Here is a 129,188-nt window from a genome sequence, read left to right as displayed (position 1 = left end):
TAAAACAGTAACCTGGAACTGTGAAACAGTAACTTGCAACTGTGAAACAGTAACCTGGAACTGTGAAACAGTAACTTGCAACTGTGAAACAGTAACCTGGAACTGTGAAACAGTAACCTGGAACTGTGAAACAGAAACTTGGAACTGTGAAACAGTAACCTGGAACTGTGAAACAGTAACCTGGAACTGTGAAACAGTAACCTGGAACTGTGAAACAGTAACTTGCAACTGTGAAACAGTAACCTGGAACTGTGAAACAGTAACCTGGAACTGTGAAACAGTAACCTGGAACTGTGAAACAGTAACTTGGAAAGGTGTGGCAGTAGCATCCCATTAGGCATACACTGCTTGAATTAACATTGTTTCCATATTCTTTTTATGAAATTACATTGAACCAATGTGGAATAGACATTGAATTGACGTCTGTGCCCAGTGGGTATTTGGTATTTTATTAGGATCCCCATTAGCTGTTGCAAAAGCAGCAGCTACTCTTCCTGGGGTCCACACAACACATGAAACATAATACAGAATTACATAATACAGTAGATCAATAGACAAGAACAGCTCATCAGTCAGTTGTGTCAGTGCAGTACATGTTGAGCGACCTTCTCTAGAAGCATGCTGAAAGTCTGTGGTTAATTTATTTACAGAGAAATAGCATTGTATTAGGTCAAACACAAAGACTTTGGAAATGTGTTGCAGTAACTTGGAATTGTGTTGCAGTAACTTGGAAATGTGTTGTAGTAACTTGGAATTGTGTTGCAGTAACTTGGAAATGTGTTGTAGTAACTTGGAATTGTGTGGCAGTAACTTGGAAATGTGCAATAAACTGTCCAGTAATGACACCCAGTTGACACACATAGGTTTCACAATGCCAACTTCTGCTCTAGCAAGCCTCAAGTGGCTGCAGTGTAGAAGACACAACACAGTAGAGGACCATTCATCAACAAACCACCCATTGGTTATTTATTTTATTTGACCTTTATTTAACTAGGCAAGTCAGTAAAGAACAAATTCTTATTTTCAATGATGGCCTAGGAACAATGGGTTAACTGCCTGTTCAGGGGCAGAACAACAGATTTGTACCTTGTCAGCTCGCAACCTTCCGGTTACTAGTCCAACGCTCTAACCACTAGGCTACCCTAGATGGACAATACTGAAGAAACCCCTATCCTGTCTTGCCAATTTTGATCTAGGACCAGGCTAAAGAAACACAGAGGTGGAGGATAAAATATATGTTATGATTATGGACAATTCAGCAGTCATAGCTCCTATCTAGGTCCAGGACCAGACCAGGAAAAACTATGGGCTGTAGTCAAATCCTGTGATCAGGAAAAACTCTTGGCCTCATCAGTATCCCATCGACAGGTGTGGTAGACCTGATGTCTCTGTGTCATCATCCCCCATCATGTGATGCCATGGTGGCCAATGCTAGATAAACGAACACAGTGAACCACCAGAATGGCACATGCCTGCTCTTCACTTCTACCTCTAAGACTGGATCAAGCTGGTTTCAGCTAAAAGGTCATTATATCCCAGACATGCCGTACTAAAATAGCTCTCAGTGGAATAAAATAGGTGCAGTGAAATGTATTGTTTTACAGGGTCAGCCATTGTAGTACAGCACCCCTGGAGCCAATCAGGGTTAAGTATAATTAAGCAATAAGGCCCGAGGGGGTGTGGTATTGAGCCAATATACCACGGCTAAGGGCTGTTCTTACGCACAACGCAACGCGGAGTGCCTGGATACAGCCCTTAGCCGTGGTATATTGGTAATATACCATAAACACCTGAGGTGCCTTATTTATATTAGAAACTGGTTACCAACGTAATTAGAGCAGTAAAAATAACACAGCTGTCAGCCAATCAGTATTCAGAGCTCAAACCACCCAGTTTATAACAAGACATAGAGAATAAAAAAGACAGAAACAAGCAACAACTTGTGTATACAAAAACAACATGACAACACAATGAACTGGTTAAAAGGTTCAATGTTAACTAATTAAAACCTTTATCTTCAGAGAGTAGAGTCCCCTGGACTATCAAGAGGGAGGCAATTGACTTCAACATTGCATAGCAAACATACAGTACTGCAGGAGGATGTGCTTGCTAGAGCACAACATTGACTTCATTTCAGAGTACACGCTTTCAGAGTACACACTGTCTTACAGCCGAGAGACACAAACTGCTATGGTAGCATTGATAGCGATATAGTCTTGAGGATTTCCCTTGCAGTATCCTCTACCGCTGATCTCACAGACTGAGATTGGTCTCAGATTGAAGCGGTCACAGATAGATCCAGAACACCACAACTACCACGAGGAGGCCACCGCCGCGAGGACCTGCACTGCCATGGAGACGCAGGGCACTTGGGCGACGACATAGGCCAGGGAGCGTGTGGGTGCCCGCAGGACACACAGGTAGGCCACTGTATGGAGCATGCGGAACAGGAAGAAGACCAGGAAGTGAGCGCGGGCCACGGCAAGCGACGGGCCAATCAGGGAGTACACAGCCCCCAGGAACAGGAAAGGGAAGATATTCTCCATGTCGTTACGGTGAGCTCTGAAACACACAAGAGAGAATATTACATTTCATGTTTTAGATGTATATATTTTTTTACATTAATTGATTGGATAAAGTCATATTTATTATCATGGATGTATGGATTTTACATGAATAACTAAGCTGTTCGCACTGACTCAACAAGTTGACAAGAATAACTTGAATACACACAACAGCTCCCCATGCTCACACATCTGTTTTGAATCAGAAGGTCATTCCTGGAGCTTACAGTATGGTCGTCTGACTCAGCCGTCTGGCACTGACCCAAGCAGTGCAAAAACCCACTTCCGCTGTGATTACTCCACACACATGCAACATAAGGGAGGAGTTTAGCCTACTGAGTAACAGAAGGAAAAGCCTCCATGACCAAAGGGAGTTCAAACACACAGGTTTGTTTATTCAGGTTTCTTTCTTTAAGTGAATCACTTCCTCTCTTCTGACTATCACTTAGGAGAAAATTCCTCTCATGGATTCCAGTCTCTGTCTCTAAATAGACCTATAGAACGTCGCAATATATGCATGGCCTTTACCAGCAGCTGTCTGAGTCAGTCATAAAACCCAAACCATGGATTATCAATCATCCTTAAAAACAGTTGTACTCAATAGTATGAATTTTCTTTAGAAACCATTTAGACATTCCAATGAAATCAGATGTGCTGAGAAAAAGGAAGAGGATGGCTGTATGTAATCTCTGAGAAGTGCAGCATGTTATTCATCTTGCTTTGTTGAACTCAAGTACCACTCCAACCAATCAACATCAAGATATGGTAAACTCCCATGGTGTAATCTAAATAGAATAGACCCTTGAGTGTTTGATTATTTTGGCAGAGTTGTTAGGAGTTTAAAGATTGCTAGGAATACAGACTGTGACCAGAGAGGAAAAGGAGAAGTAAGAGGGTTTACTCCACCCAAAATCTGTCCACGTTAAACAGATCAATATTTACACTAAACTATATGGAATTGTTTTAAGAAGGTCATACCAAGGATCATTTAGCTATATGATTTTGAATTTTAAGACCCCATCATTTATGAAGAAAAAAAAGTGGGCCTTACTGCTATTAGCCCAAACAAACACATTGAATAACAGATTCACTACATGGAACAACAGACACTCCCCAAAAAATATCAAAAGGAAGTTTGTTCTGAAGTGTCTGTCCTATATCTGAGAGATATAATAAAGATAACTCCATATTCTTGCCATTAAACAGTCTCCATATATAATGCCATTAATTTGGGGGACCTTCAGACGAGTCTTGTGAGGACTGTGGACATCCTTGAGCAAAACAACCAACATGTACAGTGTACATGTTTGTGAGAGTCTCGCCTTTGCTCAGAGTCACATTAGTGTGTGTGTAGCCCAAACGGTTGGGACGCTACCGACAGAAGTTGGCAGATGGGCTGTACCGACTTCAGACGAGTCTCCTGAGACTTGTGGAGGTAATAGAGCACAACGGAGAACATCATTGAGAGTCTCATGAGAGTCTCATTCCATAGAGGGGTCATAATAGTTTGTAAGCAAAACCGTTCGGACACTACAGATGATTTTGTGAGAAGACCGATTTTCTGAATGTCTCATGGTCTGACAAGCAGCGCTCTACCTCTGTCACTTTTCACCACAGATGTGGAAGTTATATCTCTAGCTTAAACTGACGAATTGTTATGGTGATTTTTTGATTATGCTAATTAAATTTCAGCGGGGCCATGGAGATCGACAGGGGGATTTAATGCTGTTCGTGGAGAATCTTAATTGGACCTAATTGATACCAGTCACAGAGCATTCCATTGTATTGCGCATCAGTGCATGAATGCCTGCTCAGCTCATCACATTTTACATCATCAATGAGTCGAGTCAGAAAGGGCCTCATGTGAGGGGAGAAAAGAGGAGAAAGTTCACTAGAAAAAATAGTTTTTTTCTGCTGTCGTGGATCATTTCCTGTCTAGTTAAAACAACAGACACTGAACCATATCCCCGGCCCCAGGATGGATAACAAACGTCTGTGAAATCAAAATGAAAGTGCCACAAATGATCTCTAAAGAGTTCAACCAGCTCCAGGTAGAATTCTCCATTTACATGTTTGGTTGTCACATGGAATGTGGGGTTGGTTGTCACTATCAACATTGCCCCTGCCAGTATACAATAAATCCCACGCTCTTTGTGATGGTGCTATAAAGAGCTCCCTTCATTGCCTCTCTCTCACACACAAACAGCACACACACACATATTTACTCAAAATGTCATGTTATTCTCAAGGCATTCAAATGCTGAATTTTGTTAGGAATATAGTTTGATTAAAGAAAAGCTATTGCTAAGACTGTTTTCTATATTGCTTAATTTCCTGTTACAAGAGGAATACCTTACTTGCAAGCATTGTGACAACCAACCCCATACTGTGTGTGACATCCAACCCAGAGTGTGTTTGATGGCTTATAACTCCATGTTGGAATAAGACATGAGGATAAAGACTCCCCAAAAGTATTGAAAGTTACCGGTGCTGAGAAATACACCAAAAAAGTGTGACAACCAACCCGGTCTCCACTACTGTTGAACATTCTATTGCTACCACCAATGTCAATAGGCTAGGGATAGGCTACAATACAATCTGAGAACAGTAATCGCTCTTCTCACCTTCGGCACCGTTCTACGTCCGGATCCTCTCTGTAGTACTGGACGCCGCCGTGTCTCTGCGCATCCTCTGGGTTAGCGAAAGCCTTCACAGGAGAGAGAGATAATTCACAAATAGCCTGACCAACGTTTATACAGCGCCGTACTTTACTTTTGTAACTAAGATGTATTCAAACCATAGATCAAATACCGAACTAGCCTAATAAACTGTTAACTGCGAAGTATCTTACCTTTTTACGAAGCCTGACTTGTCCAGTGATGATTGCTATGATGTACATCTTGATGACCAGGAGAACACTATAGAAAACAAAACAGGAAAAAGCCTCGTTCTCCAACATGATTGTTTGGTATGGTCTTCCAATTCCCAGGTGAAGCTGTGTTATCGACGTCTGCGGTTGGAGAGTTGTTCGTGCTCATGGAGCCTAACTGGAAAGTATGGAGCACCAGGACTCAACACTTTCACTGACGCACATTTTGGAGGGGCTGGTCTGGTGCTTCTCTCTCTCTCTCTCTCTCTCTCTCTCTCTCTCTCTCTCTCTTTCCCTCTAGCCACGGTTATACACCTTGTGGGTTTTGTGATCTGATCAATGTGGTCCAATCATTATCTGATTAAGGTTTGTAACATCTACACATTCTATTCAAATATGTATATTACCTGCCCACCGCCTCCACATTGCAATATGTTTGACTGATATTATAAAACAATGATATGAATTCATTTATTTTAAGACAATTACTGATGCCATAAGTCAATGCTACTACCTGTCAGTGATTATTTAGGCCTGCATTATACATTTTTTAAATGGTTTGACCAACCAGATCTGTTTACACATGATTGATATCCATATATTAATGGGTCCCTAACTACCTCCGGAGGTGGTCAAGTGGATCATGCGTCTTTTAATTGTCGACACCTGTCTAAAAATGTGGGCATCAAGATCAGGACAAAGGACGCATGTCAGTACCAGCTATACATATTTTTACTGAAGTACTTTACATCACTGCTCCTAACCATGCGTTACATCAGGATGTAGGATGTTTGAACAGGGCTTTTCGCATGGAATTTTCAGAATGCTTGCGTTCGGGATGTTTGAAATGCTGCAGGTTGTGTGGAGCGTGTGCAAAAGGAGGTGTGCGCGCCCCGAGCTTCAAAGAGAGTTTGAGGAATGAGAGCTGCGCTCCTCTCTCCTATAGAACAACTTCCCCTTAATGTTCTCTAGTTACGCCGTGATTGACTCAGTCTTCTGTCACTAATGGGGACACTACATCACCGCCAAATCTAAGGGTAGCGCTTGAAAATTCAAGCAAAGTAATACTAAGTGTATGTTGTGTAGCAAGCTGTTAGTATCCCATGTGCCTCACCCTAATAATTTGGTCCCTTTCCTCCTCATAACTTAGCCTACTGTTTTGATTTGGTGGTGCGCATGTAGCCTTTAGCCTGTTTTAGAAAAATGTAATCATCAAATATTTTAAGAGCTTTCTGCTTATATGCCCCTTTTATTTATCCTATGGTTCTGACTTGGTGTACAGGGAGAATACTGTAAGAACGGCCTATGTTCTGAATTCTGTCGCTGTACATTTCAAAAGTGCTAAACAAATAGTTATATTGACTACGTCTGTCCTAGCTCGCTCATTAATGTCTTAATCTAAATGATCTGCTCATTATCCCCTTATGCCATAGTTTGTACATCTCAATTGTCAGTAGAAACCACATTTGTTTAAGCAAGTCAGCCGTATCAGCTATGTTTTTTTAAAAGGCAGTAATGAAGCTGAATGAACTGATTCGCTGCCAGACAAGGCTCGGATGATAGCCAGGTGTAGCAGTGGTAGGGTGTTGGGACTCTGCTGTTGGGATTCTGCTGTTGGGACAGCTTTATGTAGGCCCTAACAGTTTGTGGGCAGCCTTTGTCACCGTTATAATGCAATTAATGTATTGTTAAGTGTTGTGTTGTGGCTTTGCTGGCATACATCTAAAAATATATATTTTTAGTTTGCCCCAAGATTTACATGCTAAAATTGCCACTGTTTCCTTCTAATGAGGGACGGATTTAGAATTGAATAGTACTGGATAGCTAGGCCTACTGTCGCCAGGATGTGCACCTGGGATAAGGACTAAGGGATGTTTCGTCAGCCCTTTTAAAAAGGCAGCAGTGAAACGTGGGGGCTGCCTGATCTATATTGAATTCAATAAATGTGAAAGACTAATCAAGAACAAACTAGTCTTTGATAGGCTAAATGAGCTAAATGAGCCCAGTCAAATCAGGATGACGAGGACCAGAGAAGGTGATTCTAGGCGCACAGAGAGTTTAAAAGGGCAATCTGCAATTGTTACATCCAGTTTTGGACTTATTGATATACCTATTGATTGTTTGAAGAATATAACGTATAAATGCCTCATGAGCTTAGTTCAACTGTCTTACCCCATCAGAGCCCAAAATATAAGCTTGTTTTACTCCCATGTTTGTAAACAATGAAAATGTTAACAAAGACTATATAGCTTCAAAACATAGTTAAATCATTTTGATATCATGGATGGTTAGTCTTTGCATCCATAGCTCTGTCTATGTGTTTGAAAGTGGTTACATTTTTCCAGGCCCATCCCTCAACTGTTTACCAAAACACAGGTGGGTAGACCACTTTGTTATTGTTTCAATTAAGGACTCTAGCTATGTTTTGAGGCTATATACAGTGTTTGTTTACACTGACATTGTTTATCAACACTGGAGTAAAACAATCTGGGGTACGACAGTTGAAGTAAGCTCATGATGGGGTGCTGGTATGGTACAGCAGTACTGGGCTGGTGTGGCTGTGCCTTCCCAGTCCACCACTGGGCTTATCTCTGCTGGACATAACTTTTGTTTGTAGCGAATGAGGGCAGAGGAACAGCAGGAGCGGGACTTGAACCAGCAACTTCATGGTGCTATGGAGCGCTGTGCCAGAAAATCTGTCCAGCATGAGCTAAAGTGGCCCCGGAAAACCCTGGGTTGACAATGAGAGAGAGGTCTCTATATCCTTCTCGGAGACCCTGACAGAAGTATACAAAATACACATCATAACACTAACACAGCAGTGTGTACAATCATCACAATGCAGACATCCAAATAATGTCAGTGTTAATAGACGGGTGTTTACCAGAAATGTCAAACTTGTCAACACTAAAGCTCTCTAATTGACTTTGGCAGAATAACTTGTTGCATTTCATGGTGTCTGTTTCTTCTGCCATAAAGGGCCCTAAAGTCCTTCACTCTTAAAACAGAAAGACTCAAAACACCATCATTGCGTAGTGAAACCATGAGAAGTAGTGTACCTAAGCTGAGATCTGGTGTTTGGAGGGTGTTTGAATGTAAACCCAATGGACGTGTTCTGATTCACTGAATGGATTTCAAAACAGAATGGAAGTACTCTGAAACACCCAAAGTGGTTCTTCATTCTGAATTATTGTGTTTTTAAGAGAGGTTTATGAAAACACTTTTTGGTGTTTCAGTGCATGTAAAAGGCATCATCAAAATACAAAAACAATGTATAATGGCCTGTCTCTCTCATCCAATAAAATGCTTTATAGCATAAATATTGATTGATGCTGATTTTCAGTAGATATTTTTATTACAATTTTAAAGAAAACGATGGATGTTTTTTTTTTCCTAGGGTAGACTTTGGCACTTATTATAGGCTACAGTTGCCAGGCCCATTCTGACATCATAAATAATGTACAACTGTTCAATATAAACGTTTAGGACTATGTAAAATAGCAGATGTAACAAGAGTTAACATGTGTAAAGTGGGCCTTCATCACTGGTTTTCATGTGAGGACAGAAGGTGGATGTGAACAAGGGTCTCCTGCTTGTCAAAAGACTGCCTTGGTGCACTCTGCATTGGTGCACTCTGCCTTAGTGCACTCTGCCAGTCTTCAGGGCTAAATGGTTATGCTGAGCACATGGGGCCCGATTCAGAGTTGAGATAAGTGGACTTAACATAGACTCATGTTAAGTCCGTGTTAGATCAACTTCCCACTTGGTACACACTGTTTTAATCAATGCTGTTTCCACGTCATTTCAATGAAATGACATTAAACCAGTGTTTAAAAGACATCTGCGCCCAGTGGGTTATTTTAAGTCTGAATCGGCCCTATAGATAATAATTTTAAAAATTCTGTGCTTTGCTTATTAAAAACAAGAGGAGACAGAGAAGGAGTGAAAGTTGGAAAGGTGGAAGTGGGAAAAGAACCATGAACTGCTGGGGCAGTAAGATGGGAGTCGTTTCTTTGTAATTTTACCCACTCAACCACACAGCCGGGAACCATGTGAGGAACTTGGGCCCCAATATCAGAAGCAAAATGTGTACTTTGAACAATGTGCTACCGTACTGTTCAGAATTCACCTGGTCTGCAGCCTGGAGGTGGAGAGAAAGCATTCGTGGCAGGTACGCCCTCTAGAAAACTCTATGGTCAAGTATAAAAACAGGCAAGTTTGCAAGCACCTCCCCTGTATTCGGGTCCTTCACAAATTCAGACAGGAGAGAGCACACCAAACGCACAGACAAAACTATCCAAATTAATCAAAGAAAGTGTGGATCCGTGCTATCCGGGATCCTTAATTTGAAAATAGTTAAGGTAAGGGTTTAGGGTAGGGACGTCTCAAGGATCTCAGATAGCACTGACCATGAAAGTATGTGTCAAAGAAAACGTGAGTACAAAATGTTATGCTGGAGGGTAAGCGCGTTGTGCCAGTAACTGGTTGCTGGATCGAATCCCCGAACTGACAAGGTACAAATATGTCGTTCTGCCCCTGAGCAAGGCAATTAACCCACTGTTCACCGGGCGTCGACGACGTGGATGTTGATTATTAAGGCAGCCCCCGCACCTCTCTGATTCAGATGCATCGTTGTACAAATGACTAGGTATCCCCCTTTCTGTTGTATAAATGACTAGGTATCCCCCTTTCTGTTGTATAACTGACTAGGTATCCCCCTTTCCCTTTCTGTTGTATAAATGACTAGGTATCCCCCTTTCTGTTGTATAAATGACTAGGTATCCCCCTTTCTGTTGTATAAATGACTAGGTATCCCACTTTCTGTTGTATAACTGACTAGGTATCCCCCTTTCCATTTCTGTTGTATAAATGACTAGGTATCCCCCTTTCTGTTGTATCCCCCTTTCTGTTGTATAAATGACTAGGTATCCCCCTTTCTGTTGTATAAATGACTAGGTATCCCCCTTTCTGTTGTATAAATGACTAGGTATCCCCTTTCTGTTGTATAACTGACTAGGTATCCCCCTTTCTGTTGTATAAATGACTAGGTATCCCCCTTTCTGTTGTATAAATGACTAGGTATCCCCCTTTCTGTTGTATAAATGACTAGGTATCCCCCTTTCTGTTGTATAAATGACTAGGTATCCCCCTTTCTGTTGTATAACTGACTAGGTATCCCCCTTTCCCTTTCTGTTGTATAAATGACTAGGTATCCCCCTTTCTGTTGTATAAATGACTAGGTATCCCCCTTTCTGTTGTATAAATGACTAGGTATCCCCCTTTCTGTTGTATAACTGACTAGGTATCCCCCTTTCTGTTGTATAACTGACTAGGTATCCCCCCCTTTCTGTTGTATAAATGACTAGGTATCCCCCTTTCTGTTGTATAAATGACTAGGTATCCCCCTTTCTGTTGTATAAATGACTCTGTTGTATGACTAGGTATCCCCCCCTTTCTGTTGTATAAATGACTAGGTATCCCCTTTCCCTTTCTGTTGTATAAATGACTAGGTATCCCCCTTTCTGTTGTATAAATGACTAGGTATCCCCCTTTCTGTTGTATAAATGACTAGGTATCCCCCTTTCTGTTGTATAAATGACTAGGTATCCCCCTTTCTGTTGTATAACTGACTAGGTATCCCCCTTTCCCTTTCTGTTGTATAAATGACTAGGTATCCCCCTTTCTGTTGTATAAATGACTAGGTATCCCCCTTTCTGTTGTATAAATGACTAGGTATCCCCCTTTCTGTTGTATAACTGACTGGGTATCCCCTTTCTGTTGTTTAACTGACTAGGTATCCCCCTTTCCCTTTCTGTTGTATAAATGACTAGGTATCCCCCTTTCTGTTGTATAAATGACTCCCCCTTTCTGTTGTATAAATGACCCTTTCTGTTGTATAACTGACTAGGTATCCCCCTTTCCCTTTCTGTTGTATAAATGACTAGGTATCCCCTTTCTGTTGTATAAATGACTAGGTATCCCCTTTCTGTTGTATAAATGACTAGGTATCCCCTTTCTGTTGTATAAATGACTAGGTATCCCCCCCTTTCTGTTGTATAAATGACTAGGTATCCCCTTTCCCTTTCTGTTGTATAAATGACTAGGTATCCCCCTTTCTGTTGTATAAATGACTAGGTATCCCCCTTTCTGTTGTATAAATGACTAGGTATCCCCCCCCTTTCTGTTGTATAACTGACTAGGTATCCCCCTTTCTGTTGTATAAATGACTAGGTATCCCCCTTTCCCTTTCTGTTGTATAAATGACTAGGTATCCCCCTTTCTGTTGTATAAATGACTAGGTATCCCCCTTTCTGTTGTATAAATGACTAGGTATCCCCCTTTCTGTTGTATAAATGACTAGGTATCCCCTTTCTGTTGTATAACTGACTAGGTATCCCCCTTTCCCTTTCTGTTGTATAAATGACTAGGTATCCCCCTTTCTGTTGTATAAATGACTAGGTATCCCCCTTTCTGTTGTATAAATGACTAGGTATCCCCCTTTCTGTTGTATAACTGACCCTTTCTGTTGTATATAAATGACTAGGTATCCCCCTTTCTGTTGTATAACTGACTAGGTATCCCCCCCTTTCTGTTGTATAACTGACTAGGTATCCCCCTTTCTGTTGTATAAATGACTAGGTATCCCCCTTTCTGTTGTATAAACTGACTAGGTATCCCCCTTTCTGTTGTATATAACTGTTGATAAATGACTAGGTATCCCCTTTCTGTTGTATAACTGACTAGGTATCCCCCCCCTAGGTTCCCTTTCTGTTGTATAAATGACTAGGTATCCCCCTTTCTGTTGTATAAATGACTAGGTATCCCCTTTCTGTTGTATAACTGACTAGGTATCCCCCTTTCCCCCCTTTCTGTTGTATAAATGACTAGGTATCCCCCTTTCTGTTGTATAAATGACTAGGTATCCCCCTTTCTGTTGTATAAATGACTAGGTATCCCCTTTCTGTTGTATAAATGACTAGGTATCCCCCTTTTTCTGTTGTATAACTGACTAGGTATCCCCCCCCTAGGTATCCCTTTCTGTTGTATAAATGACTAGGTATCCCCCCTTTCTGTTGTATAAATGACTAGGTATCCCCCTTTCTGTTGTATAAATGACTAGGTATCCCCTTTCTGTTGTATAACTGACTAGGTATCCCCCCTGTTGTATCTGTTGTATAAACTGACTAGGTATCCCCCTTTCCCTAGGTATCCCCCCTTTCTGTTGTATAAATGACTAGGTATCCCCCTTTCTGTTGTATAAATGACTAGGTATCCCCCTTTCTGTTGTATAAATGACCTTTCTGTTGTATATAACTGACTAGGTATCCCCCCCCTTTCTGTTGTATAAATGACTAGGTATCCCCCTTTCTGTTGTATAAATGACTAGGTATCCCCTTTCTGTTGTATAAATGACTAGGTATCCCCCTTTCTGTTGTATAACTGACTAGGTATCCCCCTTTCTGTTGTATAACTGACTAGGTATCCCCCTTTCTGTTGTATAAATGACTAGGTATCCCCTTTCTGTTGTATAAATGACTAGGTATCCCCTTTCTGTTGTATAACTGACTAGGTATCCCCTTTCTGTTGTATAACTGACTAGGTATCCCCTTTCCTAGGTTCCCTTTCTGTTGTATAAATGACTAGGTATCCCCCTTTCTGTTGTATAACTGACTAGGTATCCCCCTTTCTGTTGTATAAATGACTAGGTATCCCCCTTTCTGTTGTATAAATGACTAGGTATCCCCCTTTCTGTTGTATAACTGACTAGGTATCCCCCTTTCTGTTGTATAAATGACTAGGTATCCCCCTTTCTGTTGTATAAATGACTAGGTATCCCCCTTTCCCTTTCTGTTGTATAAATGACTAGGTATCCCCCTTTCTGTTGTATAACTGACTAGGTATCCCCCTTTCTGTTGTATAAATGACTAGGTATCCCCCTTTCTGTTGTATAAATGACTAGGTATCCCCCTTTCTGTTGTATAAATGACTAGGTATCCCCTTTCCCTTTCTGTTGTATAAATGACTAGGTATCCCCTTTCTGTTGTATAAATGACTAGGTATCCCCTTTCTGTTGTATTGACTAGGTATCCCCTTTCTGTTGTATAACTGACTAGGTATCCCCCTTTCTGTTGTATAAATGACTAGGTATCCCCCTTTCTGTTGTATAAATGACTAGGTATCCCCCTTTCTGTTGTATAAATGACTAGGTATCCCCTTTCCCTTTCTGTTGTATAAATGACTAGGTATCCCCCTTTCTGTTGTATAACTGACTAGGTATCCCCTTTCTGTTGTATAAACTGACTAGGTATCCCCCTTTCTGTTGTATAAATGACTAGGTATCCCCCTTTCTGTTGTATAAATGACTAGGTATCCCCCTTTCTGTTGTATAAATGACTAGGTATCCCCTTTCTGTTGTATAACTGACTAGGTATCCCCCTTTCTGTTGTATAACTGACTAGGTATCCCCCTTTCTGTTGTATAAATGACTAGGTATCCCCCTTTCTGTTGTATAACTGACTAGGTATCCCCCTTTCCCTTTCTGTTGTATAAATGACTAGGTATCCCCTTTCTGTTGTATAACTGACTAGGTATCCCCCTTTCCTGACTAGGTATCCCCCTTTCTGTTGTATAAATGACTAGGTATCCCCCCCCTTTCTGTTGTATAAATGACTAGGTTCCCCCTTATCCCCCTTTGTTGTATAAATGACTAGGTATCCCCCTTTCTGTTGTATAAATGACCCTTTCTGTTGTATCCCCCTTTCTGTTGTATAAATGACTAGGTATCCCCCTTTCTGTTGTATAACTGACTAGGTATCCCCCTTTCTGTTGTATAACTGACTAGGTATCCCCCTTTCTGTTGTATAAATGACTAGGTATCCCCCTTTCTGTTGTATAAATGACTAGGTATCCCCCTTTCCCTTTCTGTTGTATAAATGACTAGGTATCCCCCTTTCTGTTGTATAACTGACTAGGTATCCCCTTTCTGTTGTATAACTGACTAGGTATCCCCCTTTCTGTTGTATAACTGACTAGGTATCCCCCTTTCCCTTTCTGTTGTATAACTGACTAGGTATCCCCCTTTCTGTTGTATAAATGACTAGGTATCCCCCTTTCTGTTGTATAACTGACTAGGTATCCCCCTTTCTGTTGTATAAATGACTAGGTATCCCCCTTTCTGTTGTATAAATGACTAGGTATCCCCCTTTCCCTTTCTGTTGTATAACTGACTAGGTATCCCCCTTTCTGTTGTATAACTGACTAGGTATCCCCCCCTTTCTGTTGTATAAATGACTAGGTATCCCCTTTCTGTTGGTGACTAGGTATCCCCCCCTTTCTGTTGTATAACTGACTAGGTATCTGTTGTATTGACTAGGTATCCCCCTTTCTGTTGTATAAATGACTAGGTATCCCCCTTTCTGTTGTATAAAACTGACTTTAGGTATAACTGACCCCCTTTCTGTTGTATAAATGACTAGGTATCCCCCTTTCTGTTGTATAACTGACTAGGTATCCCCCTTTCTGTTGTATAACTGACTAGGTATCCCCCTTTCTGTTGTATAACTGACTAGGTATCCCCCTTTCTGTTGTATAACTGACTAGGTATCCCCCTTTCTGTTGTATAACTGACTAGGTATCCCCCTTTCCCTTTCTGTTGTATAAATGACTAGGTATCCCCCTTTGTGTTGTATAACTGACTAGGTATCCCCCTTTCTGTTGTATAAATGACTAGGAATCCCCCTTTGTGTTGTATAACTGACTAGGTATCCCCCTTTCACTTTCTGTTGTATAAATGACTAGGTATCCCCTTTGTGTTGTATAACTGACTGGGTATCCCCCTTTCTGTTGTATAACTGACTAGGTATCCCCCTTTCTGTTGTATAACTGACTAGGTATCCCCCTTTCACTTTCTGTTGTATAAATGACTAGGTATCCCCCTTTCTGTTGTATAACTGACTAGGTATCCCCCTTTCTGTTGTATAAATGACTAGGTATCCCCCTTTCCCTTTCTGTTGTATAAATGACTAGGTATCCCCCTTTCTGTTGTATAAATGACTAGGTATCCCCCTTTCTGTTGTATAAATGACTATCCCCCTTTCTGTTGTATCCCCCTTTCTGTTGTATAAATGACTAGGTATCCCCCTTTCTGTTGTATAACTGACTAGGTATCCCCCTTTCTGTTGTATAAATGACTAGGTATCCCCTTTCTGTTGTAAACTGACTAGGTATCCCCTTTCCCTTTCTGTTGTATAAATGACTAGGTATCCCCCTTTCTGTTGTATAACTGACTAGGTATCCCCCTTTCTGTTGTATAAATGACTAGGTATCCCCCTTTCTGTTGTATAACTGACTAGGTATCCCCCTTTCTGTTGTATAACTGACTAGGTATCCCCCTTTCTGTTGTATAACTGACTAGGTATCCCCCTTTCTGTTGTATAACTGACTAGGTATCCCCCTTTCTGTTGTATAAATGACTAGGTATCCCCCTTTCTGTTGTATAAATGACTAGGTATCCCCTTTCTGTTGTATAACTGACTAGGTATCCCCCTTTCTGTTGTATAAATGACTAGGTATCCCCCTTTCTGTTGTATAACTGACTAGGTATCCCCCTTTCTGTTGTATAACTGACTGACTAGGTATCCCCCCCTTTCTGTTGTATAACTGACTAGGTATCCCCCTTCCCTTTCTGTTGTATAACTGACTAGGTATCCCCTTTCCCTTTCTGTTGTATAACTGACTAGGTATCCCCCCCCTTTCTGTTGTATAATGACTAGGTATCCCCCTTTCCCTTTCTGTTGTATAACTGACTAGGTATCCCCCTTTCTGTTGTATAAATGACTAGGTATCCCCCTTTGTGTTGTATAAATGACTAGGTATCCCCCTTTCTGTTGTATAACTGACTAGGTATCCCCCTTTCTGTTGTATAACTGACTAGGTATCCCCCTTTCCCTTTCTGTTGTATAAATGACTAGGTATCCCCCTTTGTGTTGTATAACTGACTAGGTATCCCCCCTTTCTGTTGTATAACTGACTAGGTATCCCCCTTTCTGTTGTATAACTGACTAGGTATCCCCCTTTCCGTTGTATAAATGACTAGGTATCCCCCTTTGTGTTGTATAACTGACTAGGTATCCCCCTTTCTGTTGTATAAATGACTAGGTATCCCCCTTTGTGTTGTATAACTGACTAGGTATCCCCCTTTCTGTTGTATAACTGACTAGGTATCCCCTTTCTTTGTATTGTATATCCTAGGTATCCCCCTTTCTGTTGTATAAATGACTAGGTATCCCCCTTTCTGTTGTATAACTGACTAGGTATCCCCCTTTCCCTTTCTGTTGTATAACTGACTAGGTATCCCCCTTTCCCTTTCTGTTGTATAACTGACTAGGTATCCCCCTTTCCCTTTCTGTTGTATAACTGACTAGGTATCCCCCTTTCCCTTTCTGTTGTATAAATGACTAGGTATCCCCCTTTGTGTTGTATAAATGACTAGGTATCCCCCTTTCTGTTGTATAAATGACTAGGTATCCCCCTTTCTGTTGTATAACTGACTAGGTATCCCCCTTTGTGTTGTATAACTGACTAGGTATCCCCCTTTGTGTTGTATAAATGACTAGGTATCCCCCTTTCTGTTGTATAAATGACTAGGTATCCCCCTTTCCCTTTCTGTTGTATAAATGACTAGGTATCCCCCTTTGTGTTGTATAACTGACTAGGTATCCCCCTTTCCCTTTGTGACACTGAAGAAGGAAACAGAAAAGGAATTAATTCAATAAGAACAATCCTAATAGAATAAATCAAACAGCCATTTTGATTAATTGATTCGTTTTTTGAAATAAAATACAATTTTATGCGTGCAAAGTGCAGACTTTACTTTGAAATGCGTACTTACATTCAACAATGCAGAGTTAAAAAGTAAACGTAAAAGGTTTTAAAATAAAGGAAATGGTAACAAATATAAAATAACAATAACGAGGCTACAGTGCCGTGAGAACACTTGACTTGGGTTGTGTTAAAGCCTGAATTTAAAATGGATACAATTTAGATATGTCACTGGCCTACACATTATAACCCATAATGTCAAAATGGAATAATGTTTTTTATTTAGCAAATGAATAAAATTAAACCTGAAATGTCTTTAGTCAAAGTATTCAACCCCGTTTATGGCAAGCCTAAATAAGTTCAGGAGTAAAAATGTGCTTAAGTCACATAAGTTAAGGATTCACTTTGTGTCCAATAATAGAGTTTAACATGATTACTGAATGAATACCTCATCTCTGTACCCCATACATGCAATTATCTGTAAGGTCCCTCAGTCCAGCAGTTAATTTCAAACACAGGTGATGCTGAATTTCTTTGCAGAGCTACAGACTGGTTGCCACCCTACAGATGGCTATATCAGTCCGCTAATACAGGACTTGTAAAGGCCAAGTGCACTACTTTTGTGATATATATATTTTTTAAGATTTCTATTATTGGATTTTTCAGGGGGTGATGAAGCACCCTCAGTACCCCTACTTCCCACAGCTATGACTGTATATACAAGGAGTACCAGTACAGAGTCTATGTGCAGGGGTACGAGGCGGTAGTCATTTAGACAGGTTACCGTGGCGTTCTTGGGCACAGGGACTATGGTGGTCTGCTTGGAACATGTAGGCATTACAGACTGGGTCAGGGAGAGGTTGAAAATGTTGTGAAGGCACTTTCCAGCTGGTCAGTGCATGCTCTGAGTATGCGTCCTGGTAATCCGTCGTTAATATTGACCTGTTTAAAGGTCTTACATCGGCTACGGAGAGTGTGATCACACAATTGTCCGGAACAGCTGAAGCTCTCACGCATGGTTCAGTGTTGCTTGCCTCTAAGCGAGCATAGAAGGCATTTAGCTCGTCTGGAAGGCTTGCGTCACTGGGCAGCTCTTGTTTGGGTTTCCATTAATATTATAGCATTTGATGATAACCAAATTATGCACTCATGTATTATTGCTTGCTATATGTCTGTCTCCCTGCAAAAAAACATGCATACATACTACGTTACCCACCGGCTGGCCAATCCTAACCAAATCACGACAAGAATCAGACTAACGCCAACTGAACTGTCAATCATATCATCTAACTCAACTGTACTGTGATTCAATCCATCTGAGCAACCTTTAATGGCATCATCTGAATATTAAGACAGTTGAAATGTATTAGCATAATGGATGACTGGTAGATCATATTGAGCCCTGGGCTGAAGTTTGTAGAAGTGCTACTGCTAACATTAGCAGTCATTGCCTGTATTGATTTTTGAAGAATATTCATGATAAATAACAAATCTTTGAACTCAGTATACACATGTGAAAGACCTGTTTTGTCATTTGATAATTTGAAATTAAGCTTCTAAATCCTGTCTTTTAAAAGTAATGTTGTACTCATTATCTTGGACAAAATTATTCATTTGTGTTTTCACAACTATATTTTCTTGTCCTTTGTTTGAGAATACTGTACATTTGACCTTTTGGAATGACCAATGAGGAGTTTATAAACATACAAGAACATGGAATATACAATAAGGGTGGGCTTTCATTTACAGTATTTGGCAACTCCAAATGTAGGGAACTAATTCTGCACAAGACAGGACTCAAAACACCGTCATAGTGTTAAGTAGCTGTAGAGAGGAAACGACACCAAAAGAGAAGGGATTCAAGTTTTGTTACAAAGCACTTCATTTTAACAGTATTATATGAACTGTTCTAAGATCAGTATTCACAATTTTAGTCACTTTCCACAACCTGACTGAGGGGGGGGTGCATGCATTTTTTTGTAAGTGTTTTTGATCATTTTGATCCCTGCAGGAATTGAACCCATAACCTTGACTTTGCTATCACCAAGCTCTTACCAACTGACCACACCATGCAGACATTAGTGGGCAAGGCACAACTACTGGATTATGTTCATTCTTTTATGGTAACAAAATATTCCTATCCATGAAAGGAGAGTTGGTTCTCTTTTTTTCTCTGGCTCTGAATCTCTAGCCTTGTTATTAGTAGTTTAACCAGGCTACAGGACAGAGTTATGTGCGTAGCTGCTCAGCGTCTGTACACATCTTTGCCAAAATAGGGTCTGGTGTTGTATAATATAAAACAGCTTTTCCCCTCACCCCCATTTTAACAGAGCAACGTCAAGGCATTCCTAAGCAGTGTGTTCAGACTGACACACTGGAAGAGCCTTAATAGAAAATCTTAGACAGGACTGTATAAACAAGCTGTAATAAGACACTGACAGCATTTCAATGTTAGATTTATTGTAGACTGATTAGGGCCCAGAGTGTTTCACTTGAACTGACCTGGAAAAACTCCAGGTGCTAGTTATAGGCAGGGTTGGGAAGGTAACTTTCTAAATGTAATCCACTAGTTACCTGTCAATGTTCTGCTGGTAACATAACTGATTAGTTAGTTATTTGTAATCAGATTAGATGTAATTTATTACATGTTTCTCTACAACCCTGGTTATAGGCTATATTTTCCTGGTCAGGTACGTAGTCAAAAAACTCTTGGCTGTATTGACACGGTGAGTGTGAGTCTTGACAATAAGGCCACATCATTGTGGGATGTTTTGAGAGTTCTGAGAAAGGCTTTCTTATTCCCCCTATAGAAAAATAAGCAAACAAAATAATACAGATGAGAAATAATAAATACTGATCAATAATGGACATTTTAATCACTCACATACACACAGAGAGGATTAGCCAACGTATTTATGTTGGGTTTACGTGTTGTCCATTTTCTTCGCAGATTACACATTCGTCTTTTGCTTTTAACCCCCCACATCCATGCCTGAGGGGTTGGAAGCCAGGGTCAGCCACAGTGCAGTAACCATGGAGCAGATTTGGGGGTGAAGTGCTTTGCTCAAGGCCACATTTGAACTAGCAACCGTCTGGTTTCTGGCCCGCCTCTCTAACCTCTAGGCTACCTGCCGCCCAAGTGTCAGTCATCCGTCTCTTGCCAGTCCATGGTGAAGGAGCTGCCGGTGGTGCTGTTGTGACTGTTGTTGTCATCACAGCAGTCCTCTGCATCAGAGAAGGAGGACATGTAGTGGAGGCTGGTGACTCTGTGGTAGCCCCCCTGGAGCACCTTGGGGAGGGCAGTCTGTTCCATGGCCCTGCGGCTGGTTCTCCTCACCGACACGCTCCACATGTCAATCAACTGGGAACACATGGCACAGCCCATGGTTGCTTTATGGAGAGGGACAAACACAGTGGACCTGACACACAGTGGAGGTTAGATGCTGATATACACACACACGTTATGTCACTCATTCACACAGACAGACACAGGTAACCATTAGATACCTGATGTCACTCACACTTGACAGACATACAGACGGACAGACATGACAGAGTCACTGACACGCACACTTCTTGCACAGTGGCATAATCTGACTCAGGCCTCCAGTGAGAGAGCGCGAGCGTGGACTCAGGCCTCCAGTGAGAGAGAGCGAGCGTGGACTCAGGCCTCCAGTGAGAGAGAGCGAGCGTGGACTCAGGCCTCCAGTGAGAGAGAGCGAGCGTGGACTCAGGCCTCCAGTGAGAGAGAGGCGTGAGAGAGCGTGGACTCAGGCCTCCAGTGAGAGAGAGCGAGCGTGGACTCAGGCCTCCAGTGAGAGAGAGCGAGCGTGGACTCAGGCCTCCAGTGAGAGAGAGCGAGCGTGGACTCAGGCCTCCAGTGAGAGAGAGCGAGCGTGGACTCAGGCCTCCAGTGAGAGAGAGCGAGCGTGGACTCAGGCCTCCAGTGAGAGAGCGAGCGTGGACTCAGGCCTCCAGTGAGAGAGCGAGCGTGGACTCAGGCCTCCAGTGAGAGCGCGAGCGTGTTCCCTCAGAATGTGTTTATGCCAGCACTCTTATCTGAACTCTTTGACGAGAGAGAAAGACGTGTAGCTACAATAAGAGAACAAACAGAGGGCATAAAAGACGAGAAAGTTGGTTGTATGTCGACTGCAGCGGACAGCTGCCTCACATCCAACTCTGCCCCTGGGGCAGCTCTGAGGTCACCGCCAGTTGAGTCAAAGGGTTATGGATGAGCTCCCAGAACTTTCTCTTCTCTCTCTTTTAGTACAGATCAGATGAGGACAGGCAGCCACACAATGTCAATATTTACATCAGCTCCATCCGTTCCAAGATGGACTGTGATGAGAAGCCTAGCTCAGCCCCTAGACAGAGGACAATATATAGGGTAGCTTATGCTTCAGTGATTCTTAATTCTGCACTAGAGATATCAGATATAGTCTGATCTAGAAAGTCCTTCTCTAGTGCCAGTAAGGAGGGGAAGTGTTGGACAATGCTGCTCCCCGTTGTTTATTATCTATGCATAGTCACTTCACCCATGCCTACATGTACAAATTAGCTCAACTAACCTGTACCCCCGCACACTGACTCGGTGCCGGTACCCGCTGTATAGAGCTTTGTTATTTTGGGTATTTTCTTAACTCTTTTTGAACTGCAGTGTTGATTAAGGGATTGTAAGTAAGCATTTCACAGTTAGGTCTACACTTGTTGTATTCAGTGCATGTGACAAATAAAGTTTGATTTGATTGGATATTTGTCCCTCTCTCCTTCAAGTCAGTACATGGGTTATCGGCAGTATGGTTTACTATGGCTCTGAAAAGTGTTCTTTTTCAAATGTGGTGCTGGTCGGTCTTTGGTCATGGAAGAGTTGCTGTCGATGTGGGATCCTCAGGTCAGTCGAAGCTGGGGATGTATTTGAGCCTGAGAAAAAAGAACGAAAGAGAAGAACGAGGGGTTAATGAGTCATCTGTTTCTCTCCCAATCTTTCCAGTTACTCACTGACGCCACAAGGCTATCTAATGCAGACTGTGCTGCGGTAGACACACAGAGTAGATGCAAACCAACAGTCTTTGTTTTTATATTCTCTGTTATCTGTCTAATAAATCTTCCCTATTTCCTCATTCATACAGTCACAGACAGACAGACATACCCACCCCTGAGGTCAAACTGTTCATACAGTCACAGACAGACATACCCACCCCTGAGGTCAAACTGATCCATGCCAGTAATAGTAATCAGAGAAGCCTACCCTTATTTCCACCATAGATATAGTTGTCATGGTAGATATATCCATTATGAACATTACCCTGCAACATACATTACCCTAAAGCCATGAGTTGCAGGACATCCTACTTTGTGTGACATACATTACCTAAAGCCATGAGTTGCAGGACATCCTACTTTGTGTGACATACATTACCCTAAAGCCATGAGTTGCAGGACATCCTACTTTGTGTGACATACATTACCCTAAAGCCATGAGTTGCAGGACATCCTACTTTGTGTGACATACATTACCCTAAAGCCATGAGTTGCAGGACATCCTACTTTGTGTGACATACATTTTATCTTACATAAGAATATGAAAATAGACCATTTTTGTATTTCCATGTCATCTATTAGAACTAATAATTAAACCAGTCAATTTATCCAGATAAGAGCATTGTAATGTACTGGCAGTAGACATGAACCTGTCTAGATGACGACATCATGAGCAGCCTTTGTGCATCGTGCAAAGACATCCAAATTAGCCAATGATGTCAGGCGCTGGGGTGAGGACGGGACAGCCCCACCCCGTTCCATCACAGCTATGTGTACAGTAGCCAGCACAACATCCCTGCCATAAGCTCCATGTTCTTATTCAGTTATAGCAAAGGCTTAAAGTCATGCACGTAATATAGCTATTTACCCATCATCAATCAGTTATTTAATGAGGCTTGGTTTCTCCGGAAAGATGAAGTCAATATCTGGAAAGCTGAGACTCTGCCGTTTACTGAGTGTCAGAAAATGAAGTAACAACCATTATAAACACACTATGAAATCTGCCCGTCTACAGTCAGATACACAGCACACCCAGATTGTGGTGGCAAAACACTGTCTGTACAGGAACATATCAGTCTAACTCTCAAATCAGACAGCTGCTGCTGAACAGTCACACATGCAGTAGTCAGATCCTGCAGTCAGAGGCACACATGACAATGTTTTGAAACAGTGGAGCGATCCAGCAGCAGCAGTCTTGTTTGGGTGGGTCAAAGAGAGGGGGGGTTGATAACACAGCACCTTTAAAGACAGAGGGATTGAGAGAGAGGAGGGGGAGAGAGTGACGGAGAGGTAAACATTACTTGTCTCACTCACCTTGTATGTTGTTTAACTGCTCCTGTCTGCAAAGGATGATCAGTGTGCTCCATCTCCTCTCCCCCTTCTGTTCCTTCCTCTCTCCCCTTAGTCCTCACTCTGTCTGGGTTAGCTTGATACAGTCAGAGCAGAGCCAGGCGTAGGGAACAAAGACTATGACATCACAGTCTCACACAGTGAGACAACACTGTTCTCTCTCCTTCACTCACTCACTCTCTCACACACTGTTCTCTCTCCTTCACTCACACACACACACTGTTCTCTCTCCTTCACTCACTCACACACTGTTCTCTCTACTTCACTCACTCACACACACACACTGTTCTCTCTCCTTCACTCACTCACTCACTCTCACACACACTGTTCTCTCTCCTTCACTCACTCACTCACTGACACACACACACACACACACACAGTGGACATGGGCACGCACACAATACATGTGGGTCACCAAAGCAAGAAGAGGGTGTGTCCAATTATATTAATTTACCCAGCATGCAGTAGGGGGGTCAGTGGCCCCTAAAACATCCCTAAAAGCTTAATCAATGGGAAGCGTCTGGTCTTCTAGATTACCTATTGATCTGGTCACCATTCCAACATTAAAAATCATAACTCTTCCCTCATAAGTGTTTGGAAAGATGGCCCAGTCTGTGAGCAGAATCGTTATAACCAGATACTAAACCACTAATCAGTGTATCCTATGGGGTGTGGCAGTGGGATAGGTAAGTGGTTATCAATACATCAAAGTGAGACATATTGATCATATTGTGTCATGGTTCAGAATGAGAATATTTGTTAAATGGATGTCAGCAAGCAATAATTGTGTTTTCTGGACACGCCCCTGCCAGTGTAAACCAAACTCCTGGTTCTAATTCAACACTGTGCCTTTGTGTGAAAACCAGTGTTCAAATATGATTACACACCAAGCACAAGAGAGCAGGCTTTTAATCATATAATCATTTATAATTACATCTGTTTTCCAGACAATCCCAGACAATCATCTGAGTGTGGATCAACCACGGAAGTAAAATAGCAACAAAAGATCACCATCACTATGACACACTCTCTCTCGTCATTGAAAAACAGCAGTTGATTAACTCCTATTATTGTTTTGGGAAAAAGATGAGGCGAGTCATTATCTATGCAATCAATCCCACCACAGCAACATCTATGTTCAACCATTTACCAGTGAAAATGAAACGCTTACACGCAAGTGTGTGTACACAACCCAACGTAGATACACAAACCAGGAATTCAGAGGTGAATTGAGAAAATAATCACAGACCGCTGGAATGTACCACAGGGACCCTCACTGTATAGTCAGCTGTCATAACTAAGTTACAACGCTTCAGCAACCCATTGGCAGCCTATAATAATAATAAACTAAGGTGTCTGAGCACAGATAGACCGTCAAAGGTTTTCATTGCACTTCTCTGCAAAAACACTTGGTTTCACTTCTTTACAGAATTGGCAAAAACAAAGGAATACAAAAAATATATATATATAAAAAAAGGGGGAAACATTTACTTCTCTTTAGACACCGACATACCAATTACCAGCACAGAATCACTCAAACTTTCACATTTAGGTACCAACACTGTCATTCAGCATCTATTATACATAGCATTGCTACAGTAGACAGCCACGCTTAAACGTATGTTAGTTAACATTTAAATGGCTAGTTGGCATTCTGAAGGAATCAGAACTCAGGTGAAGCTCATAATGACATGCCCGCTTAGATTACATCATCTCCCTCTTGTACATTATTAGAAAACAAGGTGCTATCTAGAACCCAAAAGGGTTCTTCAGCTGTCCCCATAGGATAACCCTTTGAAGAACCCTTTTGGGTTCCATGTAGAACCTTTTTGGGTTCCATCTGGTTTTTACATGGAACCGAAAAGAGTTCTACCTGGAACCAAAAAGGGTTCTCCTATGGGGACAGACTCAGAACCCTTTTGGAACTGTTTTTACTAAGAGGGTACACAACAACATCCTCCTGCCAACCGATACCAAAGAAAAGGAAAACAAGTTTGAACATCTGTGTTAGCGTGCAGTACTAACATGCACACTGCAGGTTAATGAACCTTTATGGTAAGAGGGATAAGGGTGAATATGATATTTCCCCAAGCAGAGAGACGAGTGCAGACTGGTACAGGCTAGTGACCTGGGGGAGTGTTGAATTCTGGGATATGGAGCTGGGGAGAAGTACGAGACGTGATACAGTTTTTGACAGATATAGCCCTTGGCACTTTTCCACACTGGTCACCTCTACCTCTATCCCTGCAGGGGGATTGGGGGTTGGACCCCCCTCTCTTTCCTCCCTGCTAGCCTGATATCCTGACCTGGGGCTACTCTCCTGAAGGTCCCCTCCTCCCCTGTAGATCTGCTGCGGTTTCCTATTAGCCTGGTCCCAGAATGGTTTGTGCCATCTTGCCAACTAGACCATAGAGTTAATAAGACGGCACAAAACAGATCTGGGACAAGGCTCATCTCCTACACCTCAAAACCTTGTGAAATCACTCACTAAGGAACAGAGAGAGAGAATCCCCTCATCTGCTTGTTCCTACTGTATGTAAACACAATATTAGGGGGTCTTGATGGGATGAGCTTTAATCTGTATGACTTAAACAAATCAATTGTAACGTCAATTGACTATGCGATGAGACGGCACGAGTCACGCCAATCGGAAAACACTGTAGTCCTCCTCGGAAAGAAGCAGAACATTCAACTCTGAACATCCTTTTATTTCTTTACATTTTTTACTTTTTACATCAGTCCTTCTGTTGTCTCGTGAAAAGAAAAATTAGTGGCCGACGTGTCGTCACTGAATGTCCTGTGTGGAGCAGAATGTATATGTTGACCCGAGTCGTCAAGCAGCGATTAACACTGACGATGTCACACTCCTTGGCATCATGGTCCCAAACACCACTACCTCCCTCCACTTCTCGTCTGAACACCTTTAACGATGACACACCTACTACACTGGTACAGCAGCTCTTTAGATTTAGACTTAACCAACCATAGCTGCTAACAGCATCAGAAACATGGCGTCACGCAATGTTACATTTTTCACTTAGAAATCTTATTAAGATTTATTCAATAAATAAGACCTTTTCACTACGGTAGGATGATAATTGACAACTATGTCCTTCTGCACAGGTAATAGAATGAGGCGCGTTGCTACGTTTTACAAAGTGCTCCTGACAAGGCTTCTCTTCACCCAGGTGCATCTCTTCACCCAGGTTCTTCTCTTCACCCAGGTTCTTCTCTTCACCCAGGTGCTTCTCTTCACCCAGGTGCTTCTCTTCACCCAGGTGCTTCTCTTCACCCAGGTGTAGGAGTTTGACAGACAGATGACCTATAAGGGAGGGAAGGAAGAAAAAAGTAGGCTTAAGGCTTCCGCATGCTTCTGTTTGGCTGGCGCCTAGCTGAGCTCGGCTAGGCTAACCGAACGAGTGTGCTCGCATAGCCACTTTAAAAGACCTTTGCTTGTAAATTGGAACGAAAAGCGTCAACAGTACTGTTTGTCTATCTTGAGACGCCGTAGGCAGTATACACTTCCTCAAAATAGTCCGAATTAATATAACTCTTTTCCTGAGGATATCTTAGTCTCGCAATTTTACATCTAACTAAGATGTTTGGTACAGTATTTCTCAATGCGAAAATGAGCATGAAAACAAGTAATCTGTCATTGAATGACAACAAAGACTTTTCTGAAGAATCCCTACTGTTGAAAAATCAGATGAAGGCACATAGACTTCGGCTACCGACTTCGGCTTGCTTTAAGAAAAACATTTGTGTGCCCGAACAACTGAAAAAAACAACTTTACCCATGTCCAAAACTAACAAAAACGACAGATTAAATTGTCCTGAACACAACCGTGAATTCACATTGATTCAGTGTTCCTTCCATTTTTTATGTGCATTAGCAACTCACAACAAAAAATAAACAGCCAAGTGATCCCAGTTCTTCTCCCAACATTCTCTTTTCCCTTCGGTATGTGTCTCTCAATTTCGATCCGACCGCTCCCTCTACACACACTCTTGCCGACTCTGCATGACTGCTATGTTGACTACGACGTTAGCTGATATGGTGGCAAATATGTAGGCTGTGTGTAGCGGTTATGATATGGTATGATCATATTTGGCTTGGAAAGTTGTTGTGTTTGGCACTGAGGTCCACAAGCAAAGGGAAAAGGTGAGAGGAGGTGATAGAGCATATATGCTGTAATAGAAATAAGGCCATGCTCACTGAAATAGGCACTGACCGCCACTGGGTTACAACCCCCCACCTAAACATAGGCAGGTTCCAGACTGAAATATGAAACAAAAACAGGTAGGGGTGAAGTCAAACGCAGGGGAAAAGAAAGCTGCCTTTGGTGTGATATCTACTGGTTAAAAAGGGACACATTTAGCATTCTAATGCTATTAACTGTTTGTCTCAACTCCCAGTGATATTGATGAGAAAGACGCACTTGCAGTTCTTCATTTAGCAAATTACCTCACAACTGAACTAGGCCATTGACAATGGCTGCATACCAACTGAACTAGGCCATTGACAATGGCTGCATACCAACTGAACTAGGCCATTGACAATGGCTGCATACCAACTGAACTAGGCCATTGACAATGGCTGCATACCAACTGAACTAGGCCATTGACAATGGCTGCATACCAACTGAACTAGGCCATTGACACTGGCTGCATACCAACTGAACTAGGCCATTGACAATGGCTGCATACCAACTGAACTAGGCCATTGACAATGGCTGCATACCAACTGAACTAGGCCATTGACAATGGCTGCATACCAACTGAACTAGGCCATTGACAATGGCTGCATACCAACTGAACTAGGCCATTGACAATGGCTGCATACCAACTGAACTAGGCCATTGACAATGGCTGCATACCAACTGAACTAGGCCATTGACAATGGCTGCATACCAACTGAACTAGGCCATTGACAATGGCTGCATACCAACTGAACTAGGCCATTGACAATGGCTGCATACCAACTGAACTAGGCCATTGACAATGGCTGCATATCAACTGAACTAGGCCATTGACAATGGCTGCATATCAACTGAACTAGGCCATTGACAATGGCTGCATATCAACTGCAATCATTTCTGTAATCAGCACTTTCCCCCCCTAACGGTTAAAGACGAGGACTTGCGGAGCACTTTATATCCGTGGCAAATGATTTGAAAGATGCATATCCCCTCCTATTAACGTTACAGCATTGTTGTGTTCTGTAGGCCTATCTGTAAAAAACAAAGTCCATTTTGATGATGATTAGGACCTGTTAGTGGTAGTTTTGTGATAACTGCATTGTGCTTTTCATTTCGTGGGGGGGAGGCCCAGAATATTTTCTGTTTTTTCTTAGCGTTACCGATTGAATTTCGTTTAAATGTTCAGACCTCTAATAGAATTGCGTAGCTTTTGATGTTTTATTGTGCAAGACAATAGAAATTATGTTCTATCTATCACTCTCTCTCTCTCTACCTAGTTACAGTATCTGGGATCTCAAACACAGTTGACCTGATTTACAAACTGTTTATACATTACATGAAGTACACACACACACACACACACACACAGAATGTACAGGTAACTTACAAAAAGGAAACACTGACATAAAGCTTAATAAATGTGGTGTTTTGTTGGTGGTGGTGGAGACCACTGTCTCAGGTGCCACTCCAGAATCTCCCGTAAGTGTTCAATTGGGTTGCGATCTGGTGCTCATCAAACCATTTAGTGACCACTTGTGCACTGTGGATGGGGGCATCGTCATCCTATGAGGGTATAGCCATGCTAGTCAAAATAATGGCCTGCCCAGCATTTTTATACAAGACCCTAAGCGTTATGGGATGTTATTTGCTTAATTAACTCAGGAATCACTTGTGTGGAAGCACCTGTATCCCTCATTTACTCAAGTGTTTCCTTAATTTCGTCAGTTACCTGTATGACGTCATGAAAATGACCTGAGCTACGTGAGAGAACAGAGTGGACTGTAGTGGTACCAGACAGTTACAGGAGAATGACCTGAGCTACGTGAGAGAACAGAGTGGACTGTAGTGGTACCAGACAGTTACAGGAGAATGACCTGAGCTATGTGAGAGAACAGAGTGGACTGTAGCGGTACCAGACAGTTACAGGAGAATGACCTGAGCTATGTGAGAGAACAGAGTGGACTGTAGTGGTACCAGACAGTTACAGGAGAATGACCTGAGCTACGTGAGAGAACAGAGTGGACTGTAGTGGTACCAGACAGTTACAGGAGAATGACCTGAGCTACGTGAGAGAACAGAGTGGACTGTAGCGGTACCAGACAGTTACAGGAGAATGACCTGAGCTATGTGAGAGAACAGAGTGGACTGTAGTGGTACCAGACAGTTACAGGAGAATGACCTGAGCTACGTGAGAGAACAGAGTGGACTGTAGTGGTACCAGACAGTTACAGGAGAATGACAGTTACAGGAGACAGTTACAGGAGACCTGAGCTACGTGAGAGAACAGAGTGGACTGTAGTGGTACCAGACAGTTACAGGAGAATGACCTGAGCTATGTGAGAGAACAGAGTGGACTGTAGCGGGACCAGACAGTTACAGGAGAATGACCTGAGCTACGTGAGAGAACAGAGTAGACTGTAGAGGGACCAGACAGTTACAGGAGAATGACCTGAGCTACGTGAGATAACAGAGTGGACTGTAGTGGTACCAGACAGTTCCAGGAGCCAACAGGTCTAGTACTGAAGTGTTTAGTAGAGACAGGAATGTTTATGCTACATCGTCCTTAGACCTGAGGTGGGTGGTTGTGTGTGTGTGTGTGTGTGTGTGTGCGTGTGTGAGAGAGTGTGTTTGGGTTCTTGTGTATGGATGTGGGAAACTGTCAGTGGGCAGAGATGATGCTTGGGTGCGTGTGTATGTTTGCTTGCGAGTGTGTTTATAAATCAACACACTTGGGTGTGTGTGTAAACACAACGTGTTTAAGTGTGTGTCTCACCATTGTGTGTGTTTCTCAGAGTGCCCTGGTCTCTGCCTCGATCTTCCTCTCCCTGTGCAGGCTGTCTGTGTCGAGGGCCGGGGCCGACACTGTCTGTCTCACTGCAGTCTCAGGCCCTCCACCGTAGATACTGAGAAGATACTGCCACGTCTCCTCTGAGATCTGACCATAGTCAGCCCCTAGGAACACACACACACGCACATTAACACGTACAAATGAACACACACACGTGCACGCATTAACACATACAAATGAACACACACACGTGCGCACATTAACACATACAAGTGAACACACACAGGCCCAGACCAATACACACAGGATCACGCACCCAGACAGACCGACCAATCGACACATGTAACAGCATATACTGCTTACTTTGCTTTAGTTGTATGTGTCCCCCTTTCATCACACCAATCTTACTGTTGTCAATAGGACCAGGGGGTTCTGAGAAGACAATGACAAGCACCCCCAAGAGCTTTAGTGTCGTTACTAAAGAACATTTCACACTGTATTTATTCCCTGTACATATTCGGGGCCAGTTCATAAATCGTCTCAGAGTTGGAGTGCTGATCTAGGATCAGTTTAGTCTATTAGATCATAATTGATAAGATTATAGGTACAGGTGGGGTCCTGATAATAGATCAGCACTCCTACTCTAAAACACTGTGTGTATATGGGCCCTGGTCTGCACAGAGGATACAATGTGATAATTATAGTGTATTAAGTAATCCTGATCTTTAGCTTCCATTGGTACTGTAATGCCTCTGATTATAAATCAACCATTCTCGTAGAATCGTACCGTTGTCTTTGCCCTTGACGAAGTTCTCCCACTCCCTGAACCACTGCATGCTGATACACAGGATGACTGTAGGAGCCTCCTCCGCCTGGAACTCTTTATTCAACTGGAGACAGACCGGGAGAACAGGTGAGGCCTTTGATACAGGACACACCACACACTTACAGGCAAGCGCGCGCACACACACAGTGACCCATCCCTCTTACCCTGATAAAGGTGTCTATTTCCACCTTTCTGCGTTTGACCAGAGCCTCTATCTCCACCTGGCAGATAGCACACACGTACAGGTGGTTCACTGCTGGGCCTCCTCCAAAACTAGGAGACAGACAGACAGTTAGTTGGATGGACAGAGAAATAGATTGGCATTCAGACAGAAGCTGTGTTTGAATACTAACATACTGTATACTACATACGATTAGTTCATTTTAGTATACCGTAAACAAACAGTATCCTTTCAGTTGAGCGTACTAGCTCTTTGCCTGTCTATCAGAAGTTGATGCTGTTGCTATGCAACCTATTGATGGACAGTCAGACAGAGAAACAGGTGGACAGTCAGATGGACAGTCAGATGGCCAGTCAGTTAGACAGATGGACAACCAGTCAGTCAGACAGACAGAGACAGACAGACAGACAGACAGACAGACAGACAGACAGACAGACAGACAGACAGACAGACAGTTAGTCAGACAGACAGTCACAGTCAGTTAGACAGACCGTCTGATGGACAGACAGTTAGACAGACCGTCTGATGGACAGACAAGTGGGTAGGAAGACAGACAGTCGGACACAGTCTCATCTTACCTGTTGTACAGGTACTCCCATACATTCTGCGGCAGGATCACCACCAGGTCGTCTATATAGTGGTACTTGTTGGGTGGGATCCCTGGACAAAACGTGAAAGAAGATTATTTCAATGAGGTTGTGCTGGGGGTTGAGAGTGGTTGTGCTGGGGGTTGAGAGTGGTTGTGCTTGGTATTTGATGGTGGGGTTGGCGAGGGCATAGAAATAGAATCCCTAGATCCTCAGACCAGATCAGTGGAGGCTGCTGCTAAGGGGAGAACGGCTCATAATAATAGCTGGGGAATGGAGTAAATGGAATGGAATCAAAAATGTTTTTTATGTGTTTGATACCATTCTATTCACTCCATTCCAGCCGTTATTATGAGCCATCCTTCCCTCAGCAGCAGCCTCCACTGGAATAGATGGGTGGAGTTTGTACTTTTGGGACTACTCTATTGGTTCCAGTGTGCCAGGAAGCTCAATCAAGCACATCTCAAAGTATTTGAAAGAAAACAAGTACTACTTGAAGTGAGCCCAGGTCTAGATTGAGTCTGGTTGATGTTCAGGATGGGTTCTGGTGGTAGTCCAGTACAGTTCTGACCTCCGTGCTGGCAGAGAAAGGTGTGGTTGATGTTTAGGATGTGTTTTTGTGGTAGGTCCAGTACAGTACTGACCTCAGTGCTGGCAGAGAAAGGTGTGGTTGATGTTTAGGATGTGTTTTTGTGGTAGGTTCAGTACAGTACTGACCTCCGTGCTGGCAGAGAAAGGTGTGGTTGATGTTTAGGATGTGTTTTTGTGGTAGGTCCAGTACAGTACTGACCTCCGTGCTGGCAGAGAAAGGTGTGGTTGATGTTTAGGATGTGTTTTTGTGGTAGGTTCAGTACAGTTCTGACTTCCGTGCTGGCAGAGAAAGGTGTGGTTGATGTTTAGGATGTGTTTTTGTGGTAGGTTCAGTACAGTACTGACCTCCGTGCTGGCAGAGAAAGGTGTGGTTGATGTTTAGGATGTGTTTTTGTGGTAGGTCCAGTACAGTTCTGACCTCCGTGCTGGCAGAGAAAGGTGTAGTTGATGTTTAGGATGTGTTTTTGTGGTAAGTCCAGTACAGTACTGACCTCCGTGCTGGCAGTGAAAGGTGTGGTTGATGTTTAGGATGTGTTTTTGTGGTAGGTTAAGTACAGTTCTGACCTCCGTGCTGGCAGAGAAAGGTGTAGTTGATGTTTAGGATGTGTTTTTGTGGTAGGTTAAGTACAGTACTGACCTCCGTGCTGGCAGCGAAAGGTGTGGTTGATGTTTAGGATGTGTTTTTGTGGTAGGTCCAGTACAGTACTGACCTCCGTGCTGGCAGAGAAAGGTGTGGTTGATGTTTAGGATGTGTTTTTGTGGTAGGTCCAGTACAGTACTGACCTCCGTGCTGGCAGAGAAAGGTGTAGTTGATGTTTAGGATGTGTTTTTGTGGTAGGTCCAGTACAGTACTGACCTCAGTGCTGGCAGAGAAAGGTGTGGTTGATGTTTAGGATGTGTTTTTGTGGTAGGTCCAGTACAGTACTGACCTCCGTGCTGGCAGAGAAAGGTGTGGTTGATATTTAGGATGTGTTTTTGTGGTAGGTCCAGTACAGTTCTGACTTCCGTGCTGGCAGAGAAAGGTGTGGTTGATGTTTAGGATGTGTTTTTGTGGTAGGTTCAGTACAGTACTGACCTCCGTGCTGGCAGAGAAAGGTGTGGTTGATGTTTAGGATGTGTTTTTGTGGTAGGTTCAGTACAGTACTGACCTCCGTGCTGGCAGAGAAAGGTGTGGTTGATGTTTAGGATGTGTTTTTGTGGTAGGTCCAGTACAGTTCTGACCTCCGTGCTGGCAGAGAAAGGTGTAGTTGATGTTTAGGATGTGTTTTTGTGGTAGGTCCAGTACAGTACTGACCTCCGTGCTGGCAGAGAAAGGTGTGGTTGATGTTTAGGATGTGTTTTTGTGGTAGGTTCAGTACAGTACTGACCTCCGTGCTGGCAGAGAAAGGTGTGGTTGATGTTTAGGATGTGTTTTTGTGGTAGGTCCAGTACAGTTCTGACCTCCGTGCTGGCAGAGAAAGGTGTAGTTGATGTTTAGGATGTGTTTTTGTGGTAGGTCCAGTACAGTACTGACCTCCGTGCTGGCAGAGAAAGGTGTGGTTGATGTTTAGGATGTGTTTTTGTGGTAGGTTAAGTACAGTTCTGACCTCCGTGCTGGCAGAGAAAGGTGTGGTTGCTGATGGGCCCTGGCTCAGTGAAGGTGTTGAACTTGTTGAGCCACTCTCTGGAGATGTAGAACTGCAGCAGGCTGGGCTCCTTCATGTTGGCTAGAGCCACAACCTTCTGCCTCTCCCTCACTGACTCCTCACTGCTCTTCCTGTGGACACACACACACACACACACACACACACACACACAGGTGAGCACACACACACACACATGACCAGACACACACACACATACCATAACTAGTTCAGCAAAACAGAAATACATTGTTATTGTCATTGTAATGTGGTATGAAGGTTAGTCTCGCCTGTAGAAGAGCACATAGGCCTCAGCATTCTGCACCACCGTCTCATGGACCTCTGTTACATACTGGTCATCAAACTCATACCACTGACCGTTGATCACGTTCTGACAGTACGCTATGTAGTGACCACCTGGGGGGGAGAGAGACCGAGACAAATGCAGAGAGACAGAGAGGCAGATGCAGAGAGACAGATGCAGAGGCAGATGCAGAGGCAGAGAGACAGAGAGGCAGATGCAGAGGCAGAGAGACAGAGAGGAAGGAATTGCAGAAAGGTAGATAAAGGTATGCTGTGAAATCAACCATATTCATCAGTGTGCGGCTATCTATTTCTGTACCATGACCTCCCTTTCTGTACCCTGCAGCTGAAAGTTACTGGTTGTGATAACTCACATTTTTACATGAGTTGACACACATTTTGAGTTGAATCAAAACCGTGAAGCCTAACAACCATGTTCCCTAAACGTCAGGTAGTACAGTCAGTCAACTGTTACTTGTTACTCACTGCCTGCGGTGCCATGGTGACAGATGACGGACAGCAGGTCGTAAGTGGTGATCTGGGAGAGGCTATCCTTGGCCAGGAAAGGTCGGAGGTCGAGTCCCTCCAATGGGAAGGCCACGTGACTGTTGATCTTGAAGGAGTACATCACCTCATGACGAAAACGCTTCAGGTGAATGCACAGAATCTGTACACACACAAAATGTTTCATGTAGATTTCCTGAAACAAATGCCTTATCTTCACGATGAAAATCAACAACATTACACAACTTCGGTATCTTTAGTCGCTTTGATAAAGCTTGTTTTATCTTTTTTGCAGAATGTCAAAGTATGAGATAATAGATGGGGACAAAGATAAGAGCATTACCTCAGGTAGCTGAAGTACTTTGCAATATTTAACACCATTTCTCAATCTGCAAGATAAGTGAAAGAGTATTAAAATGTGTGCTGAAATGTGATCTGTATTATCAACTAGGCAGATTAATCTTCTAATGCTAAATGGAACTACACATTCTCCAAAATACTTACTTTCTACACTTTTCACAGCTGTACATGTTGTCCCCTGCAAAACAATTAAGAAATTACTGAAATTATTTCACGCCAGGATATGGTTTCATTTAAAAAATTAAAAAATTTAAGCAGGAAAATCCTATTGAGACCAATGTCTCTTTGGCAGGGAGCCCTGCGTCACAAAAAGTGCGCTGTGATAAGCAGTATCTAATGGTTTTAATGCAGTGGCAGCTGCATTCATATAGATAATGTCGCCTTAATCCAGGGCCGACAGGAACATTGATTTAATGATCTGTTTTCTCCTATTAAGGCACCATTTATTTCTAATGAAGAAACCCAGGTTTATTCTCAGCTTCTTAGTTAACTAATCTATATGCGTTTTAAAAGACAACTTATCACCCATCCAAATGCCTTGGTATTTCTAAGAGGGATAACGCTCAATTTGAAGACATGTAAATCTGTGGAGTCAATGTTGTGGGCTCTAGAAAATAACATACACTTCTTCCTAATTCAGTACCAGTTTAAAGTTAACAAGAGCTTTGTGTGTGACATTAAAAGCAGCCAGTAGATCAGGGATGTTGATGCATTTTATTGGACAACTGTATATTTTTGAGTTTACCTTTGAGCTCATCAGCAGCAAAGAAGGCAGCGAGACAGTCCTCCAGCGTTACCATGGGGCCCCAAAACCAGCTGGGGATACAGGACACCACAAACCTGCAGAGGGGGGAGTGGGGGGGTATACAGGAATAAATAGCAAGTATTATGTAGCTGTTACATGTGGTTTACTACTTGTTACAAGGTCGTTACATACTGGGTAAGGTTATTTCCTTGGAATGAATCATGGCAATGGTAAGTCTTACATTGCACAACTGGCTGTTGCAGATAGAAATGTAATGAATAGAGCTTGACACCATTCCTTGTTCTAGATGACAGTCAATCACATCTGTTCTACACATTACATTTCTATCTGAAGGTTCTGTAATGTTGCACCCTCTTGAACGGGCCCCAATGCTAGCCCCATCCATTGATCCCTACCCCATCCCCAGCTCTCTACCCTCATCCCCAGCCCTCTACCCTCATCCCCAGCCCTCTACCACCAGCCCTCTACCCCCAGCCCTCTACCATCACCCCCAGCCCTCTACCATCACCCCCAGCCCTCTACCACCAGCCCTCTACCACCAGCCCTCTACCCCCAGCCCCTCTACCCCCAGCCCTCTACCATCACCCCCAGCCCTCTACCATCATCCCCAGCCCTCTACCATCATCCCCAGCCCTCTACCACCATCCCCAGCCCTCTACCACCATCCCCAGCCCTCTACCCCCAGCCCTCTACCATCAACCCCAGCCCTCTACCACCAGCCCTCTACCCCGAGCCCTCTACTCCCAGCCCTCTACCCCCAGCCCTCTACTCCCATCCCCAGCCCTCCCTCCCCAGCCCTCTACCCCCAGCCCTCTACCCCCCAGCCCTCTACTCCCAGCCCTCTACTCCCAGCCCTCCACCCCCAGCCCTCTACCCCCAGCCCTCTACCCCCAGCCCTCTACCCCCAGCCCCTGCCCTCTACCCCCATCCCCAGCCCTCTACCCCCATCCCCAGCCCTCTACCCCCATCCCCAGCCCTCTACCCCCAGCCCTCTACCCCCAGCCCCAGCCCTCTACCCCCAGCCCCAGCCCTCTACCCCCATCCCCAGCCCTCTACCCCCAGCCCTCTACCCCCATCCCCAGCCCTCTACACCCAGCTCCTACAGCTGCCTTCCCCTGACCTGCGTATGGAGTCCATGATGTAGGTGATCCAGCCCTGGGAGCCGTAGACGTCCAGAGAGACCCCGGTCTTGGCTGGGATGTTCTGGTGGATGGAGGAGTGTAGCTTGGCAAGGTCCTCCTTACCTGGGATGGGCAGAGACAGGTCCTGGAAGGTCTCCACAGTGGTCGAAACCTAAAGGGGGGAAGGGAGAGGAGAAGAGAGAGAGGGGGCGATGAGAGGAAATGGACCAAAACTTCTGTTAAAAAGGTCTACAAATTAAAAGAGGTCAACATTCAATATTCATGTGACAGTACTGAGGTTTCAACAGAGGTAGTAAAGCAGAGTTCCTATGGGAGTGTCGCCCCCTGGTGGTGGTCCACACACACACAGCACAGCTCACCCTGTCACAGGTCAGACACTGGACCAGGCTGAGGATGGAGCCATCAAATATGTCTGAGATGACACTGCGGTAGAGAGACTGTTTCTTCTTCTTGGCACCCAGGATCAGCTGGGCTAAGAGGTAGATTATGGGAAATGGAGTGAAATAGTTTGTGTGTGTGTGAGAGGGTAAGGTGTGTCTCTGTGTTTGGGTGGGAGAGTGTGTGCACACGTGACAGTGTGTGTGTGTATGGACAAGGACACCCCCCATACCTTTCTTGAAGGAGTATGTGGGCCCTGCAGAGCGGAGGGTGCTAGAGCGAGGGGGGCTGGAGGAGAGTTTTGGTTGCAGCTCCTGGACCGTACGGACAGGGCTGCAGGGGCGAGACTGGGGGCGCTGCTGCATCGATGCCTCGTTGTCTGGCTCTGGGTAGGAGAGGAAAGAGGAAGAGGGGGCTTTTAAGAGATTACTCACAAATCACTACAACAGGTCACTACACACACACACTACATTTTCTACTTCCACCATTACCAAAAATCTCAAATCTAATCAAAATCAAGCTTTATTTATATAGTACATTTCAGACATGGATGCAACAAAATGCGATTCACAGAAAAAAAAACATGAAAATAAAAACAGAAATATTTACTACACAACAAACAAGAAGATAAACTAAAGAATAACAAGAAATGAACGACTAAAAAGCACTGTAAGGAAAAGCAAAGCTAAAAAGGTGTGTTTTAAGATCTCTTTTAAATATGTCCACAGTTTCAACCCCACTCAGGTTCTCTGGCAGGCTATTCCAGACACAGGGGGCATAGTAACTAAAGGCTGCCTCTCCATGCCTCTTGGTCCTAGGCTTTGGGATAGTTACCCTACTGGGTACATAACTTAAAAGTATATCTGGCATGTTTTGGGGTGCACAATTGTGGACTGATTTAAAAACCAATAAAATCATCTTAAAATTAATTCTAAAACTCAGGCAGCCCGTGCAGAGAATTTCAAACCGGTGCATAACGTATGCTCTCCGTCTGGTCCTGGTCAGTACCTGTGTATTCTGTATGTTTTGCAGTTGACCAATGGCTTTCTTGGGTAGACCAGACAGGAGAGCATTACAACAGTCAAGCCTGCTTGTAATAAAAGCATGTATAAGTCTCTCTGTATCAGACAGAGAGAAACGGACGCACCGTGGCAATGTTTCACAGGTGGAAAAAAAGCGATTTTTGAAGACATTCCTACGGTGTGACTCGAAATTGGGTTCAGAATCTAAAATGACACTTGTTTAATATTTATTGCCTGTGAATTAAAATATGCGTCCAGATTCTCTTTCTGTGCTTTGGGTCCAACAATAACAAAGCCCATACCTGGAGTGTTGCTGCTCTGCATCTGCCCCTGTGTTTGACTCCGACTGGGGCTCTGTGGTCTAGGGGGTCCCCTCCTCCTCCTCCGCCCCCCTCTCTAGAGCCCCCTTCTCGGCCGCCGCCGTATCCACATCTGCGTCCTCGTCCATCTCCTGGGAGCCTCCGTGGAGGGGCGAGCCCAAAACCCTCTTCTCCTTCAGCCTCTCTTTCTCCGAGATGGGTCCTCCTGTCCCTGATCGCCCCCCAGTGCCTGTCCCCCCTCCTCCCACCCTCGGTGACACCCCGCACTCGTCCTGGATGAGCAGCCCCGCCTCCCCCAGCCCTCCTCCTTCTCCCCGGTCGCTGCTGGCACCTGAGTCGCAGGAGAGGAACTCGTCCTCGGCGGGAGAGCGGTCACTCCCGTCCCTCCGCTCGTCCCCCTCACCCCCCCTGCCGAACTCTGCCAATGGCTCCTTGAGCTCCTCGTGGAGCTGGTCCATCAGACAGCGCAGAAACTCCTGGGTATCCTATGTAGTAGTATACAGGGCGAGAGGGAGAGTGTGTGGAACTGTCTTATATACTCAGATCTCACACACACACACACTACACAAACAAAGAGGTAGAAGAGGGGAGGATGCTGCTCTATCAAGTAGAAAGAGAGAGGGATATTGGTGTGGGAGGAATACGAAGCAGGGAAAGTGTGTGTGTGTGTGTGTGTTCCCTGCAGCGCTTAGGCACAGAAAGTCATTGAGAGTGTGTGTGATGGTGAAAGAAGGTGAAGCATTAAGAGAAACAGAGAGAAAGCATGCTGATCACACAGGCTCAACACAATTCTATTTTCACAGCAGTTTTGTCATTGTATTTTTCCACAGCAATCAAAACCAAAAGTCACATACACACAATCCCATTCCAATCAACCAAACACCCATTAAGCCAAGCAGTAACATCAAAATGTCCACTAGTTACTGTGTGTTAGTTACAGCATGTCAGCATCCCAAATGGCACCCTATTCCCTATATAGTGCACTACTTTTGACCAGATCCATAGCGCTATGGTCAAAAGTAGTGCACTACACAGAGAATAGGGTGCCACTTGGGAAGATCTCAATTGCATACTCCTCACGTCCTCTCTCCTCGTCTCCTGACTTTCTCCTTCAATGGGTTTTGAGAAGGAGACGAGGAGAAAGGACGCGAGGAGTATGCAATGGAGATCTTCCCAATTTCACGGTCTTGGCACCCTACTTCCAAGTATCACTGACAGGGTTAGCCAATCAGCAACACAACAATCAACCTATGAAACTTCACTGTCCCTGGGGGTCCATTTGGTTTGTGGCAACAGTGATTATTTTGGGGGTATGGGACACAGGTAGAGGTGGGCTAAGTCGGGGGTTAAAGAGAGGAGCCAGAGGGGGGGGTAGGGCTAGGGGTCAGGTCATAATTTTGTTTCCTACCTGCTGGGAGCTTGCCCCTACCTGCTGGGCGTAGCCACGGAACATAGGGTTGACCAGCTTGATTCCCTGGGACAAACTGGTGGGGACCACGTAACTAGGCCTGGAGGAAAGAGAGAGTGGTGGAGGAAAGAGAGAGAGAGTTACAGAAAGAGAAGGAACGTGAGAGCGAGGGAATGAAGAAGAGGAAGCAGAATGTGTAGCAGACCATGACTAAGCAGGTAGACTCATTAAACATACGTTAAGTCACACGTTTTCTGGGATAGCCCCCCTTGTGAAAGTGTCTTGGGGTAAGATGTATTTTCTTCTATTACATAGGTCAGACAGTATAATTTAAAAACACAATTTTGCTGCATTCTTGTGAATATCTAGCCCAAAAAATGTGCATGTTGAATGGTACATACAGACTGTAATATTCAACATATTAGCATGTCCATTGGTACACTACCGTTTCTTGTGCCAGAGCTCAGAGATTAGTTTCTGGTAGCTCTTGCACAGCGCAGGTTTCTTGTCTGTCCGCACCAGTCCACTGCAGTCCAGGAAGAACTGAGTGAGAGGAGGACTGTAGAGGGATTAGGGGGGGGGTAGGTGGGGTTAGAGTGGTTAGAGGGGGTTAGGGGAGGGACGGAGAAGAAAGAAAGAACTGGTCAGTTGGAGATCCAATCTATGAAAACTAACACACTGGCTTCTGCTGAGAAGAGCAATCCCTACAGGATTCCACTGAGATTTTTCTGCAGGCTAAAATGATTGATTTTGCCTCTGCAATTATGACATTTTGCTTGCAATAAATGTGCAGTGATTGGTTGAAATTGCGAGCCCTCTTTTTGTACTGCAGTGACGGTCTTACGTGATACCATTGTGATGAATTTACTGTTTTATGTGGGTGATTGGTCAAATATGCAGGCCCTCGGATAATACACTGAGTATAGCAAACATTGGTAACACTTTCCTAATTTTGAGTTGCGCACCCCCTTCCTCCCCCCAGAAAAGCCTTGATTTGTCGGGCATGGACTCTATAAGGTGTTGAAAGTGTTCCACAGGGATGCTGGCCCTTGTTGATTCCAATGCTTCCCAGTTGTGTCAAGTTGGCTGGATGACCTTCAGGTGGTGGACCATTCTTTATACACACGGGAAACTGCCCCAGCAGCGTTACAGTTCTTGACACAAACCGGTGAGTGACAATTGAGACATGGATTATGTATGCGTGCCATGCAGAGGGTGAATGGGAAAGACAAAAATATTTAAGTGCCAGACGCACTGGTTTGAGTGTGTTCCCTGTGGAACGCTTTGGACACCTTGTAGAGTCCATGTACCGACGAATTGAGGCCGTTCTGAGGCCAGAAGGGGGTGTAACTTAATATTAGGAAGGTGTTTCTAATGTTTTGTACACTCAAGAGTAAGTTAGAAAAAGACCCCACTGAACGACTCAGTACGTTAAAGACCCCACTGAACGATTCAGTACGTTAAAGACCCCACTGAACGATTCAGTACGTTAAAGACCCCACTGAACGATTCAGTACGTTAAATACCCCACTGAACGATTCAGTACGTTAAAGACCCCACTGAACGATTCAGTACGTTAAAGACCCCACTGAACGATTCAGTACGTTAGAGAAAGACTCCACTGAACGATTCAGAATGTTAGAGAAAGACCCCACTGAACGATTCAGAACTTGTCATCATCATCATCAAAGCACGTTTTCACCCACTCTATAATATGCAGGGAATTGTTGATTTTGCAAAAAATTCTGCTATTACAGAATCGTGAAAGAACTGGAAGACGAATATACATATGCTCACACACTTTCAGGTTTACGAAACAGGAAGTGACCTCACCAGTTGGACAGGGCTTGAAGAGCTGCGTTCATGTAGCAGGAGTTACCGATATTCTTCATCCCTGTCAGACCTTTGAGAAAGATGTAGGGGGTAAAAAAGAACGTCATACGGGTATATTTATAATATTATATGGTAGGACTATGATACAAGCCACTCCCCTGTTTACACCTAATATTTGGAGAACAGGCCTACATACAGTATGTGGGATCTTCATTTGACCAGTTTCTCACAGGAGTAAAATATTCCTGGAAGATTCGATTACTCTAAGTGATCATTTATTATGGGAAACTAGCTTTGCTAGGCTACAGTAGGCTATAGTTTAGGTGTGTGATCTAATTAGTAAGAACTGCAGGCTTTCAGTGAATTTATGTAAACCACAAGGCTCATTTTAATTTCTTGCAGCACATGAAAAATTATCTGCAACAACAGAGTGATCAAATTAAGATACTACATCTGTTAGTGAAAATGCATGACATGGACCCTGTCAGTTAATATTGACCGTCAGTCTATTACCATTGTCTGGTACGTACTCTTAGGCCCCAAAGCAATTATATTTCTCTTAACCCAGAGCTCGTCTCATTAGGCTCTCAGATAATTTGGGAGGTCCCTGACAAAATCAGCTTGGCACAATTCACTAAGGAATAGACCTGCTAAGCGTGTCATCTAGAGAAAAGGATGAACAAAACGATTGTACAGAGCTCTATATCTGATCGTATGTTACATTTAAAATGCAGACCATATCTGATGGCTACGGTTGTCACCCATAAAGAGAGAACTTCTGGTTGAATGCATTCAGCTGCGCAACTGACTAGGTATCCCCTGTACAGGCTAAGGGTATCAGTTGAACTGTGTATATGTTGGACAATATACAGTGCATTCGGAAAATATTCAGACTCCTTCACTTTTTCCACATTTTTTTACAGCCTAGTTCTAAAATTAAATTATTTTATTTTTCCTCAATCAATAATGACAAAGCAAAAACAGTTTTAGAAATGTTTACACATTTATTACAAATAAGAAACTTAAATATGACATTTACATAAGTATTCAGACCCTTTGCTCAGTACTTTCTTGAAGCACCTTTGGCAGCGATTCCAGCCTTGAGTCTTCTTGTGTATTACACTACAAGCTTGACACACCTGTATTTGGGGAGTTTCTCCCATTCTTCTCTGCAGATCCTCTCAAGCTGTCAGGTTGGATGGGGAGCATCTCTACAAAGCTATTTTCAGTTCTCTCCAGTGATGTTTGATTGGGTTCAAGTCCGGGCCACTCAAAGACATTCAGAGACTTGTCCCGAAGCCACTCCTGCGTTGTCTTGGCTGTGTGCTTAGGGTTTTTCTCCTGTTGGAAGTTAAACCTTCGCCCCAGTCTCAGGTCCTGAGCATTCTGGAACAGGTTTTCATCAAGGATCTCTCTGCACGTTGCTTCGTTCATCTTTCCCTCGATTCCAACTAGTCTCGCAGTCCCTGACGCTGAAAAACATCCCCACAGCATGATGATGCTGCTACCACCATACTTCACCATAGGGATGGTATTGGCCAGGTGATGAGCGGTGCCTGGTTTCCTCCAGATGCTTGGCATTCAGGCCAAATACTTCAATCTTGGTTTCATCAGACCAGAGAATCTTGTTTCTCATGGTCAGAGTCCTTGAGGCAAATTCCAGACAGGCTGTCATGTTCCTTTTACTGAGGAGTGGCTTCGGTCTGGCCACTCTACCATAAAGGCCTTATTGGTGGAGTGCTACAGAGATGGTTGTCCTTCTGGAAGGTTCTCCCATCTCAACAGAGGAACTCTGTCAGAGTGACCATTGGGTTCTTGGTCACCTCCCTGACCAAGGCCCTTCTCCCCTGATTGCTCAGTTTGTCTGGGCGGCCAGCTCTAGGAAGAGTCTTGGTGGTTCCAAACTTCTTCCATTTAAGAATGATGGTGGCCACTGTGTTCTTGGGGACCTTCCATGCTGCAGAGGTTTTTTGGTACCCTTCCTCAGATCTGTGCCTTGACACAATCCTGTCTCAGGGCTCTACGGACAATTCCTACCTCATGGCCTGCACTGTCAACTGTGGGACCTTAAATAGACAGGTTTGTGCCTTTCCAAATCATGTCCAATCAATTGAATTCACCACAGGTAGTTGTAAAAACAAACCTGACATCTCAAGCATGATCAATGGAAACAGGATGCATCTGAGCTGGAAAAAGTGAAGTGGTCTGAATACTTTCCAAATGCACTGTATTCTTTACTGTTATTGAATGGTTGCCATGATGACCAGAGGGGGGGGGGGGGGGGGGGGTCAGAGGTTACCTCTGGGTTTGAGGTCATCCTCCTCCGACTCTGACCCCTCTTCTTCTGCCACCGCGATGGGCACCGCCTTCAACGGGCGGTGGTGACTCACTGGTTGATGAAATCCATCCTGGGAAAATTATTCGTTGTCATTAAAAAAAACGAATAAGAACATAAGTCTGTGTGCCTGTGGGAAGCCAATTAAAATATAAAAACACAGAATCGGCTGCATTTCAGCTCACAAGTGTGAATGTGAGCTGATCAAAATTAAACATAGTTGAGTAAAACTTTATAATAAATAAATGATTTATACACAGTACATAATGCAGGCCTTCTGAATAGTTTATGAACCCTTTCTAAATTAAAATATATTTTAGCCATAGTTGATATAGGGCCAATCACAAATGGCTCCCTATATAGTGCTCTAATTTAGACCAGTGCCCAAAAGGCATGTAAACATAGTATAGTTGAATATAGCTGAGCTGACCTTTGTGCGATGGCGTACCTGGTTGTCCATAGCTTTACAGTGGTGGGGAGTGTGAGTGGCAGACATAGCAGATACTACTGCAGGCCTCTGCTCTAGAAACACCTCCCTCTCACACACATAGCACCAGATCCTGAATGTTGTCAGGTTTACTGTCAGGCTGTGTTTCTTAGTCTAGGGGGGAGAGACACAGAGACACACGCCCACACACTTAATAAGATTTTGAAAAACATTTTTGTTGCATGAAATGCTAGGGTGGCAAGTAGCCTAGTGGTTAGGGAGGTGAGACAGCAACCGAAGGGCTGCAAGTTCAAATCCCGGGTCCGATGGGAAAAATCTGTCAGGAAGTGAGCTGGCAACCGCAGGGTTGCTGGTATTAAATCCTAAATGCTGTTGCACATGTGTCTCTCTGAGGAGGTGGAAGTCAAATTTCGGTTGAGCCAATAAAGTGATCTTGAAATAGCATCTCTCACAACCCAAAGAAGAAAAGCTCTGAGCAGAATTCACCTGAGCGTGTAGGGTGCTGTGATCTGAAAAGGATTCTCCACAGCCAACATATGGACACTCGCTCTGAACAAAATAAAAAAAACTATTACATTAGTCTACGGGTAAAAATATATATTATGGTCCACAGAATATCTGAAACAGTGAAGAAAAGCAGCCTCTGCTGTTTACCTGAAGACAGGCCCAGAGGTTGGGTCCTCCTGCTACACATAACTGGCAGGTTCCCTTCAAAACACAAAACAATTATACAGCACCATCTCCTGTGTGATTTTGTCAGACCACCAGAATGTATTGTACATTTTGTTTGACATTTTGTGAGACTTGGGGCCTTTTAGACCAGAAAAATATGTGAAGGCAAATCTAGAAGACATGACTCAAGAGCAAAAGACATGACTTTGGTCACATTGCACCCATTCCATACATATTCTAGATGCTTGACAATGCGAGAGCTTGGGGATATAAGGCTATATCTGCAAGATGATTCTGAGATAATTGTCTTTAAAGTTCCAACCCCTCATTGGTTTTAATGGTGTCAGCATTTTTCATATTGTATTCTTTTGAACTTTAACAATATGAATTTAGGTATTTACAGTATAATTTTGAACAAAATGCAAATAGAACCTTATAGTCCCAAGCTCGACGGGGCAAATCTCTTTAGAAACCATCATTTCTCTTACCTTGGATTTCTGCAGAAGGTCCTCCTTGGTGACCTCCCCTATGGATTCCAGGTGGGGACAAATGTCCCCCATGTCACTCATGTTTATTCAACTTCTTCTAAAGATCTAGCTAATACACAAAAATATGAATCTGATATTTTGTTTGTGTAGATAAAACAATACATTGAAGCAAGCTCTGACATCAGTAAGTGGCTACAATAAGTAGACACACTTCAATCAAGGGGTGTGTCTGACTCTGCCAGAGTAGACTATTACAAAACGTATGTCGAATTAGTCGTAGTGTAGCAGGGAATGTCGCCGACAATGATGCTCTTTAGTTTAGCTAGGAAGCTAACGTTACTCTACTCACTCAAAGCTTTGAAATTACTGCATTTACTAGTAACTAGCTGCCTGACAACCCATCGACATTCTAGAAATGGATAATCAATTAACTAAACATCTAACTATCGCACATCAGCCAACACAGGTACACTTTTTTAATTTTATAAAACCAATTCCTGCACTATGGTTTGGCTAGAGACACCGAAATCTGACAGCTCTGCTGCAAACTGAAGGCCCTGTTTTTCCACGCCTAACTAGCATCAAAAATCGATGATGACATCGACAACAAATACATGAATCTCAACATGAACTATTTACCAACACCAGGCGATGTCACAACAATATTCAGATAAGTTCATTTAAGGGGAAACGTGCGTTAAAAATAGGTAAACACCTAGCTAGCGATGGTATCCTGGCTAGCTACTGTGGCTGTTGTACGGAATAGATACCCCATCCCACTTGCTCCCCCGCCCAACTCACACACTGGTTTAACGTCAGTGTTGTTATGCACCACGTCAGCAAGAACTAGCCGCTTGTTGCTTTATTTCATAGGGATGTTGTTTCGATTCCTTATGATACAATTTACTGGAATACATGTGTCAATAATATCTGTTGGAAAAAGGTATGGTTATTACCACACAAATACCTGCTTGTTAACAAGGTGAAATAGGTCTCTTTCAGAATGATCCATAAGTATTACCCTGCGAATCATTACCTGAAGAAACTCAAAGACATTAACGGTCCTTTTTGTGTTGAGCGTCCAGAAACAGCTTTGCATTGATTTTGGCACTGTCTACACGTAAAGAGATTATGGCAAGACATTTGTAGTTAATAATATTCTTGAAGACTTGTTTACATTTTAGTCTTATCCAGAGCAATTTATAGTAACGAGTGCAAACATTTTCGTACTGGTCCCCCCCCGTATGAATCAAACCCACAACCCTGGCTTTGCAAGCGCCATGCGCTACCAACTGAGCTAAGGATACATCGTAGAATGATCAAATGTGATGCCAATTTCCGTAACTATAAAAACGGATAAATACATTTTTTATACCTCAAATGTAATGGCTAAATGTAATATTCATAAATGTAAATTCACTAATAGAAAAACACTCTTCCTTGTTTTCTATTAAGAGTTGGAGCAATACTTTAAGAACAAATTATTATTTAGAATGACGGCCTATGCCGGCCAAACTTGGACGACGCTGTGCCTACTGTGCGCCGTCCAACCACGGCCGGTTATGATAGAGCCTGGATCCGAACCAGGGTGTCTGTAGTGAAGTTTCAAGCACTGAGATGCAGTGCCTTAGACCGCTGCACCACTCAGGAGACAAAGGTTTTAAAATTGTACAAACATATACTGACGTGGAATTATACATTCAAAATGCCTATTAAGCAAAGTGCATAACCAAGCACACAGGGTTAACCCTTCTGCTGTGTTCCGGTCGAATTGGACCGATTTACAAGTTTTCTCTCTGAAAAATGTAGTTAATTTAATCTGATTGTCATCTGAACACACAAAATACATTTGGATGATTTTCATTACATTTTGGGTGTATTATTTAACTTTTGTACGCCTGTGGTGTTCTCGGTCAAAAATGACATGTCATTAGAAATGAATGGGTGAAACTACAATTAGTGTATAAAATTGAGTTCGGGCACATGCCCATTCATCAGATGGACACACTTCCTCTCCAAGACCCCCACATGCATGTATGTTTGAGCACACACACACCTCACTCCCCTTCTTGGCTTCCATGGCAACCCCCACGGAACCTTTCCCCCACGGGAACCACACCTGTTGGCATTCTCACAAACAATCGCAACATTGTTTCATTAATATATATATAACTTTTCTCGCAGCTCTTGTACAGTATATAAAGCTTTTTTGAGGCCTTTGCTCACAATTTATTCTGTGGTAGCATAATGACCAAACGATATACTGTATGTGAGGCCCTTGATCATATCTTTGATAATGACACTGGTGAGGAGGAAAGAGTCCGTGTTAAACTTGGACTCAAAGTAGTCTGTGATAAATAGCACAATATGTTTCATCTGAGTATTTGTTATAGTCAAAATAATCCATACATTCTGCTTGTTTCTACTCAAAAACAAGTTGTATGAGCTCAGGTCAATGAGGCCTACAGGCCACAAATACCAAATAGAAGTTCAAAACGTGTAATGTTCACAAGAACTTAAGTTGATAAAAAGATCTAAGGCAACATTAGGTGATAATATATGTATTATAAAATATTTATTTTCAGCACTAATGTGGCGGTCATTTTGGACACATTATTACACAAAATTAATTAACATGAAACGAACACAACAGGAGGGTTAAGAAATAAAAACATAAAAATATATATGTTCATATATGTATTTTTATTTTATTTTTTACTATCGTCACAATACACGTCAAGTATTACGTCACATCCGGTTTGGGGGGAAGTGGTCCGTCAGCGAAATCTGTCCCCTGTGTTATTATTGTTGGCAAAAGAGCATCTGCGTACACTGTAAAGTCGTGTACACAACGTTTGCTACCATCCTTTCGAAAACTTTACAATAATGCCGTCGGGAAAAAACTTTAGAAGGAGAAGAGAAAGCTCTTCGGATGAAGAGGAAGACGAGATAACAGCTGAAGTTAGGTAACGTTTGAGACGTTTTCAATATAGCTTACCTTAGTTAGCCACGACGTGTATGATGGCTAGGTTCTAGTTGGCTAATGACTTCGATTGCCAGATAGCAGTTCTTCCTGTTCTTGATATTGACACTAGTCAAATAGTTTTTTCTCTACTCAGATCGAAACTGGACGAAGCTAAAGAACTTCAGAGTTTACGGAAAAGACAGACTGGAGTTAGGTAGGTAAAGTTTACAGTTAAACAGCATGTTTCTGTTGTGTACATTATCTAATTGCACTTAGCTAGAAGTGTATATCACAGCTAGCTATGCAATAATATTTGATTATCAACATTTATTTTTTTAAAGACTGAATTGGGTTTTCAGCCAAATTACAGGCTCATAACTTGGTTTGCTGCTATAAAGCCAAGGGATGCGGCTGGATAAATTGAATCATTATCTCAGTCCATGACATAATAGCTTTAATCATAGTTTGTTTACAAAGACTCAAATGAGCAAGCTTATTGTGTTAAGATGGAGTAAAGACAGTTACTTGCGCCTACTGAGGCATGTACAATTTAGCATATATTCTAAAAAAAAAATAAACAGGCATATTATAAAATTACTTTAATAGTTGAGAAATTGTACCTTAACGAAACTGAAAAGTTCTGATTAACTTTGTTATGTTGTACTATTCAGCGTGGCCGCATTGTTGGAGGGGGAGAAACTTCGCTTGGACGAAGGGGGTGATGTATGTTTTTTTCCCATGTTTACATAGTGTTATTGTTCAGTAGTTGATACATTGAATGTGTTTCTGCTTCAAACATCTTATACTAACTACATTCTTCTCAACTTTCATTGCTCAACAGAATGACCCTTTTAAATTGAAGACGGGGGGGGTTGTTGACATGAAAAAAGTTAAAGACCGGGCCAGAGACATGTAAGCTTTTATTGCTACCAGTTTGAGGCTTTTAATGTGTGTAAGACCAAGTTTTTGTCAGTATTTATGGTGTACGTCTCTTCTCCACCTTCAGGACCGATGACGACACAGGGGACCTTAATCTAGGCACTTCTTTCTCTGCCGAGACCAACAGACGAGATGAAGATGCCGACATGTATGTTATCAACAAACCTCTGCAAACCAAACATTTTATTCGATTTTATTAAGATCCTCATTAGCTGACGCCATACGGAAAATACATTAAACAAAAACTCAGGGAAAAAAAGAAATGTCCTCTCTCTCAACTGCGTTTATTTTCAGCAAACTTGTGTAAATATTTGTATGAACATAAGATTCAACAACTGAGACAAACTGAACAAGTACCACAGACATGTGACTAACATAAATGGAATAATGTGTCTCTGAACAAAGGGGGGGTCAAAATCAAAAGTAACAGTCAGTATCTGGTGTATTTGCATTAAGTACTGCAGTATATTTCCTCCTCATGGACTACACCAGATTTGCCAGTTCTTTGCTGTGAGATGTTACCCCACTCTTCCACCAAGGCACCTGCAAGTTCCCGGACATTTCTGTGGGAAATGGCCCTAGCCCTCACCCTCTGACCCAACAGGTCCCAGACGTGCTCAATGGGATTGAGATCCAGGCTCTTCATTAGCCATGGCAGAACACTGACATTCCTGTCTTGCAGGAAATCACGCACAGAACAAGCAATATGCCTGGTGGCATTGTCATGCTGGGGGGGGTCAGGTCAGGATGAGCTTGCAGGAAGGGTACCACATGAGGGAGGAGGATGTCTTCCCTGTAACGCACAGCGTTGAGATTGCCTGCAATGACAACAAGCTCAGTCCGATGATGCTGTGATGCACCGCCCCAGGCCATGACGGACCCTCCAAATCGATCCCGCTCCAGAGTACAGGGCTCGGTGTAACTCTCATTCCTTCCACGATAAATTTTAATCCGACCATCACCCCTGGTGAGACAAAACCGCGACTCGTCAGTGAAGAGCAGTTTTTGCCAGTCCTGTCTGGTCCAGCGACTGGTTTGTGCCCATAGGCGACGTTGTTGCCGGTGATGTCTGATGAGGACCTGCCCTACAACAGGCCAGTTTTTGCTGTGAGCCCTCAGTCCAGCCTCTCTCAGCCTACTGCGGTCAGTCTGAGCACTGATGGAGGGATTGTGCATTCCTGGTGTAACTCGTGGCCCTGGCAATAAATTGCTGCCCATCTGCAGTCCTCATGTCTCCTTGCAGCATGCCTAAGGCACGTTCACGCAGATGAGCAGGGACCCGTGGCATCTTTCTTTGTGTTTTTCAGAGTCTGTGACCTTAATTGTCTACCGTCTGTAAGCTGTTAGTGTCTTAATGACCGTTCCACAGGTGCATGTTCTTTAATTGTTTGTGGTTCATTGAACACGCATGGGAAACAGTGTTTAAACCCTTTACAATGAAGATCTGTGGATTTTTACTAATTATCTTTGGAAGACAGGGTTCTGAAAAAGGGACATTTCTTTTTTTTGCTGTGTTCTCACCTTATCTGATGAGGTCTCACTGTCTCAGTTCACAATTGAAGTTCTATATTTTGCTGTATATTTTTAAATGTTCTCCCCCCGACTAGGATGAAGTACATTGAGACAGAGCTGAAGAAGAAGAAGGGCTTGGTGGAAGCGGAGGAGCAGAAGGTAAAAGTGAAGAACGCTGAGGACCTCCTGTACGAGCTGCCGGAGAACATCCGAGTCAACTCGGCCAAGAAGACTGAAGAGATGTTGTCCAATCAGATGCTGAGTGGGATCCCCGAAGTTGACCTTGGCATTGAGTGAGTGGCCAGGGTCTCAATGTTTCTGCAGCTGAATACACCAAGAGTGTTTCCCCTAGGAGTTCTGTTTTTTTGCTCTTGTTAAACCTGTATTAATGTCTGTAGCAACTATAGCAATGTCTCGTAATCTTACCACAACAAATCCATTGACTGAAAACCTTGCACAACAGCTGTGTTTGTTTAGCACACCTTGAAGCTTAGATAAAGAGCATTATTTCAGATTTTTGTTTTTCAGTGCTAAGATAAAGAACATCATCTTCACAGAGGAGGCCAAGGCCAAGCTGCTACAGGATCAGAGGAACAAGAAGAAGGACAACGGTACCTCCTTCGTCCCCACCAACATCGCTGTCAACTACGTCCAGCACAACCGCTGTGAGTTATGTTCATGTCATCTGATACCTGCTTCACACTACAGGGCAGACCCGAACAGTGATGGATGCGTAACCAGGCCAGCCCAGTACAGCTAGGCTTGACTCCGTAGCATGACATCAAATCACATCCACCTGTTTTACACATGCTGATCTGTCAGCCTTTAACTGTGTGAATATCTTTTGTTCCAGTCTACCGTGAAGACGTGAACGCCCCACAGAGACACCACAACAGACACAAACCAAAGGAGCCAGAGGCCAGGCCTCTTCGTGTGGGTGACACAGAGAAACCAGGACCAGAGGGTAAGAGAAGAATCCACACAACTGCATCAACCACTACAGACCAGAGGACATATACAAACATATTGCTAGAGAGAAGCCACAGCTAATACTGATAGCATAACACAGTATCTGAGATGAAAACATTTGTATATTTTTAGCTGAGATATTAGAGAATACACCTATTAGAGACGTTAACTGTCAATCTGCTCTCATGTCTCTTCCAGCTGTGGAACCAGCCAACCATCGTAAGAGGCCTAACAACGAGAAGGCCACGGACGACTACCACTATGAGAAGTTCAAGAAGATGAACCGTAGATACTGAGGATAGATTTGCCCTTTGACTGGAATTTGGATAATCTCCATTGAACATGATTTTTAGTCTAGGGCTAGGCTTAGTTTTTCCTTTAGAAAAAAAATCTATGCCCATTTGTATAAATAGCCCCTTCTGCTTTTTGTTTCCAGCTTTTGTTGTTTTGTCTGGGACTCGATTGATGTAGTGTATTCTATCAATAGCATGTGAAATGTCATACATCTGAATTATTTGATGTCATTCCATCCTTGGTTTCTACAATAAATGTACCATGTTCTTTGACATTTGTCAGAACAAAACCAGTAGTAATAGCTGACTATTTTTGGATTGTTCCAGATTTTTTTTTTTTTTTTAAAGATTAGAGACAGGCTTGAGTTTATAATGGTGTTTTATTCACTTGTTGAATTCTTCATGAAATTAAAAGCTTACTAACTGAAATTGCAATATTACAAAAACAATGCTACAAAAGATATCCAAGAACATAACATCCATACACTTGCATGACATGCAGTCTTATGGTCATACATTTAGACAAGTTAACCAAAATAAAGAAATTGGCATCAGTAATGCACCATGTTTCTGCCACTGGGGTAACTGAAATGTCTTTCGAACTAAATCTCAACAAGTGTAATGGGGATATTAGACCGACAGGGCAAAAACAAATCTTGGTTAGATATTCGGGAGACACAGTTTTAAAGTTGTTTGGGCCAGCTAAGTCTTCACACTAGTTGCATTAAGCATTATCTCTAATCTTGTCCAAATTTAACTTGAAAAAAACAACACTATCCATTTGGTCAGATACTTGCTACAGAGCTTACAGCATTTAGAAACTATCGGAGAAGCAACCTTAGATGGATTACCATTATTGATTAAATAAAGTATGAGTGATATTTGTGCAGTTGGAGTGTAACGTTAGCTTATCAACAGTGTTCATCATACTGATCCCTTGTAATCTTAAAGTATACAGAGGAATACCGTTGAAACATTAAAGGTCTTCAGTTTTGCTTGCCCCCCATTTCCACCAGACACACTGTCAGTGGAAGACTTGTCATACTGTACATGGATAGACTATGATACATTAACACTAATCTACGTACCACTGAGAATCTGAGTGACAGTGTTGGAGGGAGAGGTCCATTCTACATCTATATGTGGTCTGCTTTAGGGCTTGTCTGGCGCGGCGGTGGTCCCGTGTCCGTTGAGGTGCTGTTTGGGGGTGGTCTCCTGGGAGGCAGGTCCGTCTGTGTCCTCCTCGACCCCCTGGGCTGACCCCCCATCCGGGGACGCCCAACTGTCCCAACGCCAGTAGGCCTCACACAGGGGCAGGTCGGTACTGTCCCACTGACCGTAGCTTTACCAGAACAAAAACCATAGAGGGGCATAGAATCAGCAAAGCACAGAGAAGAGAGGTGTGTGTCTGACACATCTGGTAGAGTACAGACACACACCTGCATTAAAGAGACAGACACAGGAATGATGCACAGGAAACAGCAGTATGAAGTACAAGCTTAAGCTCTAAAAGGATTCCAGGGGAATGTCAGCGAGGTCTAGTGTCTGGTGCTGTGACCATTTCCCTAAATAAATGTCTGTATTCTTTCATTCCTCTTCGTCTTCGCTATTAACAGCTGCAATGCAGGCTCAAAGATGGTAAACTGGATACATTCATTGCTTGTTTTGTTTCCATTTCCAAATGCAACACAATCAATGAAACATGACCTGGAGCAAAGGGTCAATGAGTAGGTAAAAATCTGTCGATGTGCCCTTGAGAAAGGCATGTAACACTAATTGCGTCTGCTAAATGCCTCAAATGTAAACGTAGAGTTGGGTCATCTGTAACTGACTGTTAGATACACTAGCTGTTGGTATTAGGGTTGTTGCGATTCAAGTAATGTGATACTCTGAAGTATCGTGGGAAGGAATCAAAACAAAACATGAGGCGTACTGAATTTCCTGAGGAAAACAGTCCTAATGTCAGAAACCAGCAGCCTGATGTTGTCACCCAGAATCCCATGTTTCTTTTCCAAGCTAAAGCACACTATATGTCACATACAGTGGGTTTTTAAAGGATCAAGGAGTTTAGTCTGCTTTGTGTTTTCCTTTTTGCCAAGGAAAATCAAGTATCGTAGTATCACAATACTGGTGTCGTGACAACCCTAGTTTGTATCACCTAGCTGTGTAATCTTACCCCCAGAAGTGCATTAGATCCTGATGCAGGGCAAAGAACAGGAAATGCACAGGCAAAGAAAAAGAGGGGATACAACACCTTGCATGCTGAAAAGCAGCATCTAGAGACAGCTAGATTTCTCACAGTTAAAAAAATTAGACAGAAAATGACATTGTTTTGTCTCTAGTTTATTTTTCAGTGTTTATAAAGATAAAATACTTGGTCTATGCCAATGATATATATATATATACACACACACACACACACACACACACACACACACACACACACACACACACACACACTATATGACCAATAGAGGGCGCTGTGTTGAAGCCACCGTGCCGCCATCTTGACATGCCCCCCCACCAGTGTAAAAAATGGAATATAAATAAATGCATTTATTAATGTCTACATTTGTTTTTGCCACATTTATTCTATTACAGATACCTTAATGCATACTTTTACATTATATTGTGAGCTATTTTTTTCCTTACAAAGTATAATTTTGGGAGATTACTAATGTTACTGTCGCAACTACAACAACAAAAACACTTAAATACATGCGATTTTGTCCTTGAAAATGTAATTTTAACACTGTAGAATTCCATTCATTCCTATGGAGGACTGCTCCTACTGGGCAGTGCAAATATGGCCGACCGGTGGCTTCAAAGCCTCTCAATAGTCAATAGATTGCATCAGCAATCCAGGGTTTATATACATCATTGGTCTATGCAGGTGACGGACACAGACTAAATACATATTGCCATAGTTGATGTGTGTGCAACAGTGCATGCTTTGTGAACACAGTTTGCACGGTTACTGGCTTGGTCAATTGTCAGATACAACACTGGATTCCGTTCAAGGCAAAGTTTCTGGAACCCTCAGAGATTAGATTTGTCTAGCACTTTCCAGTATAAAACCATTCAATAGAAAATAAATAACACAAATGCCTGTGTGTTGGTTAATGGACCTATATGTTCACAATTTATAATTAGGGTTATAAATGCATAATACTTTTGCTTGTAGAAATGATCTTACAGTGATTTTGTAATTAAAGCATAGTTTTTCCTTCTTCATTAGATTCCAAGTATTTTGCAATGAAAGCATTTTTAAAACATGTTTTTTCTTACATTTCCCTTCCTGAGCCGTTTGCTCTGAGTTAACACAAATCTTTCAATTACATGATTGAATAGTTTACTAAAGGATCTTATCCACATTTCAGCACACAACTACACCCACTCACCAGTCCACAAATACTGACTGTAAAGCTTAAGAATGTGTTACCTAGATACCTATAAACGGTATACAGTTGAAGTTGGAAGTTTGCATACACCTTAGCCAAATACATTTCAAGTCAGTTTTTCACAATTCCTGACATTTAATCCTAGTAAAAATTCCCTATTTTAGGTCAGTTAGGATTTGAGGTCGACCGATTATGGTTTTCCAACGCCTAAACCGATTATTGGAGGACCCAAAAAAAGCAGATAACGATTAATCGGCTGATTTTTATTTTCTATTTATTCGTAATAATGACAATTACAACAATACTGAATGGACACTTATTTTAACTAAATATAATACATCAATAAAATCAATTTAGCCTCAAATAAATAATGAAACATGTTCAATTTGGTTTAAATCATGCAAAAACAAAGTGTTGGAGAAGAGAGTAAAAGTGCAATATGTGCCATGTAAGAAAGCTAACGTTTACGTTCCTTGCTCAGAACATGAGAACATATGAAAGCTGGTGGTTCCTTTTAACATGATTCTTCAATATTCCCAGGTAAGAAGTTTTAGGTTGTAGTTATTATAGGAATTATAGGACCATTTCTCTCTATACCATTTGTATTTCATATACCTTTGACTATTGGATGTTCTTATAGGCACTTTAGTATTGCCAGCGTAACAGTATAGCTTCCGTCCCTCTCCTCGCCCAAGGAACACATCGACAACAGTCACCCACCAAGCATCGTTACCCATCGCTCCACAAAAGCCACAGCCCTTGCAGAGCAAGGGGAACAACTACTTCAAGGTCTCAGAGAGAGTATCGTCACCGATTTAAATGCTATTACCGAGCACCCAGCTAACTAGCTAGCCATTTCACATCAGTTACAACAGCCTAATCTCGGGAGTTAAACAGCGCAATGCTTGAAACACAGCGAAGAGCTGCTGGCAAGCGCACAAAAGTGCTTACGAGCCTGCTGCTGCCTACCACCGCTCAGTCAGACTGCTCTATCAAATATCAAATCATAGACTTAATTATAACATAATATCACACAGAAATACGAGCCGTAGGTCATTAATATGGTCAAACCCGGAAACTATAATTTCGAAAACAAAACGTTTCAGTGAAATACGAAACCGTTCCGTATTTTATCTAATGGGTGGCATCCATAGGTCTAAATATTCCTGTAACATTGCACAACATTCCATGTTATGTCATAATTACGCAAAATTCTGGCAAATTAGTTCGCAACGAGCCAGGCGGCCCAAACTGTTGCATATACCCTGACTCTGCGTGCAATGAACGCAAGAGAAATGGCACAATTTCCCTAGTTTAATATTGCCTGCTAACCTGGATTTCTTTTAATGAAATATGCAGGTTTAAAAAAAATATACCTCTGTGTATTGATTTTAAGAAAGGCATTGATGTTTATGGTTAGGTACATTTAATTTTATTTTAACCCCCTTGTCTCCCCAATTTCGTGGTATACAATTGTTAGTAGTTACTATCTTGTCTCATCGCTACAACTCCAGTACGGGCTCTAGAGAGAAGAAGGTTGAACGTCATGCGTCCTCTGATACACAACCCAACCGCACTGCTTCTTAACACAGCGCGCATCCAACCCGGAAGCCAGCCACACAAATGTGTCGGAAGAAACACCGTGCACCTGGCGACCTGGTTAGCGCGCACTGCGCCCGGCCCGCCACAGGAGTCGCTAGTGCGCGATGAGACAAGGATATCCCTACCGGCCAAACCCTCCCTAACCCGGAGGACGCTAGGTCAATTGTGCGTTGCCCCATGGACCTCCCAGTCGTAAATGCGCTTTTGTTAAATCATCCCCCATTTGGCGAAGTTGGCTGTCTTTGTTAGGAAGAAATGGTCTTCACACAGTTCGCAACGAGCCAGGCGGCCCAAACTGCTGCATATACCCTGACTCTGTTGCACAGAACAGAAGATAAGTGACACAATTTCCCTAGTTAAAAGAAATTAATGTTAGCAGGCAATATTCACTAAATATGCAGGTTTAAAAATATATACTTGTGTATTGATTTTAAGAAAGGCGTTGATGTTTATGGTTAGGTACACATTGATGCAACGACAGTGCTTTTTTTTCACGAATGCACTTGTTAAATCACCCGTTTGGCGAAGTAGGCTATGATTTAATGATAAATTAACAGGCACCGCATCGATTATACTCAACGCAGGACAAGCTAGATAAACTAGTAATATCATCAACCTGTGTAGTGATTGTTAAGATTGATTGTTTTTATAAGATACATTTAATGATATCTAGCACCTTACCTTGGCTCCTTGCTGCACTCGCATAACAGGTAGTCAGCCTGTCACGCAGTCTCCTCGTGGAGTGCAATGTAATCGGCCATGATCAGTGTCCAAAAATGCAGATGACCGATTGTTATGAAAACTTGAAATTCGGCCATTCCGATTAATCGGTCGACCTCTAGTTAGGATCACCACTTTATTTTAAGAATGTGAATTTCAAAATAATAGAGAGAATAATTTCTTTCAGCTTTTATTTCTTTCATCACATTCCCAGTGGGTCAGAAGTTTACATACACTTACACTCAATTAGTATTTGGTAGCATTGCCTTTAAAATTGCTTAACTTAGGTGAACGTTTTGGATAGCCTTCCACAAGCTTCCCACAATAAGTTGGGTGAATTTTGGCCCATTCCTCCTGACAGAGCTAGTGTAACTGAGTAGGTTTGTAGTCATCCTTGCTTTTTCAGTTCTACCCACAAATTTTCTATAGGATTGAGGTCAGGGCTTTGTGATTGCCACTCCAATACCTAGACTTTGTTGTCCTTAAGCCATTTTTCCACAACTTTGGAAGTATGCGTGGGGTCAATGTCCATTTGAAAGACCCATTTGCAACCAAGCATTAACTTTGTGACTGATGTCTTGAGATGTTGCTTCAAAATATCCACACAATTTTCCTGCCTCATGATGCCATCTATTTTGTGAAGTGCACCAGTGTCTCCTGCAGCAAAGCACCCCCACAACATGATGCTGCCACCCCCATGCTTCACGGTTGGGATGGTGTTCTTCGGCTTGCAAGCCTCCCCCTTTTTCCTCCAGACATAACGATGGTCATTATGGCCAAACAGTTCTATTTTTGTTTCATTAGACAAGAGGACATTTCTCCAAAAAGTACAATCTTTGTCCCCATGTGCAGTTGCAAACCATAGTGTGGCTTTTTTATGGCGGTTTTGGAGCAGTGGTTTCTTCCTTGCTGAGTGGCCTTTCAGGTTATGTCGATATAGGACTCTTTTTACTGTGGATATAGATACTTTTGTACCGGTTTCCTCTAGCATCTTCACAAGGTCCTTTTGCTGTTGTTATGGGATTGTTTTGCACATTTCGCAACAAAGTACGTTCATCTCTAGGAGACAGAACGCGTCTCCTTCCTGAGCGGTATGACGGCTGCATGGTCCCATGGTGTTTATACTTGCGTGCTATTGTTTGTACAGATGAACGTGGTACCTTCAGGCGTTTGGAAATTGCTCCCAAGGATGAACCAGACTTGTGGAGGTCTACCATTTTCTTTCTGAGGTCTTGGCTGATTTCTTTTGATATTCCCATGATGTCAAGCAAAGAGGCACTGAATTTGAAGGTAGGCCTTGAAATACATCCACAGGTACACCTCCAATTGACTCAAATGATGTCAATTTTCTGGAATTTTCCAAGCTGTTTAATGGCACAGTCAACTTAGTGTAGGTAAACCTCTGACCCACTGGAATTGTGATACAGTGAATTATAAGTGAAATAATCTGTCTGTAAACAATTGTTGGAAAAATTACTTGTGTCATGCACAAAGTAGATGTCCGAACCAACTTGCCAAACCTATAGTTTGTCAACAAGAAAGCGGTTGTGGAGTGGTTGAAAAATGAGTTTTAATTACTTCAACCTAAGTGTATGTAAACTTCCGACTTCAACTGTATGTTCTCTCAATCATCAGCCTATTACAAACAACTGAGGAAGAATATAGCAACTAGATACACTACATGACCAACAGTAAGTGGACACCTGCTCGTTGAACATCTCATTCCAAAATCATGGGCCTTAATATGGAGTTGGTCCGCCCTTTGCTGCTATAACAGCTTCCACTCTTCTGGGAGGTTTTCCACTAGATGTTGGAACATTGCTGCGGGGACTTGCTTCCATTCAGCCACAAGAGCATTACTGAAGTCGGGCACTGATGTTGGGTGATTAGGCCTGACTTGCAGTCAGCGTTCCAATTAATCACAAAGGGGTTCGATTGGGTTGAGGTCAGGGCTTTGTGCAGGCCAGTCAAGTTCTTCCACACCGATCTCAAGAAACCATTTCTGTATGGACTTCGCTTTGTGCACTGGTGCTTTGAGATGCTGAAACAGGAAAGGTCCTTCCCCAAACTGTTACCACAAAGTTGGAAGCACAGAATTGTCTAGAATGTCATTATATGCTGTAGCATTGAGATTTCCCCCCACTGGAACTAAGGGGCCTAGCCCAAACCATGAAAAACAGCCCCAGACAAGTATTCCTCCTCAACCAAACTTTACAGTTGGCACTATGCATTCGGGCATGTAGCGTTCTCCTGTCATCCACCAAACCCAGATTCATTAATCGGACTGACGAATGGTGAAGCATGATTCATCCCTCCAGAGAACGCATTTCCAATGCTCCAGACTCCAATGGCGGCAAACTTTACAGCACTCCTGCCGGCGCTTGGCATCGCGCATGGTGATCTTAGGCTTGTGTGCGGCTGCTCGGCCATGGAAAGCTGACATTGCTTCCAGAGGCAGTTTGGAACTCGGTAGTGAGTGTTGCAAATGAAGACAGACGCTCTACGCACTTCATCATTCTGCGGTCCCGTTCTGTGAGCATGTGTGGCTACCACTTCGCGGCTGAGCCGTTGTTGATCCTAGACGTTTCCACTTCACAATAACAGCACTTACAGTTGACAGGGAGCAGCTCTAATAGGGCAGAAATGTAATGAACTAACAAAAAGTTGGAATCCTATGGCGGTGCCATTTTGAAAGTCACTGAGCTCGAGTAAGGCCATTCTACTGCCAATGTTTTTCTATGGAGATTGCATGGCGGTGTGCTCGATTTTATAAACCTGTCAGCAACAAGTGAGGCTGAAATAGCAGAAACCACAAATTTGAAGGGGTGTCCACATACTTTTGTATATATAGTGTACACTAGGACCACACTTATGATTGGGTATAACATTTACCATGTTGAGACCTACAATCTATCATACATGAGGATATAAAAAAAAACTTCCAGAGGCATTACAAACAAGGCACATAATTTAATTTTCAACCAAATGAGATTAGATTCATCATGGTGAATGTGCTGCAAAATAACTTTGCCCATAGATCAACCATCTATTTTGCTGTTAAAACCAGCATTTGGATATTCTATTGAAGTTGACGCAATACACAGAGACACTAAAGGACTAATGGCGATGACTGAGGTGGTGGGGTAAGATAAACCCTTCATAAGGCACGACAGTGAGGGGGACTAGGGGCTATAAGTCAAGATAGAGTGGATCAACCGAACCTTGACTGTGCAGTATGAGCCTACTTGTACCTGGAGGAGTAATATTCTTCCTCTAGCTCGTACAGGTCGATGGCGATCTCGTCACGGAGCGAGGTGAGCTTCTTGTCGCACTCCTCCTGCAGCGAGCGCAGCTGCTGGTTCTGCAGGCTGATGGCCTCGTTGACCGAAGGGAAGTCGTTGAGGATCAGGAACTGCTTCAGGTCCGACACTAGCTTCATCAGGGACTCGCCCGCACGCACCTTCAGACACAACAACAAACCACTGGGATTATCACTGGTGCTTTTGCCTTGTAACATGCACTCAATACAGGGTCATATTCATTATGCAACAAATGTGGAAGAAACAGACTGAAACAGGGTGGGACTACCTGAAATTGTTGAATAAGAAACACTCATTTGAATTTTCTGTTCCAAAATGTTTTCAAATCGTTTCCATTGCAGGCCCATGAACATGACCCAGGATTGAATTCTAACTCAACCATTAAGTTCCCTAAGCAAGGGGTTTAAAGTTGAAGGAAAGCTCTCCTAGTCTCTAGGGAGTCTTGCTGGCATGTACTTACAATGTTGGCTGCTCTGACGTGCATCTCATAGTGGTCCTGCTCAGCCTGTGTAGCCCGAGAGACCTGTGTCTCGTCCTCTACCTGGAGCAAAACAACACAACACATTTTGGTTGAACAGAAGAGATAGAATGACTTTATGGGTTAAACCGTCATTCTTTCAGTAAAAAAAACATTAGGAAAAAACTCCTTTGTCTGTTTCTATCTTTCGCTCACATAGAAAAACACACAGTCGCACACACTCAAATGTGATCGCATGATCTCACACACACACACACACACACACACACACACACACACACACACACACACACACACACACACACACACAATACCATAACGTTGCAGCTACCTTTGCGGTTTTTATGATTTCCGTGAGGTTATCTAGAATGGACCTGATATCATCCTTCAGTCTTTTGTTGTAGTTCTGAAGAAGACTCTCCTTGCTTTGAGGGAGCGCTCTTTGATTGGCCATCGTATTCAGGAATGTAAACAAACCCCTAAAAGCAAATAAAGGAGATACATAAAGATTCAAAATACCCCCACGTTATACTGTAGTTAGCCAGCAAAATAAAACGGCATGGCATTGCTAGCGCGCATCACCAAATGCAATGTCTTGACTTCTTCGTCTTCTTTGGGATTGGTTTGGCGGATCACATTCCAATTTTTAGGTGCATACACTGCCACCTATTGTACCGGAGTGTGAGGATAGTCACAACCTACCTACGTTAAATTACGGCAATACAAAATTGGGGGAGATTAAAATGACCCTGACAACTATTAGCCCCCACAAAAAAACACTACCTAATTCCACTATTTAACCCTATCTTACCCTTCTCCAGGCCAATGGTCTGGGAAGACAGAGCACTATCACTCAATATTCCCTGCAACTCTTCTGCAGTAAAATATCACAATCAAATCAAATTGTATTGGTCACATACATATATTTAGCAGAGTGGTAGTTCCCCTTGCTCTGCATGGGTAACGCTGCTTCGAGGGTGGCTGTTGTCGATGTGTTCCTGGTTCGAGCTCAAGTAGGAGCAAGGAGAGGGACGGAAGCTATACTGTTACACTGGCAATACTAAAGTGCCTATAAGAACATCCAATAGTCAAAGGTTAATGAAATACAAATGGTATAGAGAGAAATAGTCCTATAATTCCTATAATAACTACAACCTAAAACTTCTTACCTGGGAATATTGAAGACTCATGTTAAAAGGAACCACCAGCTTTCATATGTTCTCATGTTCTGAGCAAGGAATTTAAACGTTAGCTTTCTTACATAGCACATATTGCACTTTTACTTTCTTCTCCAACACTTTGTTTTTGCATTATTTAAACCAAATTGAACATGTTTCATTATTTATTTGAGGCTAAATTGATTTTTATTGATGTATTATATCAAGTCAAAATAAGTGTTCATTCAGTATTGTTGTAATTGTCATTATTACAAATAAATAAATAAAAATTGGCCAATTAATCGATATCAGCTTTTTTTGGTCCTCCAATAATCGGTAACGTAAACTCACCTCATTCCGTACAAATGTGCGCAACCGCAACATTCAAACGAGGCTACAAAGAAATCTAATTGGACTGTAACGACTGTGTTGCCGTCAAAATCGGGGGTATGAACTAGGTTTCTATTCAAGCGTTGATCGACATGGTAATGGCTCTATAGTATTGGAGAAAAGTTGAAAAAAACTGACCCTCCGTGACATCTTGACGTGTCATGTCGTAACGTACAGCACACATAAAGAAACTATTTCTGTCTTACAATCTCTCTCCACCAGGTGTAGCACTTCTATCATACTTTAAAAACAAGAAAAGGACAGTGGCGGGGTAAGGGGGATACATAGTCATTTTTTTGTGTCATCATTGCATGCGATCATCATTCTCAAAGCAGCTGTTTACTTCTAAGATCACTTTAGCGCCGCCCTAAAAACCTGATTCAAATTCGACACAAACCTTCAAATAGGTATGCAATGACACATTATATGAACTCTTTATAGTGTTTTATTTACATTTTAGAGGCGATAAGGTGATACGTTGGACAAATCGAGTGGAGAAAAAAGCAATTTTCCCACACAACATCTCTCCTTCTCACTAGCACGCATTAGTTTCGCTTCCCCACCCGCCATTTCTAAAAAGACCCGAACGGGCTCATTGCCTGCTTGAATTATGCAGAATCGTGCAGGGTTTAGGTCATGTAATTGATTCTGTTGGAAAAGGGATAAATTGTGCTTTACAATGGTATTGACATTACAGTTGATCTGGAAGTATGCTGCTAGGCGACCTAAACTGGAACATGCTTAACACCCCAGCCATCCTACAATCTAAGCTTGATGCCCTCAATCTCACACAAATGATCAATGAACCTACCAGTTACCGCCCCAAAGCGTTAAACACGGGCACCCTCATAGATATCATCCTAACCAACTGGCCCTCTAAATACACCTCTGCTGTCTTCAACCAAGAACTCAGCGATCACTGCCTCATTGCCTGCATCCATAATGGGTCAGCGGTCAAACGACCTCCACTCATCACTGTCAAACGCTCCCTGAAACACTTCAGCGAGCAGGCCTTTCTAATCGACCTGGCCGGGGTATCCTGGAAGGATATTGATCTCATTCCGTCAGTAGAGGATGCCTGGTTACTTTTTTAATGCCTTCCTAACCATCTTAAATAAGCATGTCCCATTCAAGAAATTTAGAACCAGGAACAGATACAGCCCTTGGTTCTCTCCAGACCTGACTGCCCTTAACCAACACAAAAACATCCTATGGCGTTATGCATTAGCATATGCAGCTGTTCAGGGAAGCTAGAAACCATTATACTCAGGCAGTTAGAAAAGTCAAGGCTAGCTTTTTCAAGCAGAAATTTGCTTCCTGCAACACTAACTCAAAAAAGTTCTGGGACACTGTAAAGTCCATGGAGAATAAGAACACCTCCCAGCTGCCCACTGCACTGAAGATAGGCAACACTCACCACTGATAAATCCACTATAATTGAGAATTTCAATAAGCATTTTTCTACGGCTGGCCATGCTTTCCACCTGGCTACTCCTAACCCAGTCAACAGCACTGCACCCCCAGCAACTCGCCCAAGCCTTCCCTATTTCTCCTCCTCCCAAATCCAGTCAGCTGATGTCACTACTCTGGACGGCTCTGACTTAGAATACGTGGACAACTACAAATACCTAGGTGTCAGGTTAGACTGTGAACTCTCCTTCCAGACCCACATCAAACATCTCCAATCCAAAGTTAAATCTAGAATTGGCTTCCTAGTTCGTAACAAAGCATCCTTCACTCATGCTGCCAAACATACCCTTGTAAAACTGACCATCCTACCAAACCTCAACTTTGGCCATGTCATTTACAAAATAGCCTCCAATACCCTACTCAACAAATTGGATGCAGTCTATTACAGTGCAATCCGTTTTGTCACCAAAGCCCCATATACTACCCACCATTGCGACCTGTACGCTCTCGTTGGCTGGCCCTCGCTTCATACTCGTCGACAAACCCACTGGCTTCATGTCATCTATAAGACTCTGCTAGGTAAAGTCCCCCCTTATCTCAGCTCACTGGTCACCATAGCATCACCCACCTGTAGCACGCGCTGCAGCAGGTATATCTCTCTGGTCACCCCCAAAACCTATTCTTTCTTTGGCCGCCTCTCCTTCCAGTTCTCTGCTGCCAATGACTGGAACAAACTACAAAAATCTCTGAAACTGGAAACACTAGCCTTAAGCGCCAACTGTCAGAGCAGCTCACAGATTACTGCACCTGTACATAGCCCACCTATAATTTAGCCCAAACAACTACCTCTTTCCCTACTGTATTTATTTTGCTCCTTTGCCCCCATTATTTTTTATTTATACTTTGCACATCCTTCCACTGCAAATCTACCATTCCAGTGTTTTACTTGCTATATTGTATTTACTTTGCCACCATGGCCTTTTTTTGCCTTTACCTCCCTCATCTCACCTTATTTGCTCACATCGCATATAGACTTGTTTATACTGTATTATTGACTGTATGTTTGTTTTACTCCATGTGTAACTGTGTCGTTGTATGTGTCGAACTGATTTGCTTTATCTTGGCCAGGTCGCAATTGTAAATGAGAACTTGTTCTCAGCTTGCCTACCTGGTTAAATAAAGGTTAAATAAAATAAATAAATAAAAATTACTTTTTGGGGCGCTAGAATAAGGGCAATTGTACGGACCAAGGCGATGTACGAGTTTGCGTTATCGGCGTTAAAAAATCATAATCGATCGACCTCTAACTCGGATAACTCATTGTTGTGTTCCTGGCCTGAGAGGATAGAAGGCTAATGTTAACTAGCTAACGTTTCACATGAAAGTAAGTCAGACAAGCGAGCTAGCATTTTAGCCAGGTAGCCTAAGATAACCAAAAATAAATGCCTGTACTGTATGACAGCGTGATAGACAGTTTCGCCAACATGAAATAGCGGCGGATGACATAAGCTTCCTCTACAAGTAGAGTGAGTCAACATGTTTTTCTACTTTCACGAATGCGTTTGTAACGTGCAATATGCTTTTTGGACTTCACCGGAGAGGTTGCGCTCCAGTTTTGTGATAAAGGTGTGGTTGAATTTATTCTGCCACCGTGTCTTCTTATTGTCTCGGCCTTTAGACCTGTATATCACGGGTGCAAGGCATATTAACTAACACTATTTTTTAGAGCAAACAACGCAAATATCACAACGCTTAGGTTGTAATCAGGTTTTTTTCTGGCTTCGCCAGTGATTTTACCCACGCTCCCACCGCTACTGCTACTTGCAGAAATGAAGAGAAATATATTAACTCAACCACAAATCGTCAATACTGAGGTCATCTATTTGTGCATGGTATATACAGTTCTCTATCAATTATAAAACATCACCTACCTCCTAATACATCGTTGAAAAGTATTATTTATGAAAATAGAAAGGTGCACATCCCATTCAAAATCACCACTGCCGTCGATTGTTTATGACGTCACATAAATGTCTCGCGGTACTTAAATTACCCACAATCCATGGATCTTCCTTTCTGTCTGATCCAACATGGTGAGTGTACGGGTATTTTATTTCGGGGGGAAATCTAGATGTTTTCATCCCTCGTCATCTTCTTTCTAAAGCTGTGATATCTGATAAACGTTATAGTAATATGGTATACATAACACAAGCACCAATTTTATATTTGAATGGTGCGGTAATATTTAGCTGTTTTATCGGATAACTCATGAATTGGCAGTGATATTTGCCGGTGACGTTATCCACACGGGACCTCCTAGTACAGCATTTTAATTAATGTATTCGGAATCCGACTGCGGCTGAAATGTAGTGTATGCACGTATAAACCGCTTCACGCTTGTGACGGGTAGTGTACAAGACTAGTAAAATACTAGATGGACAACCAAGTAGTAGGCCTAACCTCGCTTCAGCCCGTTTTGCTAACTACGGTGCCTGCCCTCTTGCAGTCAATTCGCATAGTCAAGGGGATACTGGCCTTGTGTAACGTTACATCAAATTGTCAAATGCCTGTTTGGATAGTTAACGAGTGATGTAAGTTAATAGTTTGGTTGGATTACTTAGCTGGCTTGGTATCCATAACTAACCTTACCTCGCAGTAAAGTTTGTGTTAGTTAACCAACTTACATTTCACGAGGTGTAACTTCCTTTTGAACTTTTCGTTATAACCACGGAACAGTCTTTATTTTCTGGCTTTTGCTGTGATGCTTTGAATTTCTTCAACTGAATATTATATGTGGATTAAAAACAAACGTTTTAACCCTGAGCTAAAGCCACACTATTGTTTAAATGTCTGAATAAACTGTCATGTATGCTGACCAGCCTACTTTTTTAAACAGCCTAAAGGCAAGAAGTCTAAGGGGAAGAAGGTGGCACCAGCCCCTTCGGTGGCCAAAAAGCACGAGGCCAAGAAAGTGGTCAACCCCCTGTTCGAGAAGAGGCCAAAGAACTATGGCATTGGTGCGTAAAGTGAACCTTTTGGGATTTGTATTTGATTTCTAGTAACTGTTCTGTCTTACCTGTGCAGATGATGTAAAGAATATTTGCTATCTTAACAACAATGCAGACAACCCACCAAGATCGCTGATGCACTTGTTCCATGACTATAGTGGCTTTGACTTTTCTGATTATGCAGTACTGATTGGATGCACTAATCTCCCATGTTTGTTCATAGGTCAGGACATCCAGCCAAAGCGTGATTTGACACGCTTTGTTAAATGGCCCCGTTACATCCGCCTGCAGAGGCAGCGCTCCATCCTGTACAAGCGTCTGAAGGTCCCCCCAGCGATCAACCAGTTCACCCAGGCGCTAGACCGCCAGACTGGTAGTTCTCAGTGCATACTTTTATCAATTTGGATGTTGATTTGTGTATTGTTTGTGGGTCATTTTTTTCTGCGTCTTGAATGAATTATTTTGTGGGATATTTTGCAGATGATGTGAATAATATTTGCTATCTGAACAGCAATGTTGACATCCCACCAAGATCACTGATGCACCTTAGAAGACCCTAAAATTATCCTTGTGAATCTCTAACTTGAGACATTTTGAGTCGCAGGTCATGTTTTCTGTTATGTCCCAGAGACAGTTAATGTACTGGTTTTCTATTTCCCTTACAGCCACACAGCTGTTCAAGCTGGCCCACAAGTACAGGCCGGAGACCAAGCAGGAGAAGAAGCAGAGGCTGCTGGCCCGCGCTGAACAGAAGGCTGCTGGAAAGGGAGACACCCCAACAAAGAGGCCACCTGTTCTCCGTGCAGGTGAGGCAGATATTGAGGTCTTTTTAAAGAAAATGAATTATACATACTTTGGCGTTGATGCAATGATGTTTGAATTTCTTCACCTGAAACAATCATGTAGTTTTATTGAGCTTTTTAACCCTGAGCATAAGCCGTGAATTGTTTGACTATTTCAACAACTCTGTTGAATGTGGGTTTGATATCAATGTTGAATTCTCCCATAGGTGTGAACACTGTCACCACTCTGGTGGAAAGCAAGAAGGCCCAGCTGGTGGTCATTGCCCACGATGTGGACCCTATTGAGGTAAGACAACTGAAATTGTAGGCTTGTTTCTTGCTGTATGGGTTCGCTTTAGCAGGCTGTTATTACTCGTGGGCATATGTGGTCATTTGCAATGATGCTTGAATTTCTTCACCTGAATCCTCTATGTGGATCAAAACATACGAGCTTTTTAATTCTGAGCTAAGACCGCTGCCCTGTATTGTAGTTGAGAAGGCACAGCCAGAAATGTGTTGTCCATGGATATTGATACTAGTCATTTTTCTTGTCTCCTCTGTAGCTGGTAGTCTTTCTGCCTGCTCTGTGTCGCAAGATGGGCGTCCCTTACTGCATTGTCAAGGGCAAGGCCAGGCTGGGAAGACTGGTGCACAGAAAGACCTGTACCTCAGTCGCCTTCACGCAGACAAACCCGTGAGTAACAAGTGGCAAAGCCAAACATTGATGCACTGAGGCCTACCTCTAGTAAGTTGCGCTTGTGCTCTTTTTAAATCTATGAAATCCTTTTGGCGATGATGTATGAATTTCTTCAACTGAACAACCGTGTGGCTTTATGAGCTTTTTAACCCTGAGCCAAAGGTTTACGAGCAGTTCACCTGGATGTCGATTGTACTTTGGCGATGCACTGACATGTTCCTACTTTTTCAGTGAAGACAAAGGTTCCCTTGCCAAGCTGGTGGAAGCAATCAAGACCAACTACAATGACCGATATGAGGAGGTGAGTGGCCAGTCTGATCAGCTACCGTTTTGTCAATATTGACTAGTAGTCAAGCCACAATGTTTCTGGGTCCTGAAGATGGATGGATTTACTTGTGGGTTCATTTTTGGCTTTTGCAGATGGGAATGAATATTTGCTGTCTTAACAGCAATTCTGACACCCACCAAGAATACTGATGCAATTAGCTTAACCTTTCTATCGCAGGGGTTCCACTAACGGAACACCTCAACAACATTCCGCTGAAAAGGAAGTGTGCGAAATTTAAAAATATTTTTGGGAAATATGTAACTTTCGCACATTAACAAGTCCGACACAGTAAATGAAAGATAAACATCTTGTTAATCTACCCATCGTGTCCGATTAAAAAAAAAAAATGCTTTACAGCTAAAGCACAACATATGATTATGTTAGATCACCACCAAGGTGAAGAAACACACAGCCATTTTTCCAGCCAAAGATAGGAGTCAACAAAAAGCAGAAATATAGATAAAAATTAATCACTAACCTTTGATCTTCATCAGATGATACTCCTAGAACTTCATGTTACACAATACATGTATGTTTTGTTCGATACTGTGCATATTTATATCCAAAAATCTGTTAATATTGGCGCCTTACGTGCAGTAATGTTTTGATTCCAAAACATCCGGTGATTTTGCAGAAATACTAATAATACACATTGATAAAAGATACAACTGTTATTCACAGAATTAAAGAGACTTATCCTTAATGCAACCACGGTGTCAGATTTATAAAAAAATAAATAAAAAAAATTAAAAACGAAAAAAGATTATCTGAGAACGGTGCTCAGAACCCAAAACGACCAGGGGAAAAGCTGCCATTTTGGAATCAAAAAAGTTAGAAACAACACCATAAATATTCACTTACCTTGATCTTCATCAGAAGGCACTAGCGTGTTCAGCCCAGTAATCCATCTTCATGAGGCGCAAGCATTTCATCCAGACAAAAACTTGAAAACTTCCGTTACAGTCCTTTTAGAAACATGTCAAACGATATATGGAATCAATCGTTAAGTTGTTCTTAACATAAAACATCAATAATGTTCCAACCTGGGGGTTCTTTTGTCTTCAGATAAAGCACTGGAACGTGAGGTAACTCTGTCGAGAGCTCGCGTCATGAGACAGAGGCACTATGCCAGACCACTGACTCAAACAGGTCTCATGAGCCTCTCCTTTATGGTAGAATCCTCAAGTTTCAAAAGACTGTTGACATCTAGTGGAAGTGCAACCTCATCCATATCTCAATGTGTACTTGGTGAGCCAAGCTTTGAAAAACTACAAACCTCAGATGTCCCACTTCCTGGTTGATTTCTTCTCTCAGGTTTTTGCCTGCCATATGAGTTCTGTTATACTCAGTCATCATTCAAACAGTTTTACAAACTTCAGTGTTTTCTATCCAATAATAATATGCAAATATTAGCATCTGGGACAGAGCAGGAGGAAGTTCACTCTGGGCACGCTATTCATCCAAGAGTGAAAATGTTGCCCCCTATCCCAAAAAAACATGTATTTAACTTGAGGGGGATCTAGCTTAAAGCACATGAGTCACCACTTTGTCTCCCTGAACTGACTTAATTTAACCTGGTTCCCACTAAATTAACTCATGACAATGTGCTTCCTCTTCTAGATCCGTCGTCACTGGGGAGGTGGTATCATGGGTCCGAAGTCCACAGCCCGTATTGCCAAGCTGGAGAAGGCTAAGGCCAAGGAACTGGCCACCAAGCTCGGATAAACTGATATCAAAATAAATGTCTCAAGAAATATGCTCTTTGTTTTTTGTCCAATGAGAACCCCTATGTTATGCATGTGAACCTTAAATGGATATTGTGCTGATCACATGAGTTCCAAATGTCAACGGTAGTGGCACATTTTGTATGTGTATTGAATCTATAAAATAAATGATCATACACCATTGGTGCCAATCATGTTTAACATATTGGTAGATTTCTGATGCCGGGAGAATTACCTGGACAAAGTGGGACTACTGGTGCCCCTCTGTGTATTACACTTGCTGACCTAAGGCCACTGTTGGCGGTGCAACAGGTGGCATTGCCCAGCAGAAACATTGTGTAGTGTGCTTTACTTGAAATAGCACAGCTCAGGCCTGAACATATTTAAACCACCCAATCATAACATGACAACTGGATGCAGTTTGCTATTTTATTAGGATACTTCATATGCACTACAATCCTACTTACAAACGTGCAATTTCATTGATTTGATCATCAAATTCTTAGGGCCAATTATGGATTTCACATGACTAGGAATGCAGATATACATAGACAACAAAAAAATGGGCCTCGCTCATGGTATTTTGTGCATTCAAATGACCATCTATAAAAATGTAATTGTTCGTTGTCCACAGCTTATGAATGCCCATGCCATTGTGGGGCACTTCACCATGTTTGTCTGTAAACCGCTCGCCTACAAGTGGGCTGCAGTTGCGGCAGGTTGTAACAAATTTTTGCACATTTGAGAGAAATACTTGTGTCAAATTTCTGGGGTCTTTATTTCAGCTCATGAAACCAACAACTTTACATGTTCCATTTGTAAGTGTACATTTGTCAAATAAAACCTAGACATTAAGTACCTACAGCAGCTTCTATACTGCCATGATCTCGCTGTGGTATATTCATGACAAACATATTAATGTCCACTACTCAAGCCATTGTGGGGTGTTTTACACAATCCTTTTGATGAACTTGGCATACCACATGTAAGAGGTTGCTGCACAGAGGCCATACCTACAGAGAGGAAGAGAAGCACTCATTGGATATGCATACAGCTCAAGTGATCCTAGTTCTACTTTTAGTTATGCAAGCCATAGAGGCTCACAGTGAAGAAAAAAAATGACAATTGATGTGAAAAATGACAACTTACCACGTCATAATGTACTGCATATGTTCATTCCTTAGGGTGACTCGGGTCTGTCCTCCTATAGGTCCACCCGGAATTGTGCTGGCTGAGAATATTAACCAACAAACCTTCGCTTTTCATTCATTCTCAATGAAACACGCACTACCAACTCACTTCGGATAAAAAAATGGATTTACTGTTATTCCAAACCTCAGCTGAAGGGAATGTTAATCACCATTCAGTCTTTCACATACCTTATTTTCTCATATACCATGCAATTAAATCAAAGTGTATTGTCTAAATAGGGTAATACTGAGAGCTGTACCCAGGTCAGCATCGATGAAGATCTGCTCAGCCCCTGTGACTCTAGCCATTGTCTCCAGGTCGCGGTAGTGCCAGCGGTTGCGCTCCACGTCGTTTTGTGGCACAAAGGGTTTGCGGATCTCTGTCAGCCTCACCACACCTACCAGGTCAACCTCGTCATCCACCTACAGAGCAGCGCCATGACAAAATCATCACCCATGACAACTTTGAGTCTTGAATTAGTCAATGAATATGGGGGGCTTACCTGTCCCTTCATCCTGGTTTCTGGCTTGATCTTCTTCCTAGGAACATATCCTCTGTTTACAAGGATCGTGATCCTGTGAAATGTATACAAGAATGTCAACAGTGTAAGGAGACAATAATGTCTTAACATTTTGGAGCTCTCACATACTGGTAGCAGCAATTGCGATGTGTGTGTGTGTGTGTGTCTCTTACCCTAGGTCACTGCAGTAGAACGGGGTAACGACATTGGCTCCAGTATCTCCACTGGATGACAGCTGGCCTGCCTCCCTTGCCTCTTTCTCTGGGTCGACAGGTGAGCGTGGTAAGATGTACATCTCCTGGGAGTGGTCATAGTGCCCACGCACCTTTACTCTCCTGTACTCCAGATTGTTCAACTCCAGAGGACTAGGAAGCAAAGACATATAAACAAGAACATTACAAACACTTCCAGTCTGAACTAAAAAAATCAAGACAACATAATTATGTGTAATTATCTGTCTGATAACTTGTGTGTGCATGTGATCCTCACTCAATAGGAAGAGGAATGGGTTCAACGGAGGTAAGACTTCTCAGTTCTGCAATCAACTTAATTTTCCATTCCCGACGTTTCACCTAAGTAGAAGAGTTGCTTAGGTCAGTATAATTTGTCATATCCATTCTAGAGGTACTGCCATTTGAACTACTGTGTAATGGAGCCATACCTGCCATGTCCCAAGACCAAATGTGGTGACAGGGATCAGAAGCAGAAGCCATTTGAGGAAGGAGTCCTCTCCCTTCGCTGCACTGGCAGCTGTGGAGCTTGACAGTCGACCAAAGTTGATACACTTGCCTGGAGTGTTTGGAAAGGTGTCGGAGTGTTTGGAAAGGTGTCAGAGCTATAACCATTACGAATCAACGTTATGAAATGGTAAGCTTCGGTCATTGAATCACATGGCTAGTGTGCTAGCTATGAATATGTCTGAAACATTACCTTCTGATTGTTTGAAGAGAGGCAGTCGTGGCAATAGAGTCCTCTTGAAATAAATTGCATGTGACTGAAATGAGAAATGCATTCACTTACATCAGCAGTCAAACTGTAGGTCACTGGAATTTATGCAACAGCAAGCTAGCTAACGCCAGTTAACGTTAGTTCTTAAGATATTCATACTTGAAATACAGTAGCCATGTACTGTAGCTTTATCAACTTACGTTATTTTTGATCATCTTCAAGGTCTTAGCAGAACACGCGAACATAACTGTTAAACTGCCCATAGTTACTGAAAATATGGTAAACACACAGACAGTCAATTTGACGAGGCAACTGGCAAAATAACTTACATATCCTGTGTGCAGGAGGGATTGTGTTTGATGTAACTACATCCGGTCCAACCTGACTTCAATGTGACGCCCATTTCAGTCTGTACACGTGCATTTGTAGCTAGCTAGTACTTTTAATGCTGCCTGTCTTTGGTTGTCATTTAAACAGCAAATGTTGCAATTTTATTTTGATCATCATAAGTAAAGTTATTTATTCACCATTGGCTAAGGTATCAGAAAGATGACCTGCAACATCTCGCTCGTACTTTCTGTTTGAAGAGGGACTTTACATTAGCTAGTGGCTATTTATTGTTAGCATATTCGTGATTGTCGATTTTTTTTTTGTTCGAGAAATGGCAAGTCTTGCTTCAAAGGACTCATACCTTCAGAAATTGGCGAGTAAAGTATGTGCTCAACAGCAAGAACCAAGGAATAGGCCATTTGGTAAATGTTTTCAGGTTCTATCTATTAGCTAGCTGCATGTTTTAATTTGTATGACAATTGTTTTTGAATACATTTTAATGGTTGCTGATGTTAATCAATCAACCTCTAGCATCACTGACTTAAAAATAAACACCCCTCCAATGTATAGGCATTTTCATCTGTACTTATACAACCTAACATGTTGTCTCTCTTCATGACTGAAGTCCCTTTTCAAGGTGGACGTGTGGCTGGCCCTCCAAAGAAGAGGAACAAAACCAATCACAAACAGATAAGTGTAAACAGCAACGTAGCGAAACACCAGAAGTTACCTTTGAAGCCTAACAAGAAGCTTGCCATCAACCCAGCACAGAGAGCACCTGGTGTAGTAGAACAGAAGATCTCAAAAGCTACAGTTCCAAATGGGGTGGTGGTTGAGACTAAACAGAAGCCCAAAGGTAAAGTTATATATTGATGTCCAGTCCACAAATGATGCTCAACTTCCTAACATCTTCTGGTGATACTTGCCTTTCCTCTTTGTTTTTTTGTCTAGGTCCAATATAAATGGTGTAATAGCCATGTCAGAGACATTATTGTACTCTTCATTGACTTTTGTTCTCACCCTGAAGGTGGAAAGCCGGGTACTGAATTCTCCACGGTAGATATTCTACGGCAGAGACTTCATGAGAAGATTGAGGAGTCTCGTGGGCAGGTATGTGTTAGGTTATCTAAGGGGTTGTTCAGTGTCTACATGCGGTAAAATGTCTCATTACCGATCCACAGTTGACTGTCATGACTTGACAATGCACATTTCTGTTGACATAGCCTACAACTAACCTTACATCCCCTTTTCTTCCTGTAGGGAACCCCTAAGGACCCATCCTCTGAGGAGGTGCAGAAGAAGCGAGAGAAGAGAAAGCAGGAGAGGGAGCGCAAGAAGAGGAAGCGTAAAGAGTTCCTCATTAAGAAGCTCGCTGAGAAAGCTGGCTTAGAGTATGAGCCTGAGATAAAAAGGGAAGAGGCCCCTCCTCCCACCGCACCAGCTGCGGGCAAGCGGGACGAGACAGCCATCGTCTTCAACAAGGTGGAGCTGGGCGATGGTGGGTTCTTGGACAAAGAGCAGAAGAAGAAGGAGAAGAAGAACCGGATAAAAGGCGGCCTGACACCGCTGGTGGGCAAGAACTACAAGCAGTTGCTGGGGCGCGTGGAGGCTCGCAAGGCTAAGCTGGAGGAGCTGCGGGAGAAGGATGAGGGCAAGGCCAAGGTGCAGGAGGAGAAGATGAAGTGGACCAATGTGCTGTACAAGGCAGAGGGTCTGAAGATCAAGGATGACGAGAACCTGCTGAGGGCCTCGCTCAAGAGGAAAGAGAAGATGCGCTCGCAGCGGAAGAAGAAGTGGACGGAGCGCAGCGAGACGGTGGTGGAGAAGATGCAAAGGCGACAGGACAAGAGACGCAGGAACATCCAGAAGAACAACAAGGGCAAAGTGGAGAAGAAAAAGGACCGGGCCAGGAAGAGGGGCCGCGTGCTGCCTGAAGACCTGAAGAAGGCTCAGGTGTAGGTGGATGGGGAGGAGGGTCAAGCTGAGGGTTGTGGAAAATGGACTGATTAATTGATGAACATGTCTTTTTGATTGAGCTCTACTGCTTTTTTGTGGTATGGTGCTTTGTCCAGTGTCCACATAATATTCATAATGCTTTGGACTTATGTTAAAAGCCATTGGACAGGGCAAAGACCCAATACAGGGTTCCTCAAGGTTTGAATAACCAGAGCTCTTTGTCAAATCAATGCTTGCTTTTTTACTTTTTATTCTGTTGGTCGCAATGGTTGACACATGCCAAGGATGTCCTGTATTGAAAGTGTAAGCTTCAGTTTAAAATACCTAACTTCATCTGATTTCTCTGTATTGATTGTCAATGTTTTGCTAAATGTAATTGAACTTAAGAAATATGCCCATATTAACTACCCTGTATTCATTTGTTTGAAAGCGCCACACAAATAGCATTGGAAACACGTTATTGCCATATGTGGTGCACACTGACTCTTATAGATTGATTGATTCATAGGCCTATTAATGGGTGTTTATGTAAACAAATGAAACACTTAAAAGGTAGAAAATTATGGTTAATTATTTATTAAATTATTTCATTGGCGCGTTCACTATTCATCCGCTGGTGTAGAACCGGTGAAATAAACCAAACTAAAGGCGCAAGCGACAATTTATATATTAAGACCCGCCTATACGGGAAGTTATAATCAAAACGGAGGGGTCAAGGTTCGGGGGCAGTATCGCGACGTCCTCCCCCAGCTGAAGGAGTTTTTAATTATTTATTTTTTACCCCAGCTGAAGGAGTGCAGTCGGCACACTAGCACAACATCAGCGAATTGGTTAAAGACACGAACGTATAGCTCGAATTTGCAAACGTTGATTCTGTTACAAGGTCAGGTAATATTTTTGTTTTACTAGAATTTAGATAACCTTTATAAGATATATAGCCTCCAGCTGAAAATGTCAAACTGAACTAGTCAAAGATTATTTTGTGTTAACCAGTTTTATTGTGGCTAATCATTAATTGAATGCGTAGCCTGAGTTGTGTGGGTGGTTCATTACACTAATGGTTGATAACTGATTCAAGGTAATCTGCACTCTTCACTGACATGCTAAGAAGAGTAGCGGCAAATGTGGCTGTGAATAGTTGGAAAGGAAACATTTTTGAACTTGATCATAAGGTATGGGTATCTACCGATATGAACAAGTAACCATTTTTACATGTTCTCTTTGTGCTTTCAAGACAACAGGGAACTTTGAAAAAATAACGTCAAATCATGGCGTCAGTGATCTTCAGATTGGCGCTCTAAAACTGGTTCCAGACCATGGTTACTTGGATCCCTGGTGTTACTTGGCCTATCCACGGTGGTTATTTGAGATGAGAACATAAGCCAACTGGTAAAATGCACATGAAAGTGTACTCCAGGCAGAGCTAAATTCAGTTGGTGGTACAGTAAATGAAAAGGGTTGGGAACCACTCTGGAAAGAGGCCTGAGTTCCCAACTTGGAATTCCGAGCTGGATGACTGACCATTCAAATGATTTTTTCCCAGTCAGCTATTTTTTTCCTCCTGAGTTCCCAGTTCTCTTGAAAGCAGCAAACAATATAGCTTCAAAATGTTGGCATGTCAGACTGTCAATCATTGCAGCCATAGATATGTTAATTAATTTGAGTGGTTTCCCCAGCCCCATGCCTCAGGTGACTAAACAAAGTGTCCAGGGTCAGGGTATTGAAATGGCCGCTTGTGGCTATTCAAGTATATTTTATAAGGAGTTGTATGCTCTAAAGAGCCATGTGAAATCCTCTACATATTTCAATTGACTATTTAATAAAGTAAATGAACATTTATTTCATTTCAGTTAATCATGGCACGCCAGCTACATGCTCGCAGAATCGAGGGAATTGACAAAAATATATGGTAATTTTACAGAAATGGCTCAAATGTGCGTGCAACGTTTTTATATCATACATTGTTGTTTATCAATTGTTCTGTATTGACAGGGTTGATTTTACACAGCTGGCTGCTGACTACAAGGTGGTGAATCTAGGCCAGGGCTTTCCTGACTTCTCCCCACCAAGCTACATCCAAGAGGCCCTCTGCAAAGCAGTCAACGGAGGATGTTCAATGCATCAGTACACACATGCTTTCGTGAGAAAAACACAATAGTGTCTGTGTGTGCCGCACACTTGATTTTACCTCAGCACATTTGTGGTTGATGTTTTATACCTTTTTTCAAGACATTTTTATTTTTTATTTCACCTTTATTTAACCAGGTAAGCTAGTTGAGAACAAGTTGTCATTTACAACTGCGACCTGGCCAAGTTAAAGCAAAGCAGTGCGACAGAAACGACAACAGAGTTACACATGGAATAAACAAGTGTACAGTCAATAACAAAATAGAAAAAAAGGAAATCTATATGTGTGCAAATGGCATGATGAGGTAAGGCAATAAATAGGCCATAGTAGCAAAGGAATTACAATTTAGCAGATTAACTCTGGTGTTCTGGATGAGCAGATGATGATGACGGTGTGTAAGTAGTGATACTGGTGTGCAAAAGAGCAGCAAAGTAAATAAAAACAATATGGGGATGAGGTAGGTAGCTTGGGTGGGCTATTTACAGATTAACTATGTACAGTTGCAGCGATCGGTTAGCTGCTCAGATAGCTGATGTTTAAAATTAGTGAGGGAAATGTAAGTCTCCAGCTTCAGCGATTTTAAAAAATATATATTTTTTTAATTTTGCAATTCGTTCCAGTCACTGGCAGCAGAGAACTGGAAGGAAAGGCGGCCAAAGGAGGTTATGGAGTTGGGGATGACCAGTGAGATATACTTGCTGGAGAGTGCTACGGGTGGGTGGTGTTATCGTGACCAGTGAGCTGAGATAAGGCGGAGCTTTACCTAGCAAAGACTTATAGATGACCTGGAGCCAGTGGGTTTGGCGACGAATATGCAGTGAGGGCCAGCCAACTAGAGCATACAGGTCGCAGTGGTGGGTGGTATAAGGCGCTTTGGTAACAAAACGGATGGCACTATGATAGACTGCATCCAATTTGCTGAGTAGAGTATTGGAAGCTATTTTGTAAATGACATCGCTGAATTCGAGGATCGGTAGGATAGTCAGTTTTACTAGGATAAGTTTGGCGGCGTGAGTGAAGGAGGCTTTGTTTGCGAAATAGAAAGCCGATTCTAGATTTGATTTTGGATTGGAGATGTTTGATATGAGTCGAAGGAGAGTTGTATGTCATTGAAGCTCGTTTGGAGGTTAGTTAACAGTGTCCAAAGAAGGGCCAGATGTATACAGAATGGTGTCGTCTGTGTAGAGGTGGATCAGGGAATCACCGGCAGCAAGAGCGACATCTTTGATATATATACAGAGAAAAGAATAAGCCCAAGATTTGAACCCTGTGGCACCCCCATAGACTGCCAGAGGACAGTACAACAGGCCCTCCGATTTGACACACTGAACTCTATCGAAGAAGTAGTTGGTGAACAAGGCGAGGCAGTCATTTGAGAAACCAAGGCTATTGAATCTGCCGCCGATAAGAATGCGGTGATTGACAGTCGAAAGCCTTGGCCAGGTCGATGAAGACGGCTGCACAGTACTGTCTTTTATCGATGGCGGTTATATTGTTTAGTACCTTGAGCGTCGCTGAGGTGCACCCATGGGAAACTGGCTTGCACAGCGGAGAAGTTACGGTGGGATTCGAAATGGTCAGTGATCTGTTTATTAACTTGGCTTTCGAAGACTTTAGAAAAGCAGGGCAGGATGGATATAGGTCTATAACAGTTTGGGTCTAGAGAATCACCCCCTTTGAAGAGGAGGATGACCCCAGCTGTTGGTTGGGGGAGCCAGGAGGAAAGCATGGCCAGCCGTAGAGAAATGCCAATTGAAATGTTCGATTATCATGGATTTATCGTTGGTGACCGTGTTACCTAGCCTCAGTGCAGTGGGCAGCTGGGAGGGGGTGCTCTTGTTCTCCATGGACTTTACAGTGTCCCAAAACTTTTTGGAGTTTGAGCTACAGGATGCAAATTTATGTTTGAAAAAGATAGCCTTTGCTTTCCTGACTGACTGTGTGTATTGGTTCCTGACTTCCCTGAACAGTTGCAAATCGCGGGGACTATTCGATGCTATTGCAGACCGCCACCGGATGTTTTTGTGCTGGTCAAGGGCAGTCAGATCTTGGCTATATCTGTTCTTAGTTGTACATTTTTTTGAGTGGGGTGTGCTTATGTAAGATGGTGAGGAAATGACATGGTCTTTTTGTTTAGAAAAATGTCTTGTACAGAAACGTCCATCACAATAAATGCGCAGAGGTAAAATTGTGTGTGGCATATATACAGAACCAGTCAAAAGTTTGGACACAGCTACTTATTCCAGGGTTTTCCTTTATTTTTAATAGTACCGTTCAAAAGTTTGGGGTCACTGAGAAATGTCCTTGTTTTTGAAAGAAAAGCAAAAAAAGAAAGTCAATTTAAAATAACATAAAACTTATCAGAAATACAGCGTAGACAATGTTGTGAATGACTATTGTAGCTTGAAATGGCTTTTCTTAAAATGGGATATGTACATAGGCGTACAGAGGCCCATTATCAGCAACCATCACTCCTATGTTCCAATGGTACATTGTGTTAGCTAATCGAATTTGATCATTTTAAAAGGCTAATTGATCATTAGGAAACTCTTTTGCAATTATGTTAGCACAGCTGAAAACTTCTGATTTTAAAGAAGCAATAAAACTGGCCTTTAGACTGGTTGAGTATCTAGAGCATCAGCATTTGTGGGTTCAATTACAGGCCCCATATGGCTAGAAACAAATAACTTTCTTCTGAAACTCGTCAGTCTACTCTTGTTCTGAAAAATGAAGGCTATTCCATGCTAGAAATTGCCACGATCTCGTACAATGTTGTGTACTACTCCCTTCACAGAACAGCACAAACTGTCTCTAACGAGAATAGAAAGAGTGGGAGGCCCCGGTGCACAACTGAGCAAGAGGACAAGTACATTAGTGTCTAGTTTGAGAAACAGATGCCTTACAAGTCCTCAACTGGCAGCTTCATTAAATGGTATCCGTATAACACCAGTCACAACGTCAACAGTGAAGAGGCGACTCCGTGATGCTGGCCTTCTAGGCAGAGTTCCTCTGTCCAGTGTCTGTTATTTTGCCCAACTTAATCTTTACTTTTCATTGGCCAGTCTGAGATATGGATTTTTCTTTGCAATTCTTCCTAGAAGGCCAGCATCCCGGAGTCGCCTTTTCACTGTTGACTTTGATGAAGCTGCCAGTTGAGGACTTGTGAGGCGTCTGTTTCCCAAACTAGACACACTAATGTACTTGTCCTCTTGCTCAGTTGTTCCCCGGGGCCTTTCACTCTTGTTATTCTGGTTAGAGCCAGTTTGCGCTGTTCTGTGAAGGGAGTAGTACACCATATTGTATGAGATCTTCAGTTTCTTGCATGGAATAGCCTTAATTTCCCAGATCAAAAATGGGCTGAGTTTCAGAATAAAGTTATTTGTTTCTGGACATTTTGAGCCTGTAATCGAACCCACAAATGCTGATCCTCTAGATATTCAAGTAGTCTAAAGAAGGCCAGTTTTATTGCTTCTTTAATCAGAACAACAGTTTTCAGCTGTGTTAACATATTTGCAAAAGAGTTTCTAATGATCAATTGGCCTTTTAAAATGATCAACTTGGATTAGCTAACACAACAGAAGAGTAATGGTTGCTGATCATGGGCCTCTGTACACCTATGTAGATATTCCATAAAAAAATCTGCCATTTCCAGCTACCATTTACCACATTGTCTACACTGTATTTCTGATCTATTTTAATGGACAAAAACAAGGACATTCCTAAGTGACCCCAAACGTGTTTTATTTATATATACATACATGCATACATGCATACATACATTGGGGCAAAAAAGTATTTAGTCAGCCACCAATTGTGCATGTTCTCCCACTTAGATGAGAGGCCTGTAATTTTCATCATAGGTACACTTCAACTATGACAGACAAAATGAGAAAAAAAATCCAGAAAATCACATTGTAGGATTTTTAATGAATTTATTTGCAAATTATGGTGGAAAATAAGTATTTGGTCAATAACAAAAGTTTCTCAATACTTTGTTATATACCCTTTGTTGGCAATGACAGAGGTCAAACGTTTTCTGTAAGTCTTCACAAGGTTCTCACACACTGTTGCTGGTATTTTGGCCCATTCCTCCATGCAGATCTCCTCTAGAGCAGTGATGTTTTGGGGCTGTTGCTGGGCAACACGGACTTTCAACTCCCTCCAAAGATTTTTCTCTGGAGACTGGCTAGGCCACTCCAGGACCTTGAAATGCTTCTTATGAAGCCACTCCTTCTTTGCCCGGGCGGTGTGTTTGGGATCATTGTTATGCTGAAAGACTCAGCCACGTTTCATCTTCAATGCCCTTGCTGATGGTAGGAGGTTTTCACTCAAATCTCACGATACATGGCCCCATTCATTCTTTCCTTCACACAGACCATCGTCCTGGTCCCTTTGCAGAAAAACAGCCCCAAAGCATGAGGTTTCCACCCCCATGCTTCACAGTAGGTATGGTCCTTTGGATGCAACTCAGCATTCTTTGTCCTCCAATCACGATGAGTTGAGTTTTTACCAAAAAGTTATATTTTGGTTTCATCTGACCATATGACATTCTCCCAATCTTCTTCTGGATTATCAAAATGCTCTCTAGCAAACTTCAGACGGGCCTGGACATGTACTGGCTTAAGCAGGGGGACACGTCTGGCACTGCAGGATTTGAGTCCCTGGCGGTGTAGTGTGTTACTGATGGTAGGCTTTGTTACTTTGGTCCCAGCTTTGCAGGTCTGTCATTACCAACAAAGGGTATATAACAAAGTATTGAGAAACTTTTGTTATTGACCAAATACTTATTTTCCACCATAATTTGCAAATAAATTCATTAAAACTCCTACAATGTGATTTTCTGGATTTTTTTTCTTCTCATTTTGTTTGTCATAGTTGAAGTGTACCTATGATGAAAATTACAGGCCTCATCTTAAGTGGGAGAACTTGCACAATTGGTGGCTGACTAAATACTTTTTTGCCCCACTGTATATACACATGCGCACGCACACATTTTGTTTTTACATTGTTGGTCTTTGGGACGGTAACTCCCAGTACCACAAATAAGAAGCTTGCTAATGTGCGTGTTAATTCTTCTAAAGTGTGTGTGGTTTATTTTGTTCTTCTCTAGGGCCATCCCCCTCTTGTGTCGATCCTGGCTAAGTTCTTTGGTAGAGTCGTGGGACATGAGATTAATGCTTTCGAGGACATCCTGGTCACTGTCGGAGCCTACCAGGCTCTCTTCTGCACCTTTCAAGCCCTGGTCGATGAAGAAGATGAGGTAACAGTGACTGTCGTCAACAACACCTAGACAAAGGGTGCAACTCAATACTGAGATGCACAGTTTTTACTGTGCATCTCATATCAGTCAGTCACTTCTGTCTTCTAGGTCATCATTATTGAGCCTTTTTTCGACTGCTATCAGCCAATGGTGAAGATGGCAGGAGGAAAAGGTGTCTATGTGCCACTGAGGCCCGTGAGTAGTGTGATTTAAAAAAGAAAAAGAAATTACAATATTTTTACGTACCTTTCATGGCCCATTTCCTATGGTGTAACAGTAAGTGCTAGCCTAAAGCTCATTGATAATGTTTACATGCACAGTAATACGATATTAAACTGATTATGGCAGTAGGCAGATTATGTAATAGTCCTGTAAACACCTGACTCTGCTTATGTTAATCGGCGTAAGGTAAAAATCGAAGTAAGCATATGCCCATTAAAACACCTGGTTTTCTGAGCAATCTTTCAAATTATTAAGACATGTAAACCCCTTAATCGGCATTCCAGCAGTGTATTTGATCTGCGCATGTGGCAGCGCCGAGCGAGCCTTTCACATAGACTTTAAACACTGGAACAAAGAGGCCTAGCTTGAACCATGAAAAACAGCCCCAGACCATTATTCCTCCATCACCAAACTTTACAGTAAAGTAAGGCCATTCTACTGGCAATGTTTGTCTGTGGAGATTGCATGGCGGTGTGCTCGATTAAAAAATAAATAATAATATACACCTGTCAGCAACGGGTGTGGCTGAAATAGCCGAACCCACTAATTTAAAGGGGTTTCCACATACTTTTGTATGTCCGAACTCATAATCAACTATGCTTCTCAAATAACATGGACACTGTGGTAGAAGGTTTATTTTGATTGCCGATATTCTGCATGTATCAAAGTTCCATGAAGTAGCCTGATTTCAGATGGGTCCATGTAATCATAATTATTAGGAAAATTGTTCTCCTTGCAAAGCATGTAAACGTTTTAATTAAACTTTTTATATTAATCTGAACAATCCACAATAATTGCATCAAATAAAATGTTATTTGTCACATGCACCAAATACAGACGGGGTAGACGTTACTGTGAACTGCTTACTTACAAGCCCTTAACCAACAATGCAGTTCAAGAAAGACTTCAAATATGAACTAAAGTAAAACATTTAATTTGAAAGGAATATAATAAAAATAACTATGCTATATACAGGGGGTACCGGTACCTAGTCAATGTGCGGGGATACAGATTAGTCTGTGATTTTTAAATGTTTATTGTGTGCATGTAATTGATTTAGAGACGTCCGGATAACATAAAGCTGAGGTTGTGTTGTCCTAGAGAGTGGAGGGGGGCAAGGCCCTGACTAGTGCAGACTGGGTCCTATCTTCTGAGGAGTTGGCCAGTAAATTCAACCCACGCACCAAAGCCATCGTCATCAACACTCCCAACAATCCATTAGGCAAGGTGAGACCCCCCACTGTATGGTGAGACTTGTTTCAATGTGATCCTTGAGCTATTCATCCATTTCATATTACGGGTGACATTCTTGTCGTGCAAACGATCTGTGCAGAAACACAGTTAACCACGTAATCTGGCAATTGAATTAGAAACACCTTAATCACTGACTTTTTTCACCTACCACATCTCCTCTTTGTCACATAGGTGTATAAGAGGGAGGAGCTCCAAGTGATTGCTGACCTGTGTATAAAGCACGATGTGGTGTGTATCAGTGACGAGGTGTACGAGTGGCTGACTTATGACGGTGCCAAGCACGTGAAGATAGGTGAGAGACAGTGGATTCAATAGAGACGAGCAGCACAGTTTCTATAGCATGATGTAATAGTCATGGTCAACGGTGATGGCAGTATGGTAATAATGCCCTGATGCAGCTAAATATTATTTTGACTGTTTTCATTCAAGCCAGTCTTCCTGGGATGTGGGAGCGGACTGTCACGATAGGAAGCGGAGGAAAGAGCTTCAGTGCTACAGGGTGGAAGGTAGGTAACCCACTGAAATACTATGCTCAAGTTGAGGCACAGTGCCATATGCAATCTATATTGTGTGTATTGAATTGACTAAGACATCTAATCCATATTGTTTGTATTGCAATGATGCTTGTTTCAGGTTGGCTGGGCTATTGGAGCAGGGCCCATTGTAAAGCACCTGAAGACCGTCCATCAGAACTCTGTGTACCACTGTGCCACGGCCGCTCAGGTTTATGACTGATTTCTAAACCACTACTGTTGGTGTATAAAGACATATGACCTCACCCTTACGCTAACTTCTTGACTTATTTACTTTAACTAACTTGCCTATTGAATGAGGAAGGTGAGCATACTGTATGTCTTGCTCACAACTTTTAAATTGACGGAAGTTGTCTTTAAATTCAGTCTAAATCTTATCTGAAATTGAATTGTTACCTTTCAAAGGTAAGACAACATCCTCCAGCTCATGCTTTGGGTGAGTCATTCACACTCACTCTTGCACCCACTCAGGAGGCGGTGGCCCAAGGTTTCCAGAGAGAGTACGAGCTCTTTGGGACGCCAGAGAGTTACTTCCTGCAGCTGCCTGAGATGCTGAATCAAAAGAGGAAGAAGCTGGCGACCTGTCTGGAGAGTGTTGGCCTGCAGCCCATTCTGCCCGAGGGAGGCTACTTCATGATATCAGACATCTCCTCTCTCAGTGAGTATTAATGTACCAGTACAGTGTGTTTGCTTGTATCTGGTTGTTAAAATGTCATTTATCTGTTTGCGAGTGTTGCAATGTGCTTTTTTTCATGGATCCGCTTTTGTGAGTGTAACAATGTTTCAGCTTCATCAAATTTGTCTTGGTTAATATGGGCATATGAAGTAATGGTTCAATGTCTCTTAATATTTCATAACTGTTTTTTTTCCCAAAGAGGTTGACTTGAATGATCCAAGCACTCAGGATGAACCTCATGACTACAGATTTGTCAAGTGGCTCATTAAAGAGAAGGTAACAAGAGGGGAGAGGTTTAGGTTGAACTAAATATTGAAATGTTGACATGGTATGGATGATGCATAATGTAATCCTGACTTTCTATATGTTCTTCATAATGCAGGGTTTGGCCACTATCCCCGTCTCTGCTTTCTACAGCCCTGAGCACCGCAAGGACTTCCAAAACTACATTCGGTTCTGCTTCGTCAAGGAGGACTCGACATTGAACGCTGCTGAGGATATCCTCAGAAAGTGGAGTGACTGAAAAGGAAGAAGGCACAGACAACTCTTCCTGTTTTGGCTTTATCCACCCCAGCTCAACTTAAGTCTGCTCCGTTGAACCGAGCCATATTCAACACCTCTGGATTTGTTTACACTATGTAGTACTGTAGGAATAGATCTCCATAGGATGTTTTCCTTTGTCAACGTACACTGAGTGTCTTGAACATCTTCCTAATATTGATTCGCACACCTTTTTGCCCTCAGAACAGCCTCAATTTGTTGTGGCATGGACTCTTATCCAAAGCGTTCCACAGGGATGCCGGCCCATGTTGACTCCAATGCTTCCCACAGTTGTCAATTTGGCTGGATGGCCGTCAGGTGGTGGACCATTCTTGATACATATGGGAAACTGTTGAGCGTGAAAAACCTAGCAGCGTCGCAGTTCTTGACACAAACCGGTTCTCCTGGCACCTACTTCCATAACCCATTGAGGCACTTAAACATTTTGTCCTGCCCATTAACCCTCTGAATGGCACACATACACAATCCATGTCTCAATTGTCTCAAGGCTTAATAATGGTTCTTTAACCTGTCTCCTCCAATTCATCTACACTGATTTTTGAAGTGGATGGCCCATAGCTTTCACCTGGATTCAGCTGGTCAGTCTGTCATGGAAAGAGCAGATGTTCCTAATGTTTTGGATACTGTGTATATCTACAATGTCATGAAGGCATATGTCGGCGTAGTCAGTCACACTCTCTGTTCTGATTGTTCTAGTTGGCTGTTTTTTCATTTTTCTTTTCTTTTTTCAAATCTGTCCTGATACGGTAGTAATCAACCTCTTAGAGTAATCATCCGTCCTGCATGGATGTGATCACCATCCAGAGTGCACTATAATTTTATCACATTACTGTTGATTTGAATATTTTTGTTTAACTGCTCTGAATGACATTAATGCACATTTAAAAATGAGACCAAGGGAAAGATGTGCATTGAATTTGCTGTCTTTGGTAGACCTCACTATTTGATGCTGTAAGGTTCTAATTCTGAGTCTCCCCTTATCAATGCCTGCCACATGTAATCGCTTCCCTGCACTCAACACATTTCAAGCTTAGTTGCACACATTATATACCTTCCTCCTATAACCATTCACTTCTGGTGTAGACCCTCTCTCAGTAACATGAAGTAGATTTCATATTCTCAGAACCCAACAATGTCCTTCAATCTTTTAGTGATTTTTTTTTTTTTGTATTATCAACTGGTGGTCTACTCCTCAGAAATTGTCCCAAAGTGTGCTTATTTGCATAAAACTGTATGCTGATCTTGTAAAAATAAAGAGTTTTGAAGCGGCTAAATTTGAATGAGTCCTGCTTTTTATGAAATCATCTACATTTACCAGGTTTGTGTAAATGACATGTTTAGAGCAATCATGTTTGATTTAAGGCTGGTAGATTACTTATATTTTGAAAATGTATTATGCGAACCGGAAGTGTCCGTTTCTGTTTTCACGTGTTGGTTGCAGGGAAAGATGACGGACAGCGTTGCATCGAAAAAGCCCAAATTGTCCTCTTCTCAGGTATTTTAAACTTGGACGTCATACGTTGTCTTCTAATGTGTAAAAGAGGCAATTCGTGTCAGACACATCTTGAGATTTTAGGGATTTTTTACGATAAACGACCGTAATTTTACATCGGTTCGCCAGCTAGCATAATGCTAACTAACATGGTGTGTATATGTTCATGTTTTACAGGGCGAGGACAGAGTAGATTGGAAGAAATGGAAAGCGGAACGTAAGCATCCTTCATCCAACTTTATTATTGTGAAAAACTTGCCAAACTAATCGCGATGGTTGATTATCGGGGCATGCGCACTTTTACAGACGTGTTATCTGACCCCAGTTGGGATTGAGTTCAGTCTTGTACTACATCAGAAATCACAACCGTGTATATAAGCAGACTCTCAAGACATGAAATGAAAATGATTGCCATGTGCCTATGTAGATGCTAAGTGTACACTGCTTAGTATCTTAGCCTAACGGTAACCGAAAGGTCGCTGGTTCAAATCCCCGAGCTGGCAAGGTGGAAAACATCTGCCGTTGGGGTGCCGATGACGTGAATGTCGATTAAGGCAGCTCCCGCACCTCTCGGATTCAGAGGTTGGGTTAAATGCCGAATACACATTTCAGTTGAATGTGTTCAGTTGTGCAACTGACTAGGTAACCACCTTGACTTCCTTTCCTACTACTTGTTGATTTGTGAATCCAGCTCATGTTTTTTCTTGAATAATAGGAAAAGAGATCAAGAAGCAAATCAAAGAATCCAAGCTGATTCAACAACTTGACAAGCAGAAGCAAGAGGAGGAGGAGAAGACTGAGGCAGCACTGCAGCAGAATCAGAGGGAAAACCGATCAGGTAATATTGATGAGGTTTTCACCCCACTGGTTATTCCACTATGATCCCTCTATCTTTAAAAAATGCATAAGAATAAAATAATGTATGATTTTGACTCCCGTATCTGCAACCATAGGACGGTCGTACACAGTGAGCGTGGCCTTGCCTGGTTCTGTCCTGGACAATGCCCAGTCTACAGAACTCCGCACATACCTGGCTGGACAGATAGCCAGAGCCTGTGTCGTGTTCTGTGTCGACGAGATCATCGTATTTGACGAACAAGATGAGGATGTCAAGTAAGACCTCTGTTTCTGTGCATCTTATTTTAGGCTCATGTCTTTAGTAATTTGATGCTGTTTTAGATGTTAGGTCTTGACAGTGGCAGTATAATTATACTGATCCACAATGTTTTATTTCACAGGACTGTTGAGGGAGAATTCAATGGTGTCGGCAAGAAGGGTCAAGCCTGCATTCAACTGGCTAGAATCCTCCAGTTCTTGGAATGCCCACAGTAAGTACTACATTGACTTATAACAGACTAAGTCAAACGCAGCTGCTGTCTTTGACTATGGTTTGAATCCTCTTCCCTTTATATTATTTTCCAAGGTACCTGCGCAAATCATTCTTCCCAATGCATAAAGATTTACAGTATGCCGGTGAGTGAGTAGCTGAAAACTCCACCTCCATTCTTGATTTTCCCAACCATATATGAACGTATGTCATGGTGTAAACATTATAATGAATGTTCTAGTACAGCCATAGTTACCCTAACCGTGTGTTGGTGCCTTCCCACTAAGGCTTGCTCAACCCTCTGGACAGCCCTCACCACATGAGGAAGGATGATGAGTGTGAGTACCGGGAGGGGGTGGTCCTTGATCGGCCTAGCAAACCAGGAAAAGGCTCCTTGGTCAACTGTGGAATGTGGAAGGTGAGTAGATGTCTCGATATGATGATAAAGTTCGGTAATATGCCATAAGAAGAACCATAGGTCAACAGACCGAGAAAGCTGTGTGCTGATATTGAACCCCAACAGCAGCAGGATGTAGTAGTGACTGATGTATATTTCTGCTACTTTTAGGAGGTGCAGATAGATAAGCAGCTACAGTCTGGTCTCAGAGTCACTGTCCACATGAACAAGATCCAGAATAAAGGTAGGTCCACATCTGTCCATCCAACTCAGCTTATCTTTGATTCCATGAATAGGCGCTTCTGAGAAGTACGTTTCAGCTATTCACATACAAATATGATGCTTCACTCATAGTTGCTCAGTATTTTGTGTGTGTGTGTTTACACAGATGGTAGACTACACAAAGGGGTGGTGGTGGCGCCTCACAAGCCGCGAACAGAGGGAGGTCTGTACTGGGGCTACAGTGTTCGCCTGGCCTCAAGTCTAAGTAGGTGTATTATTTACATATCTTCCACAACTGGAGCCATTCTTTTCAATTTCGTGAGGTTGAGATTTTCATTCAATTTGACTAATCTCACTTTACCAAGTGTTGATTTGGATTGCAGGTAATGTGTTCACCGAGTGTCCACATAAAGAGGGCTATGATCTGACCATTGGAACATCTGAGAAAGGCAGTGATGTTGACAAAACTTCTCTTTCTCCATTCAAGTAAGTTCAGAGTATGAGGGCAAGAAGGTCTGGTGGAAGACCTGTTTACATGTGTTACATAACTTTGTTGTATATGACTGAATCTCTCGTGGACAGATCTACGTCAACAACTGGTACCGTAGAGTCTGTGGGGAATGCGTGGGATAATGAGCAGCAGTAGTTCTGGTTTTGGGGTTTTTCATCACTGGTTATTTTGACATATCACAATGTCGCAGGCGTTAGCATCTTTAGAATTTCAGAAGAGTAGGGGACATAGACTTGTACGTAACTAGCAAAGATAGAGGGTGGAGTTCCTTGTTCTAGCATCTCTTAATCCCTTAACATGTAAGGACCCCGAATTTAATCGAGCAGCTGACCAATAATGCAAGACTTTAATTCTGGGTTCGCTGAGATTATATGGCCTGAAACTTTATTCTGTTTTCACTCTCCAGGCACATGTTGGTTGTGTTTGGTGGGCTGCAGGGCTTGGAGGCCAGTGTGGACGCTGATCAGAACCTGGAGGTGGCGGACCCCGGTGTCCTATTTGACCTGTACCTCAACACCTGCCCCAACCAGGGCAGCAGAACCATCCGCACAGAGGTGAGTGTGTAGCAGGGGAGACAGAGTATAGCGAACTATCGTTCACATGTCTGCTGTAGGTCAGAGTTATTCCCTGACCAGGAAAGACTGACAATGGAACATGGTTTCCCTACATCAGGGATCTCAAACCCATTCCACAGAGGCCTGAGTGTCTGCGGGTTTTTGTTTAAATTAAGCCTTAGACAATCAGGTGAGCCGAGTTCCTTACTAATTAGTGACCTTAATTCATCAATCAAGTACAAGGGTGCAGCGAAACCCCCAGACACTCAACCCTCCGTTTAATAAGTTTGACAGGTGCCCTACTTGGTGAAGGAAAATCTCGGGGCCCTTAATCTGTCATATTGGCTGGGAGTTCAATCTGACCAGTCTATATTCTGTTGCTCTGATCATGTCTTCCACAGGAGGCCATCCTGATCTCCATGTCCAGCCTGAGGCAGAAAATCACAGTCGCATTTCCAGACAAGTCGAACGGTTCATAACAGGAAGTGGCTACTGACAAACCATCACTAAGAGGAAGACTAAAGGATCTAAAAATAATTCACTTTTTTGGGGAACTGGGTGAAGCTAACTGACCCAGGAGTCAATTTAATATATAAATACTTCTGGGTTCGAATGAATGGACGTTGCTGGGATTATTCTGTGCTGTTTTTATTTTATTTATTCAAGGGTAAGAGATCACAGCACAAGTGAAGAAGAACCTAGTGTCTTGGCCATGAGACCTCATTCTTGGTGTTTCCTTATTTACATCCTCTCTCTTTGGTAGCATTTTGCTAGTTAAAGCTAACGCTAGCTTTGCTCTGTTTCTACTATCCCCTCTGTATAGGATTCCAGGTGAATTAAGTCATTTATATGCATCAGTTTGTCATTTGTTCTCAAGACGCATTACAGAACATACATGAAGAATAAGTTGCTGAACACAATGCTAACAATAAATAATGCAATACATTCTGTTCAGTGATGCTAATGAATACCGCAATACATTAATTTGAATTATTCAAACTCAAACCGCTGCATGCCTCAGGATGTCAGAGGTAAAGGGTCAAGCATGATGACGAGGCAACGTTCGTCCATGTCAGACAGGATAAAACTACTTGGTATCTAATACAGCACATTTGTGTGAATGCCTTATAGAAGCTCACACACCCCTACATTCAACAGGCATGGTGTGAATCCATTGGCTTGGCACGAGCCAACCTACAGCGCTATAAATGTAAGCTTGTGTTCTGATGTTGGTATATTAACACTGAGCCATTAAAGGTTAGATTGGATACGGTAATGCTACAAACAACATGTCACTGTTAACTTTAGCCATAAAGGTCTCAAATGAATTCCTTTAAAGCGTTGAAACAAGTGTACTCCCACTGTTTCACTAAGGGATGGAGAAATGTAACCACTCATTCATAGAGCTATGGATGCAAGGACTGAACACTATATAAAAATGAGTTTTTGCTTTGAGGTTATACAGTATTTGTTTACAAACATTGGAGTAAAACAAGTTTATATATTCAGTTCTGATGGGGTAAGAAAGTTGAACAATGCTCATGAGGCATTTAAGTTATATTCCTCAAGTTCAAAAATTGATGTAGCTACTGCAGATTTCCCCTTTAAAACATCTTGAATAATACAATCTTCCCTCAATTCGTAACGTTGACATTATCTTGTTATGTGAGTGCTTTTGAGGACATTTTACAAAAGCATTATAAACATGTAAAAATACATATTTAAATATCAATTAATTTGTTTATTTACAATAAATATTTTTGCAGTTGCCCTCTTCAAACTTCCTTGCCAAACACAGGAAATACCGTATTTACAAAATCCCATAAAATTTTGATTCTGCACTGTAAAAAAAAGAAGCCCATTCAGAATGTATATTAATGTTTACAAACTAAGCTCAGGTTCATCAGAGCTACAGAAATGGCTGCCATTCGGAGAAGGGGACACAGAAATGTGTAGTTCTATAAGAATAATAAAGTATATTCAACTTATTGGCGATTGACATAATAGGGCCGACCTGAACCATACACGTGCTGGCTCTGATATTTTATTATCACACTTCCAGCAACTACTGTATGGTAGATGCCCAACCAGGCCAATACAGCTAGGCTCAGCTCAGTTTGGTCCAGTAGTGTAAAAAGGGTATTTGTGCACTGTCCAGGACCCTGGTCCAGATGTGTGCGTCACCTCTCTCATACCTTGGGCTAACTTTGTTGAAGGAACTAGTCATCTCACCATGTTGGGTGAGTGAAGGTGATGTTATACTGCTTGGCCCAGCGTGCAAACACCTGTTTCTCTGTGATGAAGCGATGGTGGGGGCCCTTCCGACCCCTCTCATTTTGCAGGTAGGTCACACACTCATCTGTGCCTCTGGGTTTATAGTAGTGGTAAGGCATCTTCTTGGGCTGGGGCTTTTTTCTGGAAAAAGAGGCATTACAAATGATTGCGTTGACAACCAGCATACGTTGGGTAGCAATAACCCTACGGCTCCTTCATAGACAAATTCTCCCCCTGCTGTTTTAAAGTGCGACATTCCGATCCAAAGATCTTCGTCCGGCTTCTTTCAGAGACAACCATAATAAACAATGTTCTGTTGTTTATATGAAAGCAATCCTGTCAGTTGGAGACAATGGTTCCATAATAATCAGTATAGATTAACTTATTGCTTACTACTAATTTATGATTACACACACAATGTAATAGCCTGGTAGATTTAAGTGCTTGATAGATCACTATCATTGATTCATCCTCTTCTTATGTGTAACAGTGTTCATTAGTTCATACTCACCCACAGTGACTGGGCGGAACCATCCCGTACACTTTAATATTGTCACACTTCTCTATCGCAATCACCATTGTGAACCAGCCGGTGCTCAACCAGGACTGAGACTTTGCTCTGTGGAAGGAAACCGTAGAATAAAACGCTAACAAAAATAGCATTTAGAGGTTGATAGAAATGTCTATCATTAGATGCCAGGAAAATCCCCACATTGTGCTCATCATTATCGATCGATATTAGTGCCAAAATAGATTGGTAATTATATATTGAATTTGTACAGATTTCTGCATTATCCCCATTGTTCTTTCACCATAACAGCTTTCCTTCATTCTACCCACCTGTCTCGCCCTGTCTCCTTCTGAAACAGTGTATCAAACTTGTGCATCTTGCTGGGCGTGATGGTAAAGCTGGACAGGTTACTGTAGGTCATGCTGACTCTCTGGATCAGACGGTACAGTGTTCCTTTAGCCTCTCTACCAATCTTGGTGGGTGGTCCCCAGAATATGACTGCAGAATTTGCCTGGTGGTCCGTGAGGTTGAGAAACTCAGCTGGCCGTCGAACCACCCTGAACACACTGGAGTGGGCCACCACCCTGAGGGTGGTCCGGCTCCCCACGTCACGTTCGTACCCCGACAGGGGGGCGTCATTCATGCGGATCACACACTGGGCGCGGTCGATGTCCGGTCCGGCCCCGCTGCCCAGCACGTGGCTGGAGCTGGTCACCAGGGCACAGTGGTGGCAGTGCAGGGTCAGACTCTGGAGAGGGAATGCAGAAACAACTGAGAAAATATATACAGTATATAACATACAGTGAGCTCAAAGTATTGGGACAGTGACATGTTTTTTTGGCTTTGTACTCAAGCCCATTGAAACGATACAATGACAATGCGGTTAAAATGCAGACGGTCAGCTTTCATTTTGAAAAACGTTTAGAAATTACAGCACTTTTTGTACATAATCCACCCCTTTTTAGGACACCCAAAGTATTGGGACAAATTCATTTATATGCGTATTAAAGTAGTCAAAAGTTAAGTATTTGGTCCCATATTCATAACACGCAATGACTACATCAAGCTTGTGATTCTACACATTTGTTGGATTTGTTTTCTGCTTGTGTTTCAGATTATTTTGTGCCCAAAATAAATGATTGGTAAATAATATATTGTGCCATTTGAGTCACTTATTGTCAATAAGAATATATGTTTCTAAACCCTTCTACAATAATGTGGATTCTAACATTACGGATAATCGTGAATGAATTGTGAATAATGAGTAAGAAAGACGGACAAACATCATACCCCCAAGCAGGGTTGGGTAGATTACTTTCTAAATGTAATCCGTTAGTTACAAGTTACCTGTCCAAAATTGGAATTGGTAACGTAACTTTTGGATTTCCCAAACTCAGTAACGTAATCTGGTTACATTCTGTTACTTTTAGCTTACTTTCCCCTTAAGAGGCATTAGAAGAAAACAAAAATGTATGTTACCAATTTAACAACATCTATTGCAGGATAAATCAATGTTTAAGTTTACATAGCTGGTCATATATGGATGTAAAATTTTACTTTATGGGTGGGTTATGTAGGCTTCTTCTAACCCATCGCTTTCTACTACATATAATAATACGATTAAATTATATCTTTACATTAAAAAAACAAAGTCTATCAGAATTCCAGTCATTCCAATAAATGTTATACCTTCAAGAATAGGACTTGGAAGTATAGATTAGCCAAATTAATTTTACCTGAGCATGACCCCAAAACTAAGGACTTATTAGCCAGCCCTACTCTGTTGTTTATGATTTTGTTGTCATGGAGGACTGACTGGTCTCATTGATTCCAGTTGAAAAATAAATGCTGCGCTAATGGAATTGCATGCTTTGCCAAGAGTGTGCAAAGCTGTCATCAAGGCAAAGGGTGGTTACATAGAGGAATCTCAAATATATTATGATTTGTTTAACACTTTTTTGGTTACAACATGATTCCTCCATTTCATAGTTTATTCTACAATGTAGAAAATAGTAAAAAATACATGAAAACCCTTGAATGAGTAGAATCCAAACTTTTGACTGGTATTATACAGTATATATAATTTATAAGTCCAAAAATAGATGAAGCAACTACAGATTGCCCCTTTAAGTCTATCAATGGGGGGGGGGGGGGGGTGCAAATAGTCCAGGGAACCATTTGATTAGCTGTTCAGGAGTCTTATGGCTGGGGGTAGAAGCTGTTAAGAAGCCTTTTGAACTTAGACTTGGCGCTCCGGTACCACTTGCCATGTGGTAGCAGAGAGGGAGAAAACAGTCTATGACTAGAATGACTGGAGTCTATGGCAATTGTTTGGGTCTTCATCTGACACCGACTGGTATATAGGTCCTGGATGGCAGGAAGCTTGACCCCAGTGATGTACCGGGCCATACGCACTACACTGTCGTGCCCTCTTCACGACTGTCTTTGGTGTGTTTGGACCATGATAGTTTGTTGGTGATGTGGACACCAAGGAACTTGAAGCTCTCAACCTGCTCCACTACAGCCCCGTTGATGAGAATGGGGGCGTGCTCGGTCCTCCTTTTCATGTAGTCCACAATAATCTCCTTTGTCTTGATCACGTTGAGGGAGAGATTGTTGTCCTGGCACCACACTGCCAGGTCTCTGACCTCCCTATAGGCTGTCTCATCGTTGTCAGTGATCAGGCCTACCACTGTTGTGTCGTCGGCAAACTTAATGATATTGTTGGAGTCGTGCTTGGCCATGCAGTCATGAGTGAACAAGGAGTACAGGACAGGACTGCCAACCCTTACCAACAAGGAGTACAGGACAGGACTGAGCACGCACCACTGAGGGGCCCCTATGTTGAAGGATTAGCGTGGCAGATGTGTCGTTGCCAACCCTTACCAACTAGGAGTGGCCTGTCAGGAAGTCCAGGATCCAATTGTAGAGGGACGTGTTAAGTCCCATTTGGAAGACACATTTGTGACCAAGGTTTAACTTCCTGACTGATGTCTTGATGTTGCTTCACTATATCCACATAATTGTCCGTCCTCATGATGCCATCTATTTTGTCAAGTGAACCTGTCCCTCCTGCAGCAAAGCACCCCCACAACATGATGCTGCCACCCTCGTGCTTCACGGTTAAGATGGTGTTCTTCGGCTTGCATGCCTCCCCCTTTTTCCTCCAAACATAACGATGGTTATTGTGGCCAAACAGTTCTATTTTTGTTTCATCAGACCAGAGGATATTTCTCCAAAAAGTACGATCTTTGTCCCCATGTGCAGTGGCAAACCGTAGTCTGTTTTTTTTAATGGCGGTTTGGGGCAGTGGCTTCTTCCTTGCTGAGCAGCCTTTCAGGTTATGCCGATATAGGACTCGTTTTACTGTGGATATAGATACTTTTGTACCCGTTTCCTCCAGCAGCTTCACAAGGTCCTTTGCTGTTGTTCTGGGATTGATTTGCACTTTTCACACCAAAGTATGTTCATCTCTAGGAGACAGAACGTGTCTCCTTCCTGAGCGGTATGACGGCTGCATGGTCCCATTGTGTTTACACTTGCATACTATTGTTTGTACAGATGAACGTGGTACCTTCAGGCGTTTGGAAATTGCTCCCAAGGATGAACCAGACTTGTGGAGGTCTACAATTTTGTTTCTGAGGTCTTAGCTGATTTCTTTTGATTTTCCCATGTCAAGCAAAGAGGCACTGAGTTTGAAGGTAGGCCTTGAAATACATCCACAGGTACACCACCGACATATTTCTTTGGCCACTATACATATTTTGCCAATTGTCCTGGTTTACCACACGGAGCCCTGCTGATCCATCCGCTGATGTAACTGAACGAGGGGGGCATAACAGACTTCCCTCCGTCGCGTCATCCCTCTAAGGCCTTTCTGTTAGCCTGCTAGCCCCGTGCCGCTAGCTGCCTGAAGCCACACACTGGACTTGTATGATCACCCGGCTACGCATGCCTTTCCCTAACGTCACCATGCCGTGTCGATTGCTGTTCTGGTTTGTAACTATTGTTTTATTTCACTGTAGAGCCTCTAGCACTGCTCAACACGCCTCGGCAAACAATTTAGTTCCACCCACCACACACGCAGTGACATCACCTGGTTTAAATGCTATTTCTAGTGACAATATCTCTTTCATTATCACTATATGCACAGGTTTACCCCCACTGTATTCACATCCTACTATACCTTTGTCTGTACATTATGCCTTGAATATATTCTACCGTGCCCAGAAATCTGCTCCTTTTACTCTCTGTTCTGAACATACTAGGCGTCCAGTTCTGTTAGCCTTTAGCCGTACCCTTATCCTACTCCTCCTCTGGTGATGTAGAGGTTAATCCAGGCCCTGCAGTGTCTACCTCCACTCCCATCCCCCAGGCTCTCATTTGTTGACTTCTGCAACCGTAAAAGCCTTGGTTTCATGCATGTTAACATCAGAAGCCTCCACCCTAAGTTTGTTTTATTCACTGCCCTAGCACACTCCACCAATCCGGATGTCCTAGCCGTGTCTGAATCCTGACTTAGGAAGGCCACCAAAAACCTTGACATTTCCATTCCTAACTATAACATTTTCCGACAAGATAGAACTGCCAAAGGGGGCGGTGTTGCAATTTACTGCAAAGATAACCTGCAGAGTTCTGTCTTACTATCCAGGTCTGTACCCAAACAATTTGAGCTTCTACTTCTAAAAATGTACCTTTCCAGAAACAAGTCTCTCACCGTTGCCGCTTGCTATAGACCACCCTCTGCCCCCAGCTGTGCCCTCGACACCATATGTGAATTGATTGCCCCCCATCTATCTTCTGAGCTCGTGCTGCTAGGTGACCTAAACTGGGACATGCTTAACGCCCCGGCCATCCTACAATCTAAGCTTGATGCCCTCAATCTCACACAATTTATCAATGAACCTACCAGATATAACCCCAAATCCGTAAACACGGGCACACTCATAGAGATCATCCTAACTAACTCACCCTCCAAATACACCTCTGCTGTTTTCAACCAAGATCTCAGCGATCACTGCCTCATTGCCTGCATCCGTAATGGGTCTGGAGGCAAACGACCACCCCTCATCACTGTCAAACACTCCTTAAAACACTTCTGCGAGTAGGCCTTTCTAATCGACCTGGCCGGGGTATCCTGGAACGACTTTGACCTCATCCCGACAGTAGAGGATGTCGGGTTATTCTTTAAAAGTTCCTTCCTCACCATCTTAAATAGGCATGCCTCATTCAAAATATGTAGAACCAGGGATATAGCCCTTGATTCACTCCAGACCTGTCTGCCCTTGACCAGCACAAAAACATCCTGTGGCATTCTGCATTAGCATCGAATAGCCCCCGTGATATGCAACTTTTCAGGGAAGTTAGGAACCAATATACACAGGCAGTTAGGAAAGCTAAAGCTAGCTTTTTTAAACAGAAATGTGCATCCTGCAGTACAAACTCAAAAAAGTTCTGGGACACTAAAGTCCATGGAGAATAAGAGCACCTCATCCCAGCTACCCACTGCTCTGAGCCTAGGAAACACTGTTACAACCGACAAATCCACAATAATTGAGAATTTCAATAAGCATTTCTCTACGGCTGGCCACGCTTTCCACCTGGCTACCCCTACCCCGGTCAACTGCCCGGCACCCTCCACAGCAACCCGCCCAAGCCCCCACCATTTCTCCTTCACCCATATCCAGATAGCAATCCCTATTACTCTTTCGTATCGTCTGAGATTCCAAAAGATTGGAAAGCTGCCGCGGTCATCCCCCTCAACAAGGGGGAGACACTCTAGACCCAAACTGCTACAGACCTATATCTATCCTACCCTGCATCTCTAATGTTTTCGAAAGACGTAGTTATCAAACGGATTACTGACCATTTTGAATCACATCGTACCTTCTCCGCTATGCAATCTGGTTTCCGAGCTGGTCATGGGTGCACCTCAGCCACGCTCAAGGTCCTAAACGATATCATAACCGCCATCGATAAGAGACATTACTGTGCAGCTGTATTCATCGACCTGGCCAAGGCTTTCGACTCTGTCAATCACCACATTCTTATTGGCAGACTCAACAGCCTTGGTTTCTCAAATGATTGCCTCGCCTGGTTCACCAACTACTTCTCTGATAGAGCTTAGTGTGTCAAATCGGAGGGCCTGTTGTCCGGACCTCTGGCAGTCTCTATGGGGGTGCCACAGGGTTAAATTCACGGGCCGACTCTCTTCTCTGTATACATCAATGATGTCGCTCTTGCTGCTGGTGATTCTCTAATCCACCTCTACGCAGACGACACCATTCTGTATACTTCTGGCCCTTCTTTGGACACTGTCTCTAGGTTATGTGGGACGCTAGCGTCCCATCTGGCCAACATCCAGTGAGGTTGCAGAGCGCCAAATTTAATTACAGAAATGTTCATTATAAAAATTCAGAAAACAAAACATATTTTCCATAGGTTTAAAGATTAACTTCTTGTTAAACCAACCACAGTGTCATATTTATAAAATGCTTTTCGGCGAAAGCATACCTAGCCCAGAACATACCTAGCCCAGAACATAGCCCAGTTGACAAATTATTACAACCAGTAACCAGCCAAGCAGAAGCGTTACAAAACTCAGAAATAGAGATAAAATTAATCCCTTACCTTTGATGATCTTCATATGGTGGCACTCAGAAGACATTAATTTACTCAACAAATGTTCCTTTTGTTCGATGAAGTCTCTTTATATCCAAAAACCTCTATTTTGTTAGCACGTTTTCTTCAGTAATCCACAGGCTCAAACTCAGTCAAAACAATCAGACAAAAAATCCAAATTGTATCTGTAAAGTTCATAGAAACATGTCAAACGATGTTTATATTCAATCCTCAGGTAGTTTTTTTTAGCCTAAATGATCTATAATATTTCAACCGGACAATAACGTTGTCAATATAAAAGGTAAACAAGAAATGCACATGAGCCTGAAAAAAACTCTGCGTCAAGTTAGGGTCCACTCCTTCAGACTGGTCTTACTCCCTCATTTATAAGAATACAAGCCTGAAACGATTTCTAAAGACTGTTGACATCTAGTGGAAGGCATAGGAACTGCAAATCGAGTCCTAAGTCAATGGATTGAATAGAAAACTACAAAAAAATGGCATTGAATAGAAAACTACAAAACCAACAAAAAAAAACGACTTCCTGAATGGATTTTTTTCAGGTTTTCACAGGCTAAATCAGTTCTGTTATACTCACAGACACTATTTTAACTTTACAGTTTTGGAAACTTTAGTGTTTTCTATCAAAATCTATCAGTTATATGCATATCATATCTTCTGGGCCCGAATAGCAGGCCGTTTAATTTGGGCATGCTTTTCATCCAAAATTCTGAATGCTGCCCCCTACCCTAGAGAGGTTAACTAACCTCCAGACGAGCTTCAATGCCATACAACTCTCCTTCCGTGGCCTCCAACTGCTCTTAAACGCAAATAAAAATGAATGCATGCTATTCAACCGATCATTGCCCGCACCTGCCCGCCCATCCAGCATCACTACTCTGGACGGCTCTGACTTAGAATACGTGGATAACTACAAATACCTAGGTGTCTGGCTAGACTGTAAACTCTCCTTCCAGACTCACATTAAGCATCTCCAATCAAAAATTAAATCTAGAATCGGCTTCCTATTTCGCAACAAAGTCTCCTTCACTCATGCTGCCAAACATACCCTCGTAAAACTGACCATCCTACCGATCCTTGACTTCGGCGATGTCATCTATAAAATAGCCACCAACACTCTACTCAGCAAACTGGTTGTAGTCTATCACAGTGCCATCCGTTTTGTCACCAAAGCCCCATATACTACCCACCACTGCGACCTGTACACTCTCGTTGGCTGGCCCTCGCTTCATACTCGTACCAAACCCACTGGCTACAGGTTTTCTACAAGTCTCTGCTAGGTAAAGCCCCGTCCTATCTCAGCTCCCTGGTCACCATTGCAGCACCCACTCATAGCACACGCTCCAGCAGGTATATCTCACTGGTCACCCCCAAAGCCAATTCCTCCTTTGGTCGCCTTTCCTTCCAGTTCTCTGCTGCCACTGACTGGAAAGAACTGCAAAAATCACTGAAGCTGGAGATTCCCATCTCCCTCACTAGCTTTAAGAACCAGCTGTCAGGGCAGCTCACAGATCACTGCACCTGTTCATAGCCCATCTGTATACAGCCCATCTATCTACCTCATTCCCATACTGTGTTTATTTATTTTGCTCCTTTTGCACCACAGTATCTCTACTTGCACATCCATCTTTTGCACATCTACCATTCCAGTGTTTAATTGCCATATTGTAATTACTTCGCCACCATGGCCTATTTATTGCCTTAACTCCCTTATTTGACCTTATTTGCAATCACTGTATATAGACTTTGTTTTCCTTTTTTCTACTGTATTATTGACTGTATGTTTTGTTCATTCCATGTCTAACTCTGTGTTGTTCTATGTGTCGAACTGCTATGCTTTATCTTGGCCAGGTCGCAGTTGTAAATGAGAACTTGTTCTCAACTAGCTTACCTGGTTAAATAAAAGTGAAATTAAAAAATAAAATAAAAATGAGTCAATTTAGAAGCTTCTTAAGCCATGACATTTTCTGGAATTTTCCAAGCTGTTTAACGGCACAGTCAACTTTGTGTATGTAAACTTCTGATCCACTGGAATTGTGATACAGTAAATTATAAGTGAAATAATCTGTCTGTAAACATTTGTTGTAAAAATTACTTGTGTCATTCACAAAGTAGACATCCTAACCGACTTGCCAAAACTATAGTTAACAAGAAATTTGTGGAGTGGTTGAAAAACAAGTTTTAATGACTCCAACCTAAGTGTATGTAAACTTCCAACTTCAACTGTAGGTGCACCACAGAAGTCCCCTCAAAGCCTGCCATTGACTATGTACAGACCCAGCTTGCGAGAGAGCTGCAGGAGTGGTGACCCGCTTTTGTTGGTTGCTTTGTCATAGTTGTGTCTATGGGGGCATATTGGGGAGGGGATGCTGTCACCTCTAGGTAGGTGTTCGTCTCCCTGTGTTCTCTTTCTCTCTAAAATTTCTGTGGAAATTAAATAGCAGTTCAAAACTAAAGCTCACCAGTCATACAGAAAACAGCTATATGAATACAGCTGTATGAACTGTGCAACAGTTTTTTACTCAATTTGGACTTGAGTTGTTCCTAAAATGCATTTGTGTCTGTTTTTGGGCTATGCATTATTGTTTCTCCAGTATTTATGCTGCAGTAGTTTATGTGTCGGGGGGCTAGGGTCAGTTTGTTATATCTGGAGTACTTCTCCTGTCCTATTCGGTGTCCTGTGTGAATTTAAGTGTGCTCTCTCTAATTATCTCTTTCTTTCTCTCTCTCGGAGGACCTGAGCCCTAGGACCATGCCTCAGGACTACCTGACATGATGACTCCTTGCTGTCCCCAGTCCATCTGGCTGTGCTGCTGCTCCAGTTTCAACTGTTCTGCCTTATTATTATTGGACCATGCTGGTCATTTATGAACATTTGAACATCTTGGCCATCTTCTGTTATAATCTCCACTCGGCACAGCCAGAAGAGGACTGGCCATCCCACATAGCCTGGTTCCTCTCTAGGTTTCTTCCTAGGTTTTGGCCTTTCTAGGGAGTTTTTCCTAGCCACCGTGCTTCTACACCTGCATTGCTTGCTGTTTGGGGTTTTAGGCTGGGTTTCTGTACAGCACTTTGAGATATCAGCTGATGTACGAAGGGCTATATAAATAAATTTGATTTGATTTCTATGGATCATGTGGTAGAGACTATAATCCACCCACTACATTTAGCCAGTGCTAAGCATTTTTGGCACTACTTTAACTTAACCCCGCAAGTGTGAGAACAGGGTTCATATTAACCCATTACTTTAATGTTGTTTTTATACAAGATGTAGCCTTCTTGACGTCTCCTGGATTAAATAGAGGTTCCATAGATTTTCTCTGTAATTCAAACCCTGAGTGTAAATTACCTTGTTTCCATAGACAGCCACATAGCCCTCCTTCCCTGCCCATTTCTTGAGGTCAGTGACCTTGATGGGGTGATGAGGCGAGGACGCCCGGAAGGGACTGTAGAAGGGACTGATGTCGTTGCCGCTGTTGGAGCTAAAGAGGATGAGGAGGGTCATCAGGAGGAAGATGGCTCCGAAGATCACCATCTTCTGGCTCTGAGGCCCTTGCTGCCAAATATAGGGGGAACCATTGATATAATATACATGTGTTTGTGGTGTGTTGTATGTCAATATTAGTCTCCTGTGACAGACTGTTACATAAATGTATTTAGTAGCTGACTAGCATGTACACTGTATTTGGTTCTGGGTGCCGAGGTCAATGTTAGTGCTTTGTTGTCTATCTGGTTTATAGTAATGAAAAGCAACCTCTAAAAGGCAGTTCAAATAACAGTTGCCATTCTGAGAGGAACTCATTTGTGTCAAGTTCAGGTTTATTTACCATCTTTGCACATAATGTGACCAAATGCTTTTACAAAACATACAGGTAGGCCTATTATGCACAGTGCATCAGTAATAATATTTTATAGCTAATTTGACAAGAACAAAAAAAAACATTTTAGGTGAGAGTATATCAATGCTCAGAATGATTTTACCTTTTCAACAAGCCTCATCCCCATGCTTCCAAGTCAGGCTGAGCTACATTGCATGTTCTGTGCTTTTCTGGTCACCACCCCTGTCAAGAGGCAGATGTTCCATAGTGAATACACGCTAAATTCGTTCAGGCTGCTATCTTGTATACTTATAGTCAATAGGTAGTTTAACAAAACGTCACAATAAGTTGTTTTCCGTTCGATTTGCCTTCTCCGCTAAAACCATTGACAACTGCTTGCTGTTGTTAAATAAATGTTAACTATTTGGCTGTAATATCATCACCCCTTGAAGAGCATTGTCAGACCTACACATTTCCAATTATTCCATGCAAAACAAATGCGCACATTTAGCTATACCAGAGTTATACAGCAAGTTACTGCATACTTTTCATGATTAGTAAACATCAATTGATCATGTAATTTCAGATACGTGAAGGTAGCTTCACGATATCTCTCAATATTGGCTAACATTATTTTGATATTTGAGTGATATAAAATAAAAGTGAACTATACCTGACAAGTATGCATGGTTTAGGTTCATTTCAAATATTTTTTGGTCTGCCTGTCAAGCAGCAGAAGGGAGCATTTGCCATGGGACGGTTAGCTGACGTTTACTTTGCAAGCTACCGCAGGTAGAAACTTTGTACAGTTGGCTAAACGTGTAGCTAGTGTGGTAGGTAGACCTAATGTACTTTTCCCCCCAACTATTGTAGGCCTACAAAGCGAAAATCGCTAACATATTCCCCTTTTCAACCGTTTTTAATAGTGTTAGATTGTGATTGCTGCTGACAGACATGATATACCAATATAGTCTATATTTATTGATGGACCATGCCAAAATGGTTAGCTAAACACAGATCAGGTCAATATGTCTGGCTAGCTAGCTAGTTAGTTAGTTAACAAGCGAACTTTTGGGGTTAAACTAGATGAGTATATCCAAATATTGTTTGATTTGCTTGCCATCTATACTGATAACTTTACCAGGAGGATGATGATTTACAGATATCAAGTTCTTTCTCAAAACCTAATCTCTGACCGAGGAAAATACAGATTCAGGTTGGATATTCGCCTGAAGTCTTCTTTACGTCCACCAACAGCAGTTAGGGACCGTCAACATAGTGACAAATAATATTTTTCAAATTTCAATGGATCTTTAACCATTATTCCTAAAAGTTTCAAAACTGGTTCTAGCTAACCTGATGGCATAGATTGCACACACTTTTTTTTGTCAATTTACATCTCGCACTATTTTAAATTATTTATTTACATTTTTTAATTTCAATAGCTCCTTGACCATGTGCCCTACTGACCTCGAACAAGGTTCAGAATGTCTACACATCCCACACCCTTTAGTTTGTCCATTTTCATCTCACTCAATTTTACATAAATGTTAAATGTTTCTAATTTCAATAGATCCTTGGTAATGTGACCTACTGGACTCAAACAAGGTTCATAATGTCCAGGGAATACCCTTGTATATTACACACCCTTTAGTTTGTCCATTTTCATCGCACACGATTTTACATACATTTGTCAAACTTTATCATTTCAGTAGCTCCTTGGTAATGTGACCTACTGACCTCAAACTACTTTCAGAATGTCCATGGACTGGCGGGAGACGGGCGCCGCGAGTCATCCAGTGCGGTAATGCGGCCGATCCCGGATAAGCTGGCGGGTGCCTCGGGGAGAGTTCTCTTTTCTTTGTGAAGGGCAGGGTGCCCTGAAATGGGTTTGCCAAAGAGAGAGGGGCCCAAGCCCTGGAAAGCGTTGCGGTTTCGGCGGCATCTGGTGAGCTCTCCCTGGCCCTTGAAAATCCGTGGGAGAGGGTGTAAATCTCACGCCGGGGCATACCCATATCAGCAGCGGGTCTCCAAGGTGAACAGCCTCTGGCATGTTATAACAATGTAGGTAAGGGAAGTTGGCAAAAAAATATCTGTAACTTCAGGATAAGGATTGGCTCTAAAATTAATGTAAAAACGTGTGAGATGAAAATAGACAAACTAAAGGTTGTGCAATGTGTATTTGATGAGGGGAAGGAGTCTGCTGGCTGACTGAGTGTACATTGTGCACCTTGTTTGACGTCAGTAGGTGACATGACCAAGGAGCTATTGACATTTGAATGTAAAAAAAAACGTTTTTACTTTGTTTACGCTCCCTAACTAATTCAACTAGGAATAAAAAATGCTGGTCAAATAAGACCTGTGCAATGTTGCTCGCAATTTTTCCAACCTCATGACAATAGCTTTCAAGTGGTTTGAAAGCGCGAATATCCGTTGAATATCCAACCTGAAACTTATTTTTACCTCGGTTAATCACTGATGAAGAAAGCTAAATTATGTTGTTTTCTTTGCTAGGATGCCAAACATTTATTTAAAGGGGACCTATGCAGAAATCGCTCCGCCACTTCCTGGTTGCAAACATTCAATAGTTTGCCTATTTTCATTCTAAGTGACAAAACAAGCATTTGTAGAGAATCAATGTATGAAGCTGGTGTACAAAACCGAAAGTAAAAGACAAAAAAATGAAATTTAAGAACGGGAAGCATAGTAGGTGTCAATAGTTCGAGCGGAGATGGGAGTGTCCTTGCCCCCCAGAAGCCAAATCAAACGTACAATAGCCTATTGTGACGTTTAATTTAAAACGACCTATAAGAATCCTATGATATGGTAGCAATGAAAATTAATCACAATTGTCTCAGAATAATGTCTTGTGGTTATCGGCATATTGCATACTAAAATGCAGTCTCAAGAATTTGACAACCACAATCTTTTTTATTTTCTTTCGTTTTTTGTTATTCCAACTGATATCCAACATCTGGGCCCTATCCGTTTGACAGTGGTTCATGAAAACCAACACCTCCGGTTTAAATAAAAAATGAATATCTATTGCACATATTTAATTTGAGCGCACTGGCACAACTGTAATTATAAGCCTATCAAAACTTAAATATACAAATTCAATAGAATAAGCTATTGGGGGACATGACAATATTCTGGCCCAGACCTATAAACCCGTTGTCTCACTGCTAACGTTGGCTATCGGACATGACTCGTGTTGACACCATAAATAGCTTTATTCTAAGCCATAATAGAGGGAAATGGCTGTCATTCAACAATTTCTGTAGAATAATGATTAAATGAAATGAATACGATGTTTGCTTACCAATTCGTTTTTTATCCATGAGATCTGTGCATCATTGACGTTTGATCAGTCGGCGCGTCCCCCATCTCCCTAAACCATCGTAGGAGGGGACTTGCTTTCGTCATCAAAATTTCAGCGCCGCAGTGAAAATTATTATTAGGAACTTAATAAATCATTTAGAGAAGACACAAAGGCTAGTATTTGAAAATGGACATAGTTAATTTCAGTGTTGTTAAAACCAGACACCGTCAGAATAAACTAGATAAACACCACAATACTGTAAACATTTATAATACATTTCTTTGGAATCAGACAACATCATTAAGTAATTTAAAAAGGCAGGTAAAGAGCATTTCATATTTCCTAAAAGAGAGCACTATAGGGATTTTCCATTGAACATGATTGTAGTATTGTCAAGCTTTGTAAATATCATCATGAAGACCATCAGAATATAAGGCATATCAGACCTTATATAAAAGTAACATTAAACCATTTACCATTTGTCAAGCAACACATTTTTTTGTTTAAAGTCAACATGGTGTATAATGTCAGACAAAAATTGGAAGTTAAAGAAAAAGGCACACTTTTTGGGGATGAGTCTCTACTCATAACATGTCAAATCGTTCCATTGGCCTCTGCAAAAACCAATCAAATCAGCAAAATAGTTTCTCTTTGCTATCAGATAGTCACTTTCTCTGATAGTAGACCAGCACATTATTATATTTCAGTGACACTAAATTCATGATTCTTGTTACATTTGAACCATAACATAATAAATATATGTAAAAGTTTGAAATGTTGTTAAGACTAAACTCTGATAGGAAAGCACAACAATGTTTCATTACATTGAAATACATGGGCATATAGCAGTGAACAGGAAAACACATAATACGTTGCTGAACATTCAGTCAGTGCATCATAAAAGCTACATTAAATGACAAAACATTGGATCTTAATAGTGCAGAAATGAAAAGGCATAATTATGACAAACAATCAACGAAGGCATCAAGTTTGTTCAAACACTAAAAATCTTATTTGATTTGGCATCACTAGACCTACCAATAGCAGTTTTAATTTAATAGTGGTTAGAATACTGTACTTTAGACATAGGCTAAAGGTCTAAAATTAGAAATATGAGCACTTTGACCAATGTAAAAAAGTTGGCCGTTTGATGCTTGACTATTGAATATAATGTTTTGAACACCATTTAGGCTGTCATAAATATTATAATTAATACTGCAGCCCCATGAAGGAGTAAGATCATTTGACTCTCATACTGCACAGAATTCCCCAACGGGGTCATACGGGGGTCAGAGGTCAAAGATTTTAAAAAGTCACCAGGCACAACACTCAGGGGTCATGTTTCCTCTCCTGCAGGTTCCAGGAAGGGTGTTTGAACTCCACCCTGTGGTGCAAGGCCCATCGGGCATAGATGGCCTTCTCGGTAATGAAGCGATGGCCGCCACGACTTGCGTGCTCGTGCATCCGGTACATGCGGCACTCGTCCATCCGGCTTCCCTCGTAGTAGTGGTAAGGAGCAACACTGTGATCGGCACGGCTTCAGAGAAGCATGAAAGGGGTGTGGTTAATTGTCAAATACAGCCAATCAATCCCAATAGCTCTCAGTACAATGTGGTGTAACACAAAACAGTGTAATATAAGGCAAGTTAACTGCTAGTTCAGGGTTCCTATTTATTTTATTCAAATTTAATTAGTCTCAAAACAGAATAAATGTGCTCTTACGCCAGAATAAATGTGCTATTGGACAGGTAGTTGCTTCCACATCTTTTTCAAATAACTCACCTGCAGAAGTTATCGTCGATCATCCCATAGACGTGAATACTGTCACACATGTCCATGGCCAGGATCATGGTGAAGAAACCAGTGCTGAGAAAAGCACCTGAATTCATTCTGAAACAGAGAAAACTTATAATAATAAGAATAGCAACATAGCCATCTTGGCCGTGTTCATTTCGGCACCAAACAGAAGAAAACGGACTGAAAAAGTAATAGACTACCTGGACTTGACCCTTGTACCCTAATTAACATGACCCCTGAGTGCTTGGCGAGGACATTATTTACCTGTTTTTCCCTGTCTCGTTCTGAAAAACACTGTCACAGTACTGGATCTTCTCCCGAGTCACCATGTATATTTTGACCTGCGGGTACTTCGTGGCCATCTTCATCAAGGCATTAAAAACACGCCCTTTCCCATCCTGCCTCATGTTCCGCTCAGGACCCCAGAACACGTAGGTGGTGTCCGCAGAGTGCCTGAAGTAATAGCTCTCGTTTTTAATCAGCAGGGGAACACTGGTGTGCGATACGACCCTCAGACTGGTTCTGCTCCCTACGTCCCTCTCATAGCCCAGCGTGGGGGCGTTGTTCATGCGGATCACACACCCCATCTGGTCAATCTCCTCTCTGAGACTTGCCCCCTGCATCTGGCCCGAGCTGGACACCAAGGCACACTGGCGGCAGTGCATCTTCAGAAACTGGAGGGAGAGAATAGGGCATAAAATCACATGAGGTGAAAATGTATTAATGTGTTTACATCAACATATAGTTTGTGTTTCTTTCTGGCTGAAGGTGTTGGCAAGTGAAACAAGGCATGGGTTGTGTTCATTAGGCACAAAAAAAAAGAAGAAAATAGAATGAAATAGAGGGGGACTACCTGGGCTTGACCAATGGAAATGCTCATTTTAATTCTCTGTTGCAAAACACAACGCAGACCTCTGCAAATCAACAGCTCACCTGATCCCTCCTGCCAGGGGTGATCCTGAGGTATCCTTGGAGACCAATGTTGACCGTGCTGTTGGACCCATCTGATCTGGTCATGTGGACGTACCATAACAACACTGACAGTGTTACAATAACTAGGCAAATCCAGTGGCACCTCTGTTGACATCAGATGAACAGGTTAAAAACTGTAGTCAGTGTGCATAGGAAGTAAATGTTACTGTAATAATGATGAGGAGTAGGAAACAAGATGTCATGTTTACCTGAGACTTCATATCCATTAGAGACCTCTGGCCCCGCCCCTAATGGATTTCATCACAATTGGTGGGAAATAAGTTGGGTATCTCACCTGTTGAATAAAAACGTCTACCGTTAATTTGACAACTGATGTTTAATCAATAGCACTTTAAAACCAGTGTAGGGGGTCAACTTCAGTGCACATCGGTCGAAATGACTGACATGATAACCAATCGAACCGCGTTAGCTAGCTAGTTAACGTTAACTATCATCATGACCAATATTTTGCCATAACATGGTGGCAGCTAATTCAGTGCCAAAAAGGAAATCAATTAACAGAAACGTTGACCCAAACGAATAACCGACTCTTTGTAATTATTATAATACGTTAACATGAAATAAGAAGATACATGATAAGCTAACTAACCTAGTATTTCCCTTGTTGTGAGTGATGGTGTTACCCATATTATGTTCCGTCAGTGAACAGAACCTGGATAGCTTTAGTTCCTGATATTGGAAACATTTTATAACTGGAAAGATATTTCAGGGAATGAAAGATGTAACGAATACAATGCAGTAATATAATGATTTAAAAGCATATATGCCCCTCTAAAAGTTAATATTATGGAAAACCTAATTATTTCTATCCTTCATACTAGTCAATTATTTCTATAGCCCATACTAGTCAAGACATCCCTTTCATCATACTCCCGAGTGGCGCAGCGGTCTAAAGCACTGCATCTCAGTGCAAGAGGTGACACTACAGTCTCTGGTTCGAATCCAGGCTGTATTGATTGAGAGACCAATAGAGCGGCGCCCAGCTGCGTCCAGGGTAGGTCGTAATTGTAAACACGAATGTATTCTTAACTGACTTGCCTAATTAAATTAATGAGCAGCAGGCACATTATCTTTCTTGGTTGCAGCATCACTAACATTTTTTTGCATTTAAACCAACGCTAACCTTATAACCTAATTATTCTAACCTGCGGAGTAAGTTTTCCTAGCCTGCTCCGAAATGTCAATAGCACTCGCCAGCATGTAACTTCCTAAAAAAGCGGAAATGAGTTACGTCTGGTTCGTTCAGCCATTCCAATGAGGAAAATGAATGCGAAAAGAATAGGGGTTGGGGATAAACGCTGAAAATAAGGTTAACGCAGGCTTAGGATATCTTATACGTTTTGTTATATGAGATAATATCAGTCAGTGATCTTTATGAATTATGATGCCTTTCCTTTGCTTAAAAAAAAATCCTACATAAAATGCTTCAAAATTCACAAAAAGCAACGTTAGCTGATGAGTATGTAATTACTATTGCTCTCTATTCTGGTTAATTCTGACATAAACTGCCGTTATCCCATCTAGTCAAAACCTACCACCACCAATACGAACACCAGCACTGGGAACAGTTTATTTATGTCCATACACTACACTTAAGACAGGAGTAGATATTTATCTCACAAGACCTAAAACAGAAATGGCTTGTTATGCACAGATCCAACTGTGACAACACAATTGTGTGTACAAAAATAAATAAACAATCCGTTACCAATGTTAAACATATGAATACTTTAACGCTATTGATCCATTTTTGGATGAAACGTTTTGACTTTTCACCTAACTTTTGCCATGGAACAAGCAAGAGTCAGGCCCCAATCTTTGATACGATTGGATATCCAATGTACACCCTCCTCCTTCCTCAATTGTGATTGACCACAATAGGAACGCGCCCGCATATACTCAACAGACATTGGTCTTCCATGGTATCAATTACAAATCTGTCCGCCCTGAAGCAAATATCACAGTAGTGTGTGAAATGCGCCGCTGAATGTCCTTCTACAGCTCTTTGGATGCGCAATGTGCATTAGTAGCTTTTGGATGATTCTATGATTTATTGTGTTAGGTATCTTTTTTATCCATAAAAAGGTTAGCAATCTCTTGAATACACGGTTAGACAGCTTTTAGTAGTCCATCATAGACCGTTGACTGAGTGATCTGACAGCCAGGCCGGATTGAAGCCAGCAGTAGCTGTCAGTGCGCGAATCAAAGTTCCTAGCTGGCTAACTAGCATGTCCGGCTAGTGGGGTTGGTCAGCAATCAGGACTGGTTTGTAATATTCCATTCGCAGCCAAAACCGAAGAGACCTTATTGATGTTACAAAGGTTATTGTCAAATATGATAACCCTTGAAAGTTGTGAACCTGCTGGGACGGCTTGTCAGCTAGCATGATGCTAATGCTACTTTGGCGCTAGGCTGTGAGGGTCTCTTTTTTTTTTAGTTAATATTTGGTCAAAGTAAAAAATAACGTTAAACATGTTAACTTCTCGATGAATTCTACTCATATTTAGTTGGCCGTGCTTCTTTGATGCTATGCTGGCTAGTAACTAACGTTAGCTAGCTAGCTAAGTGTGTAACTGCAGCTGTCGTGGTGGCCTGTGCAATGCCTGTGTGTCTACTTCACTCTGTTCTCGATGCTGTTGGGTTGTTACATTATATAGCCTGAGACGATGTTATGTATATGTGTTCATTTCAGTTCATTACATATTTGTGAAGTAGTCAGATTTAACTATCACTGATCAATATCACTCATTGTAGCAATGATGACAACAATTCACACTCCCCCTAGGTTTGCACGGATCGAGAAACATGGTGCCTTTGGATAAGTGAAGAAGAGAGACAGGGCACCAAAACCAGTGTGGACAGGACTCCGGTACACTGGTTGCGGCTACAGTCTGAAGCTGGACCAGAGGGACCCACCCAGACTCAGAAGTGGCTGACCACAGCCCAATTACGAACAGGCACTGTGCTGGCTGGCTGGCTGGTCTCAGAGCAGAACAGAGAAGGAAGCCCCTGAGGAGGTTGATGTAAAGGGGTTGTTGGAGGCTCTGTGGGCATTCTACTGAAATGTCAATCAGAAGAGCAGAAGGGATGTCCATCGCCCAGGCCTTGGCCATGACTGTGGCCGAGATCCCCGTGTTTCTCTACTCCACCTTTGGGCAGGTAAACAATGTTCCCCAAGAAGACACTATCAAGTACACTATTGAATATGTTTGTAAGAATCCTAAAACATTGCAAAGAATGTTGCCAAAAAAAGCATAAGTTTGTTCTTTATTAGCAAGTAACTTATTTGTAATTCCCCCCATATGACACACTGAAGATACATGTTTGATACATAAGCATGTATGCTTCAAGTTGTTTTAGCTTGTTGTGACCACTCACCCCATCTCTTTTCCCGTCAGTCCATATTCTCTCAGCTGAAGCTTTCTCCCAGTCTGAAGAAGGTGCTGTTCGCCACAGCTCTGGGGAGCGTAGCCCTGGCCCTCACCGCCCACCACATGAAGAGACGCGGCAGGAAACGGAAACAGGCAACAGCTGTGAAAGATGAGCAGAAGCAGGTGGGAATACCAGAGGCGTTGATCCGGTCAGGGAGACCGTCATCTCTGAGGAGAGGTGAGTTTCACTTCAATGTGATTACTGGAGGTTTCAATCAGGCTGTAGAATTGGCTCATAATTTTGTTGATGTGTTTGTTGGTTGGCTGATTGACATCAAGGAAGTAAAACGGATTATGTCAAGTAAGTTGGTTCATTGACATGCTGGTGTTTGCATAAGGCTGTGTGGATACTGTATGTGAAAGCTGTTTCAGCATGATCACGGTTGGAATACCAGTTATTAATGTGATCAAAATGCCTTTTTGATAGAAGTGTTAGCTAACAGTCTCGTTTCCATCCCAGGTGGTCCGTTTCCCGGGCGACAGATGATGAGCCCCAGCACACGGAGCAACGAAACCATGAGCGGCATCTCTTCACTGGCTCCCAGCAAACACTCAAGCTCCTCCCACAGCATAGCCTCTGTATGTTTGACTCTCCTTACTTTCTATCACTCAAATTAAAGACATTTTTCATATGCTACTATAACTGGTGTAGACTTTAGTGAAATGCTTTCTTACGAGCCCTTCCCAACGATGCAGAGTTAAAAAATACAAATAAAAAAATAGTAACAATAGTAACACAAGGAATAAAATACGAGTGGAGCTATATACAGTAGGTACCAGATCAATCTGGTGCTATATACAGTACATTTGGGAAAGCATTCAGACTCTTTTTTTTTTTTTCACATTTTGTTATGTTACAGGCTTATTCTAAAATTGTTTTTCCCCCCTCAATCTACACACAATACCCCATAATGACAAAGCAAAAACTGTTTTAAAAAACTGAAATAACACATTGTACATAAGTATTCAGACCCTTTACTCAGTACTTTGTTGAAGCACCTTTGGCAGTGATGACTGCATCGAGAGTTCTTGTGGTATGACGCTACAAGCTTGGCACACCTGTATTTGGGGGGAGGTTCTCCCACTCTTCTCTACAGATCCTCTCAAGTGCTGTCAGGTTTGATGGGGAGTGTCTTTCCACAGCTATTTTCAGGTCTCTCCAGATGTTAGATTGGGTTCAAGTCCGGGCTCTGGCTGGGTATTCAGAGACTTGTCCCGAAGCCACTCCTGCGTTGTCTTGGCTGTGTGCTATGGGTCGTTGTCCTGTTGGAAGGTGAACCTTTGCCTCCAGTCTGAGGTCCTGAGCACACTGAAGCAGGTTTTCATCATGGATCTTTGCTCCATTAATCTTTATCTCGATCCTGACTAGTCTCCCAGTCCCTGCTGCTGAAAAACACCCCCACAGCATGATGCTGCCACCACCATGCTTCACCATAGGGATGGTGCCAGGTTACCTCCAGATGTGATGCTTGGCTTTCAGGCCAAATAGTTTAATTTTGGTTTCATCAGACCAGACACACTTGTTTCTCATGGTCTGAGAGTCTTTAGGCGTCTTTTGGCAAACTCCAAGCGGGCTGTCATGTGCCGTTTACTGAGAAGTGGCTTCCGTTTGGCCACTCTACCATGAAGGCCTAATTGGTGGAGTGCTGCATAGATGGAGAAGCTTCCAGAAGGACAACATCTCCAGAGGAACTCTGGAGCTCTGTCAGAGTGACCATCGGGTTCTTGGTCGCCTCCCTGACCAAGGCCCTTCTCCCCCGATTGCTCAGTTTGGCCGGGCAGCCAGCTCTAGGAGGAGTCTTGGTGGTTCCAAACTTCTTCCATTAAAGAATGATGGAGGCCATTGTGTTCTTGGGGACCTTCAATGCTGCAGAACCTTTTTTGGTACCCTTCCCCAGATCTGTGTCTTGACACAATCCTGTCTCGGAGCTCTACAGACAATTCCTTCGACCTCATGGCTTGGTTTTTGCTCTGACATGCACTGTCAACTGTGGGACCTTATATAGACAGGTGTGTGCCTTTCCAAATCATGTCCAATGAATTGAATTTACCACAGGTGTACTCCAATCCAGTTGTAGAAACATCTAATGGATGATCAATGGAAACAGAATGCACCTGCTCTCAATTTCAAGTTTCATAGCAAAAGGTCTGAATATTTTTTTATATACATATTTTCAAACATTTCTAAACCTGTTTTCGCTTTGTTGTTATGGGGTATTGTGTGTAGATTGCTGAGATTTTTATTTAATCAATTTTAGAATAAGGCTGTAACATAACAAAGTGGAAAAAGTCAAGGCGTCTGAGTACCAGATCAGTGTGCAGAGGTACGAGGTATTTGAGGTAGATATGTACATGAAGGCATGGTAACGTGACTAGGCATCAGGATAGAACATAAATAGCGTAAAATAAAGAACAGAGTAGACTCAGAAAATTATGTGTAAAAGTGTGTGTGTGTGAATATAAGTATGTGTGGGAGTGTCAATGAAGTGTGTGTAGGGTCAGTGTAGATAGCACGGGTAACCATTTTTAATGGACTATTTAGCAATCTTATGTCTAAGAAGACTTATGCATTGGGGGTAGAAGCTGTCTCGGAGCCTGTTGGTCCCAGAGTCGATGATCTGGTGCCAGATGATAGAGTGAACAGTCTATGGCTTGGGTGGCTGTTGTCTTTGGCATTCTTTTGGGCCTTTCTCCGCTGCTATAGAGGTCCTGGATGGCAGGGAGCTCAGCCCCAGTGATGTGGATGGGGGCGTACTCTCCCCTTTCTCCTATAGTCCACGATCAGCTTCTTGGTGTTACTGACGTTAAGGGAGAGGTCATTTGTCCTGGCACCACACTGCTAAGTCTCTGACCTCCTTCCTGTAGGCTGTCTTGTCAGTGATCAGGCCTACCACCGTTGTGTCGTCTGCAAACTTAATGATGGTGTTGGAGTCGTGCGTGGCCACTCAGTCGTGGGTGAACAGTGAGTACAGGAGGGGACTATGCACACACCCCTGAGGGGCCCCTGTGTTGAGGGTTCACGTGGCGGATGTATTGTTGCCTACACTCTCACACCCTGCGCCCGGCCTCTCAGGAAGTTGCAGAGGAAGGTGTTCAGTCCCTAGCTTGGTGAGGAACTTGGAGGGAACTACGGTGTTGAACGCTGAGCTATAGTTTTTGACGATCATTTTAACATAGTTCATTCTGATTTCACTCTTCTTCTTCAGTGGATTGTTTACCTCACTTAACTCTTTTTAGACCCTTGTGGTCCATGGCCCCTCAAGATTTCAATTTGTTATTGTCTTTTTGTTGTCACAGATGCGAGTCCCGACTTCTCCGAACCAGTCGGCCAATCCGTCGACTCCCTGGGAGGCAGAGCCTGTGGAGGAGGAGTCGGGAGCCATGGGGGATGCAAACGCAGAGAACCTGTACATCATTGGTAATAACACCCCTTCATGGATTCCCTCAAAGATTCAGCGAAGGGGACTGTCCATAGCAAACTGAGACAGTGTTTGGTGCGCTTTTAAATTTGTATTCATTTAGCAGACGCTCTTATCGAGAACGACTTACAGGAGAAAATAGTGTTAAGTGCTTTGCTCGAGGGCAGATTGTTCACCTTGTCGACTCATGGATTCGAACCAGAAACTTTTCAGTTACTGGCCCAACACTTTAAACTCTAATGTAGGCTACCTGCCCACTAATGGGGAAAAGTATTTCCCAAAGTGGAATTAGTTCTTATTTGACATTCAAAATAACTGTTTGGCTCAATGAAAGGGGCTATGAGGACCCTTGGTAGAGGAAGAATAGAAGTGGGACATTGATATAGAGGGTTACATATGACTATGCTGTATTTCTTGCACTGTTAGTTTTTCCATTAACACCTGGACAAAGACATCTCTGTAATTCAGCTAGACTCTGTTATCCTTCTTCGACAACCAAACACCTGGGTGGCCTCCCAGCACGTAGATGTCATTATCAAACCAACCTGGCAGGATAGCGTCACTCATCCTGTCATTTTATGATGCATCATAATACTAAGGACTGACATTAAGCTGTGGTTGTGTTCCATTCTCCCTACTGTATTTTCCCCATATGTACAATTGCTCTTTCCCGCTCGCTCATGCATGTAAAGAAACACTGGATTGATATAAGCATCGGTTTTACAAGTGCACTGCACACTCTGGTGGAAAGGGTAAGGAATAGGAACAGACCCTATGGTCCCCCTCCCCTAGCAGGAATGCCGTTCTTCCTGATTAATTTGTAATTCCTGCTTTTCTGGCATTTATCATTCATATATTATTGAAACTGACCTTTCCCTTAGCCAAAATCCCAGATTTTCTATGTTATCCTGATCACATCTTTCCCCTCTCCCAGGTATGGAGTTGTTTGAGGAGGCCCTTCAGAAGTGGGAGCAGGCCCTGAACATCCGGCACCACACCCATTCCAATGCCTCCAAAGCCAGTACCAGCCTAGCCCTGGAGGGTGCAGCGGCCTGCCCCAACCTGCCCACGGTATGCCACAGAACTATCGCACTCTCAACGGTACGGTACACTTTTATTTATCCTTTATTTAACCAGGTGAGTCCAATTTGAGATATGCATCTCATTCTCAGCTGAGCCCTGGTCAAGAGCAACAGCACTCTCACAAATCCACCTACCATTACATAAAAAATCGTAGGGCGGGCTTATTGTAATTGCTAGAGTGGAATTGAATGAGCCCATCGGATTTCTTCCTCCACCAGCCTCTATTTCCTTAAAAATTCAGAGAAAGGATGGGCAACTCCAGCCCTGGAGGGCCACTGTGATTTTGAATGAATCAACTAATGTAGTGATTTGTTTGTTTTCATGGTTTCAGTCTGAATCGCGTAACAAGGTCTTTGCCGAGAAGCTGGAGACCCTCCTTCACAGGGCCTACCACCTACAGGAGGACTTTGGCGCCACTATTCCCCCAGATAGCCTGCTGGCAGACTTTGGTAATTAACATGCTACGATAGCACAAATCTGTTGATTTTTGTTGTTGTTATTAGCATGCAGCTAGTTCAAATATGTTGACAGTAGCTTTAGCATTTATCCATAATGGGTCATTTGACTTAGATAGTCCTTGTTGTTGCTCAGACTGTTTGCTTTGTCGTCCTGTCAGAGAGTGAGGGAACACTCATCCTGCCAAACTTGGAGAGTAGAATACGTGAAGACGATGCCACTACAATCACTTCTGACGATTCCTTCTTCTCAGCAGCAGAAGTTAGTTTTTCTTTCTTTCTCTCTTTCACTCACCCTATCACGCACGTTTTCTCTCTCATTCACTCACCCTACCATGCACGTTTTCTCTCTCATTCACTCACCCTATCACGCACGTTTTCTCTCTTTCACTCACCCTATCACGCACGTTTTCTCTCTCATTCACTCACCCTATCACGCACGTTTTCTCTCTCCCTCACACACACACAGTCTCTCTCATATGACTATCATGTATCCTATGTTATCAACATGTGTTGAGGATTGTGCCTCTCCCTCTTTACTCTGCAGTTGTTTGACAACCTATCTCTGGAGGTGTGTCAGCCTCTGAGGCCCGCTGCTCTTTACGACGAGGCTGTGTCACTGGTCCAGAACGGCAGCGTGCCCTGTCGAGAGCTCCGGTAAGGACTAGCGAAGTACTGGACCTGGGTTAAAATAGTAGTAGTATTTTTTTTTTTGTGCACTTGATTGAGTGCCAGATGGGAGAGTTTTGGGGTTTGTACTTTTTGGACTATTCCATAGATCCCATTGCGCCAGTGAAAATCCATCGTAGCTCTAAGTATTTGGAAGAAAACAAATACTACTATTTGTTTAGTGGTACTCACAACCGTATATTTCTGTTAAAATGAACTAATAAGTATTCACATTTCTGATTTCCATATTTTTCCTCAGAACTGAGCTGCTAGAATGCTACGGTGACCAAGACTTCCTAGCCAAGCTCCACTGTGTGAGACAAGCCTTCCAGGTCTGAAATCCTTACTGAAGATGACTTATTGGTACAGTTGAAGTCGGAAGTTTACATACACCTTAGCCAAATACATTTAAACTCCTGACATTTAATCCGAGTTATAATTCCGTTTTAGGTCAGTTAGGATCATCACTTTATGTTAAGAATGTGAAATGTCAGAATAATAGTAGTAGAGAATTATTTATTTATTTCATCACATTCCCAGTGGGTCAGAAGTTTACATACTCAATTAGTTTTTGGTAACATTGCCTTTAAATTGTTTCCAGCTTCCCACAATAAGTTGGGTGAATGTTTGGCCCATTCCTCCTGACAGAGCTGCTGGTGTAACTGATTCAGGTTTGTAGGCCACCTTGCTCGGACACACTTTTTCAGTTTTGCCCACAAATTTTCGATGGGATTGAGGTCAGGGCTTTCTGATGGCCACTCCAATACCTTGACTTTGTTGTCCTTAAGCCATTTTGTCACAACTTTGGAAGTATGCTTGGGGTCATTGTCTATTTGGAAGACCCATTTGTGACCAAGCTTTAACTTCCTGACTGATGGCTTGAGATGTTGCTTCAATATGTCTACATAATTCTGCTTCCTCATGATGCCATCTATTTTGTGAAGTGCACCAGTCCCTCCTGCAGCAAAGCACCCCCACAACATGATGCTGCCACCCCTGTGCTTCACGGTTGGGATGGTGTTCTTCGGCTTAGAAGCCTCCCCATTTTCTAAAGCCATGACATTTTCTGGAATTTTCCAAGTTGTTTAAAGACACAGTCAACTTAGAGTATGTAAACTTCTGACCCACTGGAGTTGTGATACAGGGAAATAATCAGTTTGTTAACAATTGTTGGAAAAATGACTTGTGTCATGCACAAAGTAGATGTCCTAACCAACTTGCCAAAACTATAGTTTGTTAACAAAAAATTTGTGGAGTGGTTGAAAAACAAGTTTTAATTACCCAACCTAAGTGTATGTAAACTTCCGACTTCAACTGTATATGGATAATGTTTCTGGATTTGATGTGACTAAGATTGGTCATATTTGCTGACGTCCTCGGTGGTTGTTGTTGTTTTGACAGGTTTTGTTGTTGGACGAAACTCACCGGACGTTCTTCATGGAGACCGGCAAGCAGATGATTACAGGACTCATGACCAAGGCAAACAAGGTGGCACCACTAACCCAGACAATACATTGCAACTTTATTGTCCGTTGACATGGATTATATATTTTTTTGCTGTAAGTTATTTAATTCCCACCGTGCACTGGACAGACCGTGCACTGGACAGACCGTGCACTGGACAGACCGTGCACTGGACAGACGGCTCCTCACCAACACTCTTCTCTATGAACGTGTTACTTTGTAATGAACTCCTCTGATTGGCTTTTTTATTGAGTTGGTTGTGTTCCTGTTTCACCTGTAGAGTCCCAAAGCCTTCCTGGAAACCTATGAGGACATGCTTCTCTACACCCAGAGAGAGGAGACCTGGCCAGTCAGCAGGATGGAACTGGAGGGGCGAGGGGTGAGACACTATTTTCCTTTATTCTTTTTTTTTCAAACATGAATGAAGGTGTTTGTAGAGATTCTGGTGATTCTTTTAAGGTATTGTAGGAAGAATCCGTGTCTATAAATCACTCTGGATAGACTGACTTTAGTGCTTGACAACTCATGAACTCTCACATTTTACATGTGGCTTGAAGCTGGGCCATATTCATTGCAAACCAAACAGACTGATACAGGTAGACTACCATTTTTTTTTCTACCAGTAAGAAAAACCCTTGTTTTCCTATGGTGTGCCTTGATGAATATATGACCTAGTTGTGTTTTAAAGCTCCTGACCTCATATGATCTATGACCTTTACCAGGTGGTGGTTATGAACTTCTTTGACATCGTGCTGGACTTCATCCTGATGGATGCCTTTGATGACCTGGAGAGCCCGCCCTCGTCCGTTGTGGCCGTGCTCAGGAACCGTTGGCTCTCTGACAGCTTCAAGGAGACGGTGAGACAGACACCCACAATCCTATAGTCAACATGATCTAGTGATACTAGCTGTTACAACTGCAATACAAACACAACAAGCATTACACAGCATAAATATAATTACACAGGCAGACATGGAAAACAGGGTCTATAGCATTCACTGCAACTTTACCATTGGTTAAAATGTAATAAACCATACTTTGTGTGTGTGTTTCTCAGGCCCTGGCTACTGCGTGCTGGTCCGTTCTGAAGGCCAAGCGGCGTCTGTTGATGGTTCCAGATGGCTTCATCTCCCACTTCTACGCCATATCAGAACAGGTCAGCCCCGTCCTGGCCTTTGGCTTCCTGGGGCCCCGACAGCACCTCAGTGAGGTGTGCACCATCTTCAAGGTGAGTTTTAATCCTAACTTTTTGTCTCCAATTTACTACTAGCAGTATTTAGAGGTCACACGTCACCACTTTGTTATTTTCTACTAATTTACTATTTTCACATGTGTGTCTCTGTCTGCATCCTTCCATCTGTCTGTCCTTTTTACCCCACATCAGCAGTTTAATCACGCTGATCTCTACGATGCCTTAATCTCTCAAATATCATAATCCCTGTGGACAGTCTACCAAGTGACTTACCCAGTCTACCTAAATTCGACAGAGAATTTCAGGAGGGAAATTAATGTGGAAAACAAGTTAGATTTTTCTTAGAAATAAATCTGCAAAATGACATCTCTTATGAGCACATTCCTCACCAATGTCCTTTTCTCTTCTCCAGCAACAAATAGTGCAGTACCTGAAAGATATGTTTGACCACGACAAGGTGCGCTTCACCTCGGCCCAGTCGTTAGCCGAGGACATCCTGAGCCTGTCCCACCGCCGCAGTGACATCCTGCTGGGCTACCTTGGCATTGACAGCCTGCTGGAGCCCAATGGAGCCCTACCCCAAGGAGACACAGAACCGGGCCCCAGCCCCTCCAACCACCACTGAGACATGGGTAGTGTTCATTTGGGATGTTATGAAACGGGGAGGTAGTACATGAATTTGTCCAATAAGAACATTGATTTTCATTTTCAGTTAGAAAGTGGTTTGCTACTGTGTGGCATAATGAATATGACCCTGTATCTGACTTAGCTGAGCTGGAATGGACTGGGTTGGTCAAAGCCGGACTTAACAAGCAAGATTTAGGAGGGTTGTTAATTCACATGCTTGAACTGCAGCATCACCCAGTCAGTCTGTGGTTCTACACCCTAAACATAACAGCCACCAAATCGAACAGAACCCGACTTGTATTGGTCCTTACGTGAAAGAGGGATGTTTTTGTTCTAGCTCTCCTCGTACATTTTATCATCTGAGTTGAATCTGGAGTTGTTTATCAGTCAATACTAGTTATCCCTTTTTCCAAATGTGTGATGAACCAACAACCATCCGGCAAGAAAATGTTTGTTGTGTCAATGTAATGGATGTACAGTAAGTGTGTGTGTTCTGAGGCAGGGGATCCGAACCGATTCCCTCTATTGTCCCGACACCCTTGGCCAATTTGAAGGCGTGCCCTGGGATGTGATGCTGCAGGACTCGTTGCTTCAGTCTCCTCTATACATTGATTGAGCATCCATTTCATTTATCGTATTTATTCCAATAGTGTTAGGTGCCGCATTGATGAAAAAAAAGCACCTATTCATTCAAGAGAATGTGTAATACAAATGTCTAATACTGTACATAAGGTCAGGCAGGGCATTGGACAGTCATTAACTTGTATGTACAGAAAAAGTGCACAGATATTCCTATCTTGTCCTCATACTTAAAATGGTCAGTATCGAGGTACTGTGGGGGTAAAAAAAGATGCCAAGCAGGGGCATACCACCCCAGAAATCCTAATAATATACTGTAGCATATACCTCGGTGACGTGTGACAATGCAGGCTGAATTTAGGTTACGCTTGGAGAACAGGAAATACACTACCTTTCAAAAGTTTGGGGTCACTTAGTAATGTCCTTGTTTTTGAAAGACAAGCACTTTTTTTTGTTTCCATTAAAATAACATCAAATTGATCAGAAATACAATGTAGACATTTAATGTTGTAAATGACTATAATAGCTGGAATCGGCTGGTTTTTATTGGAATATCTACATAGGCGTACAGACGCCCATTCTCAGCAACCATCACTCCTGTGTTCCAATGGCACGTTAGCTAATCCAAGTGTATTATTTTAAAAGGCTAATTGATCATTAGAAAACCCTTTTGCAATGATGTTAGCACAGCTGAAAACTGTTGTTCTGATTTAAAGAAGGAATTAAACTGGCCTTCTTTAGACTAGTGGAGTATCTGGAGCATTAGCATTTTTGGGTTTGATTACAGGCTCAACATTGAAGAGGCGACTCCGTGATGCTGGCCTTCTAGGCAAAGTTCCTCTGTCCAGTGTCTGTTCTTTTGCCCATCTTTTCTTTTTATTGGCCAGTCTAAGATATGGCTTTTTGTTTGCCACTCTGCCTAGAAGGCCAGCATCCCGGAGTCGCCTCTTCGCTGTTGACGTTGAGACTGGTGTTTTGCGGGTAATATTTAATGAAGCTGCCATTTGAGGACTTGTGCGGCGTCTGTTTCTCAAACTAGACACTAATGTACTTGTCCTCTTGCTCAGTTGTGCACCGGGGACTCCCGCTCCTCTTTCTATTCTGGTTAGGGCCAGTTTGCGCTGTTCTGTGACGGGAGTAGTACACAGCTCTGTCTGAGATCTTCAGTTTCTTGGCAATTTCTCGATTGGAATAGCCTTCATTTCTCAGAACAAGAATAGGCTGACGAGTTTCAGAATAAAGGTCTTTGTTTCTGGCCATTTTGAGCCTGTAATCAAACCCACAAATGCTCCAGATACTGAATTAGTCTAAAGGCCAGTTTTATTGCTTTTTTAATCAGAACAGTTTTCAGCTGTGCTAACATAATTGCTAAAGTTTTTTCTAATGACCAATTAGCCTTTTAAAATTATAAACTTGGATTGCCATTGGATTGACATTGAAACACAGGAGTGATGGTTGCTGATAATGGGCCTCTGTTGATATTCCATTAAAAGTCAGCTGTTTCCAGCTACAATATTCATTTACAACATTAACAATGTCTACACTGTATTTCTGATCAAATGTATGTTATTTTAATGGACAAAAACAATTTATTTAAAAAATAAAGACATTTCTAAGTGGCCCTAAACTTTTGAATGGTGGTGTAGGATTATCATGAACTGCTTTGCCAGTTCTGATGATTGTTGTCGAGTTGTGTGTCTGCATGAGTGTGTGAGTATACGATTGAGTGAAATTCTTATTGTCTGTATAAAAAAAAACAGTGATACCGGTATTTACCGCACCTAACGGAGCAGGATGAGATTTTTTTTAAATGCATTTCCGCTGCTTTTGAGAAAAGCATTGTTTCTGAATAGCACTTCCCACTAATATTCCCACATGCCCTCAAAAAAAGACAGGAGCGATACTACCTTACATGTTTGAATTCACAGCTACCTTGTACTGAGCTCTGTCACACATTTTGTTGAAATGGGGATTGTCAATGTACATTCAAATGTTGTGGTATAGTATGCGGTTATTGTGATCTTGATATAAGAGTTCAGTATATTGTAGCTGTGTATTCAGAATTGGCTTTGGGGCTGTCTTGTTAGCCTGGAATCCAAACTGTGAAATCCATATACAAAAGTATGTGGACACACCTTCAAATTAGTGGATTTGGCTATTTTAACCACACTCGTTGCTAACCGGTGTATAAAATTGAGGACACAGCCATGCAATCTCCATAGACAAAAATTGGCAGTAGAATGGCCCATAAGGAACAGCTCCATGACTTTCAATGAGGCACTGTACTAGGATGCCACCTTTTCAACAAGTCAGTTTGTCAGATTTCTGCCCTGCTCGAGCTGCCCTTGTCAACTGCAAATGCTGTTATTGTGGAGTGGAAATGTCTAGGAGCAACAACTGCTCAGCCGAGAAGTAGTAGGCCACACAAGCCCACAGAACGGGTCCGGCGAGTGCTAAAGTGTGTAAAAATAGTCTGTCCTCAATTGGAATGAGATGTTCAAGCATGTAGTGTATATTGGTGAAGTGAAACGGAACATATCACTTTGGATTCCAGGCTTCCAATTGGCTCATTCATCCCACCTCTTCTTCCCCAGATCTTTGCTGTAAATGAGAATGTGGTCTCGGTCAACTTACCTGGTAAAAGAAGGGTTAAATAAAAAATCGAAGTCTAACTTAATACCTATTACTGTTTATGGAGCTTTTCTAGTAACCAGTAGAGTTTTTTTTTTTTTTTGGCACATGAAAGATCCTTCCTTTGCACTATATTGGAAAACATACATTAATGCTCTTTAAACCCTTTTATTTTGTTAATCAATAGTTGGATAGGTCATTGGTAGGTCTAGTTTTAAAATGTTCTTGCACCATGAAATGTACTGATGTTATTGGATATATTTTAACATGAGTAAATGACAGCAAGGTTGAGGCTTTTTCCCTAGAAATTGAATTATTGAATACCCATTGTAAGACTGGCAGACATTGTGCCAGATGACATATTAGATTGAATTCTTGTTTTTTGTACATGTGATTTGTTGGTCTAATTTGGGCAAATTATCTCGCAGACCTACATTTGAATCAGATATTTCTATTGTGTTACTCAAATCAATTGAGTGACAAATGAAAACTGCCCTGCCTATTTTGGGATCTCCTAGGCTCCAATTACTATGAAAAGTATATGAATTGATCAATACGTATCACATCCCAATGGGAGATTAATGTAATAGTTATGCGTTGCTGCTCGGATACCCAAATGGTGGCCTTTGGGTTGTGAGATTAGTTTACTTTTCCTTCTCGGTTGAACCAACAATAGATCTATATGTAGTATCAGAATTGCACTATCCTCAACAGCCTTTGCATGTGGACTCTTGTCATACCTGTACTGCTTTTTGCATCTTGTTAATGTGTCCCATCAGTTAGCATAGTGTTGGATTGCATTAGATGCCCTGTGACTTTCTTTTTAATGATCAATTAATCTTAATTACCAGTAGTTGTGGTATCAAAACTAGGAAAATGTCAATGCGGATTTAGTGAATGATTAACTGCTTAGTACTGTTTACTCTGTACTGTATGGATTATACTTCAAAATTCAGCTGTAGGAACTCTTATGTAAGCTGATGAAACAGGCTAGTTAACTCTTTGCTTATTCAATCTTTTAAAAGTCTGCATTATGCGACATTAGTAGGTTTATGATTTCAAAATGGCCAAAGAAGAGAAAAACTTCTTACTCAGTTAAGTATGATGAAATGACTTGTTGTACACTACAAGTGTCCTATTCATGCCTTTTGTGTCTTTTATTGTTGTGAAATTACAATGCCAGCACAAACTGAAAGTTTTAGAATCTGCATATTTTTTGTTTTTTCTTATTAAATTATCTTTCAATTAGACTTTTCCCTATCAAATAAATTGTGCCTGTCTTTGGCTTTTGGCATTGCATCACCTAAGAGAGATCCCTCAAATCAAATGTATTTATATAGCCCTTCGTACATCAGCTGATATCTCAAAGTGCTGTACAGAAACCCAGCCTAAAACCCCAAACAGCAAGCAATGCAGGTGTAGAAGCACGGTGGCTAGGAAAAACTCCCTAAAAGGCCAAAACCTAGAGAGGAACCAGGCTATGAGGGGTGGCCAGTCCTCTTCTGGCTGTGCCGGGTGGAGATTATAACAGAACATAGCCAAGATGTTCAAATGTTCATAAATGACCAGCATGGTCAAATAATAATAAATCACAGTAGTTGTTGAGGGTGCAGCAAGTCAGCCCCTCGGGATTAAATGTCAGTTGACTTTTCATAGCCGATCATTAAGGCATTAGTCAATGGTCAAGTGTGAATGGCAATTCTACTTCCACATTTCTTTGGGATAGCCTTTTGTACTGTACATTAAAGTATGGGGTCAGACATTTTAAGGATATCAAAGTTTGTCATGTGCGCCGAATACAACCGGTGTAGACCTTACAGTGAAATGCTTACTTACAGACTCTAACCAACAGTGCAAAAAAGGTATTAGATGAACAATAAGTAAGTAAGTAAAGAAATAGAAACAGTAAAAAAGACAACAGTAGCGAGGCCATATACAGGAACCGGTTAGTCGGGCTGATTTGAGGTAGTATGTATATGTAGATATGGTTAAAGTGACTGCATATGATAAACAGAGAGTATCAGCAATGTAGAAGAGGGTTTGGGGGGGCACACAATGCAAATAGTCCGGGTAGCCATTTGATTACCT

At 42.4% G+C, this 129,188-nt stretch overlaps 12 protein-coding genes and 6 non-coding genes across 29 annotated transcripts; 12 read left to right on the top strand and 6 right to left on the bottom strand.

The window, feature by feature from the left end:
• Window positions 1–939: 939 nt before the first annotated feature.
• Window positions 940–5,681, bottom strand: ptges (prostaglandin E synthase). The gene is made up of 3 exons (XM_029656410.2): window positions 5,416–5,681; window positions 5,189–5,271; window positions 940–2,562 (listed from the first exon to the last, which is right to left on the bottom strand). The coding sequence occupies exons 1-3, from the start codon at window positions 5,521–5,523 to the stop codon at window positions 2,313–2,315; spliced, it is 441 nt and encodes a 146-aa protein (XP_029512270.2). The 5' UTR covers window positions 5,524–5,681; the 3' UTR covers window positions 940–2,312.
• Window positions 5,682–24,534: 18,853 nt separating this feature from the next.
• Window positions 24,535–47,205, bottom strand: usp20 (ubiquitin specific peptidase 20). The gene is given in 25 exon segments (XM_029648641.2): window positions 24,535–26,965; window positions 30,616–30,794; window positions 30,994–31,062; window positions 31,418–31,520; window positions 31,621–31,729; window positions 32,216–32,297; window positions 34,402–34,571; window positions 34,728–34,854; window positions 35,227–35,407; window positions 35,588–35,633; window positions 35,749–35,782; window positions 36,350–36,444; window positions 37,491–37,663; window positions 37,872–37,984; window positions 38,123–38,275; window positions 39,215–39,276; window positions 39,278–39,717; window positions 40,641–40,740; window positions 41,086–41,199; window positions 42,474–42,543; window positions 44,773–44,881; window positions 45,257–45,409; window positions 45,743–45,805; window positions 45,911–45,964; window positions 46,417–47,205. Coding segments are annotated over 24 exon segments (2,865 nt in total). The 5' UTR covers window positions 46,498–47,205; the 3' UTR covers window positions 24,535–26,965; window positions 30,616–30,630.
• A 1,995-nt stretch (window positions 47,206–49,200) lies between these two features.
• lg4h9orf78 (linkage group 4 C9orf78 homolog) lies at window positions 49,201–53,394 on the top strand. Its single transcript, XM_029648562.2, has 9 exons — window positions 49,201–49,382; window positions 49,536–49,595; window positions 50,053–50,104; window positions 50,223–50,293; window positions 50,388–50,468; window positions 51,928–52,125; window positions 52,361–52,497; window positions 52,686–52,796; window positions 53,000–53,394. Exons 1-9 carry the CDS (start codon window positions 49,303–49,305, stop codon window positions 53,095–53,097), a joined length of 888 nt encoding a protein of 295 aa, XP_029504422.1. The 5' UTR covers window positions 49,201–49,302; the 3' UTR covers window positions 53,098–53,394.
• A 61-nt stretch (window positions 53,395–53,455) lies between these two features.
• On the bottom strand, window positions 53,456–67,611 carry med22 (mediator complex subunit 22). 2 transcript variants are annotated; one of them, XM_029648588.2, is made up of 5 exons: window positions 67,504–67,611; window positions 62,947–63,094; window positions 62,598–62,678; window positions 62,069–62,277; window positions 53,456–54,436 (listed from the first exon to the last, which is right to left on the bottom strand). In XM_029648588.2, the coding sequence occupies exons 2-5, from the start codon at window positions 63,067–63,069 to the stop codon at window positions 54,247–54,249; spliced, it is 603 nt and encodes a 200-aa protein (XP_029504448.1). In that variant the 5' UTR covers window positions 63,070–63,094; window positions 67,504–67,611; the 3' UTR covers window positions 53,456–54,246. The 2 variants fall into 2 exon arrangements, with proteins under 2 accessions (XP_029504448.1, XP_064873371.1); XM_065017299.1 differs by lacking the exon at window positions 67,504–67,611 and adding an exon at window positions 63,536–63,625.
• Window positions 67,612–67,634: 23 nt separating this feature from the next.
• Window positions 67,635–72,292, top strand: rpl7a (ribosomal protein L7a). The gene is made up of 8 exons (XM_029645622.1): window positions 67,635–67,665; window positions 68,452–68,589; window positions 68,804–68,953; window positions 69,246–69,386; window positions 69,590–69,669; window positions 69,926–70,056; window positions 70,291–70,360; window positions 72,008–72,292. The coding sequence occupies exons 1-8, from the start codon at window positions 67,635–67,637 to the stop codon at window positions 72,110–72,112; spliced, it is 846 nt and encodes a 281-aa protein (XP_029501482.1). The 3' UTR covers window positions 72,113–72,292.
• On the top strand, window positions 68,326–68,400 carry LOC115129077 (small nucleolar RNA SNORD36). Its single transcript, XR_003863600.1, has one exon. It is a non-coding gene; the product is annotated as a small nucleolar RNA SNORD36 (small nucleolar RNA).
• On the top strand, window positions 68,652–68,720 carry LOC115129079 (small nucleolar RNA SNORD24). The gene has a single exon (XR_003863602.1). It is a non-coding gene; the product is annotated as a small nucleolar RNA SNORD24 (small nucleolar RNA).
• Window positions 69,056–69,124, top strand: LOC115129080 (small nucleolar RNA SNORD24). Its single transcript, XR_003863603.1, has one exon. It is a non-coding gene; the product is annotated as a small nucleolar RNA SNORD24 (small nucleolar RNA).
• LOC115129075 (small nucleolar RNA SNORD36) lies at window positions 69,444–69,515 on the top strand. Its single transcript, XR_003863598.1, has one exon. It is a non-coding gene; the product is annotated as a small nucleolar RNA SNORD36 (small nucleolar RNA).
• On the top strand, window positions 69,756–69,832 carry LOC115129074 (small nucleolar RNA SNORD36). Its single transcript, XR_003863597.1, has one exon. It is a non-coding gene; the product is annotated as a small nucleolar RNA SNORD36 (small nucleolar RNA).
• On the top strand, window positions 70,150–70,219 carry LOC115129076 (small nucleolar RNA SNORD36). The gene has a single exon (XR_003863599.1). It is a non-coding gene; the product is annotated as a small nucleolar RNA SNORD36 (small nucleolar RNA).
• A 573-nt stretch (window positions 72,293–72,865) lies between the features above and the next one.
• Window positions 72,866–75,118, bottom strand: LOC115119687 (surfeit locus protein 1). Its single transcript, XM_029648555.2, has 9 exons — window positions 74,971–75,118; window positions 74,753–74,816; window positions 74,484–74,611; window positions 74,312–74,394; window positions 73,996–74,187; window positions 73,805–73,877; window positions 73,562–73,724; window positions 73,261–73,342; window positions 72,866–73,124 (listed from the first exon to the last, which is right to left on the bottom strand). Exons 1-9 carry the CDS (start codon window positions 75,031–75,033, stop codon window positions 73,061–73,063), a joined length of 912 nt encoding a protein of 303 aa, XP_029504415.1. The 5' UTR covers window positions 75,034–75,118; the 3' UTR covers window positions 72,866–73,060.
• A 67-nt stretch (window positions 75,119–75,185) lies between these two features.
• Window positions 75,186–77,463, top strand: surf6 (surfeit 6). Its single transcript, XM_029648520.2, has 4 exons — window positions 75,186–75,522; window positions 75,726–75,956; window positions 76,128–76,210; window positions 76,361–77,463. Exons 1-4 carry the CDS (start codon window positions 75,432–75,434, stop codon window positions 77,057–77,059), a joined length of 1,104 nt encoding a protein of 367 aa, XP_029504380.2. The 5' UTR covers window positions 75,186–75,431; the 3' UTR covers window positions 77,060–77,463.
• Window positions 77,464–77,567: 104 nt separating this feature from the next.
• kyat1 (kynurenine aminotransferase 1) lies at window positions 77,568–88,964 on the top strand. Of its 5 annotated transcripts, none has more exons than XM_029648480.2 (13): window positions 77,568–77,939; window positions 78,135–78,228; window positions 78,907–78,965; window positions 79,049–79,196; window positions 84,295–84,444; window positions 84,553–84,639; window positions 85,768–85,893; window positions 86,092–86,212; window positions 86,350–86,426; window positions 86,554–86,643; window positions 86,925–87,111; window positions 87,329–87,405; window positions 87,512–88,964. In XM_029648480.2, exons 2-13 carry the CDS (start codon window positions 78,157–78,159, stop codon window positions 87,650–87,652), a joined length of 1,335 nt encoding a protein of 444 aa, XP_029504340.1. In that variant the 5' UTR covers window positions 77,568–77,939; window positions 78,135–78,156; the 3' UTR covers window positions 87,653–88,964. The 5 variants fall into 5 exon arrangements, with proteins under 5 accessions (XP_029504340.1, XP_029504333.1, XP_029504354.1 ...); XM_029648473.2 differs by having other exon boundaries at window positions 77,568–77,944; XM_029648494.2 differs by lacking the exon at window positions 78,135–78,228.
• Window positions 88,965–89,078: 114 nt separating this feature from the next.
• Window positions 89,079–93,138, top strand: spout1 (SPOUT domain containing methyltransferase 1). The gene is made up of 12 exons (XM_029648513.2): window positions 89,079–89,185; window positions 89,360–89,399; window positions 89,898–90,020; window positions 90,136–90,295; window positions 90,421–90,510; window positions 90,606–90,655; window positions 90,797–90,927; window positions 91,078–91,150; window positions 91,295–91,393; window positions 91,512–91,614; window positions 92,046–92,193; window positions 92,595–93,138. The coding sequence occupies exons 1-12, from the start codon at window positions 89,138–89,140 to the stop codon at window positions 92,670–92,672; spliced, it is 1,143 nt and encodes a 380-aa protein (XP_029504373.1). The 5' UTR covers window positions 89,079–89,137; the 3' UTR covers window positions 92,673–93,138.
• st6galnac6 (ST6 (alpha-N-acetyl-neuraminyl-2,3-beta-galactosyl-1,3)-N-acetylgalactosaminide alpha-2,6-sialyltransferase 6) lies at window positions 92,974–108,922 on the bottom strand. Of its 3 annotated transcripts, none has more exons than XM_029648529.2 (6): window positions 108,761–108,922; window positions 105,602–105,681; window positions 104,970–105,176; window positions 95,308–95,726; window positions 94,979–95,086; window positions 92,974–94,608 (listed from the first exon to the last, which is right to left on the bottom strand). In XM_029648529.2, exons 2-6 carry the CDS (start codon window positions 105,623–105,625, stop codon window positions 94,422–94,424), a joined length of 945 nt encoding a protein of 314 aa, XP_029504389.1. In that variant the 5' UTR covers window positions 105,626–105,681; window positions 108,761–108,922; the 3' UTR covers window positions 92,974–94,421. The 3 variants fall into 3 exon arrangements, with proteins under 3 accessions (XP_029504389.1, XP_029504397.1, XP_029504405.1); XM_029648537.2 differs by lacking the exon at window positions 108,761–108,922 and adding an exon at window positions 106,580–106,696; XM_029648545.2 differs by lacking the exon at window positions 108,761–108,922 and adding an exon at window positions 106,112–106,560.
• Window positions 108,923–109,014: 92 nt separating this feature from the next.
• On the bottom strand, window positions 109,015–112,784 carry st6galnac4 (ST6 (alpha-N-acetyl-neuraminyl-2,3-beta-galactosyl-1,3)-N-acetylgalactosaminide alpha-2,6-sialyltransferase 4). 2 transcript variants are annotated; one of them, XM_029648578.2, is made up of 6 exons: window positions 112,696–112,784; window positions 111,739–111,824; window positions 111,491–111,634; window positions 110,822–111,231; window positions 110,543–110,650; window positions 109,015–110,297 (listed from the first exon to the last, which is right to left on the bottom strand). In XM_029648578.2, exons 2-6 carry the CDS (start codon window positions 111,754–111,756, stop codon window positions 110,090–110,092), a joined length of 888 nt encoding a protein of 295 aa, XP_029504438.1. In that variant the 5' UTR covers window positions 111,757–111,824; window positions 112,696–112,784; the 3' UTR covers window positions 109,015–110,089. The 2 variants fall into 2 exon arrangements, with proteins under 2 accessions (XP_029504438.1, XP_029504431.1); XM_029648571.2 differs by lacking the exon at window positions 112,696–112,784 and adding an exon at window positions 112,140–112,660.
• Window positions 112,785–113,486: 702 nt separating this feature from the next.
• miga2 (mitoguardin 2) lies at window positions 113,487–128,348 on the top strand. Of its 4 annotated transcripts, none has more exons than XM_029648448.2 (15): window positions 113,487–113,635; window positions 114,336–114,709; window positions 114,949–115,159; window positions 115,442–115,560; window positions 118,279–118,399; window positions 119,335–119,501; window positions 119,815–119,932; window positions 120,100–120,200; window positions 120,486–120,595; window positions 120,867–120,939; window positions 122,009–122,095; window positions 122,352–122,450; window positions 122,794–122,928; window positions 123,129–123,299; window positions 123,676–128,348. In XM_029648448.2, the coding sequence occupies exons 2-15, from the start codon at window positions 114,614–114,616 to the stop codon at window positions 123,886–123,888; spliced, it is 1,821 nt and encodes a 606-aa protein (XP_029504308.1). In that variant the 5' UTR covers window positions 113,487–113,635; window positions 114,336–114,613; the 3' UTR covers window positions 123,889–128,348. The 4 variants fall into 4 exon arrangements, with proteins under 4 accessions (XP_029504308.1, XP_029504315.1, XP_029504299.1 ...); XM_029648455.2 differs by having other exon boundaries at window positions 113,487–113,815; XM_029648439.2 differs by having other exon boundaries at window positions 113,487–113,871.
• Window positions 128,349–129,188: the final 840 nt, after the last annotated feature.

This window comes from Oncorhynchus nerka, linkage group LG4 (assembly GCF_034236695.1).
Source record: "Oncorhynchus nerka isolate Pitt River linkage group LG4, Oner_Uvic_2.0, whole genome shotgun sequence".
In the NCBI taxonomy this organism is placed as follows: Eukaryota; Metazoa; Chordata; class Actinopteri; order Salmoniformes; family Salmonidae; genus Oncorhynchus; species Oncorhynchus nerka.
Note: the sequence above shows the minus strand (reverse complement) of the source record. Positions and strands in the feature narration are given on the sequence as shown.

Coding starts and splice junctions, on each gene's coding strand:
- spout1 (XM_029648513.2), top strand. CDS start 89,138: ATGACGGACAGCGTTGCATCGAAAAAGCCCAAATTGTCCTCTTCTCAG. Junction 89,186..89,359: donor CCAAATTGTCCTCTTCTCAG/GTATTTTAAACT, acceptor CATGTTTTACAG/GGCGAGGACAGAGTAGATTG. Junction 91,615..92,045: donor ACTTCTCTTTCTCCATTCAA/GTAAGTTCAGAG, acceptor TTCACTCTCCAG/GCACATGTTGGTTGTGTTTG.
- kyat1 (XM_029648480.2), top strand. CDS start 78,157: ATGCTAAGAAGAGTAGCGGCAAATGTGGCTGTGAATAGTTGGAAAGGA. Junction 78,966..79,048: donor GGAATTGACAAAAATATATG/GTAATTTTACAG, acceptor CTGTATTGACAG/GGTTGATTTTACACAGCTGG. Junction 87,406..87,511: donor AGTGGCTCATTAAAGAGAAG/GTAACAAGAGGG, acceptor TTCATAATGCAG/GGTTTGGCCACTATCCCCGT.
- LOC115119687 (XM_029648555.2), bottom strand. CDS start 75,033: ATGGGCAGTTTAACAGTTATGTTCGCGTGTTCTGCTAAGACCTTGAAG. Junction 74,395..74,483: donor TTGGTCTTGGGACATGGCAG/GTATGGCTCCAT, acceptor TCTTCTACTTAG/GTGAAACGTCGGGAATGGAA. Junction 73,878..73,995: donor TTCTACTGCAGTGACCTAGG/GTAAGAGACACA, acceptor TACATTTCACAG/GATCACGATCCTTGTAAACA.
- st6galnac6 (XM_029648529.2), bottom strand. CDS start 105,625: ATGGGGATGAGGCTTGTTGAAAAG. Junction 105,177..105,601: donor GGATGAGGCTTGTTGAAAAG/GTAAAATCATTC, acceptor TATATTTGGCAG/CAAGGGCCTCAGAGCCAGAA. Junction 95,727..104,969: donor TGGCTGTCTATGGAAACAAG/GTAATTTACACT, acceptor TTCCCTCTCCAG/AGTCTGACCCTGCACTGCCA.
- lg4h9orf78 (XM_029648562.2), top strand. CDS start 49,303: ATGCCGTCGGGAAAAAACTTTAGAAGGAGAAGAGAAAGCTCTTCGGAT. Junction 49,596..50,052: donor AAAAGACAGACTGGAGTTAG/GTAGGTAAAGTT, acceptor TGTACTATTCAG/CGTGGCCGCATTGTTGGAGG. Junction 52,797..52,999: donor AGAGAAACCAGGACCAGAGG/GTAAGAGAAGAA, acceptor TGTCTCTTCCAG/CTGTGGAACCAGCCAACCAT.
- ptges (XM_029656410.2), bottom strand. CDS start 5,523: ATGTTGGAGAACGAGGCTTTTTCCTGTTTTGTTTTCTATAGTGTTCTC. Junction 5,272..5,415: donor AAGTCAGGCTTCGTAAAAAG/GTAAGATACTTC, acceptor TCTCCTGTGAAG/GCTTTCGCTAACCCAGAGGA. Junction 2,563..5,188: donor GACGTAGAACGGTGCCGAAG/GTGAGAAGAGCG, acceptor TGTGTGTTTCAG/AGCTCACCGTAACGACATGG.
- med22 (XM_065017299.1), bottom strand. CDS start 63,573: ATGCAGAGCAAGGGGAACTACCACTCTGCTAAATATAT. Junction 62,679..62,946: donor AAATCATAAAAACCGCAAAG/GTAGCTGCAACG, acceptor GTTTTGCTCCAG/GTAGAGGACGAGACACAGGT. Junction 54,437..62,068: donor GAAGAATATTACTCCTCCAG/GTACAAGTAGGC, acceptor GTTCTGGTAAAG/CTACGGTCAGTGGGACAGTA.
- st6galnac4 (XM_029648578.2), bottom strand. Junction 111,232..111,490: donor CCCCTGGCAGGAGGGATCAG/GTGAGCTGTTGA, acceptor CTCTCCCTCCAG/TTTCTGAAGATGCACTGCCG. Junction 110,298..110,542: donor ATCGACGATAACTTCTGCAG/GTGAGTTATTTG, acceptor GCTTCTCTGAAG/CCGTGCCGATCACAGTGTTG.
- rpl7a (XM_029645622.1), top strand. CDS start 67,635: ATGGATCTTCCTTTCTGTCTGATCCAACATG. Junction 70,057..70,290: donor GCCTTCACGCAGACAAACCC/GTGAGTAACAAG, acceptor CTACTTTTTCAG/TGAAGACAAAGGTTCCCTTG. Junction 70,361..72,007: donor ACAATGACCGATATGAGGAG/GTGAGTGGCCAG, acceptor TTCCTCTTCTAG/ATCCGTCGTCACTGGGGAGG.
- miga2 (XM_029648448.2), top strand. CDS start 114,614: ATGTCAATCAGAAGAGCAGAAGGGATGTCCATCGCCCAGGCCTTGGCC. Junction 115,160..115,441: donor ACCGTCATCTCTGAGGAGAG/GTGAGTTTCACT, acceptor TTTCCATCCCAG/GTGGTCCGTTTCCCGGGCGA. Junction 120,201..120,485: donor CCTTCTTCTCAGCAGCAGAA/GTTAGTTTTTCT, acceptor TTTACTCTGCAG/TTGTTTGACAACCTATCTCT.
- surf6 (XM_029648520.2), top strand. CDS start 75,432: ATGGCAAGTCTTGCTTCAAAGGACTCATACCTTCAGAAATTGGCGAGT. Junction 75,523..75,725: donor ACCAAGGAATAGGCCATTTG/GTAAATGTTTTC, acceptor TCATGACTGAAG/TCCCTTTTCAAGGTGGACGT. Junction 76,211..76,360: donor TTGAGGAGTCTCGTGGGCAG/GTATGTGTTAGG, acceptor TTCTTCCTGTAG/GGAACCCCTAAGGACCCATC.